The sequence below is a fragment of the Mchenga conophoros genome, linkage group LG14, assembly GCF_057382185.1.
Source record: "Mchenga conophoros isolate Kocher_MC1m ecotype Shallow Benthic linkage group LG14, M_conophoros_male_GT1.1, whole genome shotgun sequence".
In the NCBI taxonomy this organism is placed as follows: domain Eukaryota; kingdom Metazoa; phylum Chordata; class Actinopteri; order Cichliformes; family Cichlidae; genus Mchenga; species Mchenga conophoros.
In genome coordinates this window covers 26,645,146-26,788,651 of record NC_140539.1, presented here as the reverse complement: position 1 = coordinate 26,788,651, position 143,506 = coordinate 26,645,146, and the positions used below count along the sequence as shown (strand labels likewise).

At 40.9% G+C, this 143,506-nt stretch overlaps 9 protein-coding genes, 1 long non-coding RNA gene and 4 pseudogenes across 10 annotated transcripts in view; 6 read left to right on the top strand and 8 right to left on the bottom strand.

Moving 5' to 3' along the window:
* The window catches only part of LOC146559914 (extracellular calcium-sensing receptor-like), a 7,632-nt gene extending 1,860 nt beyond the window's left edge, over positions 1-5,772 (bottom strand). The window contains exons 1-7 of the mRNA XM_085244367.1: positions 5,717-5,772; positions 1,759-1,889; positions 1,301-1,595; positions 1,117-1,203; positions 766-1,035; positions 382-591; positions 1-255 (exon numbers count right to left, since the gene is read on the bottom strand). The exon at positions 1-255 is cut by the window's left edge and continues 21 nt beyond it. Coding sequence (XP_085100493.1) covers positions 1-255; positions 382-591; positions 766-1,035; positions 1,117-1,203; positions 1,301-1,595; positions 1,759-1,868 — 1,227 coding nt within the window. The 5' untranslated portion in view covers positions 1,869-1,889; positions 5,717-5,772. The remainder of the gene's footprint in view (positions 256-381; positions 592-765; positions 1,036-1,116; positions 1,204-1,300; positions 1,596-1,758; positions 1,890-5,716) is intronic.
* Positions 5,773-12,403: 6,631 nt separating this feature from the next.
* LOC146559913 (uncharacterized) lies at positions 12,404-14,684 on the top strand. The gene is made up of 3 exons (XR_014888292.1): positions 12,404-13,583; positions 13,674-13,841; positions 13,978-14,684. It is a non-coding gene; the product is annotated as an uncharacterized LOC146559913 (long non-coding RNA).
* A 15,379-nt stretch (positions 14,685-30,063) lies between these two features.
* Positions 30,064-33,894, top strand: LOC146559912 (uncharacterized; annotated as a pseudogene).
* Positions 33,895-34,472: 578 nt separating this feature from the next.
* Positions 34,473-38,631, bottom strand: LOC146559911 (extracellular calcium-sensing receptor-like). The gene is made up of 9 exons (XM_085244366.1): positions 38,492-38,631; positions 37,900-38,194; positions 37,529-37,615; positions 37,136-37,405; positions 36,705-36,914; positions 36,331-36,606; positions 35,687-35,914; positions 35,486-35,609; positions 34,473-35,377 (listed from the first exon to the last, which is right to left on the bottom strand). Exons 1-9 carry the CDS (start codon positions 38,599-38,601, stop codon positions 34,473-34,475), a joined length of 2,505 nt encoding a protein of 834 aa, XP_085100492.1. The 5' UTR covers positions 38,602-38,631.
* Positions 38,632-49,879: 11,248 nt separating this feature from the next.
* On the bottom strand, positions 49,880-53,686 carry LOC146559910 (extracellular calcium-sensing receptor-like). Its single transcript, XM_085244365.1, has 9 exons — positions 53,577-53,686; positions 53,049-53,343; positions 52,800-52,886; positions 52,429-52,698; positions 52,034-52,240; positions 51,670-51,945; positions 51,106-51,333; positions 50,871-50,994; positions 49,880-50,790 (listed from the first exon to the last, which is right to left on the bottom strand). Exons 1-9 carry the CDS (start codon positions 53,684-53,686, stop codon positions 49,880-49,882), a joined length of 2,508 nt encoding a protein of 835 aa, XP_085100491.1.
* A 2,608-nt stretch (positions 53,687-56,294) lies between these two features.
* LOC146559909 (extracellular calcium-sensing receptor-like) lies at positions 56,295-60,406 on the bottom strand. The gene is made up of 9 exons (XM_085244891.1): positions 60,154-60,406; positions 59,604-59,898; positions 59,360-59,446; positions 58,909-59,178; positions 58,401-58,607; positions 58,013-58,288; positions 57,532-57,759; positions 57,313-57,436; positions 56,295-57,208 (listed from the first exon to the last, which is right to left on the bottom strand). The coding sequence occupies exons 1-9, from the start codon at positions 60,399-60,401 to the stop codon at positions 56,295-56,297; spliced, it is 2,649 nt and encodes an 882-aa protein (XP_085101017.1). The 5' UTR covers positions 60,402-60,406.
* Positions 60,407-62,286: 1,880 nt separating this feature from the next.
* On the bottom strand, positions 62,287-65,890 carry LOC146559908 (extracellular calcium-sensing receptor-like). The gene is made up of 8 exons (XM_085244364.1): positions 65,609-65,890; positions 65,387-65,473; positions 64,808-65,077; positions 64,531-64,728; positions 64,172-64,438; positions 63,691-63,918; positions 63,454-63,577; positions 62,287-63,200 (listed from the first exon to the last, which is right to left on the bottom strand). The coding sequence occupies exons 1-8, from the start codon at positions 65,873-65,875 to the stop codon at positions 62,287-62,289; spliced, it is 2,355 nt and encodes a 784-aa protein (XP_085100490.1). The 5' UTR covers positions 65,876-65,890.
* An 8,627-nt stretch (positions 65,891-74,517) lies between these two features.
* Positions 74,518-77,000, top strand: LOC146559907 (uncharacterized). Its single transcript, XM_085244890.1, has 2 exons — positions 74,518-75,484; positions 75,583-77,000. The coding sequence occupies exons 1-2, from the start codon at positions 75,482-75,484 to the stop codon at positions 76,591-76,593; spliced, it is 1,014 nt and encodes a 337-aa protein (XP_085101016.1). The 5' UTR covers positions 74,518-75,481; the 3' UTR covers positions 76,594-77,000.
* A 4,289-nt stretch (positions 77,001-81,289) lies between these two features.
* On the bottom strand, positions 81,290-86,109 carry LOC146559906 (uncharacterized). The gene is made up of 9 exons (XM_085244889.1): positions 86,022-86,109; positions 85,649-85,728; positions 83,631-83,811; positions 83,380-83,532; positions 83,038-83,264; positions 82,395-82,546; positions 82,035-82,143; positions 81,814-81,929; positions 81,290-81,671 (listed from the first exon to the last, which is right to left on the bottom strand). The coding sequence occupies exons 1-3, from the start codon at positions 86,107-86,109 to the stop codon at positions 83,671-83,673; spliced, it is 309 nt and encodes a 102-aa protein (XP_085101015.1). The 3' UTR covers positions 81,290-81,671; positions 81,814-81,929; positions 82,035-82,143; positions 82,395-82,546; positions 83,038-83,264; positions 83,380-83,532; positions 83,631-83,670.
* Positions 86,110-93,749: 7,640 nt separating this feature from the next.
* On the bottom strand, positions 93,750-99,620 carry LOC146559905 (extracellular calcium-sensing receptor-like). Its single transcript, XM_085243666.1, has 9 exons — positions 99,496-99,620; positions 99,078-99,372; positions 98,821-98,907; positions 98,328-98,597; positions 97,101-97,307; positions 96,734-97,009; positions 94,977-95,204; positions 94,756-94,879; positions 93,750-94,663 (listed from the first exon to the last, which is right to left on the bottom strand). Exons 1-9 carry the CDS (start codon positions 99,603-99,605, stop codon positions 93,750-93,752), a joined length of 2,511 nt encoding a protein of 836 aa, XP_085099792.1. The 5' UTR covers positions 99,606-99,620.
* Positions 99,621-102,374: 2,754 nt separating this feature from the next.
* LOC146559904 (extracellular calcium-sensing receptor-like) lies at positions 102,375-105,541 on the top strand (annotated as a pseudogene).
* Positions 105,542-111,959: 6,418 nt separating this feature from the next.
* Positions 111,960-115,199, top strand: LOC146559903 (extracellular calcium-sensing receptor-like). Its single transcript, XM_085243654.1, has 7 exons — positions 111,960-112,220; positions 112,316-112,605; positions 112,772-113,067; positions 113,388-113,593; positions 113,732-113,953; positions 114,035-114,158; positions 114,301-115,199. The coding sequence occupies exons 1-7, from the start codon at positions 111,960-111,962 to the stop codon at positions 115,197-115,199; spliced, it is 2,298 nt and encodes a 765-aa protein (XP_085099780.1).
* A 2,247-nt stretch (positions 115,200-117,446) lies between these two features.
* LOC146559902 (uncharacterized) lies at positions 117,447-118,074 on the bottom strand (annotated as a pseudogene).
* A 15,798-nt stretch (positions 118,075-133,872) lies between these two features.
* On the top strand, positions 133,873-136,888 carry LOC146559901 (extracellular calcium-sensing receptor-like; annotated as a pseudogene).
* Positions 136,889-143,506: the final 6,618 nt, after the last annotated feature.

Here is a 143,506-nt window from a genome sequence, read left to right as displayed (position 1 = left end):
CAAAGTGCCACAGCTGTGCCCACTGAAAGGCCCTCTTCCTGGCTTGCATTGCAGAATGTCATCAAGGGAATATGCCAGGGCATAAACAGCTTTGTACACATTGTACTCAGGCCGGAGGTTGGAAATGTCCAAGAACTCAGTATTCACATTTTCTAGATCTTCCTGTCCAGTGCATAATGCTCCTCCAACTTCCAGCCAGCCTGGTGGAGCTGGAGCAAATCTACACTGAAATGTGAATTCCCAAAACTGATTCACCTGAAATATATGATTGAAATATATTATTAATAGCTGTGTTTGTGTGCACCTGCTGTTTGTTTTTTGTTTTTAAAAAGGACAAAATTAAAATTTTGCAGCTAATACAGTAAAGTTTTGAACTCTCACCATTGTCTTTCCATAGCTATTACTGTCAAGCAGATCAGGGCGTATTTGTAACAGGAATTCCCTGAGCCCTGGTATTTCTCCTCGACGAATAGCGATGCCCAGTGTACCACCCAGATATGGCATGAGCTGAGGTGTTTGAAGCACAGCAGCTGTTGCTGTCCAGCCTTCACTGGCCAACCACTGTAGGCCTGTTACATTCTGCCTTTCTATCTGTGCATTGTAAAAAGCAGTATTGTAAATAGCAACGACTGACATCATCATGATATTGAAGTGCTTGCTTGACTTCTACGAATTCTATACCATTATTTTTCTGTACTCATTCAAATAAAAGACATAATACATGTATTAACCAGTTTAGAGAAACAAATTCTTTTAAAACTGCACCTCTTCCATAAGGTTTATCATGTGAGTCTCAAACACAAAGGCAATGACAACATGAGCTGTGGATTTCTTCATCACATCCACAATCCTTCTGAGTTCATCTGTGTCTTTGTCAGTGGGTAAAACCTCAACATAGGCAAGGCAACCTTCTCCAGACACACTCAGCTCAGATTGTAAGGATCTGGCTGCATGAAGTCCATAATCATCATCAGTGATGAGCAGACCTGCCCAAGTCCAGCCAAAATATTTTAGAATCTGAATCATTGCACGTACCTAAGTGAGAACAGATTAAAACATGAGTGCTGCTCATCAGCTGCTGTTGACTTTTTGTATTTGTCCAGATTGATTTTTAACCTGGAAAGCATCACTTGGGATCGTCCTAAAGAAGGATGGATACTTTTGACGGTCACTCAAACAGGAACATGTGGCAAAATAACTCACCTGTGAAAGATACAGACTGTATATTGTACATTGTTTTAAACATTTAATGTACAATTAAGTTAATATAAACAAAAATAATATTAAACTGAAAACTTACCAGAGGTACTCTGTACAAACCTAAGATGCTGGAGATAGCAATAGAAGGAGTAGAGGAAGAATCACCCACAATCCCTACAACTGGAGGATTTCCAACACATGTATTGTGTAATATAATCTGTTCCTCTTGACCACTGATTAATGACAATGCTCCACGGAATCCAATTCCAAGTTCAACGCAATTATCATAAAGGGTGTATCCCAGAGTCACATTAGGTAGCAAGTTGGAGTTGTTGTTGATCTCATCAATTGCAAAAGCCATGGTTTGTGCTTGTCTAAATCCTTGTACATAGAAACTAACAAAAAACATTTTGATTTGAAAAATACATCAGGATACTTAGAAAACAGCTGAGCTTTATTAATCAACACAATATAATTAGATATTACAATTATGTTTATATTAGCATTAGGTTTGTCCTGTTTCTCTATTTTTTTCTGTTGTTTCCTTTTCATATTCACCTATGGCAAGTAGGTTGCTGTGGCTGTGAGGTAAAAGACAGGTCAGGAATGCTTGAGAAAAAGTGGACTGGAAACAGTCCTCCCAGGATGACCTCTCCACTCTTCTGCATTCTGTTTAGATTAAATTGCTCCTGTAGTTGGCACGAGGAGGGAAACAGAGAAGAGGGTATAGTATGAGAAAAATAAGAATACAGCAAAACGAACAAGAACAAATTACTTTGTAAAAATGAGCTCATGACAGCTTTCAGATTTTCTGACCCTAGTCATTTCATTTTATTGCTTTGCCATTCCCTTTTATTGACATGCCGTGTTGATGAATTTTGGATTCCACCCATCTGGGAAAAAGAAGGTGAAAGGGCGGGGCCTGAAATACATTTTGATTAGAGATTGGTTCCTCACAAGAAGTGCACAATGTGTAGATCTGTGACTTGAGATCTACACATTGAGCAGTAAGACAAAGTTAGACTCGGGTGGTCCCATTTGAATGTGATTGACAGGTAAACCTTAAGTTAGACTCTTTTTCTCCAATTGATCTTTCTGAATTAACTTCAATAATTACTTCCTCCAAACCATCTGTCACGGTTCTGGTTCCGGTGGACCCAGTATTTTGAGTTTATTATGTTTTGGTGTAATTTTGCATCAGGGATTGTTTTCTTGTTCTCTTGTTGTGTTAATGATGATGATGATGATGTTTATTATTAGAGTTTCATGTTTGTGTTTAGGATTTGTTCTTCGGTTGGGTCTGCTTAGTATATGTCTAGTTCCATGTGTCATTTTCTGTCTGTCTCTCAAATGTCAAGTCTGTGTCTTAGTGTGATGGTTTCTTGTTCCTGTTTTATTGTGAAGGTCTGCGTCTTATGTTAGTGTGGGCAGCTTGGTTCCCCCCGTCTCGTTAACCCTGATCTCTCCCAGCTGTGTCTCCCTCCTGTTGCCCATTCGCTGATTACCACCTTGTGTATATTAGCCCTGTGTTTTCCTGTGCTCAGTGTCGCGTCGTACCCTCAGATTTATGCCTGTGTGTTCAGTTCTCAGTGTCATTGTTCAGTTCTCAGTGTCATTGTTCAGTTCTCAGAGTCATTGTTCAGTTCTCAGAGTCATTGTTCAGTTCACGTTGTCGTTTATCACCAGCAATAAAGCTAAGGTTCTCAATTTCAATTCAGTCTCAGAGTCTCGCATTTGGATCCTCCTCTCCATCCGCCTGCACACAGATCCCTGACACCATCAACGTATCTTTTAAACCCCATTCCTACAACACTGCTCAAAGAAGTCCTGCCATTAATTAATTCTTCGATCTTAAATATGATCAACCTATCTCTAATAATCGGCTATGTACCACAGGCTTTCAAGGTGGCAGTAGTTAAACCTTTACTCATGAAGCCATTTCTAGACCCAGCAGTCTTAGCTAATTATAGGCCAATCTCCAACCTTCCTTTCATATCAAAAATCCTTGAAAGAGTAGTTGTCAAACAGCTAACAGATCATCTACAGAGGAATGGCTTATATGAAGAGTTTCAGTCAGGTCTCAGAGCTCATCACAGCACAGAAAAAGCTTTAGTGAAGGTTACAAATGATCTTCTTATGGCCTCTGACAGTGGACTCATCTCTGTGCTTGTCCTGCTAGACCTTAGTGCAGTATTTGATACTGTTGACCATAATATCCTATTAGAACATGCTGTAGGTATTACAGGTACTGCAGTGGTTTGTATCATATATATCTAGTAGACTCCAATTTGTACATATAAATGGAGAGTCCTCTTCACCCACTAAGGTCAGTTATGGTGTTCCACAGGGTTCAGTGCTAGGACCAATTCTGTTTACATTATACATGCTTCCCCTAGGCAGTATCATTAGAAGACATAGCATAAATTTTCACTGCTATGCAGATGACACGCAGCTCTATCTATCCATGAAGCCAGATAACACACACCAATTAGTCAAATTGCAGGAATGTCTTAAAGACATAAAGACCTGGATGGCCTCTAACTTTCTGCTTCTTACCGTATTTTCACGACCATAAGGCGCACTTAAAAGTCTTAGATTTTCTTCAAAAAGTACGGCGCGCCCTATAGCGCAGTGCGCCCTGTGTGTTGTAATGAGGACGCAGTAGAGAACACAATGAGAACGCTAAAGGGTGAAGTGTGGCCGAGTTGGAGGAAAGACTCGAGCGGTGGATCATCGAGCAAAGAACGAGCGGGAGAAGCGTTTCGACGGTCACCATTCGGCTAAAAGCAGTTTCACTTTCACTTTTTATGAAACGGTGCCATTTTTCCATCAGGACCAGGACTACGGTAGCGCAGCAACTTCCAGCGGATTATAAGGAAAAGCTGGCCATCTTCCGCTCCTACTGCAGCAAACACATCGGCGACAAAAACATCCAGCCCAGCCACATCACTAACATGGACGAGGTCCCGCTCACTTTTGACATCCCGGTGAGTCACACTGTGGAGAAGAAGGGGACCAGCACGGTAGCGATACGCACAACGGGGTATGAAAAGTCTTCTTTCACTGTTGTGCTTGGCTGCCATGCTAATGGACAGAAACTGCCGCCTATGGTGATTTTTAAGCGAAAGACTTTGCCTAAAGAGAAGTTTCCAGCAGGAATCATCATTAAGGCAAATGAAAAGGGCTGGATGGATGAGGAAATGATGAAAGAATGGCTGAGGGAGGTGTATGTAAGGAGACCAGGTGGTTTTTTTCCACGCATCACCATCGCTCTTAATCTGTGACTCTATGCGTGCCCATCTCACAGCCGATGTGAAAAAACTAGTGAAACAAATGAACTGTGAGCTTGCTGTCATTCCGGGAGGCCTGACAAAGGAGCTCCAACCGCTGGGCATCGGTGTGAACCGCCCGTTCAAAGTAAGGCTGCGAGCGGCCTGGGAGCGATGGATGACCGATGGAGACCACAGTTTCACCAAGAGTGGAAGGCAGCGCCGGGCGAGTTACGCCACAATTTGCCAATGGATTGTAGATGCTTGGGCTAACATGTCTGCTGGCACTGTTGTTCGAGCTTTCGCAAAAGCCGGCATCATTTCCGAGGAGCCGCACGGCACGGAAAGTGACTCTGACAGTGAAGAAAGTGAACTTGGCATGTTTGATGGAGATTTAGCGCAGCTGTTCAGACACAGAGGATGAGGACCAAACTCAGTTTTGCTCCTGCTTTATTTTTAAATACGCACACTTGTATGCTTGTGTGTTGTTGATGATGACGATTACCGGTAATAGAAATGTGAGTAAGGTACCGAACTCAGGTTTGCTCCCGCTTTATTTTTAAATACGCATACGGTACTTGTATGCGCCCTATGATCCAGTGCGCCTTATGTGTGTGTTAAATACAGTAATGGCACACATAACTGAGACTGCGCCTTTTAGTACAGTGCGTCTTATGGTCGTGAAAATACGGTAATTCAGATAAGACTGAGGTTATTGTACTTAGCCCTGAAAATCTTAGAAATATGGTATCTAACCAGATTCTTACTCTGGATGGCATTACCTTGTCCTCCAGTAACGCTGTGAGGAACCCTGGAGTGATTTTTGACCAGGATATGTCCTTCAAAGCACATATTAAACAAATATGTAAGACTGCTTTCTTCTATTTGCGCAACATCTCTAAAATTAGAAATACCCTGTCTCAGAGTGGCTGAAAAACTAATATCCTGCTCTCCTTGTGTGTGTACGCTACACAATTCAGCAGTAGCCTAACTCCACTTGAAATATTGCGCGAAGTCAGGATGTAGCGTCCAACTCCTTTTAATTAGTGAGTATTTCCTCATGGAGTAAAACTGAAATACAAATAACATAGCTAAAATTAACCTAGCATCATTAGCACAACAAAATTAGATTCCAATACACATCCATTAGCGTTAGCACACAGCTACTAAAGTATTCATCTACAGCAAATATTTCCACAAAATATACATAAAATACAATCCTACAATTCAATACAAATGAAACTTACAGACGGTGGTGTCGATGGCACAAACAAAAGGCAGATGTCGCTGGATCAAATTTCCCCACATGTGATCCGCTAGGAACTAAACAAACATGGCTGACATCCTGTCACTTCCTGAAACTGGTTTTCAAAATAAAACGAATTTCAAAATAAAATTAGCTCATTGCAAAGAGCGCCTATATTGCAATAAATTAAGAGCGGAACACTCCCCGTCTGGTATCTGTTAAGATGCCATATATCAATATTCAAACCACAACATAACCTTTTCAGTCCTGGTTCTTTAAAACCATAACAACCTCCGTTATAGGCCTGAGGTACACTTTGGCCACTCCGTCTTTGACGACCCGGATCTCGATCTTGCGGACCTTTCCATCACCACCGGGGAAAGTGTTTGTTACAAGAGCCATGGGCCAGTCGTTCCGGCATGTACTATCATCTTTCATCAAGACAACATCACCTCTTTCGATGTTTGGGCTGGTTTCTTGCCATTTACAACGAAGTTGCAGTGTCTGCAAGTATTCGCGTTTCCAACGATTCCAGAATTGGTCAGCCAATCTTTGCACTTGGCGCCACTGTTGTTTATACAGGTCCTTCTCAGTGAATGTTCCTGGAGGAGGTGGAACACTCTGCTTCTGAGTGAGAAGCATTGCTGGGGTAAGTATCTGAGGGACGTCAGGATCTGAAGAGACAGAGACAAGCGGTCTGGAGTTGATGATGGCCGTCACCTCCGCCATCAGGGTGCACAGGACTTCGTGGGTCAAACTGGAGGAGGGAGTACGCATCAGCATTGAGTCTAGGATTCTCCTTGCAATTCCTATCATGCGTTCCCACGCACCGCCCATGTGCGAGGAGTGAGGTGGATTGAAATGCCATGTACATCCGCGATTGTTGGTGTATCTCTGAACTTCTGACTTCGACAAAACTTTTTGGAACTCCAACTCTTTGCAAGCACCAACGAAATTGGTTCCACAGTCTGAGTATAGGTGTTCAGAAGGACCTCGGATCGCAAAGAATCTTCTCAAGGAGTTGATGAACGAAGAGGTGTCTAAAGACTCTATCACTTCTATGTGGACTGCACGTGTGCTCATGCAAGTGAAGAGAACGGCCCAACGCTTACTCTGAGCAATACCTCCTCTTGTGCGCCTGGCTATCACGGCCCAAGGACCGAAAATGTCCACACCAGTGTAGGTAAAGGGTGGTGAAGTGCTTAGTCTCTCTTGCGGCAGGTCTGACATCTTTTGTTTTGTCACGGACCCGGTTCCGGGGACTCGGGGTTCGTGAACAGTGTGGACCTTTATTGTTATTAGTGTATTGGATGTATGTTTGCTGCACTGTGTTCTTGTGTTCAATGCTGGTGTGTGTATGTGTGTGAGGCTGGAGGATGAAGGACAGCCACCTGCAGGCCTGATGGGTGTGGCCCTGCCAGCTGCTGGTCACGCCTAGCTTACCACACACCTGCTTCTGATCAGGATCGTCGGGGGAGCTACTTAACAGAGCGATGGAGCTTCCTCCGGCGCAGGATCGTTGAGTTAGACTCCATGTCAGTGTTTCTAGTGTTGTTAAAGTGTATGCCTGCCGGAGTTGGTGCCATAACGGCTGTGTCTGTGTTTTTCCCCAGGAGGACAGTGGAACACAGGACTGCAAGACACACGGGGTGTGTGAAGGCACAGGGGCAGAGAGCACCAGCACTTGGGAGAAGACACGTCACGGGAGTCGAGGGAGCACTTTTGGAGATTTAATGTGTGGTGTACAATTACCTCACTGTAAATAAACCCACTGTTCATTCCATCAAGTCTGCGTTTTGGGTCCTTTCTCCTACATCCCCCACGGTCTGCCCTCCAGACCGTGACAGAACGATCCTGCCATTATGTCACCCGCCTGTTGTTTCTACATCGCTGTCCAGTCTACCACGAGTAGCTGCCGCACCATTATCACCTCCGCCCTTTGCAGCTACTTCTCCACCAGCGTCCCATCAGACTGCAGCGACCGCAGAACTCTCGACTTCACCATCCACATCACCCGCTCGACCGTCATCTTCGCCACCTGCAGCTTCCGCATCGCCATCTTCACCTCCGGATCACCGACCATCTATACCCGCGTCGCAGCCGGAGGAGCGGCTCAGCGAGCCCGAGCAGGAGCGGCTCAGCGAGCCCGAGCAGGAGCGGCTCAGCGTGCCCGAGCAGGAGCAGCTCAGCGAGCGGGAGGAGCCCGCGTCGCCAGCTGTGGACCTCAGCGAGCAGGAGCAGCTCAGCGAGCAGGAGCAGCACTGTGAGCCGGAGGAGCACTGTGAGCCGGAGGAGCACTGTGAGCCGGAGGAGCTCAGCGGGCTAATGCTGGAGGAGCTCAGCGAGCTATTGCCGGAGGAGCTCGGCGAGCCGGAGGAGCACTGTGAGCCGGAGCAGCCCAGCGAGCCAGGGATTCGGCTCAAACAACCGCCTAGGGTGAGTGACAGAGTCTCCCTTCATTCACCTTTCGTGCCTAGGGATAAACAGACTGTTTCCCCCAAGGCTGTGAATGCCAGCTCCGTGAACCCTAGAGCTCGTGTTTCTCCTGTTTGGGAGGATGACAATGTTAGTTTTGAGAACGAGTTTTTTCCTCCTGGCTCAAGAGACTGTGCTCCTGATGTTCCTTCGGACCCAGGAGTTAGGACCGTTTCGTCTAGAACTGTTTATTCTGGGGCTATGTTTATACAGCCAGCTGCCCAGCCTGTAGCCGTAGCACAGCCAGCTGCCCAGCCTGTAGCCGTAGCACAGCCAGCTGCCCAGCCTGTAGCCGTAGCACAGCCAGTCCAGTCAGCCTCTCGTCTTCATCCTCAGTTGGAGGCTGATATGCCTGCTGGAACTACCCTGCCATTATGTCACCCGCCTGTTGTTTCTACATCGCTGTCCAGTCTACCACGAGTAGCTGCCGCACCATTATCACCTCCGCCCTTTGCAGCTACTTCTCCACCAGCGTCCCATCAGACTGCAGCGACCGCAGAACTCTCGACTTCACCATCCACATCACCCGCTCGACCGTCATCTTCGCCACCTGCAGCTTCCGCATCGCCATCTTCACCTCCGGATCACCGACCATCTATACCCGTGTCGCAGCCGGAGGAGCGGCTCAGCGAGCCCGAGCAGGAGCGGCTCAGCGTGCCCGAGCAGGAGCAGCTCAGCGAGCGGGAGGAGCCCGCGTCGCCAGCTGTGGAGCTCAGCGAGCAGGAGCAGCTCAGCGAGCAGGAGCAGCACTGTGAGCCGGAGGAGCACTGTGAGCCGGAGGAGCACTGTGAGCCGGAGGAGCACTGTGAGCCGGAGGAGCTCAGCTGGCTAATGCTGGAGGAGCTCAGCGAGCTATTGCCGGAGGAGCTCGGCGAGCCGGAGGAGCACTGTGAGCCGGAGCAGCCCAGCGAGCCACCCACTGAGAAGCCCGCACCGCTGCTGGCGGACCTCAACGAGCCGGAGGGACCGGCGTTGCCAGCAGAGGAGCTCAGCGAGCTTGGTGAGCCCGCGCTGCCACCGGAGGAGCTCGGAGGTCCGGAGGGATCCGCTGAGCCAGAGCTGGAGCTGGAGGTCTGCCCTCCAGACCGTGACATGTTTCTCTCTTTTCCCACGAAGCTTTCGACAGGTGACACATCCGTGAAGAACAGTACTCACGCATCGCTTGCCGCCAACTAGCCATATGCCAGCAGCTCGAATGGCACCTTCTGTGATGGTACGACCTTGATGCTCGACCTGCTCATGATAGTATTTGATGAGCAACGTGGATACATGGTGTTTGCCTGGCAGAATGACGGGATGCCTTTCTTTGTCGCTTAAGTCAGCTAATGTCAACCTGCCTCCAACCTTTAGCAGACCATCTGCATCTATGATCGGGTTGAGTTTCGTTAGAGCGCTTCTCTTGGAAACATCGGCTCCCTTGGAGAGAGCATCTAGCTCTTCAAGGAAAGAAGCTTGTTGCACAGCAAGAAGAATCACTGTAGTTGCCTTGGACAACTCGTCAGCTGTGAGAGGTTTAGGGCACCAATGCCAACCATTACATCCATTGGTTCCTCGGCTGCTTGCCTTAAAGGAACAAACCACATGGATGAGTGTTGCAACTCCTCTCCGTATGGACTTCCAGGAAGAGAATTTCGTGAATCTCTCACAACCCAGCAACTTGTCCTTTTGACTTGTAACACAGGTTGTAACTTGTGGTCGTATCTCAACATCTGCGTCTGGGTTGATAAACTCAAAGGTCTCTTGTTGCTCGCTGCTTGGCTGTGACTTGTATAGAAATGTTGGACCCGTGAACCAGTTGGTTCTGGTGAGCTGTGAGGCTTGAACGGACCTAGAAGCATGGTCAGCTGGGTTATGCTCCGTAGGTAAATACCTCCACTGATTCGGTTGTGTGGACTGGCGGATTCTCTGGACCCTGTTGTGGACATACACATAGAAACGTTTGGACTGATTATGAATGTAGCCCAGCACCACTTTACTGTCACAGTAGAAGGTGACTGCATTGATTTGGATATCGATCTCTTGAACGATGAACTCAGCAATTTCTACGGCTAGCACTGCCGCACACAGCTCCAGTCTAGGTATGGTAGGTTCAGTTGGTGGTGCAAGTCTAGCTTTTCCAAGAATGAAACCCACATGAACCTGGTCGTTTGCATCTGTTGTCTTGAGGTACGCCACCGCACCAATTGCTTTGGTTGAAGCGTCTGAAAAGATGCATACCTCTTTACGACTGGCATTGGAACAGGTGGTGGTATACGCTCGAGGGATATGAAGATGTTGCAGTTCTTGAAGCGAATTTTTCCATGTCTCCCAAACCTTACATTTGTCCTGAGGGAGTGGACTGTCCCAGTCAGTTCCATCTAAGGTCAACTCTCTCAGCAACGACTTGCCTTGAACGGTCACAGGAGCGACGAAGCCGAGAGGGTCAAAAAGACTGTTTATGGTGGAGAGAATCCCACGTCGTGTGAATGGCTTGTCACTGACTGACACTTGGAAGGTGAATGTGTCCCTTTTAACATCCCAACTCAATCCAAGGCTTCGCTGTGTGGGTACTGCGCTTCCATCTAAGTAAAGATCTTTAATGCCCTTAGCATGATCTCCTGCAGGGAAGGCTTTCAAGACGTCAACGCTGTTGGACGTGATCTTATGTAGTCTCAGGTTTGACTCAGAGAGAGATGCTTGGGTTCTCTGTAGCAGAGAAATTGCCTCTTCCTCTGTGGATGTGGAAACAAGACCATCGTCTACATAGAACTCGCGTTCCACAAAATGTCTGGTGTCTGACCCATACTGCTGTTCTCCTTCCTTTGCAGCTCTTCTGAGACAGTATATTGCCACAGCTGGAGAAGGACTGTTGCCGAATACGTGAACCCTCATCCTGTATTCAACAATGTCCTTGCTGGGATCATTATCTCTATACCACAGAAAGCGTAAGTAGTCTCGGTGGTCTTCTCTCACGACAAAACAATGAAACATCTGTTCGATGTCAGCCATGATTGCTACTCGCTCTCTCCTGAAACGAATAAGGACTCCCATTAGACTGTTATTCAAGTCTGGTCCGGTGAGTAGCACGTTGTTCAGCGAGATGCCATTGCATTGTGCACTTGAGTCGAAAACAACTCTGATTTGGTCGGGTTTCCTGGGATGATAGACCCCAAACATCGGCAAATACCAGCACTCTTTACCTTTAGGGAGTGGAGGGGCTGGTTCTGCGTGATTGTTGTAGAAAATCTTGTGCATGAAGGCAATGAACTGGTCCTTCATCCTTGGTTTACGCTCTAGTGTGCGAAGTAATGAGAAGAGGCGGGTCATTGCTTGCTCACGATTGTTGGGCAAAGGTGGTCTGGGGGGCCTGAAGGGAAGAGGAGCCACCCAACTATTCGACTCGTCCTGAAAAACCTCATCACCCATTATCTGCAGAAACTGTTCGTCCTCTATGGAGAAGGCACGCTTGTCATCATCCGCTGTTCTTGCAAAGACTGTGTTGCCGAGTGAGTCGTCGTCCATTGTAGTGCTACGGCAACTGTGTGAGAGTCCCTTGACTTGACTGGAGTTGACAGTTTGCTTGAGATGGATGTGGCTCGTACAAGGTCTGAACAATGATGGCCTTCCGTCTTCCAGTATGTTCGTTCTATAACAGTGGACAATGGGCTTATGAACCTTTCTCAAACACACATCACCTACTAAGACCCATCCAAGGTCAAGCCTTTCAGCAAAGGGTGCATCACTCTCTAGCAGATCATTACATGGAGAAACCTTTGGAATGCAAGCATGCTGATCCACACAGGTATGCACACAGGTGTACACATGGGTATTCACAGATGCGGACTACAGCTTTCTTGGCTGCTGCCTCAAAGCACACTGTGCGCTGTCTATCTTGCGTGCTGCACAATATCGTTTATTATTTAGTAACTATTGATATCTATGACTAGCTAGTTTATTGTGATGGTGCTTTTTTTTTATTATTATTATGTTGCTCTTTGTTGTTTGCTGTCTCCCCTGTTTTTTTTGTTTTTCTTTCTCTCCATACAGGTGACCCAGGAGTTTGTTTTTTTTTTTTCTCTCTTCCCCCCCTTCTCACCGTCTCTTCACCCCTTTGGTTTTCTTTCTTCCTCTCCCCCTCTTTCTTTCATTCTTTCCCCCTGTCCTATTAAAAAAAAAAAAAAAGGATGACAAAGGATGAACTGAAGCTCCGCCATCACGTGATGTCACATGCTGCTGTTTCTGATGTCACTTCCAAAATAAAAAAAAAAAAAAAAAAAAGGGTGCACCACCAGGACCGTTGATCTGCTGCCTCACCTTGTGAACCTGGAGAATGTCTCTCCCAAGCAAAAGAAGGATCTTGGCATCATTATCAAGAGGTGGGATTTTGCTGGCAAGGCTCTTGAGGTGCGGGTGATGGAGGGCAGCTTCAGGTGTCGGTATTTCATCACGATTATCTGGTAAGTCATCACATTCGATCAGTGTTGGTAGCGCAAGGCTAACTTCACCATTTACTGCTTCGATCTGATAGCCATTTGCTCTCCTGCCGGAGGTTGCGGCTAAGCCAGCACAAGTTTTCAGGATGTAGGGGTATGAGCCAACTTCTATTCCGAATAAGTTGAAGAACTCTGACCTGGCTAGAGACTTGTTGCTCTGGTCATCGAGCATAGCATACATTTTGATGGCTTGTTGTGGGCAGTCTTTAGGATAAACTTTAACAAGACATATCTTGGAACAAGATTTTGACCTAGCGCCATTGCCACAAACTTCAGTGCACAGAGCGCTTGCAACTGGTTCTGGGATAGTGTCCTCTTTTCCCGGCTCCCCGCCGTCACCTGTTCGGGAACTTGAGGCCTTGGTTGACAGTTGTGGTGGACCAGGATGAAGAGCTGTGATGTGCTTGTCACTGTTGCACTCATCACATTTCAGGACAACTTTGCAGTCTCGTGCGAGATGAGATGTGGATGCACAGCATTTGAAACAGACGCCTTGATCTTTCAAGTACGTTTTGCGTTCTTCAATGGTCTTTAGCCTGAAACCACGGCATTTCTTTAAGGGGTGGGGTTTTTTATGGATGGGGCAATGCTTGGATATATCCTCTCTAGGATCTGGATCGCTTTGTGGGCCCTCAGAAACTACTTTGGTCGTATGAACTGAGACTGGGGTTCTTAAATTTGTGTGGCGTGAGATAGGCTTTTCTGTGACAGGACTGCTTCCAGAAAGAGCAAAGCTGGGATCGTTTCTTGTTTTAGCTTGATAGCAGATGAAGGAAGTGAAAAATGAAAAGGGGGGATAACCAACCTTGTAGTCCTCTTTGTATTTTGAGCCTTGAGTGATCCATTTTTCTTGCAGGTTGTATGGCAGTTTTTCCACGATGGGTTTGATGCCACGGGCGGTATCCAGGTATGCTAAGCCAGGCAAGTAGCCATCCTCTTTTGCTGAAAGTAGTTCCATCAATAGATCTCCAAGATCCCTTAACCTGTAATTGTCCTTGTTTGTTATTTTAGGAAAGCTGTCCAACTTCCTAAAGAGAGCACTTTCGATAACTTCTGGAGCACCGTAGCATTCATCGAGCCTGTCCCAGACCATTTTGAGTGCAGTATTTGGGTTGTCGATATGAACTGCTCTTAGGCGCTTGACATACACAGAAGATTCCTTCCCGAGCCATTTTAAAAGTAAATCCAGCTGTTCGCTTGCAGTAAGGTCCAAACCCTTAATGGTATTGGAGAAGGCAGATTTCCATGCTCTGTATGACTCTGGATGATCGTCGAAGTGGGTTAAGCCAGTGCTCACAAGCTCTTTTCTTGCCAGGTACTTCGCCATGTCCATCATCACTGAAGACTCTGGAGGGTATGTATGAGAAGTGTTGAGGTACTGAGGAAAAGTTAGCTCTGGCTTAGGGTAGGGCGTATTGCTCTTTTGTTCTTGCAGGAGTCCCTCACTGTTAACTTGGAGGCGACCATCTATGTCTGGCTGAGCTGATGGGATAGAGGTGTGAGCGGTTTGGTATGCATGCGTTACCTCAGAACTTGGTTGTGGCTGGAAAGGTGTGGGCCATGAGTCTTTCACGATATACTCTTCTTTAATGATGTACTTAGCCGATGGTGGCGGGCTCTTCTCGATGGGATGCTCTGATATTGAGAGATTGACTGGTTCATTGCGTTGGTTAAGCTGCATAGTTTGGTCTCTGATATAGTCGCTTACACGTTCATGTGTACTCTGCACCATAACTGGGAGACTTTTCCAACTAGGATGTGCTTCAACCTCTATCTCTGCTGCTGCTTCCAAAACTTCTGCTTGGGCAATTGCAGCTGCAGCTTCCTTTTCAAGATTTAAGGCTTCGAGATTAGCTTCTAATCTTGCTTTGTCGACTTTAATGCTGATCTCTCTCTGTGCGAAGGCAACACGTGCACGAGCAGCTTCTGCCTTGGCTCTCGCGTGTGCTGCTGCTGCACTGACATTTGATCTGCTTGAATATCTGGAAACTGAACCAGTGCTTTTAACTGATGCTCTGTCTTGAGGAGGCTTTGGTTCTTTAAGTCTTGCACCTTCGGGGTGTGCTTCGTCCATGTTTGTTGACTTAGCTTGCTGTCGTAGAGTTGTTTTGCCAGCTGCTAACCGTCTTTTTACTATCCTGCTCTCCTTGTGTGTGTACGCTACACAATTCAGCAGTAGCCTAACTCCACTTGAAATATTGCGCGAAGTCAGGATGTAGCGTCCAACTCCTTTTAATTAGTGAGCATTTCCTCATGGAGTAAAACTGAAATACAAATAACATAGCTAAAATTAACCTAGCATCATTAGCACAACAAAATTAGATTCCAATACACATCCATTAGCGTTAGCACACAGCTACTAAAGTATTCATCTACAGCAAATATTTCCACAAAATATACATAAAATACAATCCTACAATTCAATACAAATGAAACTTACAGACGGTGGTGTCGATGGCACAAACAAAAGGCAGATGTCGCTGGATCAAATTTCCCCACATGTGATCCGCTAGGAACTAAACAAACATGGCTGACATCCTGTCACTTCCTGAAACTGGTTTTCAAAATAAAACGAATTTCAAAATAAAATTAGCTCATTGCAAAGAGCGCCTATATTGCAATAAATTAAGAGCGGAACAACTAGTTCATGCATTTATTACTTCCAGACTGGACTACTGTAATTCATTATTATCTGGATGTCCTAAAACTCGCTGAAAAGCCTTCAGCTAATCCAAAATGCTGCAGCAAGAGTCCTGACAGGGACTAGAAAGAGAGAGCATATTTCTCCTGTTTAGGCTTCCCTTCATTGGCTTCCTGTTAAGTCCAGAATTGAATTCAAAATCCTGCTCCTCACATACAAGGTCTTAAATAATCAGGCCCCTTCTTATCTTAATGACCTTGTAGTACCATATCACCCTATTAGAGCACTTCGCTCTCGCACTGCAGGCCCACTTGTTGTTCCTAGAGTATTTAAAAGTAGAATGGGAGGGAGAGCCCTCAGTTTTCAGGCCCCTCTTCTGTGGAACCAGCTTCCAGCTTTGATTCAGGAGACAGACACTATCTCTACTTTCAAGATTAGGCTTAAAACTTCCCTTTTTGCTAAAGCATATAGCTAGGGCTGGACCAGGTGACCCTGAATCCTCCCTTAGTTATGCTGCAATAGAGGTAGTGATGGCCAAATGAAGCTTTCTGAAGCATTGAAGCTTGTATTGAAAAACGGTTCATTACTCGAAGCTTTTCATCGCAGTCTTCTCTGGTGACATCTGGTGGCTAAAAATATGAAGAGCAGCTTGAATCCACAAAATAAAACCAACTGCTTCGTAATGATTGCCCACTCTACAGAGTGGAATTCTGTCTGATATTGGGCCACCATTGTGTCACTTTAAACGTGCATTTTTTGGGGGTGACAAAAATGTTGTTTATTTCTTTAATAAATAATTTTGACCAGTAAACTTTCCTTGTTTAAACATGCACCATTGTGTGGTCTTTCTTTGCTTGTGACGGCTTGATGTTGGTAAATACAATAATTGAAAAATACCACGTTACATATAATATACATATAATAATGTACAACACATTATGGAGTATGCTTCTGCATTGAGGTCCCGCCTCCATGTACTTATGCAGTTAATCGCTAGATGGGTATTTTTATAAATAATACTCCATTAGGGAAATTTTCCTATACATATTTTTGACCTGGGGGTAGAATTGATTGTGAACTGGAAAGGGAAAATGCTTTTGAACTTGCAAATTAAAAACATGATGCATTTAAGGTAACCCTTTCCCATTTGTATTTATGAAGAAAATTTGTTCCACTGTGCCATGGCCGAACCTGTTCCTTTTATATTTAGATAATTTCTCCTGCCTTAAGGAAAATCCCTTCACATGGAACAGAAGAGGCTGGAGTGCACAGAAACTGGTAGAGATGCAGTTATACAGTCTAACTGGGCCCCACAAACTATCAGCTAAAGAGAATAAATAAATTAAATTGCTGCACATTTTGCAGACTAACAGTTTAAGATTATTTAAAACATAAAATGTATCTTTTTATAACATTAAATTTGAAAAGTCAAATAGAAGTCTTTCTAAAGTTATTTAATGATATTTATATTATGAAAAGCAGATTTTTGACATTTTAAGTTTTTCCCATTGTCAGATAAAATAAACATGCACAAAACAAAAGCAAACAACAAGAATACAAAGCTGGAAAACCCACCCGATTGACCAAAATCAACTCGAAATACACAACAGAAACTCCTCTATTCCTTGCTGGCTCCAAATCTCTCAGTAAAAATATCAGTGGTTTGCTATCTGTCACCATCAAAACACTCCACAAATCCCGCGAATGATTCGCTTCCTTATAAACCATTGAGTCAGATACCGAAGCAGTTAGGTTCTAAATGAAGCTTCGGACGTCACTGATCACGTGACTCTGGCTAAACGAATCAAGCTTCGACACAGTGCTTCTGAAGCAGTGTGTTGATTTTTTTGACACACGCACTGGAGCGTCAGCTTCAAGCGGGCCATCACTACAGTCACCTTTCTCACTCAGTATGTGTTAATAGACCTCTCTGCATTGAATCATATCTGTTATTAACCTCTGTCTCTCTTCCACAGCATGTCTTTCATCCCATTCATAAATATTATAGTTCAAATTTGCAAAAAAGCAGCATATGCATCAAAATAAACTATTTCCAGCAGTGCAATATGAGTCCTAAGCATCCCAGAAATGACACAGAAAGTCATAAAGTCAAAGATAACTTTTAAAAACACCAGCATAAGCTCATGAGGCCTTGATGGTAAAAAACTACATTTCTGCGAAAATGACGTCACTTCCGGTTTCGGGCAGGTCATGGCGGACATGCGATAGTTCGAAGTGTTATGAACAGCTGATCGGATCGGCAAAGCATGTTTCTGGAATATTATGGTTTTGTTGCTGCAAGTGCTTTTTATGCAGTTTTTGCAAAGCTATATGTGGAAGGAAACTGTGACCTAGGACAAGCTGATGGCATAAGATGTAAGTACAACTCCTCTGGTTTCATATGCAAAAAAAATTATTGTGCTAGCTCACATGGTTGCAGTGCTACCGGGATTTAAAAATAGTTACGCCCAACGGAGCGTGCCCGCTCTGACCGGTTTTAAAGGGTTAAAAGGGAGTTTTTCCTTCCCACTGTCGCCAAAGTGCTTGCTCATAGGGGGTCATATGGTTGTTGGGTTTTTCTCTTTATCTATGAAGTGCCTTGAGGCGACTTTTCTTGTGATTTGGCGCTATATAAATAACATTTAATTGACTTGAATTGAATCCTGTGCCTTTGCACCCTAGTGAATAGGTTGATCATAACTGCACTGACAAGAGAAGATGAGTCTCCTAAATTTCAGTTACCCCTATTGCAGGCTGAAAATAGGGACAGTAATGAGGATAGTGAGAGTGAGGATGAAATTTAAGGTTTGGAATTGTTCTGTGCGTTTGTTTGTTTTTCTTTTTCTGACACTGTAGAATGATGCACATTGGGAAATCTCTTTTGAGTTTGCAATGGTGTTGATGTTAGGTACGGGAGTTGGGAAGGAAATCTCCATGTTTTTTTTTAATGTGATTTAATGGGATTGTTTTCACAAGGGGGGAATTGTACTGGAAATTTCTTTATTCTATGTATTAATCACATATTTTAATCATATCACATTGGTAATACTAACATCACTTTCTCACTTTAGTATAGCAAGATCACTCCTGACACCAATTATATACATGCATGTGGAATGTTATCACAAGTGGGCCTCAGGTTTTATTACACCTCACAGAAGGTGCATTGTAGACTTGAAGATCTCCAGACATTCTCTTTCTCGGGACGTGACAGGTGGTCGTAACATTTCTTAGAGTGGGAGAGGGGCAAGGATGAGCTGGATTGAAGGTATAGAGATATATGATGTGATGTGGAATGTCTTTGTTTTGAAAGTGTTCTGGGAATGGTTCAGGTTGGTGTCCTTCCTCAGAAAATTGTTTGGTGTTTGATCTGAACATTTTCTCCACTGCAGTGTTTCCTTTTCTTTTCTCTTTTTAATAAACGTCACTTCAAAAGACACACTCACCTGGCGTTTGCAGTTTTATTCAAGATTTTGCATAACATAAGCAAGGCTGAAACCCAACCACCACTGAACAAAACGTACAATCTGAAATGTCAAGACTGGGCTAAGAAATATCTGAAGACAGATTTTCAAGTGCAGAGCTGTGTACATGAAAACTCTGACGTGAGAACATCAGTGTTTTTTCTTTTTTATTAATCTTTGTGTAAGTGCGAGAGCATGTGCTCTCCTCCAAACAAATTTAATATCTTAACAAAAGCAACAACAACTGAATTTCAAGTAGAAAAACCTTACATTTATGGAATTCACATAGTAATATAGAGTTCATGTTTTTTGGTAGGCTTCTAATATTCTGTTTTCGGGAAGGCTGTTCCCGAAGCTCTGCGTATTTTGTCAGCATGTTTTCAGTGGTGCCTCTGTAAAAAGTTGTGAGATGAAGTATGGAGAGTCCTGCATTTCTGAGTCTCCTGAGGGAGTGGAGGTGCTCATGTGCTTTTTTTGATAACTGTTGTCATATTGTTCTCCTGTTCCCAACAGACAACTTAATAATAATGTATACTTTATTGATCCCCATGGGAAAATTGCTCTCTGCTTATTTCTCATTTCCAGTGTAAAATGTCTGAATGGTCAAACTGACTATAAAGTTTGATCCATTTATTTTACATCTTCTAAACATAACTTTAAGTTTTTATATTTTAATTGGTAAAGAGGTTTACAATGAATGTTATCAAAACAATGTGAAATTCAATTTGGTTTTATTTATACAGCACCAAATCAAAACACTGGCTTCAATGTACTTTATATAATAAGGTAACGACCCTACAATAACATTGAGAAAATTATCTATAGCTAATATAAGGTAAGATAAACCTTTATTAGTTCCCCATGAGGGAAATCTTTTGGTCTTTGGTTTAGTCACCATTCTCCTGTCACTCACCACCTCCACCGGGTCCAGAGGGCATTCTAGAACAGATCTGGCCCCCCAGATAAGTCTGTGCAGTCTTTTCCGGTCCCCAGCAGAGATGCTGCGAGATGCTGCCTCCCCAGCAGACCACACCGTAAAAGATGGCTGAGGCCACAACTGAGTCATAGAAGGTCTTCAGGAGTGAGCCCTTCACTCCAAAAGACCTGAGTCTGCACAGGAGGTACAGCCTGCTCTGCCCTTTCCTGTAGAGGACATCTGAATTTTGAGTCCAGTCCAGTTTTGAGGTTTCAAGAAGTTTATTGGAAATTATGTATCAGAATTTCAGGAGCGGGACCACGCCTCCAAACATGATCCTTCCGGTTCTCATCTACATAGGTTCCCACAGTTCTCCAAGATGTTCAATCTCGTTTACATGCCCCACCCTGCCTCCCTTTTTCAATTCTTCAACTTCTTCACTTTTATTTAGTACATGGGGATCTGCCAGACCCAGGAGCCATTGCCAGTCCCCTTCAAGGCCTTCCCCAAACTGCAGCTCAATTCATGTCCAAGCATTCAACTTTGCCTACTAAAATGCTGTCAAACCTAAAATGAAGACGTGGGCCCAGCTAGTGAATTGTCATTTCATATGGTGTTACAGAAGCTGGAACAAAATGCTGTTTCTCACCAGCCTCTTTAGTGCAATAGTCACTTAAAAAAAAAGTTTTAAAAGAGAGCAGTAAAAAGGCAGTAATAAATCGTAACAATAAATAGGGATAAATAACATAAAATCTAAATTCTAAAACAAACTCAAGTCTAAATAGTCACACTCATCCAGGTAGCAGCAGTCCTTTCACAGAAGGGGAAAATTAAATCAACTAGTGGGTCTATCTGAGGAGTATATTGCATGTGTGTGCGTGTGTGTGTGTGTCCATCTGTGTGCAAATAGGGGGCATCAAAGTCCGCTTGTGGATCTCACAGTACAGCTGTGTGAATAGCTGAATGGATGGGGAGGAGGCACAATCCATTTATCACTCTCATGCTTGTGCAAAGAACCCTTCCAGCATCCTGGTTGTTCTGCAGCTGATGCTCCTGTACCTCTTGCCAGACAGCAGGAGGGACAACAGGCAATGAGAGGGGTGGTGGGAGTCTCTGATGATGGAGATAGCTCTGCGTATTTTGTCAGCATGTTTTCAGTGGTGCCTCTGTAAAAAGTTGTGAGATGAAGTATGGAGAGTCCTGCATTTCTGAGTCTCCTGAGGGAGTGGAGGTGCTCATGTGCTTTTTTGATAACTGTTGTCGTATTAACGGAGAAGGACAGATTATAAGTTAGGTGCACCATAGACTTTCTGTCTGACACAAACTGGAAAATTGTCAAATTACTCAGAAGGGAAAGCGGTGTTCTAGTCACACTGTGCATAGTGGGGGGGGGGGGGGGGGGGGGATGTCACTTTTTTTTGTAGAGAAAGCAGAGTCTGGGGACAAGGAGGACAACTTCCCGATCACTAGGAGCAAGGTCGTCATTAATGTATTTACACACATAAATGATGGCTGGGCCCCTGAGTGTTGCCTTGAGGTTCACCCTGACCTCCTGAGCACCAGAGGGTGTGCTAAAACTACAGAGGATCAGCCTACCCTAACCCTCAGCCTACCTGGGAAGGTCTATGTCAAAGTTCTGGTGAGGAAATTTCATTCTTAGTCAAGCGTCAGGTACACGGTTAGGAAGAACAATGGGGTTTTGTCCTACTCAATAAAGAGCTGGACCAACTCTTTATCCTTTTACTGTCCAAGTTACTGTCCGAAAAGAGAGAGTATCTCAGGGTCTTGTTCATGAGTAAGGAGGAAGGAGCAACGGAAATGAGCTGTCTCTAAAGGGTGGCTGGCCTCTCCCTTAGAGATAGGGTGAGGAGTTCAGCCATTCAAAAGGGATTCAGAATAGAGTGACTACTCCTCCACACTGAAAGCTGCCAGTTGAGGTGGTTTGGGGATCTGGCAATGATGCCTCCTGGGCGCCTCCTAGATGGAGTATTTTGGGCATATCACACTGTCGGAGTGTTAAAAACAGCTTGAAATTCTCATGAGTTGTTTGCAAAAGAAAAATCACCATCATAATGCGGCTACCCCTTCGGCGCCAGCTGTGGGCTCAAGGCTGGAGCCGAACAAAAACTCCCTGATAACGACTGTGTTGAGTCTGTTCCTTCCCATTCCATGCAAGGCCACCTGGGTTGGCTGGAAGACTGTTTACTTAGCCTGGCAGGGCGAAGGACACTGTCTTAGCTGAACTACGGACACGCACACACATATACTGATACTGATAAGCACTCACTGATGCATCACCCTCTCTATCCAACGCCACCTCCAACGCTTACCTCCCCCATCATGTGGACATCGGGTCAGCTGGAGGCGCAGTCGAAGATTGCAGCGGTCCCAGATCAAATGTACACACTGGAACACTTTTCCATGTTGCTTGTCTGTGTTTATTGTGCTATGATGTGTTGATACCTGTGCATTCCTGTATTATCCTTTTGTGTTGCACATTTCAATGTTATTTTTCTTGCTACCTGGCCTGACCTGTCTCCCCAATGTGATGTTTGTATTGTATGTACAGTCGGCAAGGTCTGTCATCTCGGTTGTGAGCAAAAGACCTGCAACTGACAAATAAAGGCTATCTCATCTCATCTCATAGAAGAAGGCCACTTGGTGAGACCGATAGCATACTGGAGAGACTATACTTCTAGCCTATAAAGCGTTCTCCCGCATAAGCTAGAGGAGGTGGCTTTAGGGAGGAAGGTCTGGGCATATTTCCTCATATGACTGCTCCTGCAACCTGATCCAGATAAGTGGAAGAAAATGGATGAATAGATGGATAGACAGATGGATGGACAGAGGGATCATGTGTTTTGGTGTGATTTTGAATCCATCTTTTAACATCACCACGGACTGCCATTTGGCTTTTTCTACCTTTAAAACCCGGAGAGCAGCCAAATGGCTTTTAGCTAAGCTTTAGCTTCAGGCAAGTGGAAGCTAAATTGGCTAGTCATTCATATGTATATTAGGTTGTTAGCTGGGAATTCTGGAGGGAGGGGAGTGGGGGTGTGTGGATGAGGGGGTGGGGGAGCTGCTAAAAGCGGTGAGCTTCCTTTTGTGTTTCATCTTGATGCATTCTCAATCATCCAGGGAAATAAATCTCCAAAAGTCACCAACTTGGAGTGTTTCAGTTTGCCATCTTAGGGAGAAATCAACACACATGGGTGTATGTCCTTTGTTGCTGAGATTTATTGATAAAAACAGTACAAAAAATCAACCATTTGTACACATTTTTACAAATAATTATAAAAAGTGAGTGAGTACATTTCAACATTTTCAGCAATCACTCACAATCCTGGCACTGCCATGGTATCTGTAGTCTGCATTTACCACATGTGTATCTGTTGCAGTGAACACATCGCACAGTGGCATGATTGTTCTTGCAATTGTGTTTGACCTGACACATGGCTCTTTTTCCAGGGCTCGGTGTGGAGGGTTATGTCAAAGGCAACTGTTCTTTTCTTGCCTTCTTCGCAGCTACATGAGAGTGAGCTAACTCCCTTGCAAGCTCCACCAGGAAGTCCACCCGTCTTTCCTTCGTCCCGGAGCATGCTTGATACAGCACATGTGCATTCAGTGCTGCCATGTCAATCATGTTATAAAACACGGCAACTGGCCAGCGCCGTGTTCCTCTGCGGACAGTGTACTCCCGAACCATCTGGTCCATCACATCCACGCCACACTTTGTTTTGTTGTAAAGGGTGACAGTGTTTGGCTTCCTTTTGGTAGTGTTATCAGTCTGAACCACGCCGTGCATGCTGCTAAGAATATAGACTGTCTTCTTCCGTTTGGCCGCATACGCCGTCAGCGTGGCAGCAGAGGTTGAAAACACCTAAGAAATAAGATAAATTGTTATTTCCATAGCACTTTTACACACAATGAAACACATAAACATAGAACCACAAAAGACCTGCAACATACCTGAGTGGTGAATTCATTGCGATCTGTCTGTCTAGTGGATTGAGGAATTTCCCTGCGAATCTTGTTGACTGTGCCGAGGATGGTGGTTTTCCGTCTAAGAAGTTTTTGCGCAAGTGAAAGCGATGTGAAAAAATTGTCCGTGGTAACATTTCTGCCCTTGTCTAGGAATGGTTCCATCAGCCTCATTACTACATTTTCAGAAAGTCTCTCCCCAGTGGGACGACTGGGGTCCTTGCCAAGATATGGGAAGACATTGCAAATGTACTTGGATTTTAGGTCGCAAGCCACCCAAAACTTGATCCCAAACTTGTCCGGCTTACTTGCAATATACTGCAGGAAACTGCACCGAGTCTTTGATGGGAAAAGCTGTTCATCAACGGTGATATGTAGACCAGGGTTGTAGCACGTGATGCAGTTGGTGACAAATGATCCCCACAAACTGGAAATTGCAGCGAACTTATCAGTCTTTGCTCGATCACTGCGGGTGGACTTGTTATCAAAGCGTAGGTGTTGCATGATTTCTTGGAAGCGGTTTCGTGCCATAGTTCCAATTATCTGTGGGTTTCCCAGGTTTGCTGACCAGCAGTCATTTAGAGATGGAACCCTGGTAACCCCCCGCAAGATGACAATTGCAATAAATGCCATTAGTTCAGGGAGGTCCATGAACCAATGAACATGCTCCGTTTGCTGTGCATGTTGAACAGTCCATTCTTGAATGCTACGAAGCATGTCAAGAGTGATGAAACACAGGAAGCTCCGAAGGCGACTCGTGATATTTCTCCTGGCCTTAGCCGTTGGCTCTCCATCTGCAGCGTACGCTTCTATTGGGGTGAAAGGGAGACAGGTCCCCACCTGTTCTTCATGCCACACTGTGCCATCTTTCGCTGTCTCAGTCCCCAAACAAGCTCTCTTTTTAGGTGCAGAAGCAGTCTCCTCATCTGCAGTGTGAACAAATTCAAATTGTGAGCAATGGGAAGGTCCAGTATCTCCTCCTCTGTATCAGAATAATGTCTGAAATATCTTACTTACAAACTACATCCACTTACTTATTTGAAATGAAATAGGAAATAACATGAAATGCAACTAACCGGAAGACTGATCAGACAGCTCTGAGTCCGAATCCGGCTGAACTTGTTGGTCTTCTCCATCCGAGTCACAAGGGTCGACTTCCCTCAGGATCATTTCCAAGGCCTGCTGAGTGGTGAGTCTTCTCTGCATTTTCTTTCCTTGGAGAGGAGGTCCGTACACCACAGAATTCTTCAGGGCAATGAAGGATTAGGCTAAGTGTAGTGAGATTGTATCATATATATAGGGCTTGGCTTCCTGATCAATGCTCCACTACCAAAAGGAAGCCAAGCCCTGCCACCCTTTACAACAAAACAAGGTGTGATCACATTGATGCCACAATGGACGACTGATCAATGCTCCACTACCAAAAGGAAGCCAAGCCCTGCCACCCTTTACAACAAAACAAGGTGTGATCACATTGATGCCACAATGGACGACTGATCAATGCTCCACTACCAAAAGGAAGCCAAGCCCTGCCACCCTTTACAACAAAACAAGGTGTGATCACATTGATGCCACAATGGACGACTGATCAATGCTCCACTACCAAAAGGAAGCCAAGCCCTGCCACCCTTTACAACAAAACAAGGTGTGATCACATTGATGCCACAATGGACGACTGATCAATGCTCCACTACCAAAAGGAAGCCAAGCCCTGCCACCCTTTACAACAAAACAAGGTGTGATCACATTGATGCCACAATGGACGACTGATCAATGCTCCACTACCAAAAGGAAGCCAAGCCCTGCCACCCTTTACAACAAAACAAGGTGTGATCACATTGATGCCACAATGGACGACTGATCAATGCTCCACTACCAAAAGGAAGCCAAGCCCTGCCACCCTTTACAACAAAACAAGGTGTGATCACAGGGCTTGGCTTCCTTTTGGTAGTGGACAATTGATCAGGAAGCCAAGCCAAGGTAAATGCAGACTACAGATACCATGGCAGTGCCAGGATTGTGAGTGATTGCTGAAAATGTTGAAATGTACTCACTCACTTTTTATAATTATTTGTAAAAATGTGTACAAATGGTTGATTTTTTGTACTGTTTTTATCAATAAATGTCAGCAACAAAGGACATACACCCATGTGTGTTGATTTCTCCCTAAGATGGCAAACTGAAACACTCCAAGTTGGTGACTTTTGGAGATTTGTTTCCCTGGATGATTGAGAATGCATCAAGATGAAACACAAAAGGAAGCTCACCGCTTTTAGCAGCTCCCCCACCCCCTCATCCACACACCCCCACTCCCCTCCCTCCAGAATTCCCAGGTAACAACCCAATTTACATATGAATGACTAGCCAATTTAGCTTCCACTTGCCTGAAGCTAAAGCTTAGCTAAAAGCCTACCAGCCATTTGGCTGGTGGCGGGTTTTAAAGGTAGAAAGGTAGAAGCCTGGGACTGCCAGTGTTAACCCTTTAGAGCCGATCGGAGCGGACACGCTCCATTTTGCGTAACTATTTTTAAATCCTGGTAGCTCTGCAACCACGTAAGCTAGCGCAAAAATTTTTTTTGCATATGAAACCGGAGGAGTTGTACTTACATCTTATGCCATCAGCTTGTCTTAGGTCACGGTTTCCTTCCACATAAAGCTTTGCAAAAACTGCATAAAAAGCACTTGCAGGAACAAAAACATAATATTCCAGAAACACGCTTTGCCGATCCGATCAGCTGTTCATAACACTTCCTACGTCCATCAGCACGAACTATCGCATGTCCGCCATGACCTGCCCGAAACCGGAAGTGACGTCATTTTCGCGGAAATGTAGTCTTTTTTTACCATCAGGGCCTGAGGGCCTATACTGGTCTTTTTAAAAGTTATCTTTGACTTTATGACTTTCTGTGTCGTTTCTGGGATGCTTAGGACTCATATTGCACTGCTGGAAATAGTTTATTTTGATGCATATGCTGCTTTTTTGCAAATTTGCACTATGATATTTATTTTCGTTTTTCCTGCATTGTATAAAAATTAGTGTCTTTCAAAAATAAAACTATGAAGACACTCAAAATAAATTTCCTGTGGTGGGAAACTATTTTGTGCAACTTTTTTGTATTTACAGTTTTGAGGGATAAGCCTCTTAAATTTCTCTAACTACAAATATATGTTAAAAAAGCAAAAACGATTTTCAATTTTTTTGTAGTTTATTGCACTTTTTTGCAATTTATGTAATTACTATGCACTTAATGAATACATATTATTAAAATCTGGGCTATAATGGTTGTATTGATGTATAGCAACTTGAAATGCTCCCAAAAATGGCTCCACAGCATGTAAAAATATAATATAAGCTCTGGCGGACTTGGTTCTATGGTAGGTCTTTGTTAAGGAATTTTTATTGTTTTATTTGATTATGCTTCAAAAGTTATGTTACACATATTTCACCAGACACAGTTTTCTGTTGAAACAGGAAGCTGTCCCTGCGACACTGACAAGAGACCAGTACAGAAATACATATCTGCAGAAGTTGACTTGCATTATATTATTCTTAGAAATTGACTTGCAACACACATACTTTGTGACACACACACATACAGCTTACACACACAGCTTTCACACAGACAGCATCAGGACCTGCGTAACAGGAAATGTGATTATATTTGCATATTGACGATGTAACCTATAAAAATAAACGAATACTGCAGTTCGGGGTGATTGCTCTCTGAGTAGTTCACCCGTGCAGCACGTTAACTATCTCAAGTGTCTCATTGTTGTTTATTCACCTGACTGTTTGTTAACTGTAAATCTCTGACATTTAATTGGTCCTTCGAAGCCGTTAATGGACTGGTATTAATAATAATATTATGCTCCATTTCACAGTGGTATCCTTCCTCAAGTCCCGACGCCGTGACAAGCCTGCGTCGAAGTCTCTGCAGAGCGCCCTCCAGGAAGGGTTGAAAGTCCAGGGACACTAAAATTCGGGTCCTGGCCGAGGTCATACAGGCCCACGGCGCTGGGGCTTGAAAAGGACGCCCGACAGACCGGCAACAGCGAAGCCAGGTGATTATTCCACATTTGACACACCTTGCGTAAAATTATCGGTGTTTAGGGTGACACTGTTCCAAGAAAACTCGTCCTACGGGGACTGGCAGTTTTAAGACTCGCTTGTAAGACGAAACTGGTAGTGTAATAGACACTCGTTTTGCAGTTAAAAAAGGCTGGAAGTCTAACTTTACTGGAAAGTAAATAAGTGTACGGAAAGTGTCAACTAACATAGGATAGAAATTGCGCGCATAAACTGTTTCCATTGTTTTGTTGGTGGAGTAAGTTGATTTAACAGCACATTAAGGTGGCTGAACTACTCCACTGAATTGTTTACCGTTGATAGCTCACGTACTGGCTGAATGAGAAAAAAAGTTGTGCGTCATCACGTAAAATCGACAACCGCTTTCAAGAATAGCTTGAAAGTAGAAGCCTGTTGTTGATAACTTATCTCGTCCTTCGTGCCAGTGACAGCTTCACGGGTCTGACTGTATATTTAACTCAATAAAATACATTGTAATCAAACCTTCTACAAAACGAAACTAAATGGTTTGCAGTCCCCCTGCAGTAACTATTTTAAGAGGAACCTTAGAAACAGAACTGAACAATGAAATATAGTTTGCATGACGATCATGCCCAGATTGTATAAAATAAATAAAAGGAAATCATTCACATGAAAACCTTTTCTATAAAAAAGAGAGATGCATAAGGTAGATTAAGGCTGTCTCATTGTTCAGCCAAGGAAAGTGTGTGGAAAGGTAAATGTCTCCAGCCTGGATGACGGGTGGGACTGCAGCCCACCCAGAGCCCTTGATGGATACAAAATAAAATATAGAAATAAAAATAATAATAAATTACTTGGTTCGACATGCAACAGAGAGAATGAATGTGACTGAAGATTGGATCTGAGATGAGGCAAAAAGAAGACCAGTCTAAAAAGTAGGTACAAACCTGTTCAGAGAAAAAGCAAATTTGTACGGATGAATTCTAAATTATCTGTTTGCTGAGTAAGATGATCCTAACTATTAAATTGGCTCAGTAGTAGTATAGTGATTTACACTGATAAAATGTTGTAATATACTGTTGTTATTATATAGTAAGAAAAAGATGATAATATTAATAAAAATATAATATTAATGACAAGAAGTATCCTAGTCAGTATGATGTGAGATGGATAATTGATATGAAGTAGTCTGCATCAAGCTTAAGGTTTGCTCAAACTCAGTATAATGACATATGAGATGAAGAAAATAAAGGCAATATCTAAACCAATTAAGTGCATAGAGGCACTACTTAACCTGCTTGAAAACCTGTCATTTATCCTAGATAAATATTACTGAGATGTAGAGCACATTTATAATGACAACTAATAAGCCAAACCCTGTAGATGACAGCTAAAGCTACAAGATTGAGAAGCTGAATTAAATATGTGGACACTACTAAGCTAATGAGCGAGTTAAACATTTTTATTTATTTGTTTTTAGAACAGAAGCTGCATAAAGGACAGCACAGGGAGCTGTCTGTCAATGAATAGAAAACACACATACACAAATTGTTACATGTGAAATTATTTTTGGAAAGAATCAGAAGTGAGATGGTTTTGAATTAAGAAATCAGTGAAAAGATGCATGAATTACACCTGATTATAACATGCATAGGCAATGAAGAAAGCAGCTTACACTCACTGAACATTAACATGCATAGGAAAAGTAATGAAGACCTGCTTACACTTATACACATAACATAAGTTGGTATTTCTGACCAGAGAGAGGGAAACGGGTAGTTTAAGTACTCAGGATAATAATGAAAATGTCTTAGTTGTGTTTCTTCAGGAGCAAAACAGACCTGGACAAGCAGAAAATGCATTAACCTTACAAGGACAAGCAAGAACACAAACATGTGCAATGAAGAACAGCTTGCTATTTGTATGAGTGATAGAATGTGAGCTCAGTTTTCCCTCACACTTCTGCTCTGTTTCAGTAGCAGCATTTTTCTTTTTGTGTCCTGACTCATATATGTTTTTTTGTGTTTTTTGTTTTATTTGATTATTTTATTTTGTTGGTTTGGAAACAAATTTGTGGCAATACTTCTGGATCACAGTGACACATAGTGATTAGGCATATGATTTACAAATGCCCAGTTTTAGAGCTGTAAACTGTGAGCAATTCAAAGTTTAAATATATATATATATATATATATATATATATATATATATATATATATATATATATATATATATATATGTATATATATATATATATATATATATATATATATATATATATATTAATCACTTTTATATTTAAATATATTTAAATGTTCATTTGCTATTTATCTAGGGATTGAGAGTAACGCAATTTCTATTCTCTGTATGTCCTGTACATGTGGCAGAATCGACAAATAAAGTTGACTTTGACTTTGACTTTGATATGTAGAGAGAGAGAGATGAAATAAGAAAACTTTAACTTCAAAGTTGAAATATGTAAGATGAGTGAAATGTGTGAATTCTTTGAGAAACAAGAAATTATTTAAACATGCCTTAAGTGAAAATGTAATGTTGCATCTATAGAGAAGAAAAAGCGTGCAGTATTTTAACAATAGGCCTTTTAATAAAAACAACTGAAGCAACATGTAATACTCCGATTTTCCCAGTAAAAAAAAAAAAAAAAAAAGCAAACACGGGGAAATATCGGCTAGTACATGACCTTAGAGCAAAGAGGTCACATACCTTGGCCACAGACTGACAGGACAAGGCAGACAGCTATTAGACAGCAGAAAACTAGCGGTGCAAAATGCTACAAAAAACCGCTCACAAAACAACAAATGATGAGTTATTTAGGTCTCTGCAATTTTTGCAGATGCTGGATACCTGCATATGCTCTGTTGGCTGGTCCATTGCAAAACTTAATTTATGGAAAAAATCAAGCACTGAAAGATAAAATAGAATGGACCCCAGAAGCAGAAAAAGCATTTAATGTTCTGAAACTTGCATTGCAGACGCGCACTGCTGTCTAAAGAAGCTAGAAGAGGAAACGAAACAGAGAAGTGATATTTACAGTTTACCACAGTACCACAGTCTACATTCGCAGACGTTTTGTAGATGGCTCTGCATCTAAAAACAGTTATAGAAGTAAAGCCCTAACTTCCTCTTTTTCGGCACAGAGTGCAGAACTAACGGGTATCATACGTGCATGCTGCGCAAAGGTCAAGATATATATATTCACACTGACAGTCAATATGCATTGCACACCACAAAAGGTAATTCAGAGGTTACTAAAGGCAATAACTTCGCAGGCCAAGCCGCAAAGAAGGCCGCACAGCAACCAATATGAACTTTAATGTCTGAAACTTCACAGCTAATACCACTTGATGTACTTAGAGATGAATAGGAAGCCGCTCCTATAGCGGAGCGAAAGAAATGGCTAAAGTGTGGAGCACGGCTACAAAATTGCTACACAAGACAGCAGCATTAGTGACAAATAGCTTAAAGCATTTGTCAAGGGGTGGAATGATGAGTATCCTCCCCAAACACTTCTATACTCAAAATTTTGAAGCTTCAGCACAAGAGTTTATCAGAACATGCATGATTTGCCAGAAACATAATGCACAGGGAAACCTCAGGCCTAAAAGAGGCTTTTCCCCAACACCACCGCACCCATTTCACACAATCCACATGGATTTTATTGAACTGAACGAATGTCAAACATCAAAATACGCTCTAGTAATTGTGGATGTGTTCTCAAAATGGCCAGAAATCTATCCAGTAAAAAGAGCAGATGTAATCTCAGTAGCAAAATGTTTATGCAACCATTTTATTCCTACTCTGATAAAATCAGACAAAGGCCTGAGTGTTTGGGCCTGGTGAAGATGTGGATGCGACTAACCCAGGGTTCGCAAAAGCTCACACCCTTTGAAATTGTTCATGGGAGGCAATTTCCGCTGCCTCTCACTAGTGAGCCTATTAATAAGTCTATAAGAGAAACCACCCTAGCAGAGTGGATGACTAAATTATTTGAGAATAAAGAGATTCTCTCCAGTGTTTTGCAGGTTGCAACCAGGTGATTGGATCCACCGAAGCCACTGCAAAAAAGTGAGTGACAACACAAGCATAGACGCCGGTTCCCCTGACTCCTAGGTGTTCCCTGGTGGACGAAAGGGCTGTTTGGGTATATCCCGCCCTTTTGTCTTCTCGCCAGTGGTCTACTCACCTGGAGCCCGGGTGTGCCTGGTCATCATGAAGAACCTTGTCCTCATAGTGGCTGGCATTGCGCTCCTAGTGAGCCTACTGATACTCACCTGGACAGACGAGGACCCACAGCACCACCTGCAGAAGAAATGGTCATATGACAACTTACACCTAAAGGATATGGACAAAGAGCACAACCACCCCTGACTGAACAATGCCTGGAACCGGTACGTCTACAACCGAGTACATACAGAAGACAACCACACTGGCTGCTACGTCTGTTCTCACCTCCCAACAACAGCAATGCAAGCCACCCTATATGGAAAATCACCCAGCCTTTCCGAAGCCCTATGTATATTCTACAAAGCCACCAGCGGAACATTTTCCCCCGAAGACATCTTCGCCTTCGAGCTTGAGTTAAAAAGACAAGTCACAAAAATCGACCTGCGACGGTGTAATGGAACACTGATCAACTTTAAACCTAATGAGGTAGTTTCTTGTGCGCCAGAGGCCTCAGACTGGAACTACAGCTGTGATGACCAATACTGGGTACACCTGAATGCGACCAATGACAAGGGAAAATCTTTCAACGTCAGGAGGGAACCAGGAATACAACATCCAATGTGTTTCACCTTCGCATACGGCAACAGAAAGCTGGGGATGAACCAGAACTGCTCCCAGACTTTCCGGATGCCGCAGGACAGAAAGGCACGGATAAGCCTCCTGAATGGCACATATTGGGTGCAGGGTACAGTTTAGGCATGTGGCTCAAAGACATACTTCACCATCTCACCCAACAGCACTGGACTCTGCGCCCCAATTTTAGTGTCAGACCACACATTCAGAATATTCCATCAGGACCAACCAAGACGCAAGAGGAGCACTGATGACGTGCAACCTCATGATCCAATCTGGGGCAGTGATGTGCCAGCGGAGTTCAAGTTGTGGACCACCGGACAGAAAGTCCTGCACTCACTTTTCCCATGGATCGGGAATGGAAAAAACATGCTAAGAATCGAGACTCTTGACTACCAATTTGGACTTTTCCTGAACAGCTCAACATGGATAAAACAAGGCTCAGAATGAGGAAATCGACGCGATCAGAATAGTGGTCATGCAACACAGAGTCGCCCTGGACATGATTCTCGCTGAGAGAGGGGGTCTCTGTGTCTTATTCAACACCACTTGCTGCACCTATATTCCAGATAACGTGCATTCCTTGACCATGACCACCGCCCTGGAGAAGTTACGACAACTGAGTAATGCACAGCAACAAGACTATGTCATGAACACAGAGGACTGGCTGACCTGGCTACTGAGCGGCCCGGACGACCCTCGTGATCAAAGGACTTGTCTTGATAGGAGTTCTTCTTTTATTGCTTTGCATGTTCTCTACATGCATTCTACCCTGTATCAGATCAATGATTGGCAAGATGGTACAGGCCACAGTAATCACCTATGTTGGACTGCCACAAGAAGATGAACCGGACGAAGAAGATTTAGTATAGGAATACACACACTCACACATACTGAATGATGCTACAATTGAAAGTGTTGAAAGCAAGTGATTGTTGGCTGATAATAAAGTATGATTAAGTGGTGAAATATTTTAACATCAGGAGGGAATGTTAAGGAATTTTTATTGTTTTATTTGATTATGCTTCAAAAGTTATGTTACACATATTTCACCAGACACAGTTTTCTGTTGAAACAGGAAGCTGTCCCTGCGACACTGACAAGAGACCAGTCCAGAAATACATATCCGCAGAAGTTGACTTGCATTATATTATTCTTAGAAATTGACTTGCAACACACATACTTTGTGACACACACACATACAGCTTACACACACAGCTTTCACACAGACAGCATCAGGACCTGCGTAACAGGAAATGTGATTATATTTGCATATTGACGATGTAACCTATAAAAATAAACGAATACTGCAGTTCGGGGTGATTGCTCTCTGAGTAGTTCACCCATGCAGCACGTTAACTATCTCAAGTGTCTCATTGTTGTTTATTCACCTGACTGTTTGTTAACTGTAAATCTCTGACAGTCTTAAAGGGTTAAAGGATTGATGATTATGGTTTTTACTGAGTGCTTCATTTTGTTCTTAATAAATTACACAATGTATATAAGTAAAGACTGTCAACTTTAGTAATATTTCATTCATCAACATTCATTTGTTCATTCAAGGGTTCTCTTAATTTTCTGAGTAGTTTATTTGTATTCAAGATAAACATGAAGACTTTTAAGATGATTTAAGAAGATTTTAAGTGAAAATGCTCAGTGTGTACAATAAAAAAATACTCACTGAACCTAAGGAGCTTGGAAAGAAAAGCGGCTTCTCGGATGAGAGATGAAACGTCTTCAAGCAACTTAATAAAGTCCAGACACCTTTCTTTCCAAGCTCCTTAAACTACGATGACCTGGATGACTGAGAACCTTCACAGACATACCCACTAAATTACACCTCTTCCAAATCTCTATTTGTTGGCAGAAACTTCTGAAGCCTTTCCCATTTCTATTATACTGTAAAGCTACTTTTCTAACCTGTGAGGAAAAATGTTTATGACTAAGTGCCACGACCCATTATAGCTTTTTTCGTGTTCAGTTCTGGTCTCAACAGGATTATGTAACATTTAGGTCCAAACAGTGTGATCAAGAGTCCAAAACTTGAGGCCAGGATAGCAAATACCTCCACTGCATCTGCATAATTTCCTGGTGAGCTGATATAGACAGGAACAAAGGCCACCCACACAGCACAGAAGATCAGCATGCTGAATGTGATGAGCTTGGCCTCATTAAAACTGTCAGGGAGATTCCTTACCAGGAATGCAATTAAAAAACTGAGGAAAGCCAGTACACCAATATAACCCAATAACACTGCAAAACCCACAGTGGACCCAAATGCACACTCATAAACAATCTTATCATTTTGGTATTGGGTGTTTTTATGTGGAGTTGGAGAGGAAGAAACAAGCCAGGTAGTGCAAATGGCTGCCTGAATAGATGTAAGAAATAGAACTGTTCCTCTCTGCTGCATTGCACCAAACCACTTCAGACTGGTTCCCCCTCCTGGCTTGGAGGCTTTGAACACAGCCAGAACAACCATGGTTTTTACCAGGATGCATGAGACACACAGCACAAAGCTGATGCCAAATGCTGCATGCCTGAGTTGGCATGTCCACAGTCTGGGTCGTCCAATGAACAGCAGTGAACAAAGAAAGCACAACTTGAGTGACAGCAGTACCTGGAAACTAAGTTCTGAATTATTGGCACGTATTATAGGTGTTCTGTGATGGTAGATAAAGATCCCTAGAACAACAGCACATATACATGTGCCCAGCAGTGAGGTAGCTGTCAGACAAATACCCAGAGGCTCATGGTAGGACAGAAACTCTGTCTTCTTGGGAACGCAGTGGTCACGCTGGGGGTTTGACCAAAAATCCTCTGGACAACTGGTGCACTCCAAGGAGTCTGGCAAAAGGAGAAAGATCAAGAAAGCGGAAGATGGTGAAATGCATACTATTTTTAATATGAATGAAAATAAATATATCGTGCTGAAAACAAAACAAAACACCTTACTGGTCTCATTAGTGACTTTTCCCTCAGAACAAGGGATGCAGTCGAAACAGCATTTGGGTTCCCCCTTCTTTCTCACCATGTGGGTACCAGAAAGACAGCTTTCACTGCATACTGATCGAGGTGGCTATTGGATGAAATCAAATATTACATATAAATATACTGTACAACTGACAAAATATAAAAATCAGAAAAACACATAACCTTTTTTGAAATAAAGTTCCAGAAAATCTTGTCTTCATCAAGTATGAGTTCTTCCCCGTATAAAGCTGAACTCTTAACCTCACCCACATTCTGAACTTCAGTGCTTCCATCAGGGAGCCACAACCAGTTCATCACATCATAAATTGGCACCACATCACCATTTTCGTCAAATGACACTTGATCCCCAAATGGAGTGGTGAAATTTACCCTTTCCAAGTAATAAAGAAGCTGTTAAAAAGGGATTAATAAGAAATAAATTATTTTTAACAATCCAAACAGTGGCACCCTCTATTTGATAGCGAAATGGAATATTATACCTATTATACCTATACATATAAACGTAATAAAATCAAATTGTATATTAAAGAGGGCTCCTTAATATGCAATATCTTTAACAATTTCAAGAACTCTAATGATACATTACATGCATACTCGTTAAAGTGCTCTGATCTAAATATATTAAACATTTCTTTTACTCAGAAATATTGAAAACTCATTTAGCTGACTTCAGCTTTTTCATAATTAATTTAATCACCCTGCTTTCAGTCATACAGGGTGAATTTTGTTCTGAAAGTAATTACAGATCAAATAATTTACTCATAGATTGATATCTAATTAACATAGTGTGTAAATTCATATCACACCTGCCATGGCTGCAGTGATTGCAAAGTGGCACAGCTTTGCCTACTGAAAGGCCCTCTTCCTGGGTTGCACTGCAGCATGTCATCAAGGGAATATGCCAGGGCATAAACAGCTTTATACACATTATACTCAGGCCGGAGGTTGGAAATGTCCAAGATCTCAGTGTTCACATTTTCTAGATCTTCCTGTCCAGTGCATAGTGCACCTCCACCTTCCAGCCAGCCTGCTGGAGCTGGTGCAAATCTGCACTGAAATGTAAATTCCCAAAACTGATTCACCTGAAATATATTGTTGACAACTGTTTTTTCTTTTCCATTTAAAAAAACATGGCATAATGAAATTCTTGTCAACATCACGGTAACATTTCAACTCCCACCATGCTATTTCCATTGTTATTGTTGTGATGTAGGTCAGGACGTATTTGTAATAGGAATTCCCTGAGCCCTGGTATTTCTCCTCGACGAATAGCAATGCCCAGTGTACCACCCAGGTATGGCATGAACTGAGGTGTTTGGAGCACACCAGCTGTTGCTGTCCAGCCTTCACTGGCCATCCACTGTAGACTTGTTACATTCTCCTTTACTACCTGTGCATTATATTTTACCAAATGCAAAAAGTGATGTAACTATCCCCTACTTTTGTGACATTAACATCCAACTTAGGTATTTGCTATAAATTGTTATATGTTGTAAATTGTTTCTTTACATTTCTGTAGTCATTCATTTAAAGACATAATACATCTTTTACACAGTGTATAGATACAGATCTTTATAACAAGAAATAATCAAGTTTTCTTTTAAACTTCACCTCTTCCATAAGGTTTATCATGTGACTCTCATGTACAAAGGCAATGACCACACGAGCTGTTGATTTTTTCATCACATTCACAATCCTCCTGAGTTCATCTGTGTCTTTGTCCCAAGGTAAAACTTCAATGTAGTCTAGGCACCCTTCACCAGACAAACTTAGCTCGAATTGTAAGGATCTGGCAGCGTGGCGTCCATAATCATCATCACTGATAAGCAGACCTGCCCAAGTCCAGCCAAAATGTTTTAGAATTTTAATTATAGCACGTACCTAAGTGAAAGCAACATGAGAAACATGAGAAAACATGAGAGCATAGATAATAAGAAAAGTTTTAGTGGATTAGCTGCTCATCATCTACTGGCAATTGTAATAATTCTGCTGATTGATTTTCACCTGGAAAGCATCACTTGGAATCGTCCTAAAGAAGGATGGATATTTTCGATGGTCACTCAAACAAGAACATGTGGCAAAATAACTCACCTGTGAAAGATACAGACAATATATTTTAGAAATATTCAAAGTCTTTACTGCCTCCTTTAAACTGGGTATTGCGTACATTGGTCTTGTCATTAAATTTACAATTAAATCAATAACTGTCACTCAAACAGGAAAATGTGGCAAAATAACTCACGTGTGAAAAACAAAGACTGTATATTGTACATTGTTCTTGTCATTAAATTTACAATTAAGTCAGTATATACAAACACTGAAAAATATCTAAAGTCATACAACAATAATATGGTATAGTTAAACTGATAACTTACTATCGGTACTCGGTATAAACCTAAGACACTGGAGATGGCAATAGAAGGTGTAGAGGAAGAATCACCCACAATCCCTAGAACAGGAGGATTTCCAGTACATGTACCATTTGATACAATCTGCTCCTCTTGACCGCCGGCTAATGATAATGCTGCACGGAATCCAATTCCAAGTTCAACACAGTTGTCATAAAGAGTGTATCCCAGAGTCACATTAGGTAACAGATTGGCATTTCTGTTGATTTCATCAATAGCAAATGCCATGGTTTGTGCCTGCCTAAATCCTTGTACATAGAAACTAACAAAATAAATTTAAATTAAAAAATATATCAGGAAAAATGTTGCAAAATGACTTATACAAAAAATTAAGAAACCTGAATAATAATTTATGAGATATTTTATTTGAAAAATCAAGAAGATTCCCCATTCAATATACATGACTTATTTATGTATGCACTAATGCATAAAATGTATGCATTAGTATGCATTTTATGCATGCATACACGCATAAAATGTATGCATTTTATGCATTAACCCACATATTGGCATTAAGTTGTTCTGGGGTTTTTTTGTGCTGTTTTCCTGTCATACTTACCCATGGCAAGTAGGCTGTTGTGGCTCTGAGGTAAAAGATGGATGAGGAACACTTGAGAAAAAGTGGACTGGAAACAGTCCACCCAGAATGATATCTCCAACCTTGTTCATTCCATTTAGATGAAATTGTCCCTGCAGCTGACACGAGGAGGGAAACAAAGAAGAGGATACAGTATGAGTGAAGTAGGAATACAATAAAATGACCAGGACTAAATTGGTTTGTAAAAATGAACACATGACAGCTTTCTGGTTTTTTGAGCCTAGTTGTGGCATTTTATTACTTTCCCATTCCCTTTTAATAGCATGCTGTGTTGACTATTCTTTTATAACGCCCATCAGGGAAAAAGATGAAGAAAGGGGTGGGCCTCAAATACATTTGGTCATATACTGTTGTTGTATCCAGGTAGGCTTAGGTAACACCGTGAGCATGTTGTGTGTGTGGAATGTTTTGTAGCACACACAAAACAAAAGAAACAGGTTTTTTTGTGCTCAAGACTAAGACACCAGATATTCTCATTCAAGCGCCTTCCCCCAGGCCTGGCTCCAGAGTGGGGCCCAGGCAGGGTAGACTGATCCCTTGATTCCTATCATAGGGGTCAACTGAATCAGTCTTAATCTGGCATCTCACCCAGGGCTAGGTTGCCTTGGGAAACCCTACCAGTAGGCAATAAAATAGCATAGCCCCTGAGTTCACAGGATCATACAAATCCCTCCATTGCAGCAAGCCGGTGATTTGCGGAGGGTTTTAGTTTTTATTTATAAATTTTTTTGAATGACACACTAAGTAAACTTCACTGTGCAAAGGTATTTGTTTCTATTTCCTGAGCCCATCTGATGGATGAGTTAGACCAGGGGTGTTAAGCGTAAGACTTGGTGGCCATAATCAACCTGGCAAAGATTCCAATCAGCCCACTGGTCAGGGTTGGAAAATATGTCGTCCATAAATGTATACATTTGTGGACTTTTAAAAGAATTTTTTTTGGTTTTACAGCTTTTCCTACTCCCCGGAAGCCATCCATACTATACCAAATTAATTAAGTAATAGATAGGTTTCTATAGGTTCCTGTTTGTATCTCTCTGATATAGAAATTTTGATTTAAAAAGACATCAATAAAGAAAACTGTTATGTGTCAAAAATACAGGACACTCTGGGCGTTAAGCTACCAGAACCTTCTCTGTAATTTTACACATTTATCAATGTAAAATGATTTTCACATCCCTGAGTTAGAGGCTAACAAGGCATGACAGGTGGGTGGTAAACAAGCAAGCAGTTAAGTTACATAGCACTTTCAGACAACTCCCAGCCGAAAACAAAGTGCTGTACACTTGACATGACAAAAAATATGATACAATAACAAATTAAAAATACATAAATAAATAATATTAATTAAAATTAAATTAAAACAATAAAATCAAATTTTTTAATTAAATTTAAGCAGTAAAGTGAAGTGCCAATTGTCCGCTCTGCCACCCTCACCACCCGCTGCAGTTTCCTCGTCCTCCATAGTACAGCAGTTAAACCAGAGTGTGCGGCAGTAGGTCAGTTCTCCCACTTAGAAATCATGGAGGGGTCTGAAATTCACATTGTAGGTGCATTGCCACTGTGAGAGACAGCATTTAAAAAACAATTCAGGAAATCTCATTGTGTGAATCTCCTGATGAAGACAGAAGACAGACAGAACAACACCGTGGACGAAGAAGAATTAACAGCAGGCAAAAAAGACAGTGCAACTGATGTAAAATACTGAAGGGTCAAGCAGCATGTATGAATACTATTGTGGATGGAACATGCACTTCAACAGTGACAAGAGTGTGAACGCACTGGACAGCACTGGACACTGAGTTTCATATTTGCCATGCTGGGAGTTAACCTCAAAGAAAAGACTGAAAAGATCAAGAGAGAAGGAATGGAGAGAAGAAACAGCTGATTTTGGCCTGTGTTTGATTTGGGAGGCCACACAGGAAACTGTGAGAACAGGGACGAGGACCAGTGAGAGGTGAACCTAGACGTAATACAGTGAAAGCATATGGGAAATTGGATTGAAGATTGAGACTGAACTCATGGAGGTTTAGAAATGTCCACAGCATAACAACAGAAAGGTAAAAAAAAGAGAGAGAGAGAGAGATAAAGAAATAAATAAACTAACAGTTGCATGAATGAATAGAAAAGACACATATACAAATTGTCACATGTAAAATTATTTTTGGAGAGAATCAGAAGTGAGACAGTTTGAATCCACAGCTCAGCACAAAGATGCATGAATTAAATCTGATTATAAAACAAATATGCAATGAAGATCAGCTTACACTCAATATTAATCTGAATACAAATACATACACGCAATAAAGAGACATGCTTACATTCATGAATGTGAATACATGACTTAAATGCTAAATGGTGTAGATTTAACACACTTAAAGCTTGAAGTTCAGAAATAACTCAGGGAAGTTCCATGATAATACAGTCACTTTTGTGAAAAAGGAAAAAAGGATAAACCAGTGATTAAAAGCTTAAATTAGTTTTTATAATAGTGCCGATTGACCAAAAGAAGTGATTACTGTAGAAAGTAAAAATAATTCAATAATGTGGTAATGTTTAAACCCTTTAAAGCCGGTCGGAGCGGGCACGCTCCGTTTTGCGTAACTATTTTTAAATCCCGGTAGCATTGCTAAAAATTGGTGTATTTCAAAAATAAAACTATGAAGACACTTAAAATAAATTTCCTGTGGTGGGAAACTATTTTGTGCAACTTTTTTGTACTTACAGTTTTGAGGGATAAGCCTCTTAAATTTCTCTAACAAGAAATATATGTTAAAAAAACAAAAACGATTTTCAATTTTTTTGTAGTTTATTGCACTTTTTTGCAATGTATGTAATTACTATGCACTTAATGCAGACATATTATTAAATTTTGGGCTATAATGGTTGTATTGATGTATATCAACTTGAAATGCTCCCAAAAATGGCACTGCAACATGTAAAAATATAATATAAGCTCTGGCGGACTTGGTTCTATGGTAGGTCTTAAAGGGTTAAATATGCATTTCTCTTGTCAAGGCAACTTTTTCTGAGATGAGTCAGTATGCAAATTAGCTGAATCAGTGGTGACAAAGAAGCTTCCTGTCTGGCAGTGTGTCTGAGGCTTCCACTGAAGGAAACATAGCTGTGACTGAGAAGAATTGCTTGGTAAAATATATAATGGTAAAATACAGGATAAGTAAATAAAGTGGTCAGGTCTGTCCAGTAGTCCAGATTTGGAATAGAAATCTAGAATTTAGTGATAATAGATCGTTATAAAGTGTTTAGAAAGTGCGTAATGGGAATATTAAGGTTGTGCAAAACTGTGTGGCTTTTAACAAGATTTTCTGTGTATTTAGCAGGTGAAATTATGTCAGTTGACCTCAGACTGTGAGGACGCTGGAGCACCTGAGGCCAACCACTGAAATATGATGTGGGGAAAATGAACAGAGGGAGTGATTTTTAAGTCTGATTTCAGACCATGTATTACTTAAGCCAAGAGTAGGGCAAAACTTTTGTGGCCCACAAAGTTCTAATTCCCACAACATATTGTTAGATTAGCAAGCAAAACTTTTCTGGGATTAAGATTTTTGGGGTTGTTATTTTAGTGATGGGTTAATTCTGTCAGTTAGGTTTGGGTTGTTTTCTTATTTTAATAGAGGGAGTTTTACTAGTCATGGACATGTCTGTAACTGGGCCCATTATTTTTGTAACAGTGCACTTAGAGAAAACCTGTCAGGTGACGATGTTTTGTGCTTAGATGAGCTAATAATCAGCTCTCTTTTTCTGATTTTTGTTCTAAGCAGGCCTGCAAGATTGAATTAACAGCGCTGTAAAATTTTCAGGAGAACAAATATAAGGTGAGCTTTTCCAGATTATAATGGGCTGAGGAAAAGCCTAACTGTGGGAACCGATCACCGTTTGAGTTCCCGTCCAAAAGGATTGTAGCAAGTCAATCCAGTTAAAACATAATAAATAACTATTTTTCTAAAAACAAAAACAAAACAAAACAAAACAAAATTAATGAGCTCATGTTGCTGAGGGTGGAGAATCTGATTATTTGCACGGGAGTCTCCACTATCAGCAATATCTTGTGTGGATGTGTGTGAGTGTATGTGTGACTGAATTGTGATGGACTGACGAAGTGGACTGAAGTTTTGAGTAAAGGTTGACAAACAGTTCACCACGCCGGTAAGAGAAGGGTGAATGCTTTGTTTTGCTATGTTTTGCTTTGCCATGAGCAGGAGGAGAAGAGAGACCAGAGGAGAAGAGAGACCAGAGGGGAAGAGTGTAGTTTCACATGAGTGTGGAGCTGGAGACTTAACCCTGGGGTTGCTAATTTTGGGTTGCTGATGTTTGCTTTAAGAAAATTCTGTTTTATTGACTGGATTTAGATTATGGTATTACATTATGTTGTTGGGAAAATGCCAAATGCTAAAGGTGGCCCAAAGCGGCTCCTCCACTGCTTCCCCACTGTCAGGTTACACCGGCGGGGGTGGCGGCGGCGATGCTGACCAGGCTTGAAGCAGTATCGCCAGGTTTGCCATTCTCTCCAGGTGACGCTCGGTCTGGACCCGCAGCTCTTCCCGCTGGCGGCACACCTCCGTGGGCCGCCATCTAGGCCACTCTCTGGGCCAGCTCCTCCCTCTGGCTCAGTTGTAGGTGCGTCCAGACGGCACCGCCGACCACGCCTCACCACAAACATCAAACAGACTAGCTGAGTGACTGAATGGCTGGCTGGCTGAACAGAAAACACAGACACAGAATTAACGATGACAAGACAGACTTAAATACACTGACTGATGATGATTAGAGAGTCCTGAGTCCAGAGTCCCAAAAGAAATAGTTCTGGCAGGTGACCGTGTGGCCAGTGGCTGGGCCAAATCAGTTCTGTTGGGCAACCGCGTGGCCAGCAACTGAGGTGAAACAGGTCAGGAGGGCAGTGGTGTGGGAGCCGCCGGCAGTGGAGCTGCAAACGACGCAAGGCCAGAAGGTGCGGAAACTTCTGGCTGAGACGAGGCAGGGCCAGCAGGTGGGGAAACCTCTGGCTGAGACGAGTCAGGGCCAGCAGGTGTGGAAACTTCTGCCTGGGACGAGGAAGAGCTCACAGCCGGCTCTGGATGCTGTGGCTGCAGGCCAGGTGACTGAGCTAAAGCCTGAACTGGTGACTGAATAGCTGGTGACTGAATAGATGGCTGAGCTGGTAATTGAGCTGGTGCCTGAGCTGGTAGGAGTGATAGAGCCTATGCCTAAGCCGGTAACTGAGTGGGTAACAGAGATGATAACAAGGTTAGTGATTGAGCTAATGACTAAAGTATAGGTTGTAGAGGTGGATTAAGTGGTGGACCAGCAGGTTGCTGAGCTAACTCTTCCCAGCCTCCAGAACATGAGGAAAATGCTGGACAAGCTCACCTGAGCTTTGGCGAGGTCAGGTTGAGGAATTGGTCAAACCCTAGCCTTCCACACCCGAGAAATAGGAACAAGTGCAGGGACGGGTTGGGTCCTGGCTGCCCTCATCCTGGGTTTTGGAATAGGTGCAGGAGTAAACTGAACACTAGCCACCCCCACCCGAGGAACAAGAACGGGTGCAGGAATGGACTGGGTCTTAGCTGCCCTCATCCTGGGAGCTGGCACAGGAACAGGTGATGGCTGGACGTAAGCTGCCCCATCACCCAAGGAACTGGCATGGGTGCGAAGACGTGCTGAGCCCTAGCCGCCCGAAGATCTGGTGTGGGGACAGGCTGAGCCTTAGCCACCCTCACCCGAGTAACTGGAACAGGTGAAGGGAGAGGAAGGGTCTGAGCCACACTGCTAGCAGGAAAAGGCTGATAGATTGATGTGGAAATAATGACAGGATGAGAAATGTTATCAGACTTAGCAGCATGAATGTCCTTAATGGGTTCAGGTCTCAATTAATATTGATTGGATAGCCCAAAATATGATTACAGTACACAGTCTTTGGATTAGGTGGATTATGAACAGCGGCCATTAAAGTCTTGGGAGGATTAACAGTCCCTGGGTTATGGTGATATTGCTGCACCAAACAGTATGAGCGACGGTGAAATGAGCCTCGCTTCCCCTTAGCTGTGACAGCAGGAAGCCTCCATTGAGCCGAGATGGGAGTCAGAGCCACTGTGCCACGGCGAGGTGGAAGCACCGGTGAGAGAAGCGGCTGGTGCGCGGAGTGGAGCTGCGAGACAGTGAGAAGCTGAAGACCACTCTCCCCAGGTAAGGCAGCAGGTGGGGGGCCGTTGCATCTCCAAAGTCCACCGAGAGCCAGACGAGTCCCCACGAAGACGTGCTCATACTCTGAGTAGAGCTGCTGTTTCCGCCTGAGCTTTCCCACCAAAAGAGAAAGCGCTGCTTCCTGCCGCTCAATTAACCCTCTGGGGCCGCTGGACGCACCGGAGCATCAAAATCACATGACCATTTTAAGACTACCCAGCTACAAGATGCAGCGATTCAGAGTCTCGATTTCAACTTGGGTCAAAAGTGCGTACTTCAGACTACATACCAGTTTTTGAATTGTGTCGATGGGTCACATAAAACCAGAGTTATGATACAAAATACACGCAATGTTTTTTTCTGTAAACGGTAAAAACGGCGTTTTCTAGAGACAGCGCTAGCAAACACTCTCCCTTTGCGAGTGAAAAAAGAAGAAGAAAAAACACCCCTTCCCTATTGGTGTTAGAGTTTACCATGTCAGCCAATCAAAAAAATTATATGGCAACATGTGACATTTGGTTGTTTAGGGAGAAGGGGAAGTTTTTAGGAGTGACACCCGCAATGGAAAGCGGGCGAGCGAAAGAAAGAGAAAGAGCGAGTTTACATATGTGAGACATTAGTGACCTTTAGCGTGTTTGGAGGCTATAGCTAGTTTGTTGTGTAGTTATTGTTTTGTATTGTGTGTCAGTTAGACTGCTGAATTTCACATTTGCTCTAAAAAAGCCGTCAAAGGCAGATTCCAGTGTAAACGTTGTTCCCACATGGAAAACTGGACTGATGCACCTCCTGCTGTCAGAACTGCAGGGTTTAGGCCTTTGGTGTTCTCCTCTGTCTTATACTGAACACAAACTACATTTTTTGGACTGGCACAAATAATTTGTGTGCCTTCTTATTTGATGCAGCACACCTGATTGTTCTGTAAATAGATTTTTTTTTTTTTGTGTCCCGTTTGGATCTTTAGCCATCAGAATTGTTGTCTTAAGGCTAAGAAAGATGCCAAGCGGATTTATTTTACCAAGTGGATCATCATGGCCTTGCCATATTGGTCCATTTGATTGACCTTTATTATAATTATGAATTTATTTTATTTTCAGTTGCTACAAACGGGACAGACATGACTGGGGGATAGGGCAGGGAGAAAGAATGAAAGAAAGAGAGGGAGAGAAAGAAAACCAAAGGGGAGAAGAGACGGTGAGAAAGGGGGGAAGAAAGAAAAAAAAACAAAACAAACAAAACACCTGGGTCACCTGTATGGAGAAAAAAAAGCAGAAGAGAAAGCAAACAACAAAGAGCAACATAATAAAAAAAACAGCACCATCACAATAAACTAGCTAGCAGTAGATATCAGTAGATACTAAATAATAAACGATATTGTGCAGCATGCAAGATAGACAGCGCACAATGTGCTTTGAGGCAGCAGCCAAGAAAGGTGTAGTCCGCGTCTGTGAATACCCGTGTGTACACCTGTGAGCATGGACGCGCTTGTTTTTTTTAAAAGGTTCCTTCATGTAATGATCTGCTAGAGGGTGTGGGGAGGCCACAGCCCCGTCCTCCAGGGCATGAATCAGGTATGGAGGAGATCAAAACTCCAGACATCCAGAGGCCCCCAGAACACAAGAGACCAAGGAAGACCAACAGAGGGGCAGCCGCGCCACTGTCCCAGAAAGAGCTGAGGAGAGTCCCAGATGAGGGCTCACTCAGCAGCCGCGGAGCAGAAGCCAGGGGGAGTTGCAGTGACGCGCCCGTGAGCTCCGCCGGCAGCCAGCCGTGCCTGAGTGACCAAGCCCCAGGCCGAGAGGCCGGGGGCACCCCACCTCCGAAGTGGCCCGAGCGAGCCCCAGGCTCCTGGCCCTGATAATCGGCCGCCAAGGAGTGAGCCGGTGTGTACCTGGACGCCCACCCCCGGACACAAAGAACCACCAACGCACCGATGTCTGAGGGAGTCCGCCACTGGCAGGGGAAGTGGTGGTAGGGGGAGATAGGCCTCCAAACCTTGGAGGGCCTAAGATGTCCCCAGAGAGGTGGCGCCTGACACCCAACCTGACATATAGACACAGACATACAGGCACACACAGATACAAACATCCATTCCCACCCTCATGCTCTCATATGCACTTACTCCACACTCAACCAATGTGGAGACAGACATAACGAGATGCTGTACACACGATCACACTCCCCAAGCGTACTCTACAAACCGGGTCTAGGTGCCCCCGCCCCTGGAGGGGGGAACTGCACCCAGACCCAGGTGGTGTTACCCTTTTCCCTGCGGTGGGGGGAGGCAGACCGCCCCGACTCCGCAGCAGCAGGGAGGCCCCACACTCCAGACCGCAGTCGGACGGCCAACTCCTCCTCCTAGCCCCCCCGCTCCAGCAGGTCGCAGAGAACGGGGGTGAGAGAAGACTCCAAACCTCCCTCCACCCGCTCATTGTAGTGTTGATGCATGTGTGTTCTAAGGTGCATTTAAAACCCAGGAGGGCATGGAGCTACCTGCCCGAGAGCAGCAGGTAAGCGCATGGTCCCTCCTGCTAGCCCTCAATGTCTACGTGTATTTAACCTTGAGAGGTGGGCAACGACGCCAGGGGTGGGGTGTACACCCTGATGGTACTTTGGATTCCGTGTATCGTGCCCACCCCCAAGATCCTATATGTATGTGTAATGAGAGTGTGAGTAATGTGAATGTCTAAGTTGTGGGATAAAATTGAGGCACAGGCAGCCAGAAGGGGACAGGGGGGGGGGGGGGGGGTAGCCTCCTCTTCTCCCTGGTGACATACCCCTACTCCAAGGCCCTGCATGTGTGGGTGGTTGTGGTGGAGCGGGAAGAGGGAGGCAGCTGGAGATGGGGAGGGAAGGAAGGGAGGGCCAAGTGACCCCTCCCTGGGGCCAGCACCCCCGCTGACCCCAGTAGGCACCCCCATACTCCGCGACCCGCCAGGGAAAGGGGGCCCAGGCCCATCCAGACCGGGGCCCAGTGCAGCAGCGCCCCCCGGCCGGGACAGTCCACCCAACCCCACCACAGAGAAAACTGCACCCACCCCACCATCCACTCATCTTCCAGACTACATGAGACAACAGACGCCCAGGCTGAGATCTTCCTCCACCTCTCCTGTATCTCCCCCTCCTGCAGAGAGAGTTCCTGAGGAGAGGAAAGCTCCTGCAAGGTGTGACAATCTCCCCCACTAGTTGAAGAGCCCCACAGGTGGCTCAACGCACCGGCGGCACCCTGCGCCAGGGATGGGCCCCCATGCACCCACCCGCCCACAACCCCGGCAACACACCAACCAGGACCCAAGGCCCCGAGGCCCGGCCAGGGCCCCAGCCCCCAGAACCTCACGCCCATCCCGGACCCACCCAGGGGCAGCCAGGCTACCAGGTCAGTAACCCACGTCCGTCAGCACAGACCCTCCCCTAGCCCCGCTGCACGCAGCCACGAGTAAACAGTCACCCGAGAGCCAAAAGAGCCCCCAAACGGACATGACCGCTACCCTGGGTTGAGCCCCCCAAGGAAGATGCCTCCGGGGAACCCCCCGACGCCCTAAGCCTGTCCCTACCCCCACACCAATCACAACAGTGAAGGCGGGACCAAACTATGACCCCCCACCCCCACTAGGTGATGGAGCTGATCAAAGGAGCCCAGAGCAATTGATCTGATGTGGTGGCAGAGGCTGTATCAAGACTAATGTAATCTAATAGATAATTTCTATATTGGTTAGAATTAAGATTGGTTTTATTTTTCTAGTTCATGAGGAGTTTTCTTGGCTATGCATAGGGCAATGAAAACCATATGGGCTATATTCTTTTCTGAAGTGACATTATCTAAGCTGCCCAACAAACACACTAAGGGGGAAGTTGGAATGTTACAATAAAAAAATAATAAAAATAATAAATTAAAAATAAAAAAATATAATTTTTCTACTCGAATTTTTGAATTTTTTGTCTGAATTTAGATCAACTGTGCTAATATAGTATGCCAAAATAACTCAAATGTCAGATATTTGAGGTTGTGCTGAAAATAATGATACCAAACAAGGCAAGAAAATCGTATTTTAAAGGTGAAATATAGAGGTAAAATCGAAAGTAGTCAAAAACGGCCAGTTATACCCTGGACCCCAGAGGGTTAAATCAGAGTCCACTGGGTCCATTGCGTGTCTTCGCGCCCCACGGGTCTTGTCATTCTGTCAGGCATCGCAGTGTGGAGAGAAGAAAGAGAGAACCCAAATGCAGGACTCACGTGTTAGTGTGGAATGAAGATGATGTTTATTTTAAGGACAGTGAGAACAGAATATGAAACGGACTAGCTGACTGGTTGAATGGTTGGCTGGCTGAACAGAGAACACACTCACGGAATCGAAAATGACAAGACAGTGGACATGAAGAAACTGAGGGCTTAAATACACTGATGATGATTAGAGACCAATGAGTACACAGCTAAACATAATCTGACTAATAACACATAAACACACACACCCGCCCTCTCACATCATCTATAATTGACTGAGTCAGGACTCTTCCAGACACTAAACCAAGGCACAATGTACATTTCAATTCCTTTAATTTTAAATATGTTTATATTGTCTATCTTGTAAAATAGTCAGATGTCTATTCATATTAATGTACAGAATTCATCTGCTTGCTGCTACTACTGCACATTCACCCAATGTATATACTACATATATATATATATATATATATAATGTTCTTCCTCTACACACCCCCCCCAAATTTTTTTGCACCTGTCGAGGAGCATGTCAGGCTACATTTCACTGTGTGTTATACTTGTATAACTATGCATGTGACAAATAAAGAACCTTGAACTTGAACTTGAACCTTGAACTTGAAGTAGAACTAGACATGATGCACATAGATAAAGCTGGCACGGTAAAACAGGAAACATGAACATGTGGAAAATAAACAGAACATGAACAAACATGACCCAGGAACCCTGACAGATATAGCTAAATTATGTCTAAAGTTAAATTTAACAATGTAGTGTCACAGAGTCAATGCTTGCACATTCTAGCATACACAGTAAAGGAGAAATCCAAACTTTCTTTATATGTTCTCACTTTTATATTTTATTTAATATATTTATATAAATGTGTATTCACCATATGTATTTTTCTATTGCATGTGGAAAATGTTTTTTTATGATCGAGTGCCACGGCCCATTATAACTTTTTTTGTGTTCATCTCTGGTCTCAACAGGATGATGTAACATTTGGGCCCAAACAGTGCGACCAACAGGCCAAAGCTTGAGGCCAAGATCGCAAATACCTCCACTGCATCTGCATGGTTTCCAGGTGAGCTGATATAAGCAGGAACGAAGGCCACCCACACAGCACAGAAGATCAGCATGCTGAATGTGATGAGCTTGGCCTCATTAAAACTATCAGGGAGATTCCTTGCCAGGAAAGCAATTAAAAAACTGAGGAAAGCCAGCATGCCAATATAACCCAATAACACTCCAAAACCAACACTAGACCCAACTGAACACTCATAAATGATCTTATCATTGTGGTATTGGGTGTTTTTATTTGGAGTAGGAGAAGCAGAAACAAGCCAGGCAGTGCAGATGACTACTTGAATAGATGTAAGAAACAGAATTGTTCCTCTTTGCTGCATAGCACCAAACCACTTCAGACTGGCTCCCCCTCCTGGCTTGGAGGCTTTGAAAACAGCCAGAACAACCATGGTTTTTACCAGGATGCATGAGACACACAGCACAAAGCTGATCCCAAATGCTGCATGCCTGAGTTGGCATGTCCAAAGCCTGGGTCGTCCAATGAACAGCAGTGAACACAGGAAACATAACTTAAGTGACAGCAATAGCTGGAAACTAAGTTCCGAATTGTTGGCAAGTACTATAGGTGTTCTGCGATGGAAGAAAAAGATCCCTATAACAACAGCACATATAATTGTTCCCAGCAAAGAGGTTGCTGTTAAACAAAATCCCAGAGGCTCATCGTAGGAGAGAAACTCTGTCTTCTTGGGAACACAGTGGTCACGCTGATGGTTCGACCAAAAATCCTCTGGACAACTGGTGCACTCCAAGGAATCTGACAATAAAAGCTAAGATGGTGAAATGCATTTTACATTTAATATAAATTAAATAAAATATGCAAAGACAAGCACTTACTGCTCTTATTGTTTATTTTTCCCTCAGAGCAAGGGATGCAGTCGAAACAGCATTTGGGTTCTCCCTTCCGTCTCACCATGTGGGTACCAGGAGGACAGCTCTCACTACATACTGATCGACCTGGCTGTTAGACGAAATTAATATTACCTGCTAGAATTACATATATTGTGCACATGAGAAAAATGAAAAATATACATATGGGAAAAGATAAAAGGATAGAAAAACCATTTTAAACCTTTTTGGATTCAAAGTTCCAGAAGATTTTATCTTCATCAAGTATGAGTTCTTCACCTTTGAAAGCTGACCTCTTAACTTCACCAACATTCTGAACTTTAGTGCTTCCATCAGGGAGCCACAACCAGTTCATCACATCATAAATTGGCACCACATCACCATTCTCATCAAATGACACTTGATCACCAAATTCAGTGGTGAAGTTTACCCTTTCCAAGTAATAAACATGCTGTTAAAAACAGATGTATAAGAATTAAATTACTTTTAACAATGTAAACTGTGGCCCTGCTGTTCAGTAGTCAAATATTAGAGCTATTAAATTTGAATATAGGAATTCATTGCTTTTAAACAAGGCCTATAGTAATGCGACATACTTATTCCATTAATGGTTTCTCTGATCTAATTACAGTAACCACTACTTTTGCTCAGGAGAAAATATAATCCTCAATCCAGCTTTTTCATAGTTAATTTTATAGCACTGCATTTTGCCTTACAGGGTAAATTCTTTGCTAAATGTAATTACAGAACAATCAATTTAGACAAAAAGTGTAACCTGATATCACACCTGCCATGGCTCCAGTGTTTGTAATGTGGCACAGCTGTTCCCACTGAAAGGTCCTCTTCCAGGCTTGCATTGCAGCATCTCATCAAGGGAATATGCCAGAGCATAAACAGCTTTGTACACATTATACTCAGGCCGGAGGTCGGAAACGTCCAAGAACTCATTGTTCACATTTTCCAAATCTTCCTGTCCAGTGCATAATATACCACCCCCTTCCACCCAGCCTGCTGGAGCTGGTTCAAATCTGCACTTAAATGTGAATTCCCAAAATTGATTCACCTGAAATATTATGAAAACTATTTTAGATGTTATACATAATAAAATATGCAATTCCTGCAAATACCACTGTAAATAGTTTAACCCTCACCATGCTATTTCCATAGCTATTGTTGTGATGCAAGTCAGGACGTATTTGTAACAGGAATTCCCTGAGCCCTGTTATTTCTCCTCGACGAATAGCGATGCCCAGTGTACCACCCAGGTATGGCATGAGGTGAGGTGTTTGGAGCACAACAGCAGTTGTCCAGGCTTCACTGGCCATCCACTGTAGGCCTGTTACATTTTGCCTCACCACCTGTGCATTATGTTTGACCAAATGTACAAACTCATATTGTAAGTAGCAACTAATTTAGTAACATTATGAATTCTTTATTACTAGTTTTCTCTGCTCAATCAATATATAAAGACATAATGCATCTGTTACACAGTGTAGTGATGCAAATCTACATAGCTAGTAAAAATTTAAAACTTTTAAATTCAAACCTCTTCCATAAGGTTTATCATGTGACTCTCATGTGCAAATACAATGACAACTTGAGCTGTGGATTTTTTCATCACATTTACAATCCTCCTGAGTTCATCTGTTTCTTTGTGCAAGGACAAAATTTCAGTGTAAGCCAGGCAACCTTCACCAGACTGACTTAACTCAGACTGGAAGGATCTTGCTGCATGGAGTCCATAGTCATCATCACTGACAAGCAGACCTGCCCAAGTCCAGCCAAAATGTTTTAGAATCTGAATCAAAGCATGGACCTAAGTGAATACAGATTAAAACATGAATGCATAGACAAGACAAAACTTAGTTATTCATTAGTTACTGATGACTGTTTATAATTGTGCTGATCAATTTTCACCTGGAAAACATCACTTGGGATCGTCCTAAAGAAGGATGGATACTTTTTACGGTCACTCAGGCAGGAACATGTGGCAAAATAACTCACCTGTGAAAGATACAGACTGTATATTGTAGAAATATTCAAAGCCTTGACTGCCTCCTTACATTTTTTTAAGCTTCAATCTGGTCATTAAATTTACAATTAGGTCTATATATTTATATTAAATATAACCAAAAATAATATTTCATGGTTAAACTGGAAACTTACCATAGGTATGCTGTACAAACCTAAGACAGTGGAGATGGCAATTGAACGTGTAGAGGATGAATCACCCACAATCCCTATGACTGGAGGATTTCCAACACATGTATTATGTAATATTATTTGATCCTCTTGACCACTGGCTAATGACAATGCAGCACGGAATCCAATTCCAAGTTCAACGCAGTTATCATAAAGAGTGAATCCCAGAGTCACATTAGGCAATAGGTTGGAGTTTCTGTTGATTTCATCAATTGCAAAGGCCATGGTTTTTGCCTGCCTAAATCCTAGAACATCAAAACTAACAAAAAACACAGTCTGCTATTGAAAAATATAGCAGTATACCTGGAAAACATTTTGCAACCATACACGTTTTGCAACTACTCAAATGAAAAGAACAGAAACAACTAAAGTAACATGCTAAATGACAAAAATAAAGAAAGTTCATATTGCAAGATGTGTGTATTTGTTCTTAATGCCACTGTTGGCAGTGATTTCCCAAAGTCTTTTGTGCTGTTTCACTGTCATACTTACCCATGGCAAGTAGGCTGTTGTGGCTCTGAGGTAAATGACAGGTCAGGGAAGATAGAAAAGAAGTGAACTTCAAACAGTCCTCCTAGGATCAGATCTCCACTTTTTTGCATGCTATTTAGATGAAACTGTCCACGTGAGTGGCAGGAGGACGAAGACAGAGAAGAGGCTGCAGTAAAAGAAAAGTAACAATATATCAAAATGAACAAGAGCAAATTGGCGTGTACAAGTGACAACATAACTATTATCTGCTTTTCCCCTTTTCTCAGCCCAGTCAGGTTTCATGGCGTTGCAATTTCTTCTTATTGACATGCAGTACTGTAAATAACCTATCAGAGCAGACAGCAGATGGGCAGGGCCTATAATACATTTCATTTGAGATCAGTTTTTATTGATGCAGATGCTATGACTGAACATACACTCACTTGTGACTATGCAGGTTAGAGAGTTAGAAAGTTAAACATAATTTTTGTGTTTTTTTTTTTCATATTTATCAAGTGCAGTAAAAGGGGGGGAGAAATATTCTTGCGGTTAAATCATTGAGACATACAGTGAGCAAATGAATAAATAAATAAATTCAAGACCATAATCTGAATAAATGCACAAGAACCTTCTATATTAACCCTTTAAGACCTACCATAGAACCAAGTCCGCAAGTTGATATACATCAATACAAACATTATATTCCAAATTTTAATAATATGTATGCATTAAGTCCATACTAACTACATAAATTGCAAAAATGTGCAATAAACTACAAAAAATTTGAAAATTGATTTTGTTTTTTAACAACATATATTTCTAGTTAGAGAAATTTCAGAGGTTTATCCCTCAAAACTGTAAATGCGAAGAAGTTGCACAAAATAGTTTCCAACCACAGGAAATTCATTTTGAATGTCTTTATAGTTTTTTTTTTTGAGATACAACAATTTTTATATACTGGAGGAAAAACGAAAATAAATCCTACAATGCGAATATGCAAACCCCCCCCCCCCAAAAAAAACAAAAAAAAACAGCATGTGCATCAAAATAAACAATTTCCAACAATGTAATTTGAGTTCTAAGTTTCCCAGAGACTATACAGAAAGGCATAAACTCAAACATTAATTTTAAAAACAGCAGCATAGCTTTGTTTTCCGCGAAAATGACGTCCCTTCCGTTTTCGGGCAGGTAATGGCGAACATCAGATAGATTGTGGTGATGTTTATTCCAACGTAGGAAGTGTTATGAACAGCTGATCAGTTGGCAAAGCGTGTTTCTGGAATATTGTGTTTTTTTTGCTGCAAATGCTTTTTACGCAATTTTTGCAAAGACATATTTTGAAGGAAACCGTGACGTAGGAAGAGCTGAATGCATACGATTTAAGTACAATTCCTCTGGTTTCATATATTCATATACTTTTCAGTTAGCTGTGAATAAGACCCAAGATACTTTAAACAAATTTGATAATTGTATTCTTTAAAGGCTATACTCTGTGTAAAAAAAGGGGTGGGGGTGGATCATTTAACTTGTCCGAGTATAATATGATGACATCACTTCCTGTTTTGAGAATTAGCATAGCAGCCATGTTAAGTATGAGCTGAACACAATTTGCTTTCATCTGCATTGAAGCATCATGGAAGTATTGGCTAAAGTTAGTTTATTTTACATGATATGTTAGATATTAAACCTGAAGTATTTTATTGACAGGTTAATTCACGACGTAATGGTACCACTTATTGTTAATTTGAGTTAGGAGTGCAGATGCTAACTATTTTTGTATTGTTTTTTTTAATTGTTTATTTGACGTTTTCATCAGAATATCTGTGAAGAATAGATTAAGATTCAGTAGATGTTTAGTCTGTGACTCTGCATTTTTATTGGATCTGGTTTATCTAGGTGTTTAGACAGTGTTCTACACTCCCTGAAACTCCTACTAATTTTGCCCAATAAAGAAAAAAGCATATGTATTATTGCTATTTTAATAGTATCCCTACCTAAATTTGTCAACAGGCACAGACACACACAAACACCCAAGCACAGAAGCTTTAATTAATTGTTAACCTCAATATGAATTTCACCCTTTACATTCATGTTCTCTAGGCAGAAACAGATTTTATCACATCGATTTATTGTGAGAAACAATACACCCATATTAAGATTAAAATACTGAGGACAACCAAAATGTTACAACACATTTAAGGCAAATGGTCAGTTTCTGTTTTCTGTTTGCCCCTGTCTCTGTTTCTGTGTCTGTGTGTGTCTGCCCATTGCTTTCAGGAGCAGGAGCTCAAATTAGGTCAGTTTTTTTTACAATGGCAGCATTCATTTTTTTTGTTTGTTTTTGTTTTTGTTTTGTTTGTTTGTTTTCTCAGGTAGCCTTTAAGGATGAATTCACAAAAAATCATCTTCTCTGAATGGAATATCTTTAGCTTACAGCTGCAACTCCTTTGAATGTTAGAATTTGTAACTTCATTTCTTGTGCATTCTTTTGGTTGAGATCCAAAAGTTTCAACTTGAGGGGAGAAAAGATCTGGTGAGGCGAACAATCCAGCAAGTTACAATTTCTCTAAGATAACATTTTGCCATGATAATGCTCTTAAAAAAAATCTATTAGCCATACTATTGTTTGATAAAAGATTTAAGATTTTAGCGACCCTAAATTATTACTGTTGGAGACAAAATGTGAAATGAATTCAACCGATTAAGTGATTAATTTAAATAACCCAAATTATATTAATTCTATTCATTTATAGTGAGCCGACCCATGATTGCCTTCTTTGTGTTTCTCTCTGGTTTCAGCAGAATTATGTAACATTTGGGTCCAAACAGTGCCACCAATAGCCCGAAACTTGAAGCCAAAATGGCAAATACTTCCACTGCATCTGCATATTTACCTGGAGAGTTGACATAAGCAGGGACAAAGGCCACCCACACGGCACAGAAACTTAGCATGCTGAATGTGATGAGTCGGGCCTCATTGAAATTATCTGGAAGATTCCTGGCTAGAAATGCTAGCAAAAAGCTAAGGACAGCCAGCACACCAATGTAACCCAGTAACACTGCAAAGCCAATTGTAGACCCAACAGCACACTCATACACTATCTTGTCATTTTGGTATTGCATGTTTTTATGTGGAGCTGGAGAGGAAGAGACAAGCCAGGCAGTACAGATTCCTGCCTGAATACAAGTAAGAGCCAGAACTGTCCCTCTCTGTTGCATCGACCCAAACCACTTAAGAATGGTTCCCCCTCCTGGCTTGGAGGCTTTGAACACAGCCAGAACAACCATGGTTTTCACCAGGATACATGAGACGCAAAGCACAAAACTGATGCCAAATGCTGCATGCCTCAGCTGGCATGTCCATACCCTGGGTCTTCCGATGAATAACAGTGAACACAGGAAGCATAGTTTCAGTGATACTAAGAGCAAGAAGCTCAGCTCTGAATTGTTTGCACGTACCATGGGTGTACGTCGATGATAGAAAAAGATCCCTAAAACAACTGCACAGATAAATGTGCCCAACAAAGAGGCAGTTGTCAAACAAATACCAAGAGGCTCATGGTAGGAGAGGAACTCTGTCTTCTTAAGAACACAGTGGTCATTCTGAGGGTTTGACCAAAAATCTTCTGGACAACTGGTGCACTCCAAGGAATCTGACAACAATAGGAAGGCATATAATCGATGATATCAATTGTATATAACTATGTATAATTTCTCAAAATTAAAATAAAAATATCCTTGAATTACAAATACCCACTGTTGTTTTTGCTGATTTTTCCCTTTGAACATGGAATGCAAGTAAAACAGCACTCTGGTTGTCCTTTGTTTCTAGCCATCCGGGTGCCTGGAGGACAGCTCTCACTACACACTGATCGGGGTGGCTAGAGAAAGACAAACTGATTACATACAAGGTTCAATATACACTACTTCACTCAGTATTTTTTTAAAAGAAGTTATTTAGAAAAGTAAAAATAACCTTTCCTGATTCAAAATTCCAGAACATTTTGTCTTCATCAATGGTGAGTTCTTCACTTTTAAAGCCTGACCTTTTAACCTCACCAACATTCTGAACTTTAATTTGTCCATCAGGTAGGTGTAACCAGTTCATGACATCATATATTGGCAATGCATCACCATTTTCATCAAAGGATACTTGATCACCAAATGGAGTGGTGAAGTTGACATTTTGTAAATAATGTATGAGCTAATGAAGGTTAATGGAAAAAAAGAAGGAACAGCATCAAGGTAGACTGTAATTCAGAATGTTGTTTCATCTAATTTTTCTTAATTATTTAAAAAAATACTACTTCTACCATTTCTTTTATTTTGGAAAGAAAATAATGGAAATTCATTGCAAACATATCAGTGCCCTTATAGAATAATGGACCTTTTTCAATAACAAAAACTTCAGTGACACAGTAGCTTTTCAAACAAAAATGTATAAATTGATACCATACCTGCCATGGTTCCATTGTTTGCAAAGTAGCACAGCTGTGCCCTCTGAAGGGTCCTGTTCCTGGCTTGCAATGCAACATGTCATTAAGAGCATATGCGAGAGAATACACGGCCTTGTACACATTGTAGTCAGGCCTGAGATTAGAAAGATCAAAAAACTCAGTGTCCACATTTTCAATATGCTCCTGCCCAGTGCATAGCGCTCCTCCACCTTCCAGCCAGCCTGCAGGAGCTGGTGCAAATCTGCACTGAAATGTGAATTCCCAAAACTGATTTACCTGTAATGGAATAAAAGTATTGAGAGATAATAGAAAATATTTATTTATTTCATGTCTCATTCTCATTCATTTTAGATATACTTTCAAATTATATTTATTTCAGAATTATTACCAAATTATTGTTGTATCTTCCATTGTCACTTTGGTCTGGGTGTATTTTTAACAGGAATTCCCTCAGCCCTGGTAATTCGCCTCTGCGGATGGCAATGCCCAATGTGCCACGCAGGTACGGAGTGAGGTGGGCTGTTTGGAGCACTGATGCTGTTGTCCATGTTTCACTTGCAATCCATTGGCGACCTATCACATTCTGCTTCGCTACCTATGATAATAAATTTAGAATACAAAATTTATGTAGGTTCTCACTATAGCTATTAAGTTATCAAGTTATTGATATGAAGTTAGTTAAATAAACAATGTTTATTTTTCTTGCACATTTGGGGCATTTTGATAACATAAAACTGATTAAGTTTCATTGTGATGTTTCTGCTTTTTAATGTTATCAGTTTAATCTAATTATTAGAATACCTATTTTACCTTCAATGGCAGTCATTTTTGTCTAGACAAATAAAGTACAATGCTGCAATAAAAATTATCTATGTGAACATTTTTTTATTTCCAACCTCTTCCATTAGTTGAATCAAGTGTATCTCATGTGCAAACACTATGACCACACGAGCTGTTGATGTCTTTATCAAATGTACAATCCTCTTCAGTTCACTTGGGTCACTGTCCCAGGGCAAAATCTCTAAGTAGGCCAGACAACCATCACCAGATTTAGCCAGGTCAGATTGGAAGGATTGGGCAACATGGAGTCCGTAATCATCATCACTGACTAGAAGACCTATCCAAGTCCAGCCAAAGTGTTTTAGAATCTGAATCATAGCACGCACCTAAGTGGATATGAGATGAGTGTATTATTTTAAAAAAATTATAAATATACATCTGAAACCAATTAATGCAACCTCTATAATTTATCTTATTCATTAAATACATCAAAGTCATTAGAAATAATTTCAAAGTCCTTTCCTGAAACTATGGTATATTTCATTTAACTTGGTAATTATGTTTTACCTGGAAAGCATCACTTGGGATGGTTCTGAAAAAAGTTGGAAAACGCTGACGATCACTGAGGCAGGAGCATGTGGCAAAATAACTCACCTATTACAAATATACAAGAGACATATTAACACATCATACAAGTAAAAGCCAGTCCAAATGCTATTATAAGTACCGCCAAAATGTACCGCAGGGGATCAATACTACACTTAAATGAAATGCACAGTGCAAGCATAAAAATATGAAACTTAAAACTTACAATAGGTATATTGTATAAACTTAGCACACTGGAAATAGCAATAGAAAATGTTGAGTAGTGATCACCAACAAGCCCAAGGACTGGAGGGATCCCTGAACAGTTCTCCTGAAGCAGAAACTGCTCCTCCTGGCCACTGGCTAGTGATAAGGCACCGCTGAGTGCAACAACAAGGGCACCACAGTTGTCATAAAGACTGTATCCAAGAGTCACATTAGGTAGCAAATTTAAATTCTTGTTGATCTCTTCAATAGCAAATACCATAGTCATTGCATTCCTGAACCCTACAATATCAAAGCTAACAAACAAGCAAACGTTACGTCAGTATTGTTCACTAAAAGAGATCTGCAAACATGAAAACAAGCAGAGATATACAAAATGAACCCTAAAACGAGTGTATGTTAATACAAAATAAGAAGTGTAATTAATATTTTGACATATGTACGCTAAGATAGAGAAGTTATCTTGTATATAATTTAGATCTGTCATGAATATTTTGAATAGTTATTATTTGTACATGTCTCTGCTGATGTCATATTTGTGTGACACTTACCCAGTGCAGTGAGGCTGTTGAGGCTCTGAGGTAAATGTTCTCTCTGGGTAGACAGAAGTGTAATGGACCTCAAACAACCCACCCAGTACCACATCGCCAGGCTTGTGCATTTCATTGAGATGAAACTTTCTTTCTAACTTACAAGATAAAGAAAGTGAAGAAGACACAAAGCATAAAAAGAAAAAAGGGAAAAAAAGTAAGACCAAAGAGACACCTGTGAAAATATATGTGACCTGGAAGCCCCCCATAACTGATCTCCACCTTCAGTATCATTGTTTCTTTTATAAGGTCTCTCTACTTTATATGAGGGGTGTGTTATCCCTTTAACATGCTTTGCGTCATTGTTTAATTTTTTTCAGCACTCTCAAGGGTATGGCTGCAGACATGTCACCACACTGAAATAAATATGAATATATAAACATAGTCTGAATGCTGTGCTGTATTAATAAATGTATAAAAGCACTGAACCATATATTTTGTAAAATGTACTTTAAAGATTTTGTACTTTTGGATTTGGAAAATGAATGTCAATCTTGCTTAATATTCAAATACATTTTTGATGTGTTTAATGACAAATAGCCTAGCAGGGTCTTTTGTTTGAGTATATCCTATTTGTATGAATAAACCTACATATATGTACTGGTGCTATCACTATATTTGACTGTTTGACTATCAGGTATTCGTTTTAGTAGAGCATGTCACTTAGGAGGTAGAGCAGATCACCTACTCATCGGAAGGTTGATTTGATCCCTGTCTGTTTTAGTATGCTTGCAAAATACCCTTGGGCAATATACTAACCCCAAGTTCCTCCCTGATGCATCCACCGGAGTATGAATGAGTATGCATGTGAACTTTAGATGGAAGAGGCATGTTGTGTCTCTGTACCACTCTGAGCTTTGAGTGCTCAGAGTAGGAAAGCACTATTAGAACTATAAGAACCAGCCCATTTTCCTTTATCATTAGACAGATCGATATTTGGTTTAATTATCAGGAAGGGATATGTAACTGGTTCCATTTGCTTGTCTGTCAGTCAGTTTTTAGGGACATTTTCAAACTTAACAATGATATACTAGGCATTGGGGGACATGACTTCACTCTTCATTGTTAGAGTCCGAGGATAGAATTGACCTTGAAAAAACTTTCAAGAAAACAATGAGTTTCTTGAAAATTTTTTCACAGATAAAAAAAACCTTTACAACACACTTTTTTAAATACAACACCCAATGTATCACAATGATGCCACAATGTTTTGCAAAATTACCCACTGCATAAATATATCTTAAAATATCAATATACAAGCCAAATATACCAACAAACCAGTTCTGTGGTAAAGAAATTTAACTATTTAATATGTAATCATTCAAATCATAGGTCAAAGGTCAGACACCAGCAAAATAAAAACAACATAAAACAAAGTTTTAGCATAGACCTTGGCCTTCACGGAGAGTTGTGCTCTCTGAGTGCTCTGACTAACCATATCTTAAGAAAGAAAGGGGTTATTCTAAGTAAATACCATTCCTGTGGCAATGGAATCATTCAAGTTGATATGTCCTCATTTAATATTAACATTTTTCATTGCTGAAAATTTACATTTAAAATGGTGAAAATGAGTCACGTTTTGATATAGTCATCTTTTTCTAAAATCAAAGCATATGTGAATTCTGTGACAATAGGTTCTCTTCTTTGAAAAGCCTATACTGACAGATATATATCTGTCATCTATATCGATATATATAGATGTAGACCATAATAAGTGGGCTTGATAAAAGCTGTGAAGTATTCAACCAGTTAACTATTATAATATCATTAGAGACGTAAAACAAGAGGTCACTGCACTTAAAGAATCATGGGTGGAATTCATTAGAAGAATTCTGACCATGAAGATTGTAGATGTTTACATAACAAGCTAAGGAGCAGCCAAAATTGACACACAGCGCCAATAATGTTGTGCACTGAGAGATATTCAGAGACGTTTTCAATGATGTGGGAGATATGCATGGGTACTTGTTATAGTACAAATAAAGTACAAATAAACAATACTAATGTGTAAAACTGTATAAAAACATTTAAAGGACAAATTATGGCTGCATTAATATGAATAGATTTTTGGTCATTATCCTACAGATGTTGGTTTTATGGCTTGGTGGTCTCTCGACCCATGATTGCCTTCTTTGTGTTTCGCTCTGGTTTCAGCAGAATTATGTAACATTTGGGTCCAAACAGTGCCACCAATAACCCGAAACTTGAGGCCAAGATGGCAAATACTTCTACTGCATCTGCATATTTTCCAGGAGAATTTACATAAGCAGGGACAAAGGCCGCCCACACGGCACAGAAGATCAGCATGCTGAATGTGATGAATTTGGCCTCATTGAAATTATCTGGAAGATTCCTGGCTAGAAATGCTAGCAGAAAGCTAAGGAAAGCCAGCACACCAATGTAACCCAGTAACACTCCAAAGCCAATTGTAGACCCAACAGCACACTCATACACCACTTTGTCATTGTAGTATTGGGTGTTTTTATGTGGAGTTGGAGAGGAAGAGACAAGCCAGGCAGTGCAGATTGCAGCTTGAATGGAAGTAAGAACCAGAACTGTCCCTCTCTGCTGCATAGCACCAAACCACTTAAGATTGGTTCCCCCTCCTGGCTTGGAGGCTTTGAACACAGCCAAAACAACCATAGTTTTCACCAGGATACATGAGACACAAAGCACAAAGCTGATCCCAAATGCTGCATGTCTCAGTTGGCATGTCCAAAGTCTGGGTCTTCCGATGAATAACAGTGAACAAAGGAAACACAGCTTAAGTGACACTAAAAGCAGAAAGCTCAATTCTGAATTGTTTGCACGCACCATAGGTGTGCTGCGATGATATGTGAAAATTCCTAGAACAACAGTACAGATAAATGTGCCCAACAGTGAGGTGGTTGTCAAGCAGATTCCCAGGGGCTCATGGTAGGAGAGGAACTCTGTTCTCTTAAGAACACAGTGATCTCTCTGGGGGCTTGACCAGAAGTCCTCTGGACAACTGGTGCACTCTAAGGAATCTAAAAAAATGGGAAGAATTGAGATTAATTTCTTCATTTGGTTTCACACTGTTTTGTCATATTATGAGTGTCTTGTACAATAAAATGGACAGTCAGTATTTTCATCTAGTAATATTTTCATTGATGTGTAACTGGAAACCACTCTCACAATAATTTTGACTTGGTGTTAATAAAAGCCACCATAGGACCGTACACTGCTAAACACAAAGAAACATCGCACATCTCATGCATTATAATGTCAAATGATACAAACCAGTGTTATTGCTGATCTTTCCCTCAGAGCAAGGGATGCAGTCATAGCAACACACAGGCTTTCCCCGCTTCCTTGCTATATGTGTTCCTGGAGGGCAGTTATTACTGCAAACTGATGTAGTTGGCTTAAGGGTAAAAATTATTATTTTTAAAAAGTTATTTAACACCAATTATACTTGTATTGTGTACTCTACTATCCTTTTGTTTGAAAGCAAATTGTATGAATAGGAGAATTTACCTCTTTTGATTTAAAGTTCCAGAAGATTTTGTTTTCATCAAGTGTGACTTCTTCACCTTTGAAAGCTGACATCTTAACCTCACCCACATTCTGAACTTTAGTGCTTCCATCAGGGAGCCACAGCCAGTTCATGATATCATAAATAGGTAAGGCATCACCATTCTCGTCAAAAAATACTTGATCACCAAATGGAGTTGTGAAATTGACTTTTTCCAAGTAATACATCAGCTATAAAAGTGATAGATAAAGGCTTATGAACTTTTTCCTTCTTTTATACACCAATTATTGGAGCAACCTGGAATTAAGTCTATTACTTAGTTCATCAATGTACAATCATACAGTAATTAATAATAAAACTTCTTGCTATTGTCTCTTTAAAGCAGCGAGACATGAAACTATATTATTAGTTGCTACACAATTATCTTTCTTCCATAAAGTTTTGGTAAAATATGAATGACTGGAGTATAAAATGACATCAAACCTGCCATGGCTCTAATTTTTGCAAAGTGGCACAGCTGTGCCCAATAAAAGGTCCTCTCCCTGGAACACAGTGCAGCATGTCATCAAGGGCATGTGCAAGAGCATACACAGCTTTATAAATATTATACTCAGGCCTGAGTTCAGTCACATCCAAAAGTTCAGTCTCAGCATTCCTAAGCTCTTCTTCTCCAGTGCAAAGTGTCCCACCATCTTCCAACCAGTCTGCTGAAAATCTACAGTGAAATGTATCTTCCCAAAACTGCTTCACCTAAAATGCACAACAACCAGAGAAACAAAAACAGGTCAACAAAAATAACCTACAGAAAATTTGACTTGAAGTTTATTAAGTTACCCTCTCACCATGTTGTTTGCACTATTCTGTTCTGCGGGATTAATTTTTAACAAGTAGTCTCTAAAGCCTGGTATTTCTCCTCGTCGGATGGCAATGCCTAGTGTTCCACCAAGGAATGGCATAAATTCAGGGGTATGGAGTCCACCAACTACTGTCCAAGCTTCACTGGCAATCCACTGCAAGCCTGTCACATTTTGTTTCACCACCTGTGGATTGCATTGCAGTTATGTTTTTACTCTCTTGTAATACATTACCTGCAATGTGTTTTATGATATTTTCCCTAACCTCTGTCATGAGATGAATCAGGTGTATTTGATGTGCAAACACAATGACAACACGAGCTGTGGATCTGGCCATCAGATCCACAATTTTCTTATATTCATTTGGATGATCTTCCCAAGGTAAAATCTCTGAGTAGGCCAAACAACCTCCACTTAATTGAAGAAAGTCAGACTTGAAGGATCTGGAAACATGGAGGCCATAATCATCATCACTGACTAGCAGACCTACCCATGTCCAGCCAAAGTGTTTTAGAATCTGAATCATAGCACGGACCTACATGAAAAGAGATTGAAGTTGTTAGTGTACATGTGTAAATATTCTTTTAGTGAAAATTTGCTTGTTCATGTCTAATATCAAAAAGTTAATTTAATGAAAGTTTAAAAAATAACATTAAATAAAAGTTAACTTCTCATGATAACACTTTTTACCTAAATACATTGTATTTTTATTTAAAGAAATACTTTTTGCAAATATGCAAAATTTTGCAAAAAGTATTTCTTTGACTGGTTTGGCTCATGTCTAAGTTTTCTGTCAGTAATTAACCTCAGATAAAAACTTAATTCTTATTGTGCAACTTTCTACCTGGAAAGCATCACTTGGGATTGTTCTAAAGAAGGATGGAAACCTCTGTCGATCACTCAGACAGGAGCAAGTGGCAAAATAACTCACCTGTCAAGAAGCATATATTATAAAATCCAATTGTGCAAATTGCAAGGGACATTCAGATAATTTTATTTAACAATGTAGATCAATTAAAATGCAGTATATCAGAAGCACACAAAAAAGTAGAATTGGGAAACTCACAATAGGAAGCTTGAATAAACCAAGAACACTTGAGGCAGCAATAGAAAATGTGGAGAAAGGATCACCCACAATCCCCACAACTGAAGGGGTCCCTGAACAGTTCTCCAGAAGCCAAAATTGCTCCTCTTGACCGCTGGCTAATGACAATGCTGCACTGAACCCAATCTCAAGTGTAGCACAATTGTCATAAAGGCTGTATCCCAGAGTCACATTAGGAAGTATCTTCGAATTCTTGTTTATCTCATCAATAGCAAAGGCCATGGTCATGGCATGTCTGAATCCAGGGGTGTCAAATCTAAAATACACAAAAAATGAAAAAGAGTAACTAAATTCTAAGCAATAATAGTAATGAGAGAATTTTGTCAGCTACATGGATGAGACTTACCCACGGCAGTTAGGCTGATCTGGCTCTGAGGTGAACGTCCGCTCAGGGAATACAGAACTGTAATGGACTTCAAATAACCCTCCCAGAATTACATCCCCAGGCCTGTGTATGCCATTGAGATTAAATTTATTTTGCAATTTACAGGATGAAGGTGGAAAGGAAGACTCCAGAAAGGAAGACAATAAAATCATTAACAGACAGATAAACATAAGCAAATATCTGACAAGAAAGCCCCCCATAACTGCCTCATTCTTTTTTATTTGTATTCATGGCTCCTTGATTTTATATAGAAGCCTATGTCAACCCCTTTCATCACTTTTTGATCCACACCCACCAGGGCATGGACAGTAATGTGGGATGGGCATAATAGAAATTTCATAATAACTGTGCTACATCAGCAGGTATTGTGAAAAATCCAAGCTCTTAGCAATATTACACATTTTATAAATAAGGTTAATTTTTAAAAACTGTTGCTTTGAAAATCAGAAGACTATTCTTAATCTACCTGTATTTCTTTGAAAATACATGCCAGTCACTGGTTATATAAATACAGTTCACAAGAAAATATAAGGCTCTCACCTTAGGTGGCACTTAGGTGGAAAGAGATCTTTAGAAAAAATTTTCTTGCATTGCCAAGGAAATGCACACTACATTGAATTTTGAAAATGATGACATACTTATTTTCAGTAAATTAAAAAAAATACTTTATTTACTACTACATTTACTGCAATTCCCCTATGCAAGGGCGTAGATTTGATTTTGGCATTGGTGGGGACAGATGATTCAACCATCGAACAGTGCCTTGTTTCTTTTTTTTTCCCTTTTTCTCTTTGCTTCTTGATAAAAAAAGGAGAAATATACTTGCCTACATATCCTATTCTACATGCTTTTAAACCATTTAAAATTACAATTCATGGTTTTATATGTGAATTAGATAATGTTAAATTACTATTAAACAAATGGCTGACTAAGTATTTTAGACTTTAGTTTACTTCAGTCATATTCCATATAAATCAGGTATCATACAAAAATAAAAATGGCTTCAAATACAGTCATGACAATAAAAGAATATGACTTTGAGGACTTAACAACATTACTTCAGTTATACTGCACCAACATCTCTGATACATTAGCACTAAGGGAACACTGAATGACCTGGTGGTTTTTGTCCTTAAAACTACTCATCTAAGATTACCACAAAGTAAAAGATCTCTCAGCAAAATTATGCAACATTTTAGGCACCATTGCCCCGATCAGATCAGTGAGCTGAGATGTTTTATTCTAAACATGAACTACTGTTACAGCAACAGACATGGACTACTGGTGTCCCACACCACAACTCAATGTCCGCTATGTGAAGGAGCCAAACACATGCCTTCTCCTCTCGTTAACTGAGATAAACTGCTGGCATATTGGTTTTACATCTATACTGTCCAGTGTCTCCTGGTGGACATACAGCAGCATTGTTTAATCTCATTTGAGTCATTGTTGACCTTACCCATCTTTTTAGTCTTCTGAGAGCACTGAAGCTTCTTTTAGCCTCAGTACATGCGTTTTATCCTCAGATTAAAATTATTACTATGTGCTTGATGTAATAATAATAATAATGGATTGGATTTATATAGCGCTTTTCAAGGCACCCAAAGCGCTTTACAATACCACTATTCATTCACTCTCACATTCATACACTGGTGGAGGCAGCTACAGTTGTAGCCACAGCTGCCCTGGGGCAGACTGACAGAAGTGAGGCTGCCATATCGCACCATCGGCCCCTCTGGCCAACACCAGTAGGTAAGTAGGGTAAAGTGTCTTGCCCAAGGACACAACGACCAGGACAGAGAGCCCAGGGATCGAACCGGCGACCTTCCGGTCACAGATGCGATTTCCAACCCCCTGAGCCACGGTCGCCCAACATGTACCTCACCTTTGGCCCTGGCTCTTCCCCTCTGACTGCACTAGGACATATTGCCACCTGATAAAATAACACATTGATTCGTGCCATATAAAAAGTGAGACATGTCAATTCAGATTCTTTGTCAAATATACACTAATAAATCAATTTACTTCAGCAGCCTAACAATTGTCATGATAATAAATACTAGTTAATCTATAGCACCAAATCATCAGTCAGTCGCCTGTGACCTCGCATCTTCACCTCTGTCTGAGCTACAACATGGCAGAGCTGCCTCTGTCACCTGATAAATAACAGTGAGACATTCCAAATACATGCAGTCACATATGTGCTTCAAATACAGTAATGAACCAATAAGTCATCATCCAATTTCACCTGTGATCTTGTATCACCATTATTTTCTATCACCTGACAAATAGGACATACCTGACAATAAGAATAAAATGTGGAGCTGCTTCAGTGTTTCTGTCAATTTGTGCAGATCTTGACTCATCAGTAATGTTTGTAGGGTGAGTGCATTTTTAAAACAATTTGTGTAAACTGCACTACAAGATGAAATATTTGCAAAATCATGACTACCTCATGATATTTTGTCTCAAAAATTAACCCTATGAATATGTCAGTACCATTAGGATGAAATTATTGTCTCACCAACATTTTAACGTTAGACATACAATTTTAACAGCCTCTGTAAACTAATATCCTGGCTTGCTCGAGGCTGCCGTTTTCTCTGACAGTTTCAATCAAAATTAGAAATGCTGCTCTGAGACTGAGAGAACTAATGCATGTTGTGCAGTTACTTTCCAAAACACGTTATTCATGGTTACATTTTTAGACTGATGTGGGCCAAAGCCTAGCACAGCCTGTAACATTATTATGACGGACACATTTTATGAGTGAACTTGGCTTTAAGTGACTTACAGGTTTCTTTGAAAAATACTTTCTTATATCCAGGTTCTTCCTTTTTGCTGCCATCCTCCTCTCCTCCTCGCGGCGCAGGCTTGCCGCTGCTAAAACTAAACAGAGCTCCTTGAAAGGCACAACCAGTCACATTGGCCATATTTGTCACATGAGGTAGGACTCCAATAGAGAACGTAATTTAACTCTATCTGCACCGCTGGGTGAATGAGACGTTGACAGATCGTTTTTTCTTTCTATCAGGTTTGTTTTTCTTTACTCGAAGAGATCAAATTATTGGTGGGGACAATTCAATAATCGCTGGATATTGGTGGGGACATGTCCCTTCCGTCCATGCCAAATCTATGCCCTTGCCCCTTTGCAAAATAATCTAATCAAACTATAAAAATTCACCTCTCGCTCCTGGAGGCGGAATATCCTTCAAGCTTAGGACCTCTACCGGAGGCCTAGGAGCTTGAGGGTCTTGTGCAGTATCTTAGCTGTTTCTAAAACGACGCTCTTTTACCCAGCAATCTCAGATGTTTTTCCTGGGATCTGCTGGAGCCACTCACCAAGCTTGGGAGTCACTGCACCTAGTGCTCCGATTATCACTGGGACCACTGTTACTCTGACCCTCCAAATCTTCTCGAGTTTGACACTTCTTCAGCTTCTTGTTCTTTCTTCTATGTTGCTTTCATTTTGGATCACTATGTCTGTCTTTACAGCGGTCTTCTTCTGCTTGTCTACCACTACTATGTCCAGTTGGTTAGCCACCACCATTTTGTTTTTTGTTTTTTTGGGGGGGTTTTGGTTTTTGGTTTGTTTGGGGGCTTTTTGCCTTTCCCCGTGAAGCGGGGAGCCAGTTAGCAGGAGATAGCGCTGAATGGAAGTTTCTGTATACTCTTGGGGCACTTTTTCATAGTTGACACTATATGTGTTGAGATTGATATTTGTGTAATACTGTGTTGCACTTTACACTTTGATGACAACTTTGTGGTCCTACTAAGCGTTACTTGCATTTTGTGCATATGTGTTTTAAAAAGGACAAATGTGTAATGTGTTTGACCAAAAGCTGTGTTGGTTGCCATAAAGGTAATACTTTATTACATTTATACAATAAAGCATTAAAAAAAAAAACATTGGATTTTGAATTTTTGAAAAATATTTTCAGCCAACTTAAAAATTTGATTTAAGCTTTATTAAACAAACTAAAATTTCATTTTAGAGTCACTACAAAAAGTAATTTACACTAAACCACATTAATAGGTTAGCAAAGAGCAATATTTTACTTTTGGGTTATGCAAATTATTGGGTTGGAAAAACTGAAAACTTTAAGTTGAAATGTCTTAATTTTAAGTTGGATTAATGCAAAATGTTTATTTGACAACAATTAATTTATTAAGTACATGTAACTTAAATCAGTTGTGTTAATCTAATGTATTAACTTCATTTCAAAGAACTTAATTAAATTTGGTGTTACCAATTGAAATAATTCAATTAAGTTGGTTCAACTATTTTCTTTTTTCAGTGTAGCCAGTGACACAACAAAAAGTAGTCTCGAGTTCTTGCCGTTCTGTCTGCCTGTAGTTTGGGGGTGGTAACCGGAGCTTAAACAGGCTTTGGCTCCTAAGGCAGTACAGAACATTTGCCGCAAGTGGGAGGTAAATGCACTGTAAAAAATCAAACTTGCAGTTGTTGAGCTTACAGTCATTTCTTTCACAATTCAACAATAAAAGTTCAGTTGGCCCATAAACTCAAATACATTAAGGGTTTCAACTAATCATTTAACGTTTTGGAGCAAAAGTTGGTCTCAGATGAAATTTATTGCTGGCAAAATGAATGAATTCAAGTTTTACATGAGTTGAAGCTGTTGGCGCCTTTCTGTGCCTGAGTACGCATGCGCATCTCATATTTTTGGATGCTACGGGGTCTACTTTGCGCTTTTGCAAGGACTGAAAGCCACCTGCCCGTCTGCCTTAATGAGAACGTGAGGCTTTTTATACCAGGAGCTGGATAGATCGTTCATCTCAAGTTTCTAAAGGCAAGTAATGTTTCTTTTATTATATCAGACAGTATATGTTTGAACAGTCTCAATTTGTCTTTTAGAAATATCACAACTGAAGTTCTTCGTATTTTTCCGAAACTTAGCATAGCATTACTTTCTTGGCTAAGAAGCCTTGTGGCTAAAGGGTATGTGTTTACTATATCATTTAAGATTCCATGTCACAAACTACGTGCCATGTCACAAAGCAATGAAAATCCGACAAACTTCGCTACTAAAGAGGCGCGCTCATATCTGACAAGCCTCCGCGACACCCCCTATGCGTATTTCATGAAGTGCAGTCTGTGGCCGCCATACCACCGAACGAAACAAAATAGGCTGGCTCACTCATGACCAACGGCAGCAACCCCCCGCCGCTATTTAAATAAAATAAAATAAAGTTCGGGGGCGCCTGCTGCCATGTCATTTAATTTGTTCGAATCACATTTAGCTAATAAAATGTGTGCTTTAGTTTCTGTGTCAACGGGGTGGTGGAGTCCTCATGGCCAGCGAGCTCCACTAAATGAACTAAATGAAATATGAGATGTGACAATATCGTTTATATCGATATAGTCTATGTTACATTATAATTATACTCGTGGAGCCGCAAGTTTGCCTCTCTTTCGTCCACTTTTGTCTCTACGCTGTGTTACTCCGCCTCTCTCCTTCACTGAACACAACTCCCCCTCCCCCATCGCTTCACCTGCAGGCAACGACAAGATGGACACGGCAGCTATCAAAGAGGAGCTGGTCGGTAAAAAGAAAACATTTGAAGATTACTATTTTAGTGCTGTCAGCGTAAAGTTAATGCCATAACTGCATTAACGGGGCAAATCTCCGTTAACTAGTCACCGCGGATCACCCCGTGCGTGGGGCTGGGTGGCGTTAGTGAGCTAACCGGGCTAACGCGTTGACGCACGGCCTAAAATCCTTTCATCTCAAAAATCGACAGTCTGCCTTATGTATGAATTCTGGTTGTGCTTACTGACCTCGAACCAATTTTATGTGGTACACAGCTTAAAAAAATATGTCAAAAAATGTTTTGGTACGACTTTGGTAAGCTATGAAGCTGCACTGCTTGATGGATTGTTGGAGCATTACGGCTACCGAGGAGCCTCGCAGAGTGATACTACTCTGCTTCAATGTAATATTACCATATTATGTGTGTAAGGACCATAAATGGCACCTGTAAGAGACACGGTTACAAAGAGGATTTCAAACTCCAGGCTGTCAGTTGCGCAGTAGAACTTGGAAACAGAGCAGCTGCGAAATCTGTCTTTGTTATTATGCTCAGCATCTTTTATTTTACATTTTGACTGCACAATTGTGAGCTTTTTGTTATACACAAAACAACATTGTTTTGGTTTATTTATGGAGCACCATTAATAAATGCACTGATAATTTAAACAGATGCTTCAGGAGTTTTATCCCACTCATACTCTCAATCCAATGTTTGTCATTCTAAGTTGTAAAACCAATCACACAAAATTATCCTTGGCTTACATAATACATCCCAGTATACTGTTGGTGCATTCCATGTAGAATACAATTTGTTAATAATAAATTAAACATTTGATGTAATGTATGTTTTGTAAATTATTTGTTTTACTGTGTTTCACATGGCATTTTACAAGGCAGAATCAGCTCACTTTAGTGAGCCAAAAAAATTAGGACAGGAGAAAAAAAATTCCTAAGTAATGTCAGGAAGCTGGTATTTTATTTTAAAACTAATTGCTATTTTTATTTATTTAGAGAATTAAAAGCCAACTCCAGACCACTGCTTGTCCTGATTTTATGAGGGACTGATGAGGAGTTGGTAAGGAGAGGAATCAGAACAGGAGTGCCTGCCCCCCGCCCCAAACACATTATCAGGTAATGTAACTTTGGTAATTTGAGATTAATTCAGGTTTCTTTTGAATTGTTGACACTGTCCTCTCCTCTCTTCTCATTATAGCTTTTGTATGCAGTGCCAGTTCTGCTCTTTTGTCTGTTCAAGCCAAGAAGTACTCTTAAGACATCACCAGCTACGACTCTTAAGACATCACCAGCTACGACATAGAAGAGGATTTCATTTGCCCTGTGTTTACAGTGACTGCGTCTGTTCGTTTAGGACACGAGGGGCATTGAAGTCTCACCTCAGCAGATCACACAACAGGGCTAAGAAAAGGCAGGAGATCTCAACATTTTTTTGTGATTTTTGTGAATTTAAGGAAAACTGCTCACAGCATACATTTATTTTACATATTTTAAGGCACTTAAAAAAAATCAGACTGTATCCTGTCCTTTCCAAAAATGTGACTATGCTACCAACAATTTATCAACCTTTACATCACACACAAGCAGAAAGCACAAAAACTCAAAAGATATAAAAAACTGTATTAGACTGATTTCTCATGCAAATGCATGTCCTAGTGAAAGTAGCTCCCCTGATAAATCCTTAAATACCTCTCAGGAGCCAGAGACATTACCAAGTGGTTCAGGTGTAGCATCAAGTGATAAAGAGGACAATGAGTTTGTAGATTACCAATGTCTTGAACATAAAATAGCTAGACTTTTTCTATGCATGCAAACATTGTTACATGTTTCTAAAAGTGCTTTGCAGAGAATTATTGAGGAAATTAGTGACATTTTAAAATTTTCTCAGGTTCATTCATTTCAAAGAATCAAAGAGGTGCTTGCTGAACAGAACATTGAGGCAGATGATGATGTAATTAAAAATATAAATGATGCACTTTTCAAAACCAACCCATTAATTATCTCAACAGAACCAAAAGGTGCATTATCTACTGATTACAAGAGAAATATTTATTTCAAGAATAATTTTCATGTAATTGAGCCTACAGAGTACATCTACAAAGCGAGAACTAGAAATACATTTGTTTATGTCTCAGTAAACCAGGTCTTGGAGAACTTATTGAAAGAGAAAAGTTTCTTTGAAAAGTTAGCATTTGATAAAGAAATTAGTGAAGGTTACAGATCATTTAGAGATGGGCAGTATTTCAAAAACAACAAGCTTTTAGGATTGCAAGATACTTGCATTAGTTTAGCTTTGTATATTGACGACTTTGAAATATGCAACCCTTTAGGAACATCTCGAAAAATTCATAAAATAACTGCTGTCTATTGGGTTGTACTCAACTTATCTGCAAGGTTTCGTTCTACATTACACTCAATACAGCTTGCTCTTCTTGGTAAAAGTGTAGACGTTAAACAGTTTGGGTATGATGCTTTTCTTTATCCACTCATTGAGGATTTAAAATGTCTTGAAAGCACAGGGGTGTATGTTGAATCTTTAAATAGTTTTTTAAAGGGAACTGTATTTTGTGTCTGTGCAGATAACCTTGGGGCTCACAGCCTTGCAGGCTTTTTGGAGTCCTTTAATGTCGACAAATTTTGTCGATTTTGTAGTATTGATAAACATCAGATTGCAGCTCTTGATCCTACAGAATTTCCATTAAGAACTGTGGAACAGCATAACATTTTTCTAGAAGAGCTTGAGGATGGTCAAAGACAAAGTGTGTGTGGTGTCAAAGGTTCCTGTGCCTTAAGTGCGTTGTCCTATTTTCATCCAGTCACTGGATTTCCTCCAGATATATTACATGATTTCTTTGAAGGTGTTGTCCCTGTGGAATTGTGTTTGTGTCTTCAAGATTTAATCAGAAAGGGTTTTATTACATTTGAAGGACTAAACAAACGTATAAAATCATTTCCATATAAATTCTCTGATAAGCTCAACAAGCCACAACAAATTACAAAAGCCAGTTTTGGAACAGGAAGAGTGAGTGGCAATGGACATGAAAACTGGACACTTTTGCGTTTGCTGCCTTTTATCATTGGGACCCGTATACCAGAACATGAGCCATCATGGGAAGTATTGATGGACCTTAAGGAGCTTGTTGAAATTGTTGTCTCGACAACTCTATCAGAAGAAATATTGTCATACTTGGACACCAAAATATTGGATCATCGACGATTACTGATAGAGACTTTTCCTGATTTTAATTTGAAGCCAAAACACCACTATATTGAACATTATAGTCATCTTGTGCGTTGTTTTGGTCCCTTAGTTGATTTGTGGACTATTCGATTTGAATCTAAGCACAACTTTTTCAAGAAAACTGTGCATGATGTCCAATGTTTTAAGAATATACTACTAACACTTTCTTCAAAGCATCAACAAATGATGGCATACTTCTTAGATGGTCACAGTCTTTTTAAACCAAGTCTGCATGTTGATAATATTGACACAGTTGACATCTGTTTCTTGAATGAAAATCTTCAGAAGTGCTTGAAACTGAAATATCCACAGGTAAAAGCTGTGTCATTTGCTAAATGTGTTTATCTGTATGGGACCCAGTATGTTAAAGGCATGATCATTTCATCAGGACAACTGAGTGGACTACCTGAATTCTACAAGATACTGAACATTTTGGTAGACTCTGGGAAAGTGTCATTTGTTGCTACAAAGCTCTCCTCTTGGTTTATGGAACACTACAGATCATATCGGCTTGACAGCAGCTACAAAGATCTGGAAATACTTGACCCAGAAGATTTGAATGATTACCACCCTTTAGCTGAATACTGCGTAGATGGACAACTGATGGTGACACCTGTTACGTGCCTCCTGCATTGAAAGTGATGGTATGTATTATTCATAAATAGTTTTCAGTTGATTACTTTGAATTTGTCAATTATTTAGAATTGCGCCCTTTTTTTTTTTTTTTGGTTTGTCTTCACAGGCCCTGTTACTGCGAGTCCACGTCAGTCCAAAACTTATCAGAAAAATCCAACTGTCCACTGTTCCAGAATCTGTGAAGCAGCTTCAAGATGAACTACAAGCAAAGCTTGGACTTGAAGGTGACTTTGCAATACAATATGAAGACCCAGATTTTGGGAACGCACTTTGCAACCTGATGGATATTAAGGAGCTACCTGCTGGACGGGCAGTGTTGCACCTCATTTGGGAGGAAAATGCATCAGCCTCGCCACCACAGACTCCATCTGATCATAGCGCTATCTCATCTATTGATACAGCCAGTGTGAGTTCAGCATCTTCTTTCAGCCCATCCTCATCCACAAAGACCTACATGCGTAGCACTTCACAGTGGCCAAATCCATTTCCTATCCCAACCTTTTCCTATGATGTAGCGTTAAAACTTCGCAAGGGCAATGAGGTATATGAGAAAGCAGGGGCAAATTTAAGTGTAACAAGAGACATCAAGATGGAAATTCTAGACAAGCTGGCACAAGAAATGTTTGCAATCAAAGCGTACCCTGACAAGAATGAAATAACATCTGTTGCACAGGAGCTAGTTTCCAAACATCCCTGCCTCAAAGAGCCTGGCAATGGCACAGGATATGATGGTTGGGCAACAAGCATTAAGTTCAAGCTTGCCAACTACCGTTCCAAGCTAAGTCAAGCTGGATGTAGTGAAGTTGCAGTCAATCGAAAAAGAAGAGGGGAAGAAGATGACAGTGGCTCAAATAGATTTTCCTTAAAGAAACCAAAGCGAGGTGAAGTCAACTTTATCCCTGATGGCCCAGAAAACTACAATGATGAGTCTCTTGAAAATGAAAGATGCATTTTGGAAGATGAAATGAAGAAGAGGGATAAGAACATGGCACTCATCACCCAAAAGATGGACATCACATTCTCTCTCAGGAGGAAAGAAGTTGTGGAGATGCAGCCCTTGGTCAAGGAAATGCAGCTCAGATGGCCAGCTCTCTTCCTGAAAGAACAGGTAAGATAATCTCTTAAATATTTAAAGGAAAACTTCCGGGTTTTTTTCTTCTTCCCTTTTCCCCCAGTGTGGTCTTATTTCTAAAATGGAAAACGTTCATTTATTCACCCAGAAAAATTTCAAGGCATTTGGAGTTGTTAGAAAGAAATTTTAATCCCAATGTTACGAGTCAGTCGTTTTGCAAGAGAGAGCTGAGCCACGGTTATGGGGAAAGGATTCACTGAGACAACTAAGAAATGCCTGAATTAAGCCAAAAACCACTCTGGAGGGTTTTTAATCTAAGGAAATAACATTAAAATGTGTTTAAAAGCTCCAAAAAGTTGATTTTACATGATATAGGACCTTTAAAAGCATCTGTTTGTATCACTCCAATATCTTGTAGAAAAGGTTGAAGGCTCGCGATGAGCTAACAATGCTAGTGGTAAAATATAAAAAAATACTTGGCTCTAAAAATATGAAGCTAATTTTGGTATTACCAACAACTATTGAAGTGAAATCTATTTACTTGTCAACTTGCTGTGTATAATAACGGATTGCTTTTATTTCGCTCTTCTCTGGGCACCCAAAGCGCTTTACAATTCCACTACTCACTCACTCACTCTCACATTCACACATCGGTGCAGGGAAACCACAGTTGTAGCCACAGCTGCCCTGGGGTAGACTGACAGAAGTGACGCTGCCATATCGCGCCTCTGGCCAACACCAGTAAGCGGTAGGGTAAAGGGTCTTGCCCAAGGACACAACGACCAGGACAGAGAGAGCTGGGGATAGAACCAGCATCCTTCCGGTTACAGATGAGCTTCCCAACCCCCTGAACCACGGTCGCCGCAATGACTTGTCTTACCCCTGAGCCGTCATCCTGTTAAAGGAGGAACCAGTTAGAAGCTGTTTTCAAAGTAGCTGAGCAGATTTCATCTCAAGTAAGCAATTAACTGTTTGTTCATCTGTTCTGCCACTTAAAGAGCATTTAAGGACGTCGTTTGAGTGTCCAGTTGAATTAATTCTACTGGCTCTCATGGTCATTTGTTATTATAGACATATTTTTCATGTTCATCCAGCTATTTAGTAAATTCTATCTATTTAGTAATATCCGTCAGCTATAAAATGTAATATAAATATAAAAATATCTAAATATCTCCTGCCCTTTATGTTTTAATGATGTAAGTCTGTTATCGTGTTACATTAGCATTCCTCACATATCAATGAGATGCTGTACAGTACAATCCTACTGACACAGCAGAGGGATAATGACGGCTATTCAACATCGTTACACGACACATTCGAGCTGCATGACGCAGACAAAGTGACTAAATCATCTTTTTGTGGTTTATTGTCTTCAATCCAGCAGACAAAGCCGATGGCAGAAGATGTCGGAGAAGAACTTCAGGCCGTGTACTGAAAAGGTATTTTTGTCTTGTTATCAAAAGACATTTGGAGTGACGGCTTCTACAACTGGTTGTGCTAAAGTAAAGCTTACAGTCTAAGAAATCACAGTGTTGATATTCAGCACAAAGAGAAAAGCTCACTTGTTTGAATTTATTTACAATCATAGTTTTATAAATTCTGACTGTAAACAGCGTTTACAGCTCTGATATTGTTTGACACTCGATATCAGGTGATAGTGTTTAATTTAAAGGTTTCTGTGTACCAATGAGCCATTTACACTGATCAGTATCACTTTAACTGTAACACATTCATTATTTAGATTCAACAAAGAAATAACTGAATGTAAAAATGGCAGCCCACAGGCAGGTTTATAGAGATACATGCATGCACTATGAAATTTATGTATACCAGATAATTGTTATTCATCTAGTCATGGCAGACCTACCTCTTCCTCCCAAGTTAACTGCAACCCAAAAGAACTAGTGGGGCTATTTACACACTCACAACCAGTGTGGGGTAAAAAGAGCCACCAAAAAGCTGTCAGCCACAGATGTGCTAGAAGAGTTAGAAACTCTACTTATGGAGAAACTTTATAAGTCTAACAGAGGACAGGAACTCCTGCCCAAATAACATGATATAACCCCACATACAGCCCAGCCATAAAGTGAACCAAGTCATTTAGTTAAAGACAGCATGGGACCAAATGCATGTAATAAGCCTGCATCAACCTGACATTTCTTCCTCCTGAATTAAATGAATGAATGGATGAAAGTTAAATGACTACAAACGTAAAGCCACTAGTTCCCACACTGGAGCTCCCTGACACTGTGTGTTAACCGTATTTAGCTTGTATCAACAGTTGTAACAGGCTAAGATACGTGAGACACTGCATTGAATGATTGTTCCTGTCTTAATGGTTTCAGCTCAGATGTTCTGCTTTTTCCTTTCAGTAGATCAAAGCAGCTCGTGCTCCTTCTGCTTCCAATTTAGAAGAAGAAGAAGAAGGCGAAGGCTTCAGCGAAGTGGCGTTCATGGTCTCAGTGAACAGTCACGGTCACACACTGCATGTGGTTTTAAAAGCAACAATGGAGATGTGTAATATTAGTGCAGCTACGGTTTGTTCTTGAACATCAGTTCTGTTTTCTACTTTGATCACTTAGACCAAAAAAGTGTTGTTTTCAGATTCTTTCTTTTACATCTATAAACCACCTGTTCATTTTTTATTACAATTAGTTTCACATAAATGTTAGTGTTTCCTTTATGATCTTTTAATGCTTACACTACACTGTACACGTCTACATTAGAGAAATTTCTGTTGACTCAGAGTTGTGAAATGTTCTTTTATTTGATACACAATATGAAGTTCATAATTTTCTTACAAATAAAACTCTAATGACAAACATGAACAGCTGTGCTTATTTCTGAGACATGAGTTTTTGAATGTGTTGATATTTAGACAGTGTGCATCTGTATGCTGAAACTGTAATGGTGAACCTGAGGTGATGGTCAACAGAAGGCAAATATAAAACAATATTGAAGTAATGTCTTTACCCTCTGCAGCGTGTGGACGCTGTGCACGCAATCACCTTATTCACTGTAGTAAACGTGCACCGCTAGCTCACGTGACTGACTGTCTCCATGGTTACATCGTATATTATTAGCTATGCAAACAGCTTCCAAAGATGCCGCCATAGCTCTCTGCAGCTGTAACACTTTCACACTTTGCAAATCATTTCACGCTTTTGATAGTTATGAAGACAGAAAATGTTTTTAAGGTCATGCTAGGCGGTTGCTATGGTGGTTGCTGTGGACTTGGCTGGACCGCGTCCGATTCCTGTTATTAGCTGTCCGCCGTAGGAAGGCTGCGTTCCATTTACAAGTAGTGACAGTCTGCCGCAACTCGGACTCAAACCCCGCTTTGTTCTTTAATTATAGGCCTTTTATAGCCGTTCATGACACGCACACACACACACACATAAAGCATTTTGCCTCACCATGAGAATGCAAGTTGACCTAACCTAACCTTAAAGTGTCTGATATAGGATAGAAAAATGAAGCAACCGGAGATTTAATGATGAAGACTCTGGGTTCTGTAGTTCACGTTTTACAGTCCTGAATGACTCTTTGCATATGATTTATTGAAGAGGACTTTAGAATGCACTTTACATTTAGACTGTTGCTTACAGTTAGACTGTCAGGGTGTACATTACCTTGTACTCAAGCATCCCAGGACAGAGCCCTGCCCTGCCCCACCATGAGCCTGGGTGGATACGTGGTTATAATATAAAAGGACCGATACTGAATATGAATATTTCATGAAAATTGAATTATAATACAAATTAGTAATAAGGGTTTCTCTGCGCCCTTATCTACCCCAAATTCAAAGAGCTGCGGGCAGAGAGGGTGACAGGAGAGGATGGCACTGAAGAGAAGATGTTCGGTTTCTGGAGTCTCCTGGTCCTGTCAGTAGGATACATCTGCTGTGTCTTCTCATGGATGCTCACCTACCTTGACTCGTTCCAGCCTGGTATGCATTTCCCAACACTGCGGACAGTGGCCCACGTCAGAGACGTTTAATATTTATTACATATGTCTGAATTGCTAACCCTAACCCTAACCCTAGCTCAACAGACCACAATGCCCTGGACTGTCAGTATTATTACATGCTGTGAACATAAGTAGCTTTGATCACAGTTTATGTCGTAAAAGAGAAGGAATATTGAAAAAAAGATCAACATTGTGATATTATTTGTTCCAAACTGACCAGAAACATGCTTGTCAGACTCTCACAGCAAATGATCAGACTCACTGTGCATGACTGCTCAGGCCCAATGATGTCTGTTAGATTGTCAGTTGTTTAGTGCTTCTGTACAGTTAGAGTCACCGTCTCTATTTCAGAATAATTAATATGCGGAAAACACTAAAAGTTGATTGTCTTCCAATATTCTAGCATAATTAAAAAACTTTGACTTTGTAAGTACATATTATTAGTCCTAATGCCAGCATGATTCTTCATAACTCCTGCCCCTGAACTTTAAAATTTACCTGATGAAAGATCATTTACAGTGGCACTCTGTCAGGATGATTCTGACCATAAGATCACTGTATTAATCTGAATCCTTCTGCAATGTGCTGTGAATGAATGCTGATGCAATTCACTGTGGGAAAGCTGTTAATAAAATGAATCTGTGACACATGCAACACATTCACAGAGGAAGAGGACACAAAGGGAGGACACGCAGAGGCTGTGTTGAAGTCAGAAATCCAAATCTTTATTAAAAAACAGGCGGCGGTAACAAACAGGAAGACAATAATAATAATAATGGATACTTTATTGATCCCCATGGGGAAATTACTTGTTTTTCTCTGCATTTGACCCATTCACTCAGTGAAGCAGTGGGCAGCCCACTAAGCAGGCGCCCGGGGAGCAGTGTGTAGGGACGGTACCTTGCTCAGGGGTACCTCAGGGTAGCCGTTAAGTGGATTCGAACCGCCGACCTTCCGATCATGGGGCGATCACTTTACCTACTGAGCTATCCCTGCCCTGTCATCATTATAATCTTCATGATCAATGGTGAGGTCCTGAGGTGGGCGGGGCTGTCTCTGGTGATGTCACCATGAAGGAACAGCATCTGGCACGTGTTGCTGAAACATCCCAGTACACTGGTGTAGTTTCCTCTCCAGCTGTTTGACATGTGACACTTGAACATTAAGGGGAAGAAGAAGAAACAGTGTTAGGTCAGGTGACCACATGGTTTCTAAAGTAACTGACAGGAAGTAACCAGGCCATTAGAAATGTATGGCATGTGTTTAGAGTTACTGGAGTTGGGTAACTCTACTTACCAAAAGCAGAAGCACACAGATGAAGGATCAGATGCTGAATGTTGCAGGAACATGCTCATGTGCGGTGGTCATTCAGTGCTGCAGGTTAGACAGTCCAAGACTGATATGCTGCCCATCTGAGAGTTTGAAAACACACATGCAAAGATTTATTTTGTATTACAGTCAAAGTTGGATGTTCATTTTTGTCCTTTAAAAATGTTTGTGTATTTGAAAGCACTAACATTTAAGGATGACTTGGATCGTCTCCTTTAAAGGGGAGACAAGTGTATCCACTGATCCACGTCACTTTACCTGGATGATGACTCCTCTCCCCCTCACTCAGAAACACTCCTAATATAACCAAACAAATAAATAATATTGAAGATTTACTTACATCATTACAAAAACATCAAAAACATCTCCCTTTGATTCTATTTCTCCATTCCTGCTGAACATCAGGCAACAAATATCTCAATAAATCACAGTAAAATGTAAAGCACATTTTTTCTCTGCTTTGTCTAACCTCTGCAGAGCCTCTGTCAAGAAAAACATAACTGTAAGCATAAAACAAATATACATTCATAACACGTCACTGGACAAACCTCGGTCAGTTGATTTCCTCTGTGCAGTGCAGACGAACATCAGTCAGCAAGTCAAGGTGGTGAGATGGACTGGTGTCCTTTGTGACTCTGCTGGTTCTTCTGAGGAAACACCACCGTCTCTCCACACCGTCACCATCTGTGAGCACAAACTGCTGCTCTGCCAGCATGTAGGAATCACATATCACACACAGGGGTGAAGAAACATCAGAGCTCAACTTTGGATGCTTTAGATCTAAACAGATCAAAGTAGCTCTTAATTTCAGCAATCAGTGAGCAGACAAACAATGATACCAAACTGATTCTGTATGAATACAATATGGTATTTTCAATACAGGTGTCAAATTAATTTATTAAAACTAATACAGATATATGTATATTTTTTTTTGATAAATTAGTTTGCTAAATTATAAGAATATATTTTTATTTTTTTTTCATTTAACAATTGCAACTGAAAGAAATTAAATATTGAACAAAAATATATTGTCACATTCTGAGCATGCTCAGCACGCTGACAGACTTGAAGTTGCTACAGATTTTAAGAAGTGATAATTATAGGGAAGAAACTTCTCTTTTTCATCCGTTTAATCAAACATTAGATGCCTCAGCTGTCTCAGTCCTGTAGCGTTCTGCAACTACAACTAACCTGAGGCTTGGATTTGGCTGCAGGTGCCCCTGTACATCCTTCTCAGTGCTTCACACATGTGGGTACCATTTAATCCCACTTCTTCCTGAGCTTTGCTTCATCACAAGACCAAAGGTGGCATCCCGTGTCACAGTCTTATCATCATCCAGAAGAAACATTTGAAGAAACATCATGCAGAAGAAACATTTACGCGCCTCCTGGTTTTGTTTTCTGATCCTGCGAAAAGACTGAGGACAACAAAGCCCAGAGAACACGAGATAAACAACATCCAACATTCAGACTCAACAGCCTCCATAAATGAAGAGCACCAGGTTGGTTCAGTTATAGTAGATATAAGCATACTTCACATTACTGGGTATGAATAATAATGAGGAGGCAAACTTTGAAGATGCAGAGCATGATGTCCCATCATCAGACTGTAAACAAACATCCACCAGGCTTCTTTGTTGCCAAAATTGATGATTCTCCCATCAGGGATCAGTAGAGTGTATTAACCTGTGGTATAAGCAGCAGTCACTGAAATATTACTGTTTCAGATAAGAAATCTAGCACATAAAAGCCAGGGTGGGAGGGATCTCTGCAAAACGACTTACCTCTGCAAGTGTGAAGCTCAACAAAAATCTGACTCTCAAGTCACTGACAAACAAAACCTCCAGCTGGGAGATAGAAAACGCTGTCTGGGTCTTGCTGGATGTTGCTGGTCAGAGTCCACACATTAGCAGAGTGCTTCTTGGTCCCACTGACCCATGTGAACAGTGACTGTGGAGAACTGTTCTGGAAAATAGAGAAGAGAATTAAAATAACAAAAAGCCAAACAGGATTTCCACAAAGACTGTCTTGGAATCAGCAATCAAAAAAATCACTGGTTCATATTAAATATGAACAGGTTCCTTAAATGTACGCAGTTCAGATCTGATTTAATTTAATTTCCTTCACACAGCACATTCGTCCAGGCTGACAGGTAAACATAGAATTAATCTCAGGTAACATGACTCATAGTAGAGTTTCAGTAAGAAATATTGCAGGCTCTAATATTATTACCACACAATCCAAGGACACACCAACAGCTCAGATTTGTAGAACTATTTAAACAAATGTCTTCTGAATATTCAATTCATGTTCACAGTGGGAGGGGGGGGGGGGGGGGGGTGTCGTGGAATTTTTAAAATAAAGTCTGCAACACAGAAAGAGCTGTGATCAAGCTATTTATTACTGCGCCAACACACATCAAACATCACAGTTCAGTCATGTCAGCGCTGCCACAGAGGTCGTGCTCCTCCTCCTTTATGCATTCCAAGGAAGAGGGAGGAAGTTAAACTGATCCTACCACACTTCACATGTCTCGCTATGAAACCTAACGCATCAATGGTTGTGCTGTTTTGTGCCCTTGGCCTTATCAGCACCTGTAAAGGGAGTTGTTTTCTCAAAATGCTGACGCTGAAGTAAGTTCAACTAGTTTTAGAAACTTTCACTGAACAGTAACAGTGTCACAACTAAGCACATGCATAAGCACTTAAATACTTTAAATGATAATAACAGAAAATTTCTTTTACAGGAGCTAGAGCCTGTCCCAGTAGTCATAGGTAGAGCACACCTGGACAGGTCACCAGTCTGTCAGAGGACTAACACAGAGACAGACATCAGAGTAACAAATCTATTTAAAATTAATGTAAGTTTGCTGCAGCTGTATGTATGAACATGTGTTTCTGTGTTCACAGTCCACCTCTCAGGAACCTGCAGTTGACTTTTAGTCAACTTTAAACAGACCTCACAAAAGGCTGATGTGGCTGGATCAGTAGTCTGATTTAAGTACGATACCTTTGGCCAGGGATTACTCTGGTGCATCGCTTCACTGCAGTCTTACGTATTTTCCCCACACCTGAATAAAAAATACTGATATATACAAATAACAGCTTCAGCTGATGCAACCTGACTCAATCCTAAATGTTCAGCACACAGAGACACAGAGGTGCCATTTAAAGTTTAGTGATAGCCTGAGTCACTGATCATTTGCAGTATTACAGAGTCTGGCAGTCTTTGCATGATGTCCACGTCACTGTAAGTTTCTAGCTGACTCTCAGGTGTGACAGGTGTGCCAGCAGGAAAGAATAATAATAACCTGCATCCTGAGGTTTGTCATGCAGGATTAAAGGAGCCAGGCTTTGTTCACACAGCTAGGATTGTATTTTACACTGACCCTGGGTCACTATAAGTATCATACAGTTTAAACGAAGCACTGAAACTTGCACATATTTATTACAGATGCACTGAAGCTAATCGAGATTTTTGCTGTCAGTCTGTGGCTGCGATTAAACACTTTACTGGAAACTTTATTAACTAGTAACTTCATCAGTCATGACAGAAGCTAATATTTCTGTGCTAACATCGTTTAACCAGTAACAGCTTTACTCCAATATAAGCTAACGTTTACACCGCGTAAATTTAAGCTAGCACCATAAAGACGGTAAAACACGTAATAATATCTACAAATGCATCTTAAAGCTGTTATATTAGCACTCTGTGTATTACTAACATAACCACATTAACATTACTGACACTCGCTGACGTTTAATGGTCATTCTATAAATGCTGTCCGTTTAAATGGTCTTACCTGTAAACACTGCTGTATCCACCGGATTCCAGCCAGAGTGGATTCTGGAGTCTTCCAAGCTCCTGTTAGTGATCCTCCATCTGGATGGATGAGAACAACCTTCTGAACAATCTAGCAGGAGATGGCCCATATCTATGGGACTGATTTGTGCTAATAACGCCCATTGTATGGACTGATAACAGCCGAAGCGGGTGAATAAAGTCACCCAGTAGCTAGCTGTGCCATTACCCAGCATACATCACTCCCTCCATAAATGCAATAAACCATACAAAAGTATCGTTCTACCTGTTTTTCAGGTAGTTGTTTACATTATATAATTTATTGTGTTCAGTATACGTCACTACAAAGTGATTTCGGAAATATATAAATATACGGACAACAGGCTCTTCCGCGGCAATCTCTTCAATCGGAGGACCCTTCACGTCAATTCCCGACGCGAGGGGGGTACCCTGCGCGTCCATAAGTGCAGCAGAGGGAGCCTGACCATGCGTCACACGTTTGACGAGTTGGGAGTGAGAACGTGTTGGTATAGTGCACCTTATGTAGTATTTTGTATTGTATTAATTGCAGACTGGGATTTTTAATCAATTTAAAGGTTTTTAAGCATACCTGAAGTTTTGGTCTAAGCTGACTGATAAATCTGCTTCCCACTTTGCAATAGGAAGGGATATTGATTCATCTATTTTAGAAAGTGTTCTGTATATTTTAGATAATAATTTGGGGGATTTAAGAGTAAGAAAATGTACCGCACTTGGTGGTGTTTGTAATTCAACTTGACTGAGGTTAAATTTCTTTTTTACTATGGATTTAATTTGTTGATATTCTAAAAATCTTTTCTTGTTGATCCCATATTGTGTAACTAGTCTATCAAATGGAATAAATTCTGTTCCCTCTAATATATGTTCTAAGTATTTAATTCCTTTACAACTCCAATCTGGAAAATTAATCATATTATTGTTTTGTAATATGTCAGGGTTATTCCAGATAGGTGTACGTTTGCATGGGATTAATGAAGACTCCGTTATTTTTAGAAACTCCCACCATGCTGTCAGAAAAAAGCTGATGTTGATGCTTTTAAAACATTCATGTCTTTTGATGTTTGAGCTGATAAATGGTAGGTCTGAAATCTTTGCATAGTGCCTGTTCAACATCTAGCCAGGGCTCATCTAAGAAGGTATGTTTTAGCCATTCTGAGATGAACTGAAGCCTGTTGGCTAAGAAGAATTGGTGAAAATTAGGCAGATCTAATCCTCCTCTATCCTTGGTTCTTTGTAGCATTTTTAAACTGATACGCGGGGGTTTATCTTTCCAAAGGAATTTAGAAATATATGAATCCAGATATCTGAACCAATCTTGTGATGGTTTGTTAGGGATCATTAAAAATAAGTAATTTATTTTTGGCAAGATCATGTTACGGATTCAAATATTGGGGATGGACACAAGAGGAAAAACCAAAATAACAACACTGGTCCGGCCAGGTTGAGTCAAACGATGATTTTAATGATCACACGCGTGGGAGATGGACACCGTACGCAGACAGCATCAGATCTCAAAATGGTGGAGCATTGATCAAACTCTTATAAGCCTCTAGTGGCCCCCACCTAATCATAAAAGCCTAAACATTCACATTCTTTCTCTCACACAGCGCCTAAGCTACGACCTTGGCTCCCTGTTTATCTGCTCCTGCTGAGATGGGGCAGAAAACCTCTCCAGTATGTTCTGTTCTCTTCTAATCAGACAAAAAAGGCGATGACTTTCTGCGAACAGTATTTCTTATAACTCAGCAGTATAATGCATCATAAAACAATATCATTCATTCACAATAAATCAGCAGTCTAATGTAATGCAAATCAGTCTAACAAATGTAATAGTTATCACCTTCTTCTAATTCAGGAGAATAATGCAAACTAAAACTACATAATAATTCACAATCATTAATTAGGGGTCTAACATGGCATAAAAAAATATTGTAATCCTACAATCATCATTTTTATAGTGGCGACCCTTCGCATGAGTGATATGGGTAGAGATTTCCATCTAGTCAGATCGCCTTCTACTTTCTTTAGAAGTGGGATGTGCTTTAATTTAGTTAAGTCTAAAAGCTTAGGCGAAACATTAATACCTAAATATTTAATATTTCTAGATTGTAGTGGGGCAGAAGAAGACTTATGGAAGGAGCAGTTAATGGGAAGAACTGTAGATTTTGGCCAGTTAATTGAATAATCTGAAACTCTTGAAAACCAGTTTATTAGAGTAATTACCTCAGAGAGGTTGGTTTGTGAGTTTTGCAGAAAAAGCAACACATCATCCGCATAGAGACTGATTTTATGTTCTATGTTCTTACATTTTATGCCCTTAATTGTTGTAGCCTGTCTACGAGACTACTGTTGGGCGACTGTGTTTCCCTTTTTGCACCCGCGAAGGAAAACATGTGAACATGTGCTAGGGTCTCTCTCTCTCGCTTACAAACACAAATGATTGTCGATAGAGAGAGAGGCAAGCTCCTAGAAGCAAGCTGTCCCATCCTGGGCAGCAAGCTGATCCTTCAAAGCACCGTTTAACGACTGCAGGAAATTTCCCTGCAGGTTAAATTCACCTGCCTCAGTGGCGGCGGTACGGAAATCAATCACCACGGAGTGTGCATACAGTGCAGCTGCACTCCAGCAGTGTGAAGCAGTGTGACAGTTCAAATGTTTAGGAGGGAGATGTCGAGGAGAAAGAAACTGTTCCTGTGTCGGGTGGTCCTGGTCTGCAGGCTTCTAAACCGTCTGCCAGAGGGCAGCAGGTCAAGTCTGCTTGTGAGGGGTCTGTGATTATTTTCCCTACCTGTTACACCAGTCCCCGGCCTCCTTCCTTCCACTTAGCATACAGCCTCAGAGTGCTGGATTTGGAGGATTTGGGGATTTGGGGTCTCCTCCTCTGGCCAGCTTACTATCCCAGGAGGGTACCTGATCATGGGCAGAGTGTAGGTGTTGATAGGTGTTGTTCTTACCGTTCAACTGACTCCTCGTGGAAGGCCTGACCCTCTACAGGTACTTGGTGGTTGCAATTTTTCTAGCAGTTCTGAGTGGTTTCCATTTGCCTGTGGGAAGATACTTGTAGCCGTCCTGTGGCTGATGATTGTTCCATTCCATAGTTGGTATCAGTATCCAGTCTTGTTAGTGATCTCACTGAGGGGGGTTTAGGCCTATGCAGAACAGCAGTGGGGACAGAGCTGTTCTGCATAGATCCCACACTTGATGGTGAAATTGGCCTCTAGTTTTACACGCCACGTCCCAATTGAGTTCCTGATGAAGGCTCTCAAGGTCCTGTTGATCTTGTAGTTCTAGGCATTCCAGGATCCAGTTGTGGTACATTGAGTCATAGGCCTTCTTTGTCACGGTCTGTGTGGCAGACCGTGGGAGTGTAGGGAAGGAGGACCCAGGCGCGGTGCTCTATGTACAAGCAGTGCGTTTATTTACAGTGATGGACAGACATGACAATAAATCCCGTGCTCTCCCGACTCCCGTGACGTGTCCTCTTTGCAGTGCTAGTTCTCCTGTCTCCGCTTCTCCGTGATGAGCACCCCTGTGCTCGCTGTCCTCTCGTCTCCCCGTAACTCCTGGGGACATAAGAGAGAGGAAGCCGTCAGACACACAATAATGCAGCAGACTCAAACTAGGAACTGGTCGTGTCAGGGTCCTGGGTCGGAGTGACCCAGGATCCCTGAGCAGTTATGAATTATATTATTATTGTATTGATATTTGGTGTTGCTGTCCTTCTCCCTGTTTGCGCGTGTGTGTGTATATGTGTTTCTGCGGGCGCCTTCAGGCCTGGTGGGTGCGGCCCAGCTGGCGGACTGGCCGCACCCGAAGCCACACACCGGCTGCTGATCAGGCCTCGTCGGGGGAGCTACTTAGGAGAGTCTTGGAGCTCCCACTGACGCCGATGCTTGAGACTCCACGTTAGTCACCCAGTTGAGCTTGGTTAGTGTGTGTATGCCCGCGGTTGTATGTGTCCTGATGGCTGCTTCTATTGTGTTCCCAGGAGAGGTGTGGAGTGCCAGACAGCAGCAGCACGGGGGGTGCTGAGACACGGGAGCGGAGAGCACAAACACTGGGAGAAGACACGACATGGGAGTCTGGGGAAAGCACGGGGATTTATTGTTGTTTAGTTCCATACACTGTAAATAAACGCACTGATTATGTAACGGAGCGAAGGTGATTTTTTTTCAGTGTTTTTAAAGGAGGGGAACCTTGCTCCAAACGGACAGAGCAGTGGAGCCGCCAAGGGAACGCACACGAATAAAAACTGCATAGTTAAAATATAATTTATTATATTTAAATAGTTAAAAATCTAAAATGAATTAAAACAACCCTGGCCAGGGGACAACACAATAAAAATCAATAAAACACAACAGTAAAAGTCCAGTGGCGTCCGCCACGGTATAAAAGTCAAGAAGAATTAAAAATCCAGTGAAGCAGTGCAGGAGGGAAACCCGGCAGCATCCTCGCCTTCCTCTCCGCATTCTGTGCACCGGTGCGCTAAAGAAAGGAAGGCAGCGGCAGTCACTACTCTTTTAGGCAGCTTTCATTCATTAAAAGGGGACAAGTCAAAAGACTTAACCCGGGTGGGCAGAGCTCTCAACTCCGCCCGCTGCTTCTTTGTAACCGCCAATCGGCACCGGCCCGCCTCGCCGCCTCTAATCTCCCGCAGTGCTTAATCTGGCCTCCTGTTGCTGCAGCAGTCGGACCGCTCGCTCTGCATCCCTGGTCGCTGACACTGTATCCTCCTGCCCTGCTTGACACCAAGCTCCACCAGTCCTATCTGTCACTGAGCACTCTCTGTAAATTACCACTCGCTCCTTTCCTCTCAGGTGTGTCCAATTAGTAAAACGGGAAAAGGGCGGAGTCTCTCCAGGACAAATTGACAGATGCAACCAAAACATGCAGTATAAATAAAACACTCCACAAGATATAACCAAAACATGCAATATAAAAAATAAATAAGCACACTTCACATTAAAACACAGTAAAGTAAAACAACATCCGTCCTCCCCTGGATGACATCTACACACAGAGCACCGCGCCTGGGTCCTCCTTTTCCTCACACCCCCCATGGTTTTCCTTGCCAAACCGTGACAGGTCGAGAGACTGACGGGAAGCCACGCAGTGATCCAGCGTCGGAGAGAGCTCCACCACACTCTCAAGTTGCTCCTCCGACAGGCCTGATCAGCTGCAGGTGTGTCAAGGTCTTCAGGTGTGGCCAATCACCTCCCAGGGCCACACCCACACACCTACATGCACATATGTCTACAAGCAGGGAGAACAAGGGACAGTGATACAAAATACATACATTATAATATTAGTCCATAACTGCTCAGCGTCCCTGGGTCGCTCAGACCCAGGACCCTGACATTCTTGTAGTCAATCCAGACAGGTTGCAAAACCACACAAATCCCAATGAAAGTTGAACAGAACACAACTGAAATAGAAAAAAAAACACAATTCCATGGATTACATTGCCCCCTTTTCCTGTTTCATATGTTAGGCTATGCCCTCTCTATTTTTGGTAATTCCACACTGGTGGAAACCCAAACAAAACATGCATTAAGAAGCCCTAATTCCTGTGTCTCAATCTCGTGGCCTATGTCACCGCTACTCGCGTCCGCATAATGAAGTGAAGAAATGTTTTTTACAATTATTACTCAAAAATGTATTTAATATGAAGACAATAGTGTTACAGGCATAGCCCTAAAGAATGTAGCCTCATGGGCAGTGTATTCCGTGCCGCAGGGAGAATGTACTGCTATACACGTTATGTGTCTGTGAGCGTGAGGGAGGGAGAAAAAGGAGAGTCAAAAAGTACAAGTTGTCACCGATCAGAAACGGGAGATGGAAATATAATAATAACCACAGCAGCCAAAAAGAGTGCCTGATGAGCCCAGTTGTAAGCAAGCTGCCAAGACTGGACTGTACACTGTGTTTGTGTTTTCCTCCGAAACAATAAGTTCTGTTGGAGCAGCGTTTCAATGCCTCTCTCTGTCTCTCGCTAGCAAAGTTGACCCAGACAACAAAGTAAAGCTAGTTCCCAGCTACGAGTCCGACACTGAACCCGACGTATTAGCCAGAGGTCCCTAACCCTAACCCTTAAATGCACCTTAGAACACACATGCATCAACACTACAATGAGCGGGTGGAGGGAGGTTTGGAGTCTTCTCTCACCCCGATTCTCTGCGGCCTGCTGGAGCGGGGGGGCTAGGAGGAGGAGTTGGCCGTCCGACTGCGGTCTGGAGTGTGGGGCCTCCCTGCTGCTGCTACGGAGTCCCGGCGGTCTGCCTCCCCCCACCGCAGGGAAAAGGGAAACACCACCTGGGTCAGGGTGCAGTTCCCCCCTCCAGGGGCAAGGGTACCTAGACCCGGTTTGTAGAGTACGCTTGGGGAGTGTGATCGTGTGTACAGCGTCACTTTATGTCTGTCTCCACGTTGGTTGAGTGTGGAGTAAGTGCATATGAGAGCATGAGGGTGGGAATGGATGTTTGTATATGTGTGTGCCTGTATGTCTGTGTCTATATGTCAGGTTGGGTGTCAAGCGCCACCTCTCTGGGGACATCTCAGGCCCTCCAAGGTTTGGAGGCCTATCTCCCCCTACTACCACTTCCCCTGCCAGTGGCGGACTCCCTCAGACATCGGTGCGTTGGTGTTTCTTTGAGTCCAGGGATGGGCGTCCAGGTACACACCGGCTCACTCCTTGGCGGCCGCTTATCGGGGCCTGGAGCCTGGGGCTCGCTCGGGCCACTTCGGAGGTGGGGTGCCCCCGGCCTCTCGGCCTGGGGCTCGGTCACTCAGGCACGGCTGGCTGCCGGCGGAGCTCACGGGCGCGTCACTGCAACTCCCCCTGGCTTCTGTTCCGCGGCTGCTGAGTGAGCCCTCATTTGGGACTCTCCTCAGCTCTTTCTGGGACAGTGGCGCGGCTGCCCCTCTGTTGGTCTTCCTTGGTCTCTTGTGTTCTGGGGGCCTCTGGATGTCTGGAGTTTTGATCTCCTCCATACCTGCTTCATGCCCTGGAGGACGGGGCTGTGGCCCCCCCACACCCTCTAGCAGATCATTACATGAAGGAACCTTTTAAAAAAACAAGCACGTCCATGCTCACAGGTGTACACACGGGTGATCACACCCACAAACTACACCCTTTTTGGCTCCTACCTCAAAGCACACTGTGTTCTGTTGATCTTATGTGCTGCACAATAATGTTTAATATTTAGTATTTACTGTCATATTCCCATATATCATTGTGATGTTGTTTATTCTATTACTCTTGTTCTCTTCTGCTTGTTTTCTTTTTTCTTTCTCAGCAGGTGATCCAGGTGATTGATATATGCATTTTTTTTTTCTGCCCATTCTGTTGGTTTTTGTCTTTTGCCCTTCTCCCCCGTCCCTCTTCTCAGCTGTTTCTCTTTCCCTCTTTCTTTCTCCCCTTCTTTCCCCCAGTCAAGTCTGTCCCGTATTCAGTAAGTGAAAATAAAATTTAAAAAAAAAAAAAAGCCAGAGGTCCCTTTACTACAGTTCGGAGCCGCGGACCTGTTTTATACGCACGGAATAGTTTTCTATACGAGATCGCTGCAAAAAGTGCAGCCTTACGTAATGTCCACCCTACTGTTATTCATTTTATATTAAGATTTAAAAATCTAGTTGGTATTGGTATGGTAAGTAGCCTTCAGTAATAGTAATAAATCACACAGCAATAGTACATTCATACATGTTTTTTTCCTTAGAAAGAAAATCAGCATAGACAAATTATTATTTTTTTCATATATTTCAAACCCTCACAAATGTACCAAATGCAATCAGGCAAATAATAATAAATAATAGTAATACAAAGAATAACAAGTACAACAACAATTACAGTCATTTAATCATTAATGTAATAATTTAATTCTTGAAACACTTCTACAAAGCCAACATTTCAATATACTGGTTCTTCTTCAGGGAGGAAGCAATCCAGTATATACTATGGTTAAAAAAAAAAAGCAAGAATGCAAATACAAAGCAACAGTAATGCTAATACATATGCACTTAAAATAGTTTATTCATTTTAGTTAAGACTGCTGAAAACTGATACCTTATGACTTTGCCGTGCCACGACCAATTATTTCCTTTTTTGTGTTTCGCTCTGGTTTCAGCAGAATTATGTAACATTTTGGTCCAAACAGTGCCACCAATAGGCCAAAGCTTGAGGCCAAAATGGCAAATACCTCTACTGCATCTGCATATTTACCTGGAGAGTTGACATAAGCAGGAACAAAGGCCACCCACACGGCACAGAAGATCAGCATGCTGAAAGTGATGAGTTTGGCCTCGTTGAAGTTGTCTGGAAGATTCCTGGCTAGAAATGCTAGCAGAAAGCTAAGGATAGCCAGTACACCAATGTAACCCAGTAGCACTGCAAAGCCAATTGTAGACCCAACCACACACTCAAAAACTATTTTGTCATTGTAGTACTGAGTGTTTTTATAAGGAACTGGTGAGGAGGATATCAGCCAAGCAGTACATATAGCTGCTTGGATTGAAGTAAGAACTAATACTGTCCCTCTCTGCTGTACAGAACCAAACCACTTAAGATTGGTTCCCCCTCCTGGCTTTGAGGCTTTAAACACTGCCACAACAACCATTGTTTTCACCAGGATGCATGAGACACAAAGCACAAAGCTGATCCCAAATGCTGCATGTCTCAGTTGACATGTCCATAGCCTTGGTCGTCCGATGAATAACAGTGAACACAGGAAGCATAGTTTCAGTGATACTAAAAGCAGGAAGCTCAATTCTGAATTGTTGGCACGGACAATAGGTGTGCTGCGATAATGAGTGAAGATCCCCAAGACCACAGCACAGATAAATGTACCCAACAATGAAGCAGTTGTCAAGCAAATACCCAGAGGTTCATGGTAGGAGAGGAACTCTGTTTTCTTAGGAACACAGCGATCACGTTGAGGGCTTGACCAGAAGTCTTCGGGACAACTGGTGCACTCCAAAGAATCTAGTGTAAAGTGGAAGATACATTTTTTTGTATTTTCAGCATTCACCCTAGTGAACCAACTGCTTATATCAGAAACATTTTATGATACTAACCTGTTTCATTGCTGAACTTTCTTTCAGAACAACGCACACAGTCGAAACAGCACGCAGGTTGCCCATTTTTTCTAGCCATGCGAGTACCTGGGGGACAGCTTACACTGCACACTGACTGCACTGGCTGCAAGGTTAGTTATACCACATATATTGTACACAACATTATTGTATTGTACTGTGTCACACAGAACTATTTAAAAACAACATTAAACAGAAGTAACCTGTTTAGAGTCAGAGTTCCAGAAGATTTTGTCTTCATCAAGTCTGAGTTCTTCACCTTTCAAGGCTGTCTTCTTAACCACGCCCACATTCTGAACCTTCGTACTTCCATCAGGTAGCCATTGCCAATTCATGATATCATATATTGGCAAGGCATCACCATTTTCATCAAATGACACTTCATCTCCAAATGGAGTAGTGAAGTGAACTTTTTCCAAATAATGCATCAACTAAAAAAAATAAGATCAAGAGATTACCATTGAAAGGGACGTGAAAAGGAGACTTGATTATAGACTCAACTGATCATTCTTAATTCTCAACTGATTTTATTACAGCAACTAAGGATAGTTTAGTTTGGCATTGCAACTTGTGGAATAACAGAATTTGCAACATTGTTTTTTATTTCAATTTACTGAAATTAACAATCTTTAGTCACCACAATGTCTAGTCAAATGTGCAGTTATTCATTTTTATTTTGCAAATAAATTTGCTCATCTCACACATGTAAAATAACTATGTTCTAATGACAATGTTAATAAAATCTTGTGTTTCCAAAATCTGTCTTTAACACCAATTACTCACGTGAAAAAGAAGTTCACAGGAACACTCTTACTATTTCCATAGGAATTAAAAGGGTAAGTAGCAGAAAGGTATTGCTACTCACATGTACTTTATTAACTGATCATCAGCAAGTGTGACCACCTCTATATAAACAGAAGATTCAGGAGTTTGGTGTTCTAGAGCATTCACGTGTGTTAACACAATGCCAAATTCTTCCCAGGAGAGTGCGTCCCAGCAAGGTTGCCTGAAAGTCAGACTATGCACTGCTTACAGAATTTCCAAAAACCCAAGATCTACATTACAGATTCTACAAGATTAAATTATCATGTTAAATGTGTAAGTTTGTGACAGTACAATTTGAAGAAAACTAAAGTGTTGCAATGGACGAAGTGCTGTACATAAACATACCTACAAAATCAAAATAACTAAAGCAATGTTGTTAAAAAAAGAGCCAGTCTTCTGCAAAATTGTGAGACATTGATAAATCATACAGAAATTGATTGCTCCAAGTTAATGCTACTAAAGGTGGTTCTCCAAGCTATTGAATCAAAAGAGAGAGGGCACACAATCTCTACTTTTAAAATTAGGCTTAAAACTGTCCTTTTTGCTAAAGCATATAGAGGGATGGATCAGGTGAACCCGAATCCTCCTGTAGTTATGCTGCAATTGGTCTAGGCTGGTGGGGGATTACCATAATGCAATGAGTGTTTTTTCTTCAGTCACATTTCTCACTCACTATGTGTTAGTAGACCTTTCTGCATTGAATCATACTTGTTATTAATCTCTGGCTCTCTTCCACACCATGTCTTTTGTCCTGTCTTCCTTCTCTCTCCCCAACCGGTTGCAGCAGATGGCCGCCCCTTGCTGAGCCTGGTTCTGCCTGAGGTTTCTTCCTATTAAAAGGGAGTTTTTCCTTCCCACTGTCACCAAAGTGCTTGCTCATATGGGGTCTGATTGTTGGGTTTTATTCTGTATGTATTATTGTAGGGTCTACCTTATAATATAAAGGGCCCTGATGCAACTGTTGTTGTGATTTGGCGCTATATAGATGAAACTGAACTGAATCGAATTGAAAGAGTGTACTTAGTTTTTCACAGTACTGTATAACGTCCCATTTAAACATTCTTTTTCACTTGAGTGTAAGAGCTGAATTTTACAACAATAAAAATAAATGTTAGTGTGTTAACCAATACCACACCTGCCATGGCTCTAATTTTTGCAAAGTAGCACAGCTGTTCCCACTGAAAGGCCCCCTCCCAGGTGCACAGCGTAGCATGTCATCAAGGGCATATGCAAGAGCATACACCGCCTTGTAAATATTATACTCAGGCCTGAGGTTAGAAACATCCAAAAACTCAGTCTCCATATTTGCTAGTTCTTCTTTTCCAGTGCAGAGTGCTCCCCCACCTTGTAACCAACCTGATGGAGGTGGAGCAAATCTACACTGAAAGGTGTATTCCCAAAACTGTCTTACCTGAAAAATATTTCAAACAGTCTTAAAAAAGATATTTTCTTTTTTTTTTTAATTTTGTGAGTACAAGTGTATTTTAAAGTTACAATCTTACCATGCTATTTCCATTGTTATTTCTGTCATAAATGTCAGGATGCATTTTCATTAGAAAATCCCTGAGCCCTGGTATTTCTCCTCGACGAATGGCAATGCCCAGAGTGCCACTCAGATATGGCATGTGTCGGGTTGTTTGGAGTACAGCTGCTGTTGTCCAGGCTTCACTAGCCATCCACTGCAGCCCTGTTACATTCTGCTTTATCACCTATTTAGAAATATAAGGAACAAAAAGAATCTGTACATAGTCTAGGATTGAATCATTACAAATCTTGAAATCATTACATACAGGGATGGAAATTGAGATCTCAGTAGTGGTAGGAAATGTTGGTTTACTTGCTATGCATTATGCTTATTGGTTCTTTTTTGCACATGTGCTACAACCAGCTGATTTTGGTTCATGTGACAGAGGAGGAAGATAGTGGCACAGTTTGATGAAAGTAATTTTCATATCCACTATGGACATTACTTTTATTTTTTTGTCCAAAAGGACATGAGCATGACGGTAAAGTGCAAACTTCAACCTGAGCAAAAACAACTGCCTCATCCTGCTAACACAACTTCAGATCTTTACAAGCATCTGCAAAGATAGCATGCTAATGCTAAACTAGCCAAGAATCAAGCATGATGTTAAAACTGAGGGAATGATGACCCCAGCCCAGCAAACAGACCTTGAACTTCAAAAGGTAACAAAACCAGTCACGAGCAGGCTGTAGCCTCCTATTCTATCTGTTCATGTTTCTAAAGTAGAATCTCTGTGGCAATGACTTTGAAGTCTCTTTGTGCTGTTTTCATCTTTGCTTTGTGTTGTGGGCTTTGTTTTCCTACCCGAAATACAAGGAGAAAGATTATATGTGTGTCCTAATTTGGATAAGGAGTTGTGCTGGTGTGTGGGGCTGTAGCCTAAAATGCTAATTATGAAACAGAGAAAAAACAGAGAAACGCAAAAGTAATGTAGCAAGTAGTATAACGAATTTCTTTCTCCTGAGAGTAATTAAGTAGCATACTACATTACTTTAAGAAAAGTGAGCTGGAAAATATATGTAATAAATTACTTTTTTTGACTAATGACTGATCACAACAAAGAATGGAAATACCTCCAGCATCCATAAATATTTGACCACACAGCATGCAATTCATTTGCATGAATATAATGTCTGTAATATAATTTACATCTCTAATTACTAAGCAAGAGGCGGCTGATGAATACAATTTGATTTAGATATACCTCCTCCATTAGTTGAATCATGTGGATTTGATGTGCAAAGACAATTACCACACGTGCTGTGGACTTCTTCATCACCTCAACAATCCTCCTTAGTTCAGCTGAGTTTTCACCCCAGGGCAAAATTTCTGAGTAGGCAAGACAACTTCCACCAGACTGAGCCAACGCTTGTCGAAATGATCTCGCTACATGGACTCCATAATCATCATCACTTACCAGCAGACCAGCCCACGTCCACCCAAAGTGTTTTAGAATTCGAATCATTGCATGAACCTACATAAAGACCAGTGAAATTCTTAGTTTAGGCTTGAATTATATTTCAGTGCAAACAATAAAATTACATAATCACAGTTTTTCTTTCTAATCAATTTGCACAATACGTAATCCAGAAAAAAATGAAAAATTGAAAAAAAAACTGCATTTTTTTAGTTCGGGGTAACTTACATCAATTCACTTGCTGTAAAATACATTTGCTCTTTGTAGAAGAAAGTTTTACCTGAAAGGCATCACTTGGAATGGTTCTAAAGAAAGACGGAAACTTATGACGGTCACTTAGACAAGAGCATGTTGCAAAATAGCTCACCTATCAAAAAACACAATTGAAATCAAAACAGATTGATGCTGAGAAGCTGGAACTAATATACAATGTATATTTCCTATTTTTTCATTTTGTCATTTCTCACCCTAGTGAGAAACATTAACTTTAATACAGCATGCCAAAAGCACATGTAAAATACAGGACAGGAAACTTACAATTGGCATTTTAAATAAACCTATTACATCAGAGGTTGCAATAGAAAATGTTGAGAAGGAATCACCCACGATCCCTACAACTGGAGGGGTCCCCAAACAGTTCTCGTGAAGCAGAAACTTTTCCTCCCGACCACTGACTAATGATAATGCAGCACTGAATCCAATTACAAGTGTGGCACAGTTGTCATAAAGACTGTATCCAAGAGTCACATTAGGTAGCAGATTGGCGTTTTTGTTGATTTCATCAATAGCAAAGGCCATTGTCATGGCATGCCTGAATCCAGGAGGGTCAAACCTTGTAAAAAACAAAACAAAAAACCCCAAAAACTCAATATTGAAAATTAACAAAAGTATAAAAATCTGCACCAGTGTTTGCTTTCATGAATTGGTGCATTTAATGCATGAATATAGTACTTACCCTTGGCAACTCAACATGTTTGGCTCTGAGGTAAACGTTAGCTCAGGGAAAACAGAGGTGTAGTGAACTTCAAACAGCCCCCCCAAAATCACATCTCCAGGTTTGTGCATCCCATTAAGATAAAACTGTCTCCTTAACTTGCAGGTTGAGAAAAGAGACTCTGAGATGAAAAAGTGGGATGAGAAGTAAATCATGATCACATAGAAATACAAGAACTTCAGTGTGTCAAAAAATGGCCCCATAATGACTCTTTCTCTTTACACCACTTTTCTTATCTTAATTAATGCTTACCTCATTTTATATCTCCTCTGGTTTCTTTTTCATTGTAGTATAGCACCACCTACATGCATATTTTATGACAGGGCATCCACTTTCTAGGTACATATTAGCTCATTAGATAAAGAATACCCTAATGACAATGTCAACTTCTGGACAACTTCCAGACTATGCAAGATTTAGTGCAAGTAAAGTAGAGTAGTAAAGCAAGTAGTAGAATCAATAAATTCGGCATTACTAACTTAATATATTTTTTGCTGCTGCCCCTGCGGCATTTTTGTAGAGAAGACAAAGTTGCTATTTTTGTAAAAAAACAAAAACAAAAAACAATAAAGGCCATAAAAGTGCTGTCAAAATTAACACGTTAACAAAGATTAATCAGTGATAATTAAAAATAAATAAATAATGCAATTAATGCATCTGGAGCGCAGAATGACTCAAAATCCCTGAAACGTTTCTGTCAACGCATTTCAGGCAGTTTGTCCAAGAGTTACATTCGCACATGTGCAAATGGGCAGTAGGTCTGGCAGTGATGATAAATGCACATTGGCCCTCTTGATGGGAAATTTGAGTATTAAAAAAATAACAAGACTGAACAGTTGACTGACATAAAGTCGTATGCACATTGTGGAAGAAGGAATTTTCTTCTTCAGCTTAAAATATCACATTGACGCGATGCATACATTAGTCGGGCCTGCTGCTAGCACATTGGCTAACGCGTCACTCAGCTTGCAACGAACCACCTCACAGCGTATCGGGGGCTCAGTACGTCTACCTCGCAATTTTTGACTGACACAAATGGCAAGTGGATTGCAACGAACTGCAGAGCTATTAATATCGTTGAGAAAACGCGGTTTAAATAGCTTTGGTTCTTATTACCATTATCTATTTGTTTCTTACTGTATTACTATTTATATTTCATTCCTGCACAGTTGGTGTGCAGCTTCCATAATTTCGCTGTGTATATGTACAGTGACACAAAGTGCTGTTCCATTCTATTTTATTCTATTCTTTTTCACAGAAAAACTACTGCTTATAAAAACATTATCAAAAACATAAAAGAAAATTGGCAATGTAAATAAATCAAGTTTCTTTACTTACTTGTCTACAGTTTTATCTTTAGTACTGTTAACACTATGGAGACCAAGACTCACGCGTAGACATGTATCTTGTTGATTGTATGTTAGGCTTATTCTGTACAGCTGGCTCTGAAGTCAGTGACCACTCAGAGAAATCTAAGGAGTACTGGCCATTATACATGCCCGTGGAACCTAAATCTCCAGTTCAGTCACCCATTCTTGCTGATGTTTGCTTCCATGTTTTTACTTTACTTTTTTTGTATAGCAACAACAACGCTGATCAGAGCACCTTAAATTGTGATTGTGATTCCAGATAAAGTAAGAGCAATTCTATCTGAGCAAGTACTGGCTGACACTGAAGAGAAAAGGTCTTTTTAACCAGAAGAGGAAAAACAGCAGAGAATATAATAGAAACAGTCATGGTTATGTTTTTCATTTTTGGTGTATATATTAGTATTAGCCTCTTTTTTTAAGTTGTTAGTATTTTAAGATGTGTTTTTGTGATTAGGCTATATTTCAAATGTCTTCAGTTGACAGTAAAAGATGAATTGCTCATATTTTATTTAATCATGTTGTCCACTAGGTGGTAGTAGCAGAGTGAGACTTTACAATTATAGCTTCTTTTAATATTTCTTAGTAAATTTCCAGCATTAATTTGCCAAAGACTCTGTGTGGAAATATTATACAGTTACATGACTGCAAACATGCCAACTTAGAACTCTCAACACATAAACTGAGCTAAATGTATTAAACATCAAATGAAGAAATACTGAATGATAAGATAACTTTAGGATATCTCCAAGCCTTATCGGGGACAAAGTTTTGTTTTGTTTTGTTTTGTTTTTTTAGCTAAATGAATCCAGCTAAACTCATAGTATCTGTCAAGGCTATTTGTAATATACACTCCTGTTTAGAGTAATGAATGACCTTTCAGACTTTTAATCAAAGACCACTGCGTAAGATCATGTCCTCTTGAAGGCGTAGAGCAGAGCCCTTTCTCTAAAACCCTATATAAATACCACTTACACACATACCTGGCATCAGGGAGAGATGGCAGTCTCAGTTCTTTTAATTGGTCTGGTATCTGCTCTGTGTTTGTTTCAGCTGAACTCAGTTTTTGCCTTGGGTGTGTCTCTGGATAGTCTGAATCAAAGGAGTAGCTTTACAGGTGCTTGGGCTGGTACTGAAGCTTCTTCTGTGAAATGTAAGTTGCAGGGTAGCATTCATCTACCTGCATTCTCAATGGATGGGGACTTCATTATTGGGGGTGCTTTCTCTCTTCACTCCTACACGCAAACAGTGAGCCATGATTATACCATCATGCCTGAGCCAGTAAGATGCAAAGGGAGGTCAGTATGGAAAAAATTATGAACATGTTGCATGTATTGTAATGGTAATCTTTCTTGCTGTGTGTTATCTGTATGAAATTTCATCTTAACAAAATCTATGTAGCCTACAATTTTAACAGTGAGGTGACTGTCTGTCTGCAGCATAAATGCCGATGAGCTGCAGTTGTCACATGCAATGGTCTTTGCCATAGAAGAGATTAACAACAATACAGAGCTGCTGCCCGGAATCAGGCTTGGGTATCAGATCTATGACTCATGTGCATCAGTTTCCATGACAGTGCATTTGGCATTTCAGTTTTTGAATAGCTTGGACCTTGTGTTTCACACTGGCAAAAACTGCTCCCAGTCAGGTATGGTGATGGCTGTTGTTGGTGAGTCTGGGTCTACGCCATCCATCAGCATGTCACGGATCATCAGTCCCTTTAACATTCCTCAAGTAAATACTTTAATTTTTTTTTTTCAAACTAGGTGTTTAAAATATGCATGCACATCTGCAGTTCTTATAGGATTACCTTGTCTTCTTTTGTTTTAGGTGAGCCCCTCTGCCACATGTACATGCTTGTCTAACAAGCAGCAGTACCCAAGTTTTTTCAGAACAATCCCCAGTGACCAGTTTCAAGCTGCTGCTCTAGCCAAGTTGATAAAACACTTTGACTGGACTTGGATAGGTGCTGTTCGGTCAGATTCGGATTATGGAAATAACGGCATAGCATCTTTTCTAGAAGCAGCACAGAGAGAGGGGATCTGTGTGGAATACTCTTTGTCCTTCTATCGGACCCACCCACATAGCAGGATTCAGAAAGTAGCAGATGTTATCCGCAGGTTTCTATATGACGTGGGAATTTAGTTTCATTTATTTAATGTAATCTTTCATGATGTTATGAGACAGTCAAAAAAATTATTTTGTCTCTAAAGGTCAAAGGCTGTAGTTGTTGTGGCATTTGCATCTTCAGGAGACATGAAGATCCTGTTTGAGGAGTTATCACGTGAGCCTTTCCACCTCGACAATGGATAGGCAGTGAGTCATGGGTGACCAACCCGGGATTAAGGAAGTACAGTTTTCTCGCTGGGACCATTGGATTTGGAATTCAGAAATCTGTAATCCCAGGTTTCAGAAACTTCCTGTTGAATCTCTCTTTTGCTCAAGTGGCTGTATCACCATTGCTTACTGAGTTCTGGGAGGATTCCTTCAACTGCACAATAAAAGAAAGTGAGAAACATTTTTCGTTTTTTGTTTTTCTTGGTTGTTAGAGTTTCTTGTAAAATGTCTGGTCTTAAAAAGGCCAGACATGTTCTTTTTTGTAATTTAAGCAATTTCAAATCCAACATAATCAAAAAGGTCCGTTACTGCAACAAATCATAATCTATATGTTTAACCTTTAGGTCAAGTTTAGGCAGTCAGCCAACACTATTACTGTGGCCCCTTTTCTCAAACGTGACTCTTTGTTTGTTGAGTGATATGTTCAAAAGATATGATGTTAAATGGATGAATTCAATTGTCTGTCATTTTGGTGCCTTTTTTATTTTTAGGTAATTCTGCAGGAAAGAAAGTATGTAATGGAACTGAAGATATAAAGACTCTCCAAACCCCGTACACTGATACATCTCAGCTTAGAATTAGTAACATGGTGTACAAGGCTGTGTATGCAATTGCACATGCCATTCATAATGCATTATGTCAGGGAAGAAATGTCACAGCTCAGTGTGACAAACTAACCAAATTACAGTCCAAGCAGGTCAGTAAAAACGAATCAGTCATTGCCAACATGTTTCACTGTCTCTAAGAAACGTTAAGTGAAACATTACTTTTAGTTGTTCAAATATTGTTTTGTTTTTTCTTTCCACTCCCTTTATGTCTCAATTCATCCTTACAGATTCTAACTGAGCTGAAGAAAGTAAATTTTTCCCGAAATGGATATGATGTGTCATTCGATACTAATGGGGATCCTGTGGCTATTTATGAGTTGGTTAACTGGCAAAAAACTATGGCTGGCATAACTGACATAGTGACTGTAGGGCTGTATGATGCATCACTGCCAGAGGGCCAGGAGTTCCAGATTAACAAAAACATCATCTGGATGGAGGGCAGCACGAAAGTAAAAAGTCAAATTAATGTAATCTTTTCAGTTTTATAGCAAACATTTACATATGTTACGCTGCCTTTTTATATTACACAGGTGCCAGTGTCAGTGTGCAGTGGGAGTTGTCCTCCAGGAACTCGTAAAGTGCTGCAAAAAGGAAAACCCATTTGCTGCTATGACTGTACCGCATGTCCTGAGGGAGAGATTAGTAATACTACAGGTAAAGTAAAATGCTTGTCTGTGCATGTAAAATGTTTTTATGATGCAAATCTGCAACATCGAATACATTACAAGAATAAATTTGTAATCTATAAAGCCAAAATTAATAGAAGCACCTTAACTCCTTTTTTTCTCCCATTCAGATTCTGCTGATTGTTTACCCTGCCACATGGAATTCCAGCCTAATGCAAAGAGAGACACTTGTATTCCTAAACCCATAGAGTTTCTTTCTTTTCAAGACATCCTAGGAATCATCCTGGCTACATTCTCAGTTCTTGGTGCTTGTCTGACTATTATCACAACTGCTATATTCTTACGTCACAGGACATCTCCAATTGTCCGAGCCAACAACTCTGAGCTGAGCTTCCTGCTGCTCATCTCACTGACTCTGTGTTTCTTATGTTCAATAACTTTCATTGGAGCGCCATCTGAGTGGTCCTGCATGCTGCGCCACACTGCATTTGGCATAACCTTTGTACTCTGTATCTCCTGTGTACTTGGGAAAACTATAGTGGTTTTAATGGCTTTTAAAGCCAGACTTCCAGGTAGTAATGTGATGAAATGGTTTGGTCCTCCACAACAAAGAATGACTGTTATGTCTTTCACCTTTATTCAAGTTTTAATATGTACGATTTGGTTGGTACTTAGCCCTCCATTCCCAATAAAAAATCTAACCGCATACAAGGAGAAAATCATCCTGGAATGTGCATTAGGCTCTGCTGTTGGCTTCTGGGCTGTGCTCGGTTACATTGGCCTACTTGCTTCCTTTTGCTTTGTTTTAGCTTTTTTAGCCCGCAAGTTACCTGATAATTTCAATGAAGCCAAGCTTATCACCTTCAGCATGCTGATATTTTGTGCAGTGTGGATCACCTTTATCCCAGCATATGTCAGCTCTCCTGGAAAGTTCACTGTGGTTGTGGAGATTTTTGCCATTCTGGCCTCCAGCTTTGGACTAATAATGTGTATATTTGCTCCAAAATGTTTTATCATATTGTTTAAGCCTGAGAAGAACACCAAGAAATATTTAATGTGCAAAAATTAATCATAGTATATCAGTTTTTTGGAAATGATTATTGTTGCAATTCCAAGTCAAAATTGGATATTTTATATGTCTTTCTAAATCAATTTCTGGATACTGACTACACATAACACATAACTACACATAACTGCCCAAATGCGCATATGCATGTGCACACATCGACACACACACACACACACACACACACACACACACACACACACACACACACACACACACACACAAAGTTCTGGTATTTTTTCCTAACAGTTACTCGTACATGGTATTCATCAGCAATATTTTCATTATTGTTTGTTATTATCATTGTTATTATTATTGTTGTTGTTGTTGAGTGTTCCAAATTGTCCTACTCTGGAACACTCTGGGTTCCAGGGTATGTCACTAGATGGGTTGGGGCTGTGGTGGGACCTCTGGGTTGGCCTCGACCTCCATCCACTGTGCCCAATCTCTCCTACTATGAGCCAATTAATGACATCATTTTTTTTATTGCATCACATCAGGAAACAATTTTTTTTAAGGAATAAATATTAATTATTAAAAAAACACGTGAAAAGATAACTGGAAAATTTCATCCCTCATTACTATGTCTTTGCTGTCTTTTTTTTTTTTTTTTTTTGCATCACAGAAGATTAGGGCTTTTAATATAACAAGAAATATGACAAGTAAATGAACAAGTAAATGAACAACTTTATTCAAGTTTTAATATGTACTATTTGGTTGGTCGTGAGCCCTCTAGTCCCAATAAAAAATCTAACAGCATACAAGGAGAAAATCATCCTGGAATGTGCATTAGGCTGTGCTGTAGGCTTCTGGGCTGTGATTTGAGAGCATTTTTTATTCTTTATATAGTTGAAAAAGTTTTCATGACTATCAAATAATTTCTTTTACCATTTCAATCAACACACATAATGCTCTATACATAGTTATGAGACTACACTATAATAATATATTTGATGAATTTGCTTGTCTTTTTTTTTGTTTGTCTGTCCTTACTGATCATTTTTGTCTTATTTACCTCACAATAAAAATACAAAAAGTAAACTGCACACTTTCAAGCACATAGCAGAGTTGTTTACTTTTGTTACTGAGAAAACTTTTTTAAATAATTGTACATTTTTTATTGTTGTTGTACATGTTAATGTATGAATATGTAACTCAGTGTTAAGTGCATAAATAAATTTAAAATCACATTTCACAATAACACTATATAGCTCTGAATTATTTTTCAGTGGTTTCATACTGTTATGTCTTTCACCTTTATTCAAGTTTTAATATGTACTATTTGGTTGGTACTTAGCCCTCCATTCCCAATAAAAAATCTAACCGCATACAAGGAGAAAATCATCCTGGAATGTGCATTAGGCTCTGCTGTTGGCTTCTGGGCTGTGCTTGGTTACATAGGCCTACTTGCTGCCTTTTGCTTTGTTTTAGCTGTTTTAGCCCGCAAGTTACCTGATAATTTCAATGAAGCCAAGCTTATCACCTTCAGCATGCTGATATTCTGTGCAGTGTGGATCACCTTTATCCCAGCATATGTCAGTTCTCCTGGAAAGTTCACTGTGGTTGTGGAGATTTTTGCCATTCTGGCCTCCAGCTTTGGACTAATAATGTGTATATTTGCTCCAAAATGTTTTATCATATTGTTTAAGCCTGAGAAGAACACCAAGAAACATGTACTGAGCAAAAATTAATCATAATTTAGTGGTTTAGAAATTGTTAATGTTACAATTCAAAGTCAAAATTGCATATAATTGTAAATCAATTTCTGGATACTGGCTACACATAATAGACAACTGCCTGACTACACATATGCACCTACACAGACATACAAACTTCTGGTATTTTCTCTTAACAGGGTCTCTCACATGGTATTCATCATCAATACTTTCATTATTGTTTGCTATTATTACTGCTATCCATATTATTATTATATTATATCATGTCAGTGCTGACCGATTTGGTTTAAATGAGTCTCTCTGTGTTGGTGGGTGATTGGGGAGTGAACTGGGCATCTGCACTGCACCCTCAGCACTTTTGGTGACTTGCTCTAGACCCAACCGTTTCAAGTGGTTAAAAGGAAAGTCATAATTTAATAAAATCTCTTATCTCTGTATTTACATAATGATTGATTTATTTTTTCATTTATTTTTGCTACCTATACTTTGTAATGACACTACTATAACTGTTATTTCATATTATTATCATTATTATTATTGTTGTTATTATTGTTATCGTTATTATTATCATTATGGGCATTATTGCATTTGAGAGCATTTTTATTTCTTTATATAGTTTATGTAGTTTGCATTACTACATGAAATTATTTCATTTACCATTTCAACCAACACACAAACTGGACTGTACATAGTAAACAGATACTGGACTCACCTTAATAATGTTTTTGCACAACTTGCTTGTCTTTTTTGTCTGTTCACCTGTCCTTACTGGACCTGTTTGTCTTGTTTACCTCACAATAAAACTAAAAAAGAGGAATTCCACACCTTCAAAGCACATTACCGAGTTCTTCTTCTTTGTTATTTAGAAAACTTTTTCTGTGAAGTTATTATACATTTTTTAAATTATTGTTTGTATGTGTCAATTTATGAATACGTAATTCAGAGTAATCAGAGTAGGGGTAGTAATAGTGAATATTGAAATAAATGTAAAGTCACATTTCACAATAACACAATAACAATATAATTCTGATTTATTTTTCAGTTGTTTCGTACAATGGAATCTAACATTTCCATTTGAATCAAACATGAGGTCCAAGACTGCAAATTTAAGTTTAAAGTGAACTGAGTGAGCTCTGTCATCTATACACATATCTCGCACCAATTTAATCATTTAGTTATGATGCAGTGGGAAGCACTAAGAAACACTGAGTCTTATTATTAATGCGGATGCTACGTTGACATGTAGACACTTAAATGTTCTTAAGCAAGGACACAGCATCACTGTCATCTCCCAAGCAGAAAAATACACCTGCTGTGCCAAAAAAAAAAAACTGTTTAGTAATGATGTCGAGGAATACAACATAATGTCTGCTGCGACAATGGTCCACATTCACAAACCCCACAATTACAATTTGCTCACTCAGAGAAAACATTAATTTAAAAAGTACATTTCAAAAAGTCTAGTTATAAAAGTTTTCAACTGTTGTTCAAAAACTGTTGTTCTGAAAAGTTGCCGAAGCAACATTTTCATTCATTATGAACAGGAACAAAATCCCAAATTATAGGATTTAATTAACAGCAGTTGGTAACAATATTTCAGTTTCATTAATTTCCTTCAAATATGCAGCTGGTAATCATGGTGAAATACCAGCAAGAACATAAAAGAAACAAAAAACAAAAATTAAAAAACATTATAAGGTAAATGGAACAATTAAAACATCAAGCCAGGTGTACTAAAACAGATTTTTCTCTTAAATTAAAAAAATAATAATAATAGAAGAACAGATTGGCAATTATAGCCCATCTGGAGGTTCATAAAGCGTAGAGTTCTTTTTTTTTTTTTGGCTTGAGACTATGCTTTGCAATCATTACTTTAATCAAATAACATTAATGTGTATTGTATTGAACAAAGAACTAAATACAGAAAACAATAGAATTGCATATTATTGTCATTGTACATGTAAAATAAAATTGTAGGTGTGTCCCACCAACTGTGCATGGCATAAAAATATACATAGTATTAGAGCAAGAATAAATACATGCCGGAAAAAGGTAGAATGGTTTCTTCACAGAGAACAGCCCAAGTCGGGTGTGAAAAGGCACCCAAGCCTCCCAAGCCTCGTCAGCTGCCTGAAACTCATAGAGGAGCTCAACATCTTCATTGCTGGGTATGAGGTAACCCCTCTCCCCTAGACCCTGCTCCCCACTTCCCTTTCAACCAGCAGACCCCTCTCTCCCTCCAGGAACATGAAGTCAGAAGCACTCTGATCGGGCGACCGTGGCTCAGGGGGTTGGGAAGCGTATCTGTAACCGGAAGGTCGCCGGTTTGATCCCCGGGCTCTCTGTCCTGGTTGTTGTGTCCTTGGGCAAGACACTTTACCCTACCGCCTACTGGTGTTGGCCAGAAGGGCCGATGGCGCGATATGGCAGCCTCGCTTCTGTCAGTCTGCCCCAGGGCAGCTGTGGCTACAACTGTAGCTTGCCTCCACCAGTGTGTGAATGCGAGAGTGAATGAATAGTGGCATTGTAAAGCGCTTTGGGTGCCTTGAAAAGCGCTATATAAATCCAATCCATCATCATCTGAGCCCGGTGAATGCCAGAATAACTAATGGCCTTGATGGCATCCCAAGGGCTGTGGTCAAAGCCTGTGCGGAACAACTGGCAGGGATACTCACAAAGCTGTTCAACCTCTCCCTCACTCATGCCACCATTCCCAGCTGTATGAAGGCCACCACCATTCCCCAAAAAGACTGATATAGACAGCCTCAATGACTACGAACATACAGCCCTCACATCTGTAGGCATGAAGTGTGTCGAGTGGATAGTGTCTCAAGGTCTCTTGCACCCTGCCAACCACCTGTTTGACCTACTGCCCTCTGGCTGGCGCAGGGGTTAATCATGTCTCACACCTTCAGGCTCACAAACAGCTTTTTCCCCTGGGCCATTTGGACATCAACAAACACTATCTCTCCACACCCGACCGATGTCCACTCACCTCACCAATCTGGGCCATGGTCTGAGTAACCCTCATCACTCAGACCACTCACACATGGTCTCTATACTCAGACCAAGTCCTGTACTACTTCAAAGCACTGTGTTCTCCAATGCATACCTTTCTCTTGTTTTCTATATATCGCTCTTGATTGTATATATTTTTCCAGTTTATTGTTTATTACTACTATTTATTACTTATTACTATTATTTAGAAGAAAATTGGCAATGTAAATGAATCAAGTTTCTTTACTTACTAGTCTACCGTTTTATTTTTAGTACTGTTAACACAATGGAGACCAAGACTCATGCGTAGACATGTATCTTGTTGATTGTATGTTAAGCTTATTCTGTACAGCTGGCTCCGAAGTCAGTGACCACTCAGAGAAATCTAAGGAGTACTGGCCATTATACATGCCCGTGGAAACTAAATCTCCAGTTCAGTCACCCATTCTTGCTGATGTTTGCTTCCATGTTTTTACTTTACTTTTTTTGTATAGCAACAACAACGCTGATCAGAGCACCTTAAATTGTGATTGTGATTCCAGATAAAGTAAGAGCAATTCTATCTGAGCAAGTACTGGCTGACACTGAAGAGAAAAGGTCTTTTTAACCAGAAGAGGAAAAACAGCAGAGAATATAATAGAAACAGTCATGGTTATGTTTTTCATTTTTGGTGTATATATTAGTATTAGCCTCTTTTTTTAAGTTGTTAGTATTTTAAGATGTGTTTTTGTGATTAGGCTATATTTCAAATGTCTTCAGTTGACAGTAAAAGATGAATTGCTCATATTTTATTTAATCATGTTGTCCACTAGGTGGTAGTAGCAGAGTGAGACTTTACAATTATAGCTTCTTTTAATATTTCTTAGTAAATTTCCAGCATTAATTTGCCAAAGACTCTGTGTGGAAATATTGTACAGTTACATGACTGCAAACATGCCAACTTAGAACTCTCAACACATAAACTGAGCTAAATGTATTAAACATCAAATGAAGAAATACTGAATGATAAGATAACTTTAGGATATCTCCAAGCCTTATTGGGGACAAAGTTTTGTTTTGTTTTGTTTTTTTAGCTAAATGAATCCAGCTAAACTCATAGTATCTGTCAAGGCTATTTGTAATATACTCTCCTGTTTAGAGTAATGAATGACCTTTCAGACTTTTAATCAAAGACCACTGCGTAAGATCATGTCCTCTTGAAGGCGTAGAGCAGAGCCCGTTCTCTAAAACCCTATATAAATACCACTTACACACATACCTGGCATCAGGGAGAGATGGCAGTCTCAGTTCTTTTAATTGGTCTGGTATCTGCTCTGTGTTTGTTTCAGCTGAACTCAGTTTTTGCCTTGGGTGTGTCTCTGGATAGTCTGAATCAAAGGAGTAGCTTTACAGGTGCTTGGGCTGGTACTGAAGCTTCTTCTGTGAAATGTAAGTTGCAGGGTAGCATTCATCTACCTGCATTCTCAATGGATGGGGACTTCATTATTGGGGGTGCTTTCTCTCTTCACTCCTACACGCAAACAGTGAGCCATGATTATACCATCATGCCTGAGCCAGTAAGATGCAAAGGGAGGTCAGTATGGAAAAAATTATGAACATGTTGCATGTATTGTAATGGTAATCTTTCTTGCTGTGTGTTATCTGTATGAAATTTCATCTTAACAAAATCTATGTAGCCTACAATTTTAACAGTGAGGTGACTGTCTGTCTGCAGCACAAATGCCGATGAGCTGCAGTTGTCACATGCAATGGTCTTTGCCATAGAAGAGATTAACAACAATACAGAGCTGCTGCCCGGAATCAGGCTTGGGTATCAGATCTATGACTCATGTGCATCAGTTTCCATGACAGTGCATTTGGCATTTCAGTTTTTGAATAGCTTGGACCTTGTGTTTCACACTGGCAAAAACTGCTCCCAGTCAGGTATGGTGATGGCTGTTGTTGGTGAGTCTGGGTCTACGCCATCCATCAGCATGTCACGAATCATCAGTCCCTTTAACATTCCTCAAGTAAATACTTTAATTTTTTTTTTCAAACTAGGTGTTTAAAATATGCATGCACATCTGCAGTTCTTATAGGATTACCTTGTCTTCTTTTGTTTTAGGTGAGCCCCTCTGCCACATGTGCATGCTTGTCTGACAAGCAGCAGTACCCAAGTTTTTTCAGAACAATCCCCAGTGACCAGTTTCAAGCTGGTGCGCTAGCTAAGCTGGTAAAACAGTTTGGCTGGACTTGGATAGGTGCTGTACGATCAGATACAGATTATGGAAATAACGGCATGGCATCTTTTCTAGAAGCAGCAAAGAAAGAGGGGATTTGTGTGGAATACTCTGTATCTTTCTATCGGACCCACCCACATAGCAGGATTCAGAAAGTAGCAGATGTTATCCGCAGGTTCTTACATCAAAGATTTTCACTCTGGGATTTATTTTTAATGATTTTTTACAAGGTTTTTTTGTTTGTTTGTTGGATTGATATACAAAAATAAGTTTCTGACTAAACATTTTACATACCGGGTAGCTTAAAAAAGTCTTCTAATAAGTTGTACTTTTTTCACAAGATCTACATCTATGGTAGTGGTGGCATTTGCACCATCTGGAGACATGAGGATCCTGCTGGCAGAACTTTCACGTGAGCCTTTTCCACCTCGACAATGGATAGGCAGTGAGTCATGGGTGACCAACCCGGGATTAAGGAAGTACAGTTTTCTCGCTGGGACCATTGGATTTGGAATTCAGAAATCTGTAATCCCAGGTTTCAGAAACTTCCTGTTGAATCTCTCTTTTGCTCAAGTGGCTGTATCACCATTGCTTACTGAGTTCTGGGAGGATTCCTTCAACTGCACAATAAAAGAAAGTGAGAAACATTTTTCGTTTTTTGTTTTTCTTGGTTGTTAGAGTTTCTTGTAAAATGTCTGGTCTTAAAAAGGCCAGACATGTTCTTTTTTGTAATTTAAGCAATTTCAAATCCAACATAATCAAAAAGGTCCGTTACTGCAACAAATCATAATCTATATGTTTAACCTTTAGGTCAAGTTTAGGCAGTCAGCCAACACTATTACTGTGGCCCCTTTTCTCAAACGTGACTCTTTGTTTGTTGAGTGATATGTTCAAAAGATATGATGTTAAATGGATGAATTCAATTGTCTGTCATTTTGGTGCCTTTTTTATTTTTAGGTAATTCTGCAGGAAAGAAAGTATGTAATGGAACTGAAGATATAAAGACTCTCCAAACCCCGTACACTGATACATCTCAGCTTAGAATTAGTAACATGGTGTACAAGGCTGTGTATGCAATTGCACATGCCATTCATAATGCATTATGTCAGGGAAGAAATGTCACAGCTCAGTGTGACAAACTAACCAAATTACAGTCCAAGCAGGTCAGTAAAAACGAATCAGTCATTGCCAACATGTTTCACTGTCTCTAAGAAACGTTAAGTGAAACATTACTTTTAGTTGTTCAAATATTGTTTTGTTTTTTCTTTCCACTCCCTTTATGTCTCAATTCATCCTTACAGATTCTAACTGAGCTGAAGAAAGTAAATTTTTCCCGAAATGGATATGATGTGTCATTCGATACTAATGGGGATCCTGTGGCTATTTATGAGTTGGTTAACTGGCAAAAAACTATGGCTGGCATAACTGACATAGTGACTGTAGGGCTGTATGATGCATCACTGCCAGAGGGCCAGGAGTTCCAGATTAACAAAAACATCATCTGGATGGAGGGCAGCACGAAAGTAAAAAGTCAAATTAATGTAATCTTTTCAGTTTTATAGCAAACATTTACATATGTTACGCTGCCTTTTTATATTACACAGGTGCCAGTGTCAGTGTGCAGTGGGAGTTGTCCTCCAGGAACTCGTAAAGTGCTGCAAAAAGGAAAACCCATTTGCTGCTATGACTGTACCGCATGTCCTGAGGGAGAGATTAGTAATACTACAGGTAAAGTAAAATGCTTGTCTGTGCATGTAAAATGTTTTTATGATGCAAATCTGCAACATCGAATACATTACAAGAATAAATTTGTAATCTATAAAGCCAAAATTAATAGAAGCACCTTAACTCCTTTTTTTCTCCCATTCAGATTCTGCTGATTGTTTACCCTGCCACATGGAATTCCAGCCTAATGCAAAGAGAGACACTTGTATTCCTAAACCCATAGAGTTTCTTTCTTTTCAAGACATCCTAGGAATCATCCTGGCTACATTCTCAGTTCTTGGTGCTTGTCTGACTATTATCACAACTGCTATATTCTTACGTCACAGGACATCTCCAATTGTCCGAGCCAACAACTCTGAGCTGAGCTTCCTGCTGCTCATCTCACTGACTCTGTGTTTCTTATGTTCAATAACTTTCATTGGAGCGCCATCTGAGTGGTCCTGCATGCTGCGCCACACTGCATTTGGCATAACCTTTGTACTCTGTATCTCCTGTGTACTTGGGAAAACTATAGTGGTTTTAATGGCTTTTAAAGCCAGACTTCCAGGTAGTAATGTGATGAAATGGTTTGGTCCTCCACAACAAAGAATGACTGTTATGTCTTTCACCTTTATTCAAGTTTTAATATGTACGATTTGGTTGGTACTTAGCCCTCCATTCCCAATAAAAAATCTAACCGCATACAAGGAGAAAATCATCCTGGAATGTGCATTAGGCTCTGCTGTTGGCTTCTGGGCTGTGCTCGGTTACATTGGCCTACTTGCTTCCTTTTGCTTTGTTTTAGCTTTTTTAGCCCGCAAGTTACCTGATAATTTCAATGAAGCCAAGCTTATCACCTTCAGCATGCTGATATTTTGTGCAGTGTGGATCACCTTTATCCCAGCATATGTCAGCTCTCCTGGAAAGTTCACTGTGGTTGTGGAGATTTTTGCCATTCTGGCCTCCAGCTTTGGACTAATAATGTGTATATTTGCTCCAAAATGTTTTATCATATTGTTTAAGCCTGAGAAGAACACCAAGAAATATTTAATGTGCAAAAATTAATCATAGTATATCAGTTTTTTGGAAATGATTATTGTTGCAATTCCAAGTCAAAATTGGATATTTTATATGTCTTTCTAAATCAATTTCTGGATACTGACTACACATAACACATAACTACACATAACTGCCCAAATGCGCATATGCATGTGCACACATCGACACACACACACACACACACACACACACACACACACACACACACACACACACACACAAAGTTCTGGTATTTTTTCCTAACAGTTACTCGTACATGGTATTCATCAGCAATATTTTCATTATTGTTTGTTATTATCATTGTTATTATTATTGTTGTTGTTGTTGAGTGTTCCAAATTGTCCTACTCTGGAACACTCTGGGTTCCAGGGTATGTCACTAGATGGGTTGGGGCTGTGGTGGGACCTCTGGGTTGGCCTCGACCTCCATCCACTGTGCCCAATCTCTCCTACTATGAGCCAATTAATGACATCATTTTTTTTATTGCATCACATCAGGAAACAATTTTTTTTAAGGAATAAATATTAATTATTAAAAAAACACGTGAAAAGATAACTGGAAAATTTCATCCCTCATTACTATGTCTTTGCTGTCTTTTTTTTTTTTTTTTTTTGCATCACAGAAGATTAGGGCTTTTAATATAACAAGAAATATGACAAGTAAATGAACAAGTAAATGAACAACTTTATTCAAGTTTTAATATGTACTATTTGGTTGGTCGTGAGCCCTCTAGTCCCAATAAAAAATCTAACAGCATACAAGGAGAAAATCATCCTGGAATGTGCATTAGGCTGTGCTGTAGGCTTCTGGGCTGTGATTTGAGAGCATTTTTTATTCTTTATATAGTTGAAAAAGTTTTCATGACTATCAAATAATTTCTTTTACCATTTCAATCAACACACATAATGCTCTATACATAGTTATGAGACTACACTATAATAATATATTTGATGAATTTGCTTGTCTTTTTTTTTGTTTGTCTGTCCTTACTGATCATTTTTGTCTTATTTACCTCACAATAAAAATACAAAAAGTAAACTGCACACTTTCAAGCACATAGCAGAGTTGTTTACTTTTGTTACTGAGAAAACTTTTTTAAATAATTGTACATTTTTTATTGTTGTTGTACATGTTAATGTATGAATATGTAACTCAGTGTTAAGTGCATAAATAAATTTAAAATCACATTTCACAATAACACTATATAGCTCTGAATTATTTTTCAGTGGTTTCATACAATGAAATCTAACATTTCCATTTGTATCAAGCATCAAGTCCAAGACTGCAAATGTAAATTTAATGTGAGCTGAGTGAGCTCTGTCATCTATATATCAGTTATGCTATAGCAGTTTTCAACTGTTGTTCAAAAATTCCTGTTCTGACAAGTTACCAAAGCAATATTTTCAATACTTAATAACACCAACAAAATCCAAAATATTAGGATTTAATCTGCAGCATCTGGTAAAAATGTTTCAAACTTTCATTAATTTCATGCATGGCCAGTAGACGTGGCGAAAATAATCAGCATAATCAGAATCAGAATACTTTATTCATCCCGAGGGAAATTAGGGTTACAGCAGGCAGCACGCTAATGGCGCATGCGCACTTACAAAGGAACCTTCTGACCAACTTTACACAAACATCACATTGGGCAGACATGTCAGAAAGGTAGGCTGATAGGAAAAAACAACGAAAATACACTACATGAGGTAGGAGCAGGAGAAAAAAAAACTCCACTCAGACTGAGCTCCTAGTGGGAGAACAGTTTGATAACAGAAAAAACACCTCAGCACAAAAGCACATGACTATCAATACACCATAGAAACACAAGACAAGCAACAGGGGTGGGTAAAGGGTAAGAGAGAGCCGGTGTAGACAGCGCATCCGGTCCTGCAGCATCTGTGCTGGTCCAGTTGACTGCTATCTTCCCCGGTAGGGCACAAGCATCGAAGGCGTTGGAAAGGGAGGGGGAATGAGTGAGTGCTTATCAGTGTAAGTGTGTGTGTGTGCGTGTCCATAGTTTAGCTGAGACAGTGTCCTTCGGCCTATCAGGCTAAGTAAACAGTCCTCCAGCCAATCCAGGTGTCCTTGCATGGGATGGGAAGAATAGCCGTAACACAGTCATTATCAGGGAGTGATTGTTCGCCTCCAGCCTTGGGCCTGCAGCTGGCGCCGTGATGGGGATCCGCAATGTTTATGTTGGTTTTGTTAATTTCCATGCGAGCAGCCCAGGAGAATTTTTCAGGCTGCTCTTTAACACTCCGACACTGGCCTCTCGATCTCCCGTTGGAGAGTCACGAGCCTCCCCATGATAGTATCAAACTTCTGTTCCATGGTGTTATCGTTCTTTTGATTCTGAGACCTCATAACTGCAGTGATCCGTTCCGCGATGTTTTCCAATTGTCACTCAAGGGTCTCATTTTGAGCAGGCCTCTCTCTGATGTTTCCCCTCATACGCTCAATGGTGTTGTTTTGAGCCTTCACAGCAGCTGCAAGCGTCTCCAAGGTGTTGACCATATTACGTTCGTTGTGAGAGGTTGCGCCTCGTTCCATTTCGATTCCAGCGGGCAGCCTTGAGGGGGTTTGAACAGCCGGTTCCGCTCTATTATTTCTCCGATAAACCAGGGCTAAGCCAACTCCGATCAGCATGAACCCTGTTATCATGGTTCCGAATAGATAGATATCTTCAGCGTCCTCAATCGACAGTCCCGCCAGGCACATGATCCTCCAGTTCTGCCACCCGTCCATCGTGTATCCGGCAGGGAAAGTCCCTCCAGGGCACTCAGGCTCTCCCGAGCCCAGATTTCTCGTTGAGAAAAGGGTGTCAATAGCATTCAGAGACCAGTTGATCAAATCCATAATTCTCTTTTAGGTTTTAGAGAACGACAAATACCAGCAAGAACATAAAACAAACAAACAAGAAAAACTATTATAAATAAAGTAAATTGAATGGTGTACTGAAACATACATTTTTTGTTAAATTTACAGAAATTTGAAGAATAGATTGGCAATTTTAGGGACGGGAGGATCTGATGCTGTCAACTGAGGAGTGGTAAAAAGGCCAACGACAGCCACTGGTCCAGGTCATTCCTTTTCAGGACACTTGCCTGATGGGCCTTCATTAGTGTGGTTGGTCAAGGTGAGATTAATCGAGATGTGCGTGCCCAGAAACCTAAATGTGGAGACGGATTCCACCCATTCTCTATTTACGAGAGGAGACTCGTGAAATCCATGATGAGTTCTTTTGTTTTATGAACATTCAGCTTCAAGTTTTCTTTGGAGCACCAGCATGACAAATTCTCTATTTCCACTCTGTACACTGTCTCATCTCCATCAGAAGTGAGCCCAACCACAGTGGTTACAATGAGGTTGGTTGGGTGGATTGGTGTACAGCAGGGGTCGGCAACCCTAGGCACGCATGCCACAGCTGGCACTCAAAGGGTTAACTGATGGCACGACCATAGCTGGACTGGCCATCGGGCATACTGGGCATTTGCTCAGTGGGCCAATGATTTTCTTTTTTTTTTTTTTGTAACGGTATGAAAGGTGGTGGATTGGCCAGATGCTGTCCGGTGTGTAAAAAATAACTCAGTTATTTGGTGGTGGCTATGGCGGTGCATCCACAGATTCAGTAACATTAGCAAGTGGTGGAGGCCAGCAGGTGGATGAGAGAAAGCGGAGGCAAGAGGAGAGACCCGAGGCAGCCGCCGGTCCGAGTGTCAGGTGAACTGAACTTCAGATAAGAAGTTATGACCTGCAGTCTATCTGGGTCAGATATAAACCAAGTTTAGGTGGAGTTTATTTTTGTTCTGCTGACTTTTTACAGTCTCGAGACACAATGCATTTTTGGGACTTTCAGGTGAATGGACCAATGTTTTATTTTCTGATCAAACCAGAAAGCTTTAATGAGCAGCTAGATTTGTCTTGCATTAACTGGCTGAGTTAATGCCAGTTAATGCGACATTACACATTAACATGTGTATCTCTGTATTAACAAACATGCTATATTGGTCCAGTTTATTTTTCTTATCGTTGTTGTGAGGAGACCATAAATAGCATTTGCATTTTCTGTTGTACAGTTCATTTGCTGTTATGGAGTTCTTGTTATGGATAAAAAGTGTCTTTTTTTGGTTTCAAAATAGCTGATAACTATCCGCTGATAGCTGCCAACATCTGAGAACAAATATAATTCTATAAAGTGGTTCTATATAGTGTGTAACTGTTAATATAGAACATTATTAAATTTATTGCTAATGCAATCATATGGCACATTGACTTCTGAGGAAATTTTAGATGGCACTCGTCATCAGAAAGGTTGCCTACCCCTGGTGTACAGCAATATACTGGGTGTACAGTACTGGGCTAAGAATGCAGGCCTGCAGGGATCCACTGCTGAGTGAGAGTTTGGTGGAGAGGTAGGGGATGAGTCTGACTGATCTGTCCCGTTGGTGAGGAAATCTTTGATCGAGGAGCGGGTGGCAGGGGGGATGTGAAGATGGTCCAGTTTGTTGATAAGGATGGGATTATGGTGTTTAACACTGAGCTGTAGTTCACAAAGAGCATCCTCACCTAGCTGTTCATGTTCTCCAGATGACTCAGCCCTCTGTGAAGGGTGATAATGATGGCATCCTCTATGTACTGAATTGCTCTATAAGCCTTTTTGTGTTATATATGCCATTTTGTTATGTTGTCCTGCAATGCACTGATAACTTTCAGGTGATGTCTGTTAGTTACAGGAACTAATAATTACAAGAACTAATAGATATCAGCTTCAGCCTGAACTGGGATTTTAATTTGGATAGGACTGACAGTATCCCACCCAAGATTGTGAGTGCACCATGGGTTATTTTGGGGAAAAACAAACAACACAGATGGTGCAGGGAGAATAAACAAAAGCTGGCATGCAGAGCTGGCTATTATCTCCAGCTGCAAAACAGCAACACAAACAGCCCACTTCCAATCATCTTCCTCAGCAATGCCAGATCCCAGCAAACAAAACGGAAGAGCTACAGTCAGAGATTTACTACAACTGCTTTGTCCAGGAGTGTTGTCTACTGATTGTGACGGAATCTTGGCTCCATCCAAACATTCCTAATGCCTCAGTAGAGGTACAGTGGGGCAAAAAAGTATTTAGTCAGCCACCGATTGTGCAAGTTCCCCCACTTAAAATGATGACAGAGGTCAGTAATTTGCACCAGAGGTACACTTCAACTGTGAGAGACAGAATGTGAAAAAAAAAATCCATGAATTCACATGGTAGGATTTGTAAAGAATTTATTCGTAAATTAGGGTGGAAAATAAGTATTTGGTCACCTCAAACAAGGAAAATCTCTGGCTCTCACAGACCTGTAACGTCTTCTGTAAGAAGCTTTTCTGTCCCCCACTCGTTACCTGTATGAATGGCACCTGTTTGAACTCATCATCTGTATAAAAGACACCTGTCCACAGCCTCAAACAGTCAGACTCCAAACTCCGCCATGGCCAAGACCAAAGAGCTTTCGAAGGACACCAGGAAAAGTATTGTAGACCTGCACCAGACTGGGAAGAGTGAATCTACAATAGGCAAGCAGCTTGGTGTGAAAAAATCAACTGTGGGAGCAATCATCAGAAAATGGAAGACATACAATGTTGTGATATTTTGATACCACGGTAGCATTTACAGGATATTGCTTTGTAGTGAAAACTGTTACTCAATAAGGCCCATTTACTAGTTGTTTTTCTCTTTCTCTCTGACCCAAGAATTGATGTGTAAGACTCACAGGCTGGTACCCCAAGGTCGAAAACACCACAGAGACGAGACCACTTCCTTACTCCCATCCTCCCTTCTTTATCTCTTAGAAAAAGGCTCGTTAAAGGCCAGGTGGTTTGTTTCAGAATTCACTAATGAAAGAACTCTGTATTCTATGTCTAGGAGTGTATTTTGCTGGGATGATCATAAATTGTAGCTGAACTGATAAACTACACAAAGGATACTTCTCTGCTCACAAGGCAGGAAGACGTTTCCTTATTTGGTCTGTACCGGTTTGAACTGAGAACTTGCTGACACACGAACCTTTTTTTCTCTATATAAGCTGTTGTATACTTAATAAACCTTTGAGTCGATTGGGAAGGCAACCTAAAGCAGTCTCTGTTTTCTTGTTCTCCCAAGCTGCTCCCGAGCTCGTACTAACACGCTGAATGGCATACCTGAGTGTTACTTTAAATAATTAGGAATCTTAGAAGGAAAGGACAGAACTCTGCTTATCGCTCGTGCCTTGGAGGGAAAACCGGGATGGACATTTTTTTCCTTCATACAAGACCACTGATAATCTCCCTCGATCTGGGGCTCCACGCAAGATCTCATCCCGTGGGGTCAAAATGATCATGAGAACGGTGAGCAAAGATCCCAGAACCACACGGGACCTGGTGAATGACCTGCAGAGAGCTGGGACCAAAGTAACAAAGGTCACCATCAGTAACACACTACAACGGCAGGGAATCAAATCCCGCAGTGCCAGACGTGTTCCGCTGCTGAAGCCAGTGCATGTCCAGGCCCATCTGAAGTTTGCCAGAGAGCACATGGATGATACAGCAGAGGATTGGGAGAATGTCATGTGGTCAGATGAAACCAAAGTAGAACTTTTTGGTATAAACTCAACTCGTCGTGTTTGGAGGAAGAAGAATACTGAGTTGCATCCCAAGAACACCATACCTACTGTGAAGCATGGGGGTGGAAACATCATGCTATGGGGCTGTTTTTCTGCCAAGGGGACATGACGACTGATCCGTGTTAAGGACAGAATGAATGGGGCCATGTATCGTGAGATTTTGAGCCAAAACCTCCTTCCATCAGTGAGAACTTTGAAGATGAAACGAGGCTGGGTCTTCCAACATGACAATGACCCCAAACACACCGCCCGGGCAACAAAGGAGTGGCTCCGTAAGAAGCATTTGAAAGTCCTGGAGTGGCCTAGCCAGTCTCCAGACCTCAACCCCATAGAAAATCTGTGGCGGGAGTTGAAAGTCTGTGTTGCTCGGCGACAGCCCCAAAACATCACTGCTCTCGAGATCTGCATGGAGGAATGGGCCAAAATACCAGCTACTGTGTGTGTAAACCTGGTAAAGACCTATAGTAAACGTTTGACCTCTGTTATTGCCAACAAAGGTTATGTTACAAAGTATTGAGTTGTATTTTTGTTATTGACCAAATACTTATTTTCCACCCTAATTTACGAATAAATTCCTTACAAATCCTACCATGTGGATTCATGGATTTTTTTTTCACATTCTGTCTCTCACAGTTGAAGTGTACCTCTGGTGCAAATTACTGACCTCTGTCATCATTTTAGGTGGGGGAACTTGCACAATCGGTGGCTGACTAAATACTTTTTTGCCCCACTGTACTTGGCCAGACATTACACCACCAGGACCACAACCAAGACTCCAGTAAGGGAAGGGTTGGTGGGCTCTATGCTTGTGTGCTTCAGGACTGGTGCCATAACAGTAGAATAAAAGACGGTCCCTGTTCACTGGACTTGGAGGCGATGTCCATTTAGCGCAGACCCTTTTCTCTACCCCACAAACTAACGATAGCCATAATTACCATTGTTTACATTCCTATTCAATGCTAACGTTAGCGCAGCACTCAACCACATCTAACTTATTATCAGTAAACAGTAGAGAGTGCACATGTCCATATTGTTCCTGGGGACTTTAATAAGACATGTTTGAAATCTGTACTCCCCAATTCCACCAACTTGTTAAATGTCCTTCAAGGGGGAAATAGGGAACACTACGGTACTACGGTTATGGTACACTAGACCATGTGTACCGTAATATCCAGCATCATAAGTTGGCAAGTCACAGAGGTGGTCCTGCAGCCCAAAGAAACGGCATAACTCACTCTACTGTAGGGCCATAAACAGCAGAAGGCGGTGTAGGGGCTGTGTCCAGCGGCAGTCAGGGAAGAGGCCCTGGCCATTTCTTGCTATCGAAGCTGGCTACTGGGAACACTGAATCAGTCTCCTAAAGAATGGCTGGACTCTGGTCTGAGTTGGATCAGGTGATGGGGGAGCATGCACTACAAGCCTGGTGCACCTAAAGAAATAATCTGGGTGCACTGGGACAGCCTGGCAGGTCCAAGGGACGCTAGGGACCCAAATGGTCCATGTTCTGCACCTCCATTGCTGAGGCAGCTCCAAAGAGCTGCAAGGTGCTTGGTGCCTGTTGTGGTGCTAACCCCTAATCCCTGAGTTAGATGGTGGTTACCAGAGAGGACGTCATCAAGGAGCCATCAAGCGCAAGGAGTCCCATTGGGCTTGGTTAGCCTGTGGGAGTTTAGGGGTAGCTGTGGAGTGTGGCTCGGGCAGTCGTTGAAGGAACAACTCGGGTGTTGGATGGGTTCAGTGAGGGTATAGAACAAGACTTTCAGACTGCCTTGAATAATTCTGGCAAACCAAAATCATCAGGTGGCTCAAGCAGGGAAACCGGTGCTCCACTCTGAACATGTACAGTCGATGTGGGGTGCTGCTGACATTCAACTGAGGTTATAGACAGGTGGCGAAAGGAATACTTCAAAGAACTTTCTGAATCCCACTAACATGCATTCTGTTGAGAAAGCAGAATATGCAGACAAGGAGGACGACCAGTGATGGGAATGACGGCGTTATACGTAATGGCGTTACTAACGGCGTTGCTAACGGCGTTACTTTTTTCAGTAACTAGTAATCTAACTAATTTCTATTTCTATTGTTACAACACTGTTACCACTACTAACAAGAAAATACAGTGCGGTCGTGTTACTATTTTTCAACAAACAGACGGTTGAAGCTGTGTTCAGCTTACTGCATCTTATATCAGTTGCATGGAAGTAGCTGACTACGTAAGTAATCTGGGCGCTACAGCTTTAACCAGCTCCCGCGTACGGCAATCACTTTCTGCCGGATGACCACTTTTTGGCACAACACCTGGAGCTAAGGGTGCAAAACAATCGCATGAGTGCTGCTGTTTGACTTAGGAAGAATAAAGTAGTCGTGGTAAGCCAATCACATGACCACTTCAAGATGACAAAGCAGCAATGTGATATATACCAGTTTTTAAATTGTGTTGATAGGCCACATAAAACCAGAGTCATGATAAACAATATATACGCGTTTTTTCGTCAATAGTTTCGTCACGTTTACTGTCTAAGGACAGCGCTAGCAAGCACTCTCTGCTTATGACCAAAAACAAAAAAAACCCTGCCAGATTTGTGAGGTTTAGCATGTTTGGAGTGTGTAGTTAATGTGTAAATGATCAGCGTTCTGCTCTACCAGGTGTAACAATTGAGTTTAACATCCAGGCATCCATGAAAACGGAATTTATGACATTTAACGGAGTTAGAAGTTAGCAGGGAGTTAGCTCGCTAGCTTCTATCTAAATACAATATAGCATGTCCTGACTGCGGGGTTTTGGAAACAAATTAAAACGTACAGCTCTGCTATCACTTCCAGCATAAATGAAGACAGAAAACTAAACAGCAGTGATGTTTGTAGGGTTACTGAAGTTGGGCTAGCTGGTATACAATGATGTGCTACGTGACCGCTAGCGACACAGCTATGTTAGCATAATATAAACAAGCTAACTTTTTTTCCACTCGATAAAAGTTAACGTGAGTGTTCTCGGTGGTCAGGAACAAATGTAATCGCATGGCAGGATGCTGTAAAAGGACCAAACTTCAGCCAGGAGAACAACTGAGATAATCCATCCACAATACGAGGTTAGTCATTCATATATTCATATTCAGGAAGAGCCTCAGTTGCAAGTATCTAAAAAAATCTTGATTTTCTAACCCAAATATTTTCTTAAGGTCCTGGAAACTCATCACTTTTCCATTTTTCAACAAGGTACTGTATGTGGTGAGACCTTTATTTGCCCATGTTTTGAATGTCGAGTCGAGCTTACTAGGCAAAAATTCTGGGTCATATGCAAACCACTTAAGGAATCCGGCCCTCTGGTTTAATTGATACTTTTTAAGTACTCTTTCCCATATCTTTATTGAACTTACTATCCAAGGGTTGCCCGGGTCTCCCAGGAGTCGTAACTCTGACGGATCTCCTATCAGTGCCCCGATAGGGAAATTACCTCCCAAGGACAATTCCACTTCTTTCCATCTTGAACAGTATCCAGGTTTACACCAGCCCACCAGATTTCTTATTTGTGTTGCACTGTAGTAGTCCTGTAGGCAAGGGAGGCCTAATCCTCCTTTATCCTTGGGAAGCTGAATTTTTATGAACTTAACTCTTGGCTTTTTACCCACCCATATAAATCTTGAGAGGATCATATCCCATTCTACAAAGTATCTATCAGGGTTTTCTATAGAAACAGACTGGAATAAGTACAGTATCTTTGGGAGCATATTCATTTTTATGATATCCACTCTAGAAGAGATGCTTAGATAAGGGGTTAATGACCATCTGCTAATATCTAGCATGATATCTTTTTTAAGTAGGGGGTAGTTGATTTCTTCCAAACTGGTTATATCCATTGATAAGTTTATGCCCAGATATTTGATAGTTCTTTTGTCACAGCTTAGTTTGTATTTGCTGAGCAGATTTATTATTTTTTATTTATTTTCATTTATTTATTTATTTTTTTTTTTGGGGCTACTAAGAATTTGTGTTTTTTGTATATTCAATTTATATTGCGAGTATAGCCCATACTCCTTTACCACTGACATGAGCTCCATATGTGATTCAGTAGGTTTTGATAAGTAAACCAAGACATCATCTGCGAACAAGGCCAATTTCTGCTCACTTCCAGCAATATTAATCCCTTTTATTTTACCTTTCAAGCTTAAAAGCATCTGAAAGTTCACCGTTAATCTTTATTTTTGCAGTTGGGCTATTATACAAAGCCCTCAATATTGTAATGATGGACCCATTAAACCCAAATCTAAGCATTGCTTGCAATAAAAACTCCCATCTCACAGAGTCGAAAGCTTTTTCAGCATCTATCAATAATATATCTGGTATTTTATTTAAACATGTCTAATAATTTGCATTCATTAGCGTTCATTAGTCAAACCTCAGATGCAGGAGGAACAATACAGTTTTTGTTCTAGTTGCTGGATGAGCTCTTTATGCTTTCAAGGATATTTGAGGGTTTGTGCGAGTTTGCCCCACCATTCTACATGTGTTTTGTGGACTTGGAAAATGCACTAATCGCATCACATGGAGTGTATTTTGGGTTGTGCTTCTGGATTATATGGTGTCTGGCCCATTGTTATGAGACATTTGGTTCTTAGTTGCAACAGTTAACTTTCGTAATCACTTCCTACAAATCATCAACTTGTCTGCTACACCCCATTTCTAAAGGACTTCTCAAAGATGTTTTACCATTAGTTAATGCTTTAATCTTAAAGCCATGAAGCCAGATGACATGTATCAGTTAGTTAAACTGCAAGAATGTCTTAAAGACATAAAGACTTGGATGACCAAAATTCTAAGTTCCTTTTTCTAAATTCAGATAAAACTGAGGTTTTTGTACTTGGCCTTAACATTTCTGGAACATGGTGTTTAACCAGATACTTCCTGGAGTTCCTCGAGTTGCTTTTGACCTGTTTAAGACTATGCTTCCTCTTTACCGTCACCCAGCCAGCCTGTTTCCCTGGCTGCTTGGGATAGTCTGCTACAGGGGACTGGCTAGCTATGTGGTTTTCAAGGGTGTGAAGCCGAGTCTCCAATTCATTGATCATGGCCTCCAGAGTTAAAAATAGGTTACATTTATTCCAAGCAACATAATTGCTAGAGGCTGAGGAGTAACTAAACATCTGACACAATGAGCAGGAAAGTGCAGGAGGGACAGGTGAAGAGGCCATGCTGATAGCAAGGTGGCTACGAGCTAAAATATGTCCTTCAAAGTGCATCTTAAACAAATATGCAGGAGTGCATTTCTTACATTGGCATAATATTGTTAAGGTTCACATAATATTGAGGAAGGAGAGTACAAACAACCATGGTCCAGAATATCTTGGTCAAACAATTGATTTTAATGAATACAGGCGTGGGAAGACCACTCTGTATGCAGACAGGAATTAATCTTCGACTTAATCAAAGCATACACAGATTTTTATAGCATCAGGGTTTGAATTAACGACGCCCCTTCATACGTCACAGACAGAATATATACACACGTCAAATCAAAACCACAATGACTTTTAACACAGTTTAAAAGAACGTTGTCTTCGTCTCGTCTGGAACACGAGCCCCACATCCTACCAGACGCTGTTCCTCTTTCCAGAGACAAACATGACCAACCTCTCACCTATAAATGAGTCTACTAATGTGTGTGTGTGTGTGTGTGTATGTGTTGACCTTACATGCCCTCTCATCTCACCCGTTGCACTTCTGACCTTTTACCAGACCAGAGGCTCATCCTTATGTGTAATAACCTAACTGAAACTATATGTACTATGTTGAATAAATGTTTTAATCAAGAACCTCTACTAAGAGCTTAGTAAAAGAATATAAAAGTATAACAGACAATTTGAATAACCTAGTAATTCAAATAGCCTCGTCTAACCTGCTCAGAATAACTTAGACTCTGCTTTCACTTCTGCAAACTCTCTGCAACTTCCTGTCAGGCTGCAACTTAGTCTTTCTAAAAGACACACACTGTTTAAACCTCTGAATACAATATCAATGCTGCAGATTATATTATTAATGCAATGGTAATGATGATGATTATTTAACAATAGCAGTAAAATAATTTCCCTGCTCCACAATATCTCTAAAATCAGAAACATCCTGTCCCAGAGTTATGTTGAAAAACTATGCCTCATAGTACCATATCATCCCAAAAGTGCAATTTGACTGCTGGCTAGGGATGGGTACCGATATCTGACATAAACGGTAGTAACCAGACCAAAAAGCAACGCACATTTCGGTGCTTTATTTCGGTGCTTTTTTTTTTCTTTCCTGAATTCCACCATGGCCGGTCCCAAGCCCGGATGAGAAAGGAGGAGGGTTGGGCGTTGGGCTAGCAACTCGACCCCATAAAAACTTTTACCGCTACGGAAACGACAAGAGAGAAATATCGAATACGAGATGTTAGCGGTGAAGAGCGCCGTCTGATGACTTGGAACGTCAGAACTTTAGTCCAGAGTGGACGGTTTGCACAAGTGCTGCGCGAGTTTGAGCGATACATGTTGGACATCTTGGGCCTGAGCGAGGTAAGATGGACTGGAAATGGGCGAACGAGTGGCAGCCGCACTGGTCAGTTGGCGACCAGTCTCTGAACAACTGATCGTGGCAAGATTTATCTCCACCCATGAGAAAACCACTGTGACTGAAGTTTGTGCTCCGACCGAGGACGCCGATGACATGGACAAGGACGCCTTCTACGACGAGCTTCAAATGGTTCTGGACGAGGTGCACCGGCATGACATCGTCATACTCATGTGCGACTTCAACGCAGAGATTGGACCTGATCGAAATGGCTTTGAGCAGATGATTGGCCCGCATGGATCGGCCGCGAATACAAATGACAATGGCCTGCGATTGACTAGTTTCTGTGCGGCAAACAATCTCTGCGTCGGGAACTCATACTTTCGTCATAAGCAAATTCACAAGAAGACGTGGAAAAGCCCTGGTGGTCTAACAGCAAATGAGATCAACTACATTTGCATATCGAGGCGATGGAGGTCAGCTACTGCTGACGTAGTCACTCGACGCGGCGCGGATGTTGGGTCTGACCACTATCTTGTTATGGCAAAGCTCCAGTTGCGGCTCAAACGAACAAGACAAGATGCTTGCCTCGTACGCCCTTTCGATGTTGCCAAGCTCAAGGATTGCGATTTCCGCAACCGATATAACGCTGAGATCCGAAATCGCTTTGCCATCTTGAATCAGTTACTAATTACTGATTACTTCCCCAAAAACGTAATCCCGTTACTTTACTGATTAGGGAGCAGCAGCCGTTCTTCTCTCGGCGAGTAGCTTAATGTTGTCTGTGTGTAATTTACGTTGAGTAGGCTAACCACGTTATTAAATTAATGCATGTAAGGTGAACTAGCAAACACAGTCATAGTTACATGCGGCTGTCTTCTTGTTTGATGGCAGATACTCCTTTAACCCTGGCCAAAAAGGCTAAAATTACCAAAGAAAAAGTGGACGAAATTCATAGGGCAGCGACAAAATTTATAGACAAAGATCTCCATCCATTTTCAACGGTGGAGTAACCATAAAACAAAAGACTGCTAAAAATAAAAACATAAGAGGTTTTTGGACAACGTTTGTGTTCTCCATTCTTTAAGCACCAGTTCTAGCACCGTTTGAGCACTGGCACCGTTTCAAAAGTACCGGTTTGGCACTAGTATTGGATAGAGATGGACCGATCCAATATTACGTATCGGTATCGGTCTGATACTGACCTAAATTACTGGATCGGATATCGGAGAAAAATAAAAAATGTAATCCGATCCATTAAATATCACGAAAGCACCTCACAAAACTTGCAACACGCCGTAACTCACCTCAGAATGTTAGCACGTCGGAGCAGTATGCATCACGTGATAGAGCAGCACGTTTAAGCTTGATCAGCTGTTGTTAGAATGTATTTAATATTACTTTCTACTCGAGGATCTTTTTCTACGTAGCTGACGCTGGTAACTGTGCAGGGGCGGATATAGCAAAGTTTAGCCAGGGGGGCCGATAGGGCATTAACAGGGAAAAGGGGGCACAAAGACATACTTTTCTTTCTTATTCTCATTTAAAATGTCTAGCTTTTAATAAATAATTATCTGACACCCAAAGTTTTAATTTGATGCAAAATGAATAGAAGTCCATTACTGTATATAGTGACTATTAAGTCTAATATATATACCCTAGTAAGCTATAGTACTTTTTCCTTTGGGAAGGTACCATCTGTGCAGTCTGCAATTTTGTTGAAGAAAGATGTTGAATCTATTTAATATTTCTTGAAAAATAATTGATTTCTGTGCATTTTTTTTCACACTGCATCAAATTAAGGTTGATTACGTCAATTAAGCATCATGAGGTGGAGCGTGAGGGGTGGTTCCCTATTTTTTATTTATTTATTTTTGTTGTTGCTGGGAGTTGGAACCCTATTAGTTAGGTTGCTTAATATTTATGCTAAGTACTCTTTAAAATACCAGAATAGGGAGGATGGTGTAGGTTTAAGTTTATTAGATTGATCAGTATTGCTGAACTATGACATTTTTTTTTGCATACAGGTATAACAGAATAGCTTTAGTGTAGTTGTTGTTTTAAACTTGAGTATGAACTTATACAAAATGCAGCAAGATATTTAAAAAACAGTTTTGTTGATTAAAAAACACTATATCGGATTCATATCGGTATCGGCAGATATCCAAATTTATGATATCGGTATCGGTATCGGACATAAAAAAGTGGTATCGTGCCATCTCTAGTATTGGATAAAACCTAAACGATACTCATCCCTACTGCTTGCTTGTGGTTCAATACACCTAGACTATTTTCAAGATTAGGCTTAAAACTTTACTTTTTGATAAAGCATATAGTTAGAACTGGATCAGGTGACCCCAAATCCTCCCTTAGTTAAACTGCAATAGGTCTCGGCTGCTTGAGCCTTCCCATGTTTCACGGAATGTTTCTTTTTCCTTCACATTTTTTACTCGCTGTATGTTTATACACTACTTTGCGCTGAATCGTTACTTGTTATTAATCTCTAGCTCTCTTTCACATATTGCCCCCCCCCCCCCCCCCCACACACACACACACACACACACCCACCCCCAGAGACTGGTTCTGCTGGAGGTTTCTTCCTGTTAAAAAGGAGCCTCTCCTTCACACTGTTGCCAGAGTGTGCTTGCTTAGAGAGGGGGTCATCTGCTTGTTTGGGTCTTTTCAGGGGTTTTTTGTATTATTGTAGGGTCTTTACCTTACAATATAAAGTGCCTTGAAGCAACTGGTAAAAAATGTAATGTAATGTAATGAATTGAACTGAACTGAACTGAACTGAACTGAACTGAATTGAATTGAAATGAATTGAATGGGCTGGAGACTGCTTGCTCAGTGTCTCAGACCTGGAGGAAAAAAAAGTCAAAATGAACTAATACTGAGTATGACATATCTATCACCCACCTGGCTCTCATTCAGAGTTTCTTTCTGACTTCTCTAATGGTAAGCTCTGTATCCAGGCTGACAAATACCAAAAGTTCTGTTGAAACAAATAATCTTTTAACGTTTTCTTGAAAAAAAAAAGTATGAATTATTTTGCAAATAGAATTTTAAGAATTAGAGAAAAATATTTTTTTTTAACAATCTCACAGGTTTATAATTATGTACAGCAAACAGATTTTCTCTCTTGAACTCCCTCCACAGCCGTGGCTCCAGGGTAAGGGTCCAGTAACACTGTGCAACTGAACTGCTTCCTCTCACCTCTGACCAATTTGCCTTAGAAGACCCTACCGGGGGGAGATAAAGCTCCCTGACAACATAGCCATTGGGATCACTGGAAACTATAAACCAGTCCACCACAATAAGGTGCCAATTCACTGAGATGTTTCTGGCGGGGCACAGCCCAAAGAAACGGCATGACCTGATCTTCTGTAGGCCCACCAACACCAAAGTGTCTCTTCATTAATTACTTTTTCATTTACTATGTACTTACACATTGCATTTAATCATTACTTAGTATTGGTCCCTGGCTGACAGTTTGTTTTTTGTCCTGCCTTCCTCCCATCACAGATGTTTTCCCCTCCCTGAACATAGCTCTGTCAGTTTTCTTTCTAGTAAAAAGGAGTTTTCACTCCCTGCTCTTTTAAATTGCTTGCTCATAGGGTGTTATTTTATTGTTGAGGTTTTCTTTTTTTATTGTCTTTACCTTACTATATAAAGTGCCTTAAGGTAACTGCTGGTGCTATATGAATAAAATTGAATTGAATTAAGTTTGGTTTATTAGGTTATTAACATGGAAAACTGAAACAGGCAATTTTCCATTTAATACTCCCGATTCTTATTATCAAACATGTAATAACAAATGTGATTACACATGAACTACGAAATTTGGTAACAAGCTTTATCATTGGTGGGATTGTTGGAAAGCAACAATTCTAGTACAATTATTGCTTTGGTTATTCTGTTTCTTCTTCTTCTTAATAATAATAATAATAATAATAATAATAACATCATTTGCCAGCTAGCCAGTCTCACACAGTTTGTTTTAGGCAAGCCATTCACACCTCAAAATAATCAGCTTGATCATGCGCTACATGATTCAATTCAGAACAACACAACCACAGCACAAAGTAGGGGACAAGTAGAAGTCACATCCATACACAATGGACCCCAGTCCAACACAATGCAATACAGAGTCTGGGATGTAAGGAGGCTCCTGCACTGTTTGGGTAGCATTTACTCCCTATTGTTGTGATACAAACTCCAGTAATAAAATGAGGTTACTTCTAGATTACTGTCACTAATTTGAAAAAAATCTTCCAAAGGCTACGTTATCACATTATAGCATATAGATTATCATATTGTTACTAAAATTACTCAAATAAAAATACTATATAACTATAATATATAAAATATAAAATTTTTGCCTCATAGACATTGTTATTTTACTTGCCATTCATGATCACTATTTATTATTTCACTAATTAAATTTCAGTTTCTTTAAATTTAAAAATCCATAGTTGATACTCCGCTTCCTGTTCAGTAACATCTTGATAATTTCATAGAAATAAATTGTAATTTTTTATTATTTTCTCCCTACTTAAAAATTAATACCCCACTATTATAATGTTAGTTCTAATTTGTAATATAAAGTCCAGCTGAAAATATTTTACAAGAAGAGAACACAGACATGGAAACACTGTAGAGGTTACACTCAAGACTTGATCAACCACCACTGGATAGGGGCACGCCCTCTTGAAGAAAACAAAAAAGAAAAAAAAAACAGCCTTTGTCAAAATACCTATATAAACCAGTAAAACTCTCTTACACTCATATACAAACCACTGACATCAGGCAGGGATGGAGACAGCGGGTCTTACAATTGGTCTGATATTAGCAGTGTATTTTTTTCAGCTGAACTCAGTTATTGTGTTGGCTGTGTGCCTAGATTGTCTGAATTATAGGAATAGGTTTACAGCAGCTCATGCTGGTACACTGGTTTCATCTGTGAACTGTAAGCTCCAGGGTAGCACTCGTCTGCCAGCATTCTCAATGGATGGAGATTTTATTATTGGGGGATCGTTCTCCCTTCATGCCTACATGGATACATTTTATAACAACTACTCTAGCATACCAAAGCCTGTGAAATGCAAAGGGAGGTCAGTAACAGTGAGATATGTGTGATAACAACATATTGGATTGTATAATGGGGGATTAAAGTTGACATGTATTGTGTTTAAAGGTGCTGAATTATCTCTGTGTCGCACCAAAAACAAATGTAAAGCAATAATGCTGGATAATTTGCAATTTTTCATTTAATTTTAAGTTTTATTCCAGTTTTAAAAGCTTCATAAATTAAAGTGTGTTAAGCAACAGTTTCATAAGTGTCAACCCAGAAAACAAAAGATAAATTCCAGTAGTTATCTGACAGTGGTTCAATCCTCCAAAATGTCCTTCATATGTAGCCTTGTAGCCTTAATTCTAACACTTGCTTGACTGTCTACAGCATTGACACCCGTGGGCTGCACTTCTCACGTGCAATGATCTTTGCCATAGAAGAGATTAATAACAACACAGACCTGCTACCTGGAATCAAGCTTGGATACCAGATCTATGATTCATGTGCATTAGTGCCTGTTGCAGTGCATGTGGCATTTCAGTTTCTAAATAGCTTCGACCCTGTGTTTTCCACTGGTAACAATTGTTCTCAGTCTGGTATGGTGATGGCTGTTGTCGGGGACTCTGGGTCTACACCATCCATCAGCATTTCACGTCTCATAAGTCCCTTTAACATTCCTCAAGTATGTATTTTTTTTAATTTTGGCACAAAATTTACATCTCCATAAAATTTGAATGCACAGTTATTTAATGAGTAGCACTGTTTTTTTGTTTTGTTTTAGGTTAGCCACTTTGCCACATGTGCTTGCTTGTCTGACAAGCAGCAGTACCCAAATTTCTTCAGAACAATTCCCAGTGACCAGTTTCAAGCTGAATCACTAGCCAAGCTGGTAAAACACTTTGGCTGGACTTGGATAGGTGCTGTTCGGTCAGATTCGGATTATGGAAATAATGGCATGGCTTCTTTTCTCCAAGCAGCACAGAAAGAGGGGATCTGTGTGGAATACTCTGTATCTTTCTATCGGACAGACCCACAGAGCAGAATTCAGAAAGTAGCAGATGTTATCCGCAGGTTTCTATATCACAGATATAACATGTGGATTATTGTATGTGTTGAAATTAGGTTCCTTTTTTAAGTAATATTTCATGTCATATCATGAGACAGTCAAAAAATGTTTTTAATGCTTTATGTTGTATCTCAAGGTCTAAAGCTTTAGTTGTTGTGGCATTTGCATCTTTTGGAGACATGAAGATCCTGTTGGAGGAGCTTTCACGTGAGCCTTTCCCAACTCGCCAGTGGATAGGCAGTGAATCATGGGTAACCAACACAGAATTAACGAGGTTCAGTTTCTGTGCTGGGGCCATTGGATTTGGTATTCCGAAGTCTGCAATCCCAGGTCTCAGAGAATTCCTGCTGAATCTCTCTTTCTCTGAAGTGGCTGCTTCGTCAGTGCTCACTGAGTTTTGGGAGGATGCATTCAACTGTAGACTGAAAAAAAGTAAGAAAGTTTTCTTGCTTACAGAAAAACATCTAATTTGTAAGATTTATCAAAATAAAAAGTATGAAATCTAGATCAAAGTTCAGTGGTGAAAAGATATGTTTATGTTTGTTCATTTTTCTGTAGGTGCTGCTACTGTAGACGAGAAAGTTTGTGATGGAAATGAAGACATACAGAATCTACAAAGCCAATACACTGACACGTCTCAGCTCAGAATTACTAACATGGTGTACAAGGCTGTGTATGCAATAGCACATGCCATTCATAATGCAGTGTGTCATGGAAAAAATGTCACAACTCAGTGTGACAAACTAACCAACTTAGAGCCCAAACAGGTAAGATTAAACGTATATGTTAATGTCATTGTCTTTTATTATTTCTGATCTCACATGGATGACGTGTAATATTACTATTAATTTTTAAAATATCAAACTTTTTTTATTTCTTTTCTTTCTGTCTTAACTCATCCTTTCAGGTTTTAACTGAACTGAAGAAAGTAAATTTTTCCCAAAATGGTTATGATGTGTCTTTTAATGCTAATGGGGATCCTGTGGCTATCTATGAGCTGGTAAACTGGCAAAACCACGAGAGTGGCAACACTGAGATAGTAACTGTAGGACTGTATGATGCGTCACTACCAGTGGGCAAGGAGTTTAGAATTAACAGAAACATAAACTGGATGGAAGATAGCACAAAAGTAATGAGTCAAGAATCTATATAATTAAATTCAATGAGTATGAAATCCTTATAGCTGTGCAGAAAATATTTACATCTATTACACTTCCTTTATGTCTTTGACAGGTGCCAGTGTCAGTGTGCACTGACAGTTGTCCTCCAGGAACTCGTAAAGTACTGCAGAAAGGAAAACCCATCTGCTGCTATGATTGTATACTGTGTCCTGAGGGAGAGATTAATAATATTACAGGTAAAACTGAATGATGATTATTATCAATATCTGTAAAATTGAATAAAATAAAAAAAGAATCTCTCTTTTTCTTTTTTAAAAAAATGTATTTCTTTGATTTAGATTCAGCTGACTGTTTACCCTGCCACAAAGAGTTCTGGCCTAACTCAAAGAGAGACACCTGTATCCCTAAACCCATAGAGTTTCTTTCATTTCAAGACATCCTTGGAATCATCCTGGCCACATTCTCAGTTCTGGGTGCCTTACTGGCCATTATCACCGCAGGTGTATTCTTTTATCACAGGACATCTCCAATTGTCCGAGCCAACAACTCTGAGCTGAGCTTCCTGCTGCTCATCTCTCTCACTCTGTGTTTTTTATGTTCATTAACTTTCATTGGAGCACCATCTGAGTGGTCCTGCATGCTGCGCCACACTGCATTTGGGATCACCTTTGTGCTCTGTATCTCCTGTGTACTTGGGAAAACTATAGTGGTTTTAATGGCTTTTAAATCACATTACTACACTTCCAGGTAGTAATGTGATAAAATGGTTTGGTCCTCCACAACAAAGAATGACTGTTATGTGTTTCACCTTTATTCAGATTTTAATATGTACTATTTGGTTGGTAGTGAGCCCTCCCTTTGCAATAAAAAATCTAACCACATACAAGGAGAAAATCATCCTGGAATGTGCATTAGGCTCTGCTATTGGCTTCTGGGTTGTGCTCGGTTATATAGGCATACTTGCTGCCTTTTGCTTTGTTTTAGCTGTTTTAGCTCGCAAATTACCTGATAATTTCAATGAAGCCAAGCTTATCACCTTCAGCATGCTGATATTTTGTGCAGTGTGGATCACCTTTATCCCAGCATATGTCAGCTCTCCTGGAAAATTTACAGTGGTTGTGGAAATATTTGCCATTCTGGCCTCCAGCTTTGGACTAATGCTGTGTATATTTGCCCCAAAGTGTTTTATCATATTGTTTAAACCTGAGAAGAACACGAAAAAATATTTAATGAGCAAAAATCAGTCATAGTATATTAATAATTAAAAAATTCTTAATATTGCAATTGTGAACTGAAATTGTGCTTTTTGTACTTACATGCCAATAGTTAAATTATTTATTATTCATATGTGTAACTCTTTAATATGTGAATGTTTTATTGTGATTTAAGCACATAAATAAATGATGGTAATGGTGGTAATACATTTATTTATTTATTGGCGCCTTTAAAGACCCTCAAGGTCCCCTTAACCCTTTAGAGCCGGTCGGAGCAGGCACGCTCTGTTTTGCATAACTATTTTTAAATCCCGGTAGCTCTGCAACCACGTAAGCTAGCGCAATAATTATTTTTGCATATGAAACCGGAGGAGTTGTACTTACATCTTATGCCATCAGCTTGTCCTAGGTCACAGTTTCCTTCCACATATAGCTTTGCAAAAACTGCATAAAAAGCGCTTGCAGGAACAAAAACATGATATTCCAGAAACACGCCTTGCCGATCCAATCAGCTGTTCATAACACTTCCTACGTTGGAACAGACGTCAGCGCGAACTTTTGCATGTCCGCCATTACCTGCCCGAAACCGGAAGTGATGTCATTTTCGCGGAAATGTAGTTCTTTTTTACCATCAGGGCCTGAGGGCCTAAACTGGTGTTTTTAAAAGTTATCTTTGACTTTATGACTTTCTGTGTCTTTTCTGGGATGCTTAGGACTCATATTGCATTGCTGTAAATAGTTTATTTTGATGCATATGCTGCTTTTTTGCAAATTTGCAGTATAATATTTATTTTCGTTTTTCCTGCAGTATATAAAAATTGGTGTATTTCAAAAATAAAACTATGAAGACACTCAAAATAAATTTCCTGTGGTAGGAAACTATTTTGTGCAACTTTTTTTTTATTTACAGTTTTGAGGGATAAGCCTCTTAAATTTCTCTAACTAGAAATATATGTTAAAAAAGCAAAAACGATTTTCAATTTTTTTGTAATTTATTGCACTTTTTTGCAATTTATGTAATTACTCTGCACTTAATGAATATATATTATTAAAATCTGGGCTATAATTGTTGTATTGATGTATAGCAACTTGAAATGCTCCCAAAAATGGCACCACACCATGTAAAAATATAATATAAGCTCTGGCGGACTTGGTTCTATGGTAGGTCTTAAAGGGTTAATTAGTACAATAAAAACACAAGGTAAATGAAAAATAAAAAAAACAAGTATGAAAGTATAAAAGCAAGTATAAAAGTAAACACGGTAAAAAATCGACTAAGATGGAATCATGATGTAGGGTATTCAGTTTTTAAATAGATGAGTTTTAAGACATGATTTAAGAGTGGAGAGAGCGTTTGTAGTCCGGAAACCTGATGGAAGTGCATTCCAAAGTCTCGGGCCAGAACAACTAAAGGCTCTGAGTAGTCAGGAGAGCAGGTGGAACAGACAAAAGGGAAGCTGAAGAAGACTGCAGTGTACAAGGGGGTGAGTATGTATGGAGAAGATCAGACAAATTTGGGGGAGCGAGGTTATGCAGTCGTGAGCTCTCAGAATTGGCTCTCTGAGCAAAAGAATGACAACACCACGGAACGCAAGTTTGATACCATCATGGGGAAGCTCGTGGTTCTCCAACGGGAGATTGAGAGACCAGTGTCAGAGTGTTAAAGAACAGCTTTGAAATTCTCATGAGTTGTTGCAAAAGAAAAATTACCATCATAATCCGGCTACCCCTTCGGCGCCAGCTGTGGGCTCAAGGCTAAGGCCGAACAAAAACTCCCTGATAACGACTGTGTTGAGTCTGTTCCTTCCCATTCCATGCAAGGCCACCTGGGTTGGCTGGAAGACTGTTTACTTAGCCTGGCAGGGCGAAGGGCACTATCTCAGCTGAACTATGGACACGCACACACATACATATACTGATACTGATAAGCACTCACTGACGCATCACCCTCCTCCCCGGATCCAACGCCACCTCCAACGCTTACCTCCCCTCTGATGTGGACATCGGGTCAACTGGAGGCGCAGTCAAAGATTGCAGCGGTCCCAGATCAGATGTACACACTGGAACACTTTCCCATGTTGCTTGTCTGTGTTTATTGTGTTATGGTGTGTTGATACCTGTGCATTCCTGTATTATCCTTTTGTGTTACACATTTCGATGTTTTTTTCCTCGCTACCTAGCCTGACCTGTCTCCCCAATGTGATGTTTGTGTATTGTATGCAGTGTTGGTCAAGTTACTTGAAAAAAGTAATCAGTAACTAATTACTGATTACTTCCCCCAAAAAGTAATCCCGTTACTTTACTGATTACTTATTTTCAAAAGTAATTAATTACTTAGTTACTTAGTTACTTTTTAAAAACACGATTTACAACCTGAAGAGGTGATAAAGCGATAGATCTTTCAGCCCAATTCTACTTTTTCTACATAATCCATTATACAAAATGTAATCAAATGGAAAATTCTCTTTTTTTTAACTTGTTTTATCAGTTTTAATCTTTTAACTTTATGCATCAAGCAAAAATTTAATTATATGCAACATTCTCTGACTTGAATAAATTAGTTTAACATTTAAACCTATTTTCTGCACATTCCAGCACATAAAATAAAATATTTTTTGTGTTTACACTCACTCTTTCAAATAGATGCAAGTAAAACACAGCAGAAAATAAATAAAGTCAAAGACTCAGCGGTCCTGTTGCTCTATTTTCGCCTGTAAAGCAGTACAGCGGTAGGCAGAGGTTTACCCTGGTGCAGGTGTGCCGCGGTCAGTTGAAGAATCCACGAGTTTCTCTGTGAATTTCCCATTACGTCGTTGCGCACTCGGTGCTTGCTTGGAAGTTTAGGGGTTTTTTTTCGCTGGTTTTATCAGAATCAGAATCAGAAAGGGTTTTATTGCCAAATGTTGAGCGGGTTTACAACATTAGGAAATTGCTGCGGTGCTTCAGTGCAAACATACTGTTATAAATTAAGCTTAAATAGACATGAAAATAAAAATGAGAATAAGAATTAAAAATGCTAAGTAGATAGATATATACATGATATATACATGAGTGCAGGTGGTGATCAGTGCCAAACATGGAATGATGCAGTGAACACAGCGTAGGGTCATGTGTTAGTGGTGGGAACAGTCATACGGTTATTGTTCATGTGTTCAACAGCAGAGGGGAAGAAACTGTTCTTATGGCGAGAGGTTCTGGTGCGAATGGACCGGAGCCTCCTGCCTGTGGGGAGCAGGTCAAACAGACTGTGTCCAGGGTGAGAAGGGTCAGCTGTGATCCGAGCTGCACGCCCCATTGTCCTGGAGGTGTACAGGTCCTGCAGAGATGGAAGTCTGCAGCCAATCACCTTCTCAGCAGAGCGCAAAACACGCTGCAGTCTCTGTTTGTCCCTGATAGTGGCTCCAGCGTACCACACGGTGATGGAGGAGGTGAGGATGGACTCGATGATTGCAGTGTAGAATTGCATCATCGTCCGTGTTGGCAGGTTGAATTTCTTCAGCTGCCTCAGGAAGTACATCCTCTGCTGGGCTTTCTTAATGACGGAGGTGATGGTGGGCTCCCACTTCAGGTCCTGGGTGATGGTGGTACCCAGGAAGCGGAATGAGTCCACAGAGGTGATGGGGGTGTCAGTCAGGATGATGGGGGGGAGTGGAGCTGTGTGCTTCCTGAAGTCCACAATAATCTCCACTGTCTTCTGGGCATTCAGCACCAGGTTGTTGTGGCTGCACCAGGACACCAGACGTTCAACCTCCCTCCTGTAGGCAGACTCATCCCCGTCCGAGATGAGTCCAATAACGGTGGTGTCATCTGCAAACTTGATTAACTTGACAGACTGGTGGGTGGAGGTGCAGCAGTTGGTATACAGGGAGAAGAGCAGGGGAGAAAGAACACAGCCCTGAGGCGAGCCGGTGCTGATGGTCCGGGAGTCCGAGACATTCTTTCCCAGCTTCACATGCTGTTTCCTGTCCGTCAGGAAGTCAGTGATCCACCGGCAGATGGGATCAGGCACATTCATCTGGGAAAGCTTGCCTTGGAGATGGTCTGGAAGGATGGTATTGAAGGCAGAGCTGAAGTCCACAAACAGGATCCTGGCGTAGGTTCCTGGGGAGTCCAGATGCTGCAGGATGAAGTGTAGGGCCATGTTGATGGCGTCATCTACAGACCTGTTGGCTCTGTATGCAAACTGCAGGGGGTCCAGGAGGGGGGCCATGAGGGTCTTGAGATAGGAGAGAACCAGGCGCTCAAAAGACTTCATGACCACAGATGTCAGAGCCACGGGTCTGTAGTCATTTAGTCCAGTGATCCTAGGTTTCTTGGGGACAGGGATTATAGTAGAGGACTTGAAGCAGGCAGGCACATGACATGCCTGCAGTGAGGAGTTGAAAATGCCAGAAAACACTGGGGCCAGCTCGTTTGCACAGTGTCTGAGGGTGGCAGGAGACACACCGTCTGGGCCGGGAGCTTTTTGAGCATTCAGACTCTTAAACTGCTTCCTCACACCTTCTTCATGAATATGAAGAGTTGTGGTGGGAGGAGGTGGTGTGAAATCCTCTTTTGTGTGGGGTGAGGAGGGGGGTGTTGTAGGTGAAGTGTTTGAAGGTGGTGATGGCTCTATGGAGGGGGTAGAGGTGGGGGAATGAGTGTCCAAAGTGTCTCTATTGTTGGGGCCGTTGCAGGTGTGAAGGCTGCCTGATGGCTCGTCAAAACGGCAGTAAAAGTCGTTGAGGGTGTTGGCCAAGAGCAAGTCATCAGTGGAGTGGGGGGTTTTAGGCTTGTAGTTGGTGATATTCCTAAAACCTTTCCACACAGAGGCCAAGTCATTCACTGAGATCTGCTGCTGCATCTTCTCAGAGTGCTGGTGTTTAGCAATGTCCACTTCTTTAGTGAACCTGTACTTGGCCTCTCTGTAGCAGTCCCTGTCTCCGCTTCTGAACGCCTTTCTCTTTTCCAGCCACAGCTTTTTGAGTTTAGGAGAAAACCAGGGTTTGTCATTGTTATAACTCACCCTGGTGCGTGATGGCACAATGCTGTCCTCACAGAAGTGGATATAGGAGGTGACAGTGTCCGTAAACCACCGTTATGGTGGTTTTATTTTTTTTTTGTACAGTAGGAGACTAACACTGAATAAAACTAATTTATGATCTGAAAAATGCATGTCCAATACAGCACAGTTCTTCAGGATGACACCAGTGCAGCAGAGAAGATCCAAAATATGTCATTTGGAGTGTGTGCAAATAGCCATATATTGGTGTAAGTCGAAATTGTTCAGACAGGATATAAAATCTCTTGTGGATGAATTTGATGTGCTGTCCATGTCAATATCAAAATCTCCCAGCAGTAGTATATTTATTTGGAGATATGAGTAGAATTTCAGAAAGATAGTCAGAAAAGTATGTTAAAAAGTCAAAGTTGGGTTTATGATAGATGGTAAATAGCAACTAAAAGTGTGGGAATTGGGCCATTAATTTGTTTGATAATGGATTGAATAGAGGAATAGGCAGGAGCAGAAAGACAAGATACCTTATACCTCATCCGTGTGTCCAGACCCACATCCAGACACACGGGGTTGGCAGGTGTAAACAAATCCAGGCAGAGTGGTGATATTGAGTTTGGCGAAATCATTTGGACACTGCCAAGTCTCTGTTAGAAAGTCAAGTTGTAATTGGCCTCGCTAGAAGTGTGACTAGCTGTCCAAACAGCTCCGTTCCCTGTGGGGAACGGTTCTGGCTCCGTTCCTCTTCACCATCTACACTGCAGACTTCTCCCACAATTCCACCCAGTGCTTCCTGCAGAAGTTCTCTGATGACTCTGCAATAGTCGGCCTCATCACTGATGGGGACGACAAGGAGTACAGAGGTCTGACCCAAGACTTTGTGGACTGGTGCCAGCTGAACTACCTCCAGATCAACGCCGGTAAAACCAAGGAACTGGTGGTAGACTTCCGCAGGCACAAGCATTCTCCACTGCAACCACTGAACATCCAAGGTATGGACATTGAGGCTGTGGACAGCTACAGGTACCTTGGTGTTCATCTGAACAATAGACTGGACTGGACTCATAACTCAGACGCCCTCTACAGGAAAGGGCAGAGCAGGCTGTACCTGCTGCGGAGACTCAGGTCGTTTGGAGTGGAGGGCCCACTCCTGAAGACCTTCTATGACTCTGTTGTGGCTTCTGCTATCTTTTATGGTGTGGTCTGCTGGGGCGGCAGCATCTCTGCTGGGGACAGGAAGAGACTGAACAGGGTGATCCGAAGGGCCAGCTCTGTTCTAGGATGCCCTCTGGACCCAGTGGAGGTGGTGAGTGACAGGAGAACGGCGGCTAAGCTGTCATCCCTGTTGGACAACATCTCCCACCCCATGCAGCAGACTGTGACAGCACTGAGCAGCTCCTTCAGTGGGAGACTGCGGCACCCACGGTGTGGGTCAGAGAGATTTCGCAGGTCTTTCCTCCCTACTGCTGTCAGACTCCATAATAAAGACTTTAACTGATCAAGCACACACATCCATACATATGCAATAATACTAAGTGCAATAATCCTTTCTGTCATCGTTGTATTTTTACTCAGTTGTATATAGTATTTGTATTTGTATTCTATTTTTATCTTATTGTATATTTATTTTATTTTATTCTACTGTATATAGTATTTTATTT

Coding starts and splice junctions, on each gene's coding strand:
- LOC146559910 (XM_085244365.1), bottom strand. CDS start 53,686: ATGCAAAAAAGTGGAGATCTGATCCTAGGAGGACTGTTTGAAGTTCAC. Junction 52,241..52,428: donor TGATAAACCTTATGGAAGAG/GTTTGAATTTAA, acceptor CATAATGCACAG/GTGGTGAGGCAAAATGTAAC. Junction 51,946..52,033: donor ATAGCTATGGAAATAGCATG/GTGAGGGTTAAA, acceptor ATAATATTTCAG/GTGAATCAATTTTGGGAATT.
- LOC146559908 (XM_085244364.1), bottom strand. CDS start 65,875: ATGACCATGGCCTTTGCTATTGATGAGATAAACAAGAATTCGAAGATA. Junction 65,078..65,386: donor TCCCAAGTGATGCTTTCCAG/GTAGAAAGTTGC, acceptor CTTTTCATGTAG/GTCCGTGCTATGATTCAGAT. Junction 64,729..64,807: donor TGATTCATCTCATGACAGAG/GTTAGGGAAAAT, acceptor TGCAATCCACAG/GTGGTGAAACAAAATGTGAC.
- LOC146559903 (XM_085243654.1), top strand. CDS start 111,960: ATGGTCTTTGCCATAGAAGAGATTAACAACAATACAGAGCTGCTGCCC. Junction 112,221..112,315: donor GTCCCTTTAACATTCCTCAA/GTAAATACTTTA, acceptor CTTTTGTTTTAG/GTGAGCCCCTCTGCCACATG. Junction 113,068..113,387: donor CAACTGCACAATAAAAGAAA/GTGAGAAACATT, acceptor TTTTATTTTTAG/GTAATTCTGCAGGAAAGAAA.
- LOC146559911 (XM_085244366.1), bottom strand. CDS start 38,601: ATGAACAAGGTTGGAGATATCATTCTGGGTGGACTGTTTCCAGTCCAC. Junction 37,616..37,899: donor GTTTATACCGAGTACCGATA/GTAAGTTATCAG, acceptor TATCTTTCACAG/GTGAGTTATTTTGCCACATG. Junction 35,915..36,330: donor AATCACTGCAGCCATGGCAG/GTGTGATATGAA, acceptor CCTTTTTAACAG/CTTCTTTATTACTTGGAAAG.
- LOC146559905 (XM_085243666.1), bottom strand. CDS start 99,605: ATGCACAAACCTGGAGATGTGATTTTGGGGGGGCTGTTTGAAGTTCAC. Junction 99,373..99,495: donor AACATGTTGAGTTGCCAAGG/GTAAGTACTATA, acceptor GTTTTTTACAAG/GTTTGACCCTCCTGGATTCA. Junction 94,664..94,755: donor AAAGTTCAGCAATGAAACAG/GTTAGTATCATA, acceptor ACTTTACACTAG/ATTCTTTGGAGTGCACCAGT.
- LOC146559906 (XM_085244889.1), bottom strand. CDS start 86,109: ATGGACGCGCAGGGTACCCCCCTCGCGTCGGGAATTGACGTGAAGGGT. Junction 85,729..86,021: donor CGCGGAAGAGCCTGTTGTCC/GTATATTTATAT, acceptor TCATCCATCCAG/ATGGAGGATCACTAACAGGA. Junction 83,812..85,648: donor GGATACAGCAGTGTTTACAG/GTAAGACCATTT, acceptor TCTATTTTCCAG/AACAGTTCTCCACAGTCACT.
- LOC146559909 (XM_085244891.1), bottom strand. CDS start 60,401: ATGGGGGGCTTCCAGGTCACATATATTTTCACAGGTGTCTCTTTGGTC. Junction 59,899..60,153: donor CAACAGCCTCACTGCACTGG/GTAAGTGTCACA, acceptor CTTGTTTGTTAG/CTTTGATATTGTAGGGTTCA. Junction 57,437..57,531: donor GGAATTTTGAATCAGGAAAG/GTTATTTTTACT, acceptor GTCTTTCTCTAG/CCACCCCGATCAGTGTGTAG.